Source organism: Rhamphochromis sp. 'chilingali', assembly GCF_963969265.1.
Source record: "Rhamphochromis sp. 'chilingali' genome assembly, chromosome: 2".
In the NCBI taxonomy this organism is placed as follows: Eukaryota; Metazoa; Chordata; class Actinopteri; order Cichliformes; family Cichlidae; genus Rhamphochromis; species Rhamphochromis sp. 'chilingali'.
The window spans coordinates 19,470,498-19,613,352 of NC_137930.1; the positions used below are offsets into that span (position 1 = coordinate 19,470,498).

The following is a 142,855-nucleotide window of genomic DNA, read 5'->3' on the forward strand; positions in this document are numbered from 1 at the left end:
GTGTGTGTGTGTCCCTTTACATGTGTTCATGCAGAAAATGATCTCTGCAACACCTCTAGGTGTGCAGGCGAGTTTCAAAGCTCTCTGTCAAGCAGCATGCAGGAGATTTCGAATGTTCGGATTTAATTTTGATGAAACGTTTTTTTTCCTAGAAGCATTTCTGCTAATTCAGAATTTTGATTAAAGATTAGGGAAAAATGTAACCGATATATTGTGTTTGTATCCATTGATAGTCACCAGACTTCCAATTAAGCTATAAAACCCTCCTCGGCCGTGCATTTACTTGAGGATGCAAAGAAAGTCACGTTTCACATTCAACAGCTGGCAACCATTTTTATTCAATACATATAGGAAATTGTCTTCTTTTCTTAGCATTCAAGCACAATTACTTACAGATAAGTGTCAGTAATCCAGTTAATATCTAACTAGACTAAATGGAATTACATTTGCACAATGCAGTTTCTTATTGACATGGATCACTAGAGGTGGAGGCTTGACAGCATACCCTGTTGTTTGGCTGTGTTCAGATGGATTTTAACAGTTTATAGCCAATCTACATGCCTAAAAACACCTTAAAAGCACAGTAGGTTTGAATTGCACAACTATGAAATGTACTGTAATTGATTTTTTAAATTTACAAATAATCCACAAACGATGGTTTCTGGTTCACATAGATAGACAGATAGTTCCAACATTAACATGCAGCGATGTGGCTTTTCAGTATTTGTGTTTCAGGTGTTTTTTTGAAGTACTCCTGTGTGCACAGAGCAAAAATTATCCCACTGTCATTCTGCGGAGATGAAGGGATGACAGCATTTCTGAAAGCGCTGACACCTGCTGACAGATAGATGAGACAACAAGGAAGCGCATCAATCTGAAACAAGAAATGCAGAGAAGGAAGTTCTAATCTGTGCATGTATTTCTTTTCTTTTTTCTTTATTTAGCAGGTTTCAGTTGAGCTTCTTGTTGTTGTTGTTTAGTTATCTCTGATTTGATTATATCCCCACACGCCAATACGTGCATGGGCATAAGCATTTGGACACATGCAGAGAGAGAGGGCAGCGCAGGCCCCTTTAAAGATAGAGTATGCTCAGAGGGCTAAATGTTTTTCACGACCACGTTTGAAGACGAATGATAAGACAAACAGGATACAGAGACTTGGCAATGTGCCAAAGTGAAGATTAGGACCTAATCTTCAGATGGTTGAATGTGAGAGTAGTGGGGGGAAAAAGCACATCAAAAAAATATATACTTGATTTATTCAATGTGTCTATTTTTTGGAGACAGTTTGAGGAATTCCTTTTCCTGTTTCATCAAGCCAGCGCCTCAGCGCTCCAGAAACAGGGTCTGTAAAGAAAAGGCTAAGCTTTGATCTCAAAGCTTGATCTTTTTTCAAACCAATACGATACCGAGACTTGGATCTGAGTACTTGCCGATACAGAGTACAAAAACCGATACTTCTACCACAAACACACAAGTGCATTGAATTGGAAGACAGATCTTATTTTATTCTCTGCCGATAAAAAATAAAATCTTAATAAAAATGACCACAAACAAACAAACAAACTCCTCGTCAATCCACTGCGCCGTTAAACTGAGGACTGACATCGCGCACACACTGCTTGTCTTTACCTCTTCAGAAAGTTTTAGCACCATTATCTCCCTGATGTATGGCCGGCTGGGAACTTTATATCGCGGCTCGAGTATGCTGAGAAGACGGTGCAATCCTATGTTTTCCACGACCGACAGTGGCTGTCATCCAGAGCAATAAAATGAGTCAGAGCCTCTGTTATTTTAACTGCCCGTGGATTTTTTGTTGCTTTTCCAAAGCCTGAGTTTAAGTTGGCTGTTCTGGTCCACACTGCTGACATTTTGTTTAGCCTAGCTACAGCAGCCTCCAGTTTCTCTTTTTTATCTGGAGCCGCCAGCCTCACTCGCCTAAGTCTGTGCGGTATGTCCCCCTAGTGGCCAATCTAAAAAATTACAACAGAAATGACCAGCCACCCTCTGATAAATGAAATAAGTTGGTATCGGTTCATGGTATCGGTTAACTTTTACGAGTATGAGTACACACACATTTTACAGTATCGACCCCGAAACCAGTATCGGTATCGGTGCATACGTGTCAAGTATGTAATTTATTGGTTCTGCTGTTCCTAAAAAGTACCTGTTGTTTAAAAAAAATAGCATTAGTCTATATTTATTAATACTAGTAATAGCTTATAATATATGCATAAGTAATATATATTAAAATTGAACAAAGAACATTTTTGTTTTCCTTGTTACTTTTATATTAGCTCTTCAAATCTATACTTGCAATTAGTTATATTTCCTGTTTAGCTCTAAAAAAAACAAAAAACAAGTCTATTTCACTGGATTTGAAGTTCCTGTTTGATGTTGCTTCAAACTTAAAACCTATTCTTAGTCTATATTTTAGCTCAACAGTAGAAATCAGGGATCTGTGAGTTTGAGCATGGTGCATGACAAAAGTCGATAAAGGCAAGGATCTTTATTCGTTGCACAAACACACAAATGCAATTACTGCCGCATGATGGTTACTGTCAACACGGACTTTGCACCGAGGAAGACTGAAGGGAGAGGGAGAGCATGTGCAATAAATCTAATAATAGCCAGCAGATGAGTCTATAGGAATGCATTTATCTTATATGTTTAAAATGCTACGTACTTAGTCATTTTCAAGTAAGACCTCCTTATAAATGATAAGGCCTGGATTATGAAAACTTTGGTCACTTAGTGTCAATTTAAGCGGCCAGCACATAAACAAGGGTTGGAGAACAAAACGAAAGCCAAAAAAAAGCAAAAACTACTATTTTAGTGTTTGCGTGTCCGATGAGAGTTGGAATTTTGTGCTAATTTACTGTAACATGATGTCAGAAGTACTGGAAACTGGAGGTTAGAGTTAGAAATGTATTGTTTACCTGCTCTGTCTGTGGCCTGAATTAATGGTATGAAGGGCCATCGATGGACGTTTGCAATGATTTATGATCCCATTAGTTTTGTTTTACAAAATGATCATATGTGCACAAAACAATAGGTTCAGAGTTGGCTTACCTGCATGTTAAGACAGTAATATATTTTTTCCTTGCTGCCGTAAAAGAGATCGGATGCCAAGACAATTCCAGGATGTCGGTGAGTCTCTGGTTTTCTCTCTGTTTAGATTTCTGTTTGAGAGAGAGGGAGACACATCAACAAATACTAGCACGAGAGAAGGAAACCAAGGATGGACTAGTCGCGGCTCTATGTGACTTCCAGATAATTCCTCCAAAGGTCACTCTGGTTATTTGATCAGAGCTATAAACAACTTATTTATCAGTAAAGTTGTGGCCCAGTATTAACTATGTGCATTATTTGCTAATTATGTTATCTCTTTTTTAGCACTTTATGGCTGTAGTTTGTAAAATCTTTGGGGGAAATCTTGAAGAGACATACACAAGAAGCATTTACAAAATTTAATGCTCAGAGCACAAACTCAACTGTCATTCAGCGTTTTCTGTTTAACGGATACAGATGTGCACATAGCGATAAAAAGGTCCTGAAAGCACAGTGAGCAGCAAAGAAAGCTAATGATTAACATGTATAAATAAAGGGTCACTGTACTGAAATAACACCTGTACTTACTTAAAAAAAAATAAGACAGAACCTGACTTTTTGCAGGCACATCTAGTTTCAGCCATCCACAGCGAAAAACATGAACCCTAATTTAAATGTAAAATTTGTCATAAACATAGGAAATGCACTGTAACTGACAGAAGAAAAGTCACTTTTGGCTACAGCTGTGTATTAAGAAATACAGCTCACACACTGAGTCAGTTGTGTCCTGCTGTGTAAATATGAATTCACAGTGTGTTGGCATTTTAAAAAAGTGAAATAACACACATTTTTATTAATACTGCTAATATTCCTCTAGCAGAGGAGCTTCTGTCTGTGTACAGTCTGTAGACCTTCTAACCTGCATCTATGACTTGAGGCTGAATCAGTAATGTCTTTATCAAATGATGAATTTTTACTTTATCTTAAGAAACTGTTCCTGATGCCAATTCATAGAGTTGCCCGCTGTACCATAATCATTTACTTTAACTTAGTATTTAAAAAAAAAATAAATTAAAAGCTGATAAAATGTATAACATTGCTATTCACAAGAAACTGCAGTGCACATTTTTGCCTTTTAGAGAAGAAACAAATACATATACTTTTACGTGAATATTACATATTTTGCACAGAGCTCTGTTCCTGTTAAGTAAATGCGCCTATCTATTGTTTTCATTTGTTTCATCATCTTTGAAGAAATCCCCTGTCTACGACCTTGGCGAAGAGCACAGGATAGGTGTCCCCATCAGTCATGCAACCATATGTTTGTAAGCACTGTCTGGACAACAACTCTCTAAAATAGACTTTTCCATTGAGACATTGTGTTCACTCATTTGGCCTTATTTGGCGGCTTCCACATATAGGCACGTATCAACATCCACAGATTTGTGATAGTTTTATTGCACTGCATTTAATGACATTTGTGTTTGTGTTGTTTTTGTGTTGTTCTTTATGATGTTATTAAAAAAAAACACTCATACTGTGTGTGCTTCCTGAACTAGTACCTGGCAGGCAAGCACAACTCAATAAAAATTTGTTTTTATAATAACAAACTTGCTGTTTAAGATGTGTGTGTGCGTGCGTGCGTGCGTGTGTGCGTGCGTGGGTGTGTGTGTGTGTTAGACAACCTGCCCTTCACAGAGAACATGCTAACTTTATTGCTCCTATGATTGCTATTATGTAAGCCGATGGCAGTTCAGATAAAAATCTTTTAGCTTTTAAGCTGTGAAAAAAAACAATTGGTAATAAATCATACAAAGAACATGCTGTAACACACGTTTAATTGGAAATGCAGACAGAATGTAACAATGGTTCCAGCTATTTTGGGGTTCCTCTGTATCATCTCAGCCAAATTGAGGGAAAGGTCATCTGGAGAAATTATCAGTAACTAAATGCAAAGTGATAAATTCAGAAACAAAATACAACATGTGTCAGTGAATGTCATTATTTTTAAAGGGAAACCCCCTCCAACCTTAAATCTCATTTAAAAATGTAACAGGGTATTGCATCAACCTGTTACTCCTTTGTTTGTGTTGGGTGGGGTGTTCTATAGTCCTTCAATACTTCCTACTCTGTATCCTCAAACTGCGCAGAAAAACATTGGGAAATGAGATAAACATGCATGCTATGTCCAAGGACACGATACATCCTGTGCAGTGGACGGTAAGGATCTCAAAGTTGAACGGAGGTGATGCTTGGAAAATTCCTTCGGTTCACTGGAAAAAAAAGGAAAAAATTCAAATTATAAAAGGTGTGAGGCACACATGAAGGGCCACGAGTGAATTTTTCCAAAAAATATGAGGCTCATAAAGTTACCTTTCATATATTACTTTTTTTTTTTTAATCGAAATGGTTCACTGTTAATTTTTTTGGTCAGTACATCTTGACAGGTTCTTGGATAGTAAACTCAAACTACTTGTATGCCAAGATAAATAATGTTAAAATAAACTCTGGATCATTTCACTGACAAAACCTTATTCAGAAAGTGTTGCCTTGAATATATTTTCCTTGAGAAAGTGTCACTGTGTTGGAGTTCTGCCTTAATCAGTACAGGAAGAGCAAGGCCACCAAGTTTTTCTTTCCCCCCAAGACAGACAAAAAATTGATTTCAGATGTTTTGACTGTCCTGTTTGAGATCTTTTCCCAAAGTCGGAACACAATGAGAAGTGACAGCGATGATGTGTGAAAGAGAGAAGGCGCCTTGGAATTGGAAGAATGAGCATGTTTTATTCATTGTAACTGTGCCACCAAACATACAGGCTTAATCATCCAGAGTACACGGATTGTTTTTCAAACCAATGCAATTTAGATTTTACTCTGGCCTGTTTGATGAGGCTGACTTGTAGTCATAAGAAAATTAAATAACAGCAGGGAGTTTGTGGCAATGTTGTTTCCTGTAATCGTGCCATAGCCAAGATGCATATGATATGCTTTTGGCAGGCTTACATGGCAGCAAGACCTGCAATTACGCATTTGTGATGACCAGTGTTGGTCAAGTTACTTGAAAAAAGTAATCAGTAACTAATTACTGATTACTTCCCCAAAAAAGTAATCCCGCTACTTTACTGATTACTTATTTTAAAAAGTAATTAATTACTTAGTTACTTTTTAAAAACACGATTTACAACCTGAAAAGGTGATAAAGCGATAGATCTTTCAGCCCAATTCTACTCTTTCTACATAATCCATCATAAAATATGTAATCAAATGGAAAAGTCCCTTTTTAAAACTTGTTTTATTAGTTTTAATCTTTTAACTTTATGCATCAAGCAAAAATGTAATTATATGCAACATTCTCTGACTGGAAGAAATTTGTTTAATATTTAAATCTATTTTCTGCACATTCCAGCACATAACTTTTTTGTGTGTGTGTTTACACTCACTCTTTCAAATAGATGCAAGTAAAACACAGCAGAAAATAAATAAAATCAAATACTAGCGGTTTGTAAAGACTAGCGTTACAAGTAACGCGTTACTGCCCATCTCTGGTGATGACTGGCGAAGACTCTTTCACATCTTTGTGGAAGAATTTTGGCCCATTCCTCTTTGCAGAAACATTTTAATACAGCCACGCCGGAGGGTTTCAGAGGTTGAACGGCCTGTTTAAGGTCCTGCCAAAGCATCTCAATCAGATTTAAGCCTGGACTTTGGCTAGATCACTCCAAAACCCTAACTTTTATTATTTTAGCCATTCAGAGGTGGACTTAGTGGTGTGTTTCAGATCAGTTATTTTCCACACAGATCGAGGTAGGTTTGGCTAGGCTAAAGCAATATTTTAAAAAAACAGCTACTGCCAGTGCTACTCTTCAGCCCAGCAAACGCACCTACTGTATTCATTTGTAAATCCAACGTCACTCGTTCTAAAGTTATTGAGAAGTAAAATTTGAACTTTGCAGAAACATAAGCAGTAAAAGAATGCTGTGTTAACATCTAAGCTAAAGCACAGCCTGCAATATAACAGTTGTTAGTAATAAAGTCATCAGCAACAAGAAACTCATTACCTCCCCTGACTCACCTTAACATGTAATTGTAATGACTGTATTTTCTGAGAACACGATGGATGCATCGGCATAGCACCTTGATGTTCAGCAGTTCTGTGGGTTTAAATGAACAGGTTTGGGTGCTGTGAGAACGTCAACAAATCTGAGCACACAGCTGGACCTTGAAGTGAAACAATACAAATTCTGGATCAAAGGGGGGTGGGGGTGGGGGGGGAGCCATGGCAACTATTTACTGTTGCCTACATTGTAGCTGGGTGACTTTACCAGGTTGCAGTGGTGCAGCGCGGGAAAGGAACATTTAGACAAAGATTTTTTTCACAGTCACAAAACTAACACTGTGCCTTTTTTTGGCTTTTTCATGCCAAAAGAGGCTTTCAGTCCAGCAACCCTATATGTCATGATGAGAGAACCAATCATTTTATCTTTGTTAATTTCTTGCATAAAATACTCTTGGAGTGACAACTGAGCTCAAATTGGTTAGGCTGAGCATGAGTAATTTATGTCCTTTCTTGGAAAGTCATTGCTCCCTTGCTCTCCAGCGGCACTACACCTCTGTGTATGATTAAACAGAATTATAAATGACAATTGCAGTGGGAATGAGTGGAGTCACGTGGGGATCCACAGGTAGGGTCAACAACTTTGCACATTGTCATTGTAAAATAATTAAAATAAAAAATAAAAAATCATGTTAGAGAGCCCAGAGTTCCCTCCTATGGAAAATAGTATGGTCTGTGTGCAAAAAAAAAAAAAAACTGTACAAGAGCACAATATAAATTGCAATGAACAGCTAAAATATTGTTGCACAACTCAACTAATATGAGTAAATGAAACTACTACTTACTTACATAGTTAAAGTAATGCAAAATAGACTGAGATAGCATGTTTTTGTTAAACAACACAATCAGCAGTTCGAAGGCCAACGGGGAATCCAACTGAAATCAAAGCTTAAAAAGAAATGGTCATGTTCTTTCTTTTAAACAACCAGTCATCAGACCAGAGGACCTGGGGGGCCTCAAGGGTATAAGATGACATCTGTCTATTCAAAGCCCTCAGTCATAAATCATAGCTGCTTTTTTGAGATCGTACAATATAATAAGGTGTAGTCCTACTTCTCTTAGTAAGAAGGCCTGATATAATTATCAAAACATTATCACAGAGTCTCTGATCCCCCTCACTAACGAGAGCTCTTTAGAGTTGGATATCTCTAAGATCAAAGAGCTGTGCAATGGGAGAGCTGACATCTGGTGCTGCTACCCACCCACTTTTTCAGCTGCTGGGAAAAGGGGGAAAGGTCAGGTTGAGAAGCAGGTGGGAGGAACCGCAGATATCTGGGCACCGGAGTAGAAAGAAATACAGATGTTTGAGCTCTTCTGAGCACACAGACTGTTTGTAGCTAAAGTGGCTTTTGTTCATAAGAGCATGTTAATAAAAGAACTAAAAGTCAAACACAATTGAGATTGCTTAACAACTAAATGTTACTCAAGGCCACATTTCCTGCCTTCCAGAAATCCCATTCCTATAAAACTAAATTGCCTTTGCTAATTATACTGCGCTACCATTGTGATCAGAGGCAGCACTTTATTTTGAATGAAGCAGGGTTTACATTTCAAAACAAAATATCAAGAAAACTGCATGACTACAGGCCATCACAAGCTACAGTACACCTAGTAGTGGTTCCAAGGCTGGGTAAAGGGTTGGGCTGTAAAATCTGTACCAAGTCTGAACACAGATGGATCCATCTGTTATGGCAACCCCATGGGAATTAAGGGAGAAGTTATGCATGTCAGAGGAGGTGGACGGTGTGCCTACAGAGCACTCAATTTTCACATGAACTTTTTAAAAAAATGTTAGCTTCTACAACAAAAAAAGGGGGGTCGCAATCAGTGATGGGAATAACGGCAATAACGACGGCATGTTCTACAAAAAAAATGTGCTTTGGTGGGTATCTGACGGACAAACACCAAACCAGTTCCACATCACTGAAGTGGCACCATTTTTACAAACCTATTCTGGTTCATCCGTTTCACTCAACGATCTGCTTTCTCCCTTCTCATTCTCCGTTACCGCCATGCTTTTTCGGCACTGTGCATGCGCCTTTTACCCATATTCTATCACGATATTTCATTTTCTTATCGTTGCCTAACATTGTACCGGTATTACCGTGAACGGCATGATATGGTCCTGCCCTAGTGTTGTGACTAGTTTCGTGTTGTGTGTCAGAACAATGAGGTAACTGCTGTCTCCAGGTAGAAAACATGAGTGATACACCTGCTGCTGTCAGACCTGCAGGCTGTGATGTTCTCCTTTATAGTGGACAGAAATTTTTGGAGTGGCACAAATAGTTTGTGCGGCATCTTATTGATGCAGAACAGCTGACTGTTCTGTAAATAGTTTGAAATGGTTATTTAAAAAAGGGGTAAAAGGTAAATGGCTGCAAATAACTTTGTTGTTTGCAAAGCTTGTGCATATGATTTTAAAATTGACAATTTATATTTGCATTTAAAGTTATAAAATATGATTCATTAAACATGTTTGTGGCTGTTACAGTAAAAAAATATAACTTTTTCTACTCGGATTATATGTTTTTTGTCTGATTTAAGATCAATTGTGTTAATACAGTATGTCAAAATGAAAACATAAATGTAAATTCAGACATGTGAGGTTGTGCTGAAAAGAATGATACCAAACAAGGCAAAGTAAATAGTTTTTAAAGGTGAATTATAGAGGTTTAATCAAAAGTAGTTAAAAATGGCCAATTATACCCTGGACCCCAGAGGGTTAAACATTTTTTTTTAAAGTAATACAATAGTTACTTTTCAAGTAATTAATTACTTTTAGAATCTTGTAACTCAGTTACTAACTCATTTGTTTTTTGAAGAAGTAACTAGTAACTATAATTAATTACTTTTTCAAAGTAACTTGCCCAACACTGGTCGTGATTGAAAATGTAAATGAAAGTGATATGCAATTAATTTGAATTTATAAAAATGTATTAATTTAATACGTTCATTTATTAAAATCATATATATTCATTCAAACTAGTAAAGAGATTCTCATTTCCTTTAATTGATATGTGATCTTTTTTAAACCCTTAAAAGTATAAATCTTTTTCAAAAGTTTTGAATTCCTTTCGTAAAAGTAAATAACTTCTCGCAGGGTTTTAGCTAGGAGGCTGAGCACACAATGGACAGCTTCTGTATAGCTTCATGATTAGCGAGCTATGATTGCATTAGTACCCACACGTCCAGCTGCGGCTGTTTCAGAGAGAAAGAATCTGCTTCTTGCATCAGATGATAACAGCTAATTAAATGAATGACTAACACAGAAATTTGCTTGTTTGAGTGGGAGGGATGTTTCTACATTTCTCCAGCCTCTCGCTGTATACATATAGGAAACATGCTGCTTTTTTCATACATTTCTGGGGGGTTTTTTCAACGTCTCCCAGAAGAGAAAAGTAAAGAAAGTCTCAAGCAAAAGTAATTGTTTTCACACTTCCTAAATGCCAATGTGACTAATAAACCGTTAAGTTTCTTCAAACATTGACATGTTTATGTAACTACTGTCTAATAAACTTGACATTGTCTTCCTGTTGTTGTTAAACTGTAAAGCTATATATCCTGTTATGTCTGTCAATGTTTCTATGTACAGTGGCATTTCAAAAGGGGGAGCATGCTATTACAGCTGAGGGTTCTGCTGATGCGTTTTCCTGTTATGTGTAACATGCTTGATGTTTAAACATAGCTGGTTCTAAGACTTTCATCACGTTGTAGCCTATACAATGAAAACCACAGGAGGCCAATATAAGACAATGGATATATTTCCTAATGCCTATTTATAAAATTAGGCCAACACATGAAAAGGGCTCTGGATTTGTATTCTTCAATAGGGTTCTCCTTTGAAGTTGTATGTATATTATGACTGTGTTTGCATTTGGACCTGTTTTCCAGGCATGTTATTTGCATTCTCAAAGCGCTTATTCCTGAATGACAACACACCCTGTGGATTTACAAAGTTGCAGACGAATAATGGATAATGGCAAAGGCATGTGCCTTTCAAGGCTAAGCAAAGTGTCTCAGCACAAAAGCAAGATAGTAAGACTGCAGATTTACTTCTGTGAGAGAGAAAACCAGAGCGATGGAAAGGTCTGCAAGAGTCTGTGATAATGAGTTTTCACATTAAAGACATGCAAAGAAGAAGCCACCAGTCAATGTGATCCAGACCAATTCGGTCACCTTCTTTGGTCAAAGCCCATTTAAAATGCAGTGAGGCTAAGTGGAAAATTGTTCTGTGGGCAGACAAATCAGTTTGAATTCTTTGTGGAAAGCACAGATGTTGCAATTTCCAGCATCCTCAGCAGAGAAATCCAGACATCCCTCTTCACAGCCACCTCTTCTAGCTTATTCAGGGGAACACCGAGGTGTTCACAGGCTAGCCAAAAAATATAATCTCTCCAGCTGGTCCTGGATCTACCACAAAGCCTCCTCCTGTGTGGACATGCTCAGAACACCCCACCCAGGAGGTGCCCAGAAAGCATCCTAGACAGATCCACCTCAACTTGCTCCTTTTGATATGGAGGAGCAGCAGCTGTACTCTGAGCCCTTCTCAAACACTATTGAATGGTACAAGCACTTTATTATAACAATGCATCAAGTGATAATATGAAAATAGTTCACAAGGGCAAAAGCAAATTTCAGCTTATAGATGAGCTAAATGCAACTTTATTGTTTAAACTGCCAGGCACAATTTTCAGTATAAAAAAACTATTTCTCATTTCATAATGTGGGAGATCCAGTAAAAGAACAATTGCACAGCAACAAAACTTTTAACATTTACGTTACACCATACTAAATTACACTTACTAAGATGTCTGCAACTTTAATTTCTAGTTATTACAAATTCAAGAAACTGCTTTTATGAATCAATAAACACACAATAAACACAGCCTAAAGACTTCAGCTTAACCGCCCCACCACACACAAAAAAACCTCAAGATGATTCGCCCGGAGAGAGCCTAAAAAGGCAGAATATACATTAAGACTGTAATACTGAGAAGGCTGAATGCACTTCCTAATATAACTTGATTACAGAAGCTTCCTCTGGCACAAAAAATGCATCACATATAAAGTGGTAGGTTAGATCAGTGGAAGTATTTCCATTTTCCTCAAAAGAGCAACTTCAAAGGCTTTTATTGTTATCTACATCCTCTATATGATGTATTTGAACTTCTACACTCAGGGAGGAGATTTGGTATAGTTCCATTTTCCATTTTAAAGGTCTCAGCATGTGGCCCAGGTGAAGTCATTCAGTGAAGTGGAAGCCTCCTTCCAATATCATCAGAATGGGCACAGCATCTTTTCATGGGTTTTATCATTAATAAACCAAATGTGGATGTTCTCATGAAACTGTTATTTACACTCTGATTTACAGTTGATGGAAGTTTTCAAATCTCACAGAGAAACAGAGAGATATACAGTAATCACTGTGTTTCCTCCAGTATCTCTCACCCATGGAGCAACTAAAACAAACATCTGACTTCACATCCAAAATCCATAATCCGAGATCCCCAGAGAAGAGCTGTTGCTGAGAAAAAGTCGTATTTATATGAATTAATGATAATTTTAGGGTGCTTCAACACATCTACTCTGTCCTGTACTTTAGTATATTTGGGGCTAAAGTCTACTGCATTTTTATGAGTATGAACTTGGAGCACTGTTGCAAAGCAGAGTATAACAATGCAGACCTGCATAAAAGCTAATATCTGGTGTAGTTAATGTTAAATGTGAAATGTACTCTAGTTCTCCAAATGCTGACTGGTTGGACAAAAACTTTCAAAATCACCAAGAAATGGGGAAAGAAATATGCAAGTGTGTTGAGTGTCACACCGTGAGGAAATAACTATGCTGCAAAAAGCTTTAGCAATCAGATTAATGTGTCTTAAAAAGTGTGTCTAATGCAGTGGTGCTGCTGTGGCCCACATCAGAAGCAAAAAGAAAAGCTATTGCCCCACATACTACAATTATTATGGAGTATAGGAGTATTATGACTCAGCAACAACCATGAAAATATCTGAATGCATCAGCATGTCACAGCACCAACCATATTACTGATATATAATGGGGATAGGAAGGCTCTAACCTTCCTTGCTATTAAGATCATGATGATCTAACAGGAAACAAGTATGTGTTAGTGTTAGTGTTAGTGGGTGAAATAGCATTTCACCCACTAACAAGTCACTCTATGTGACAAAACATTTTTAGGTTATTACATATTTTGGTATTTAGTATATTACACAGTTTGAAACCATGTCATATTATTTTTGGTTATTTTTGGGTCCTACAGAAACACTAGACACTAGAAACACTACTTCTTGTATCAAAGCGAATGAAGAAGAGAAGTCAAACGTCATCTATCTCTGGTAAACAGGTTAGCACAAGAGCGTTTGCAGGAGAGGCTGTACACGAGAAATACCTGAAGCATTTTAACCAATTTAATGAAAGTAACAGGGATCAAAGCAATACATGTATTGCCTGGAGGTCTGATTTTTACGACAAATACAGGCTTACAGGGTAATTACACCAATGAATTACAGATTAGGCCAAAAAAAACAACAACATATATATATATGTCTAAGCAACCATTAGATGTATCAGACTGAGAGGGTTACTGATTGACCTTAATATATGCACATGATCAAATCACAAAAACCAGGGAGTGATGAAAAATGACCACTCTTTATCAATATGTAAAGTTACAAGACAGCTCTCAGGACTACTTGACCTTACAATTCATAAGGGGCTGTATCATGTAAACAGACTGCAATAAAGAGCAGTTTGTATTTCAAAGCTGGTTTAATTCAGTATTTGGAAAACATTGTAATTGTGGGGCAGGACACAGAGATCCTATAACCTTAAAGAAGTGCTTAAAAGCCTAAAACTAATGCTTACAGAGGGAATATACTTTCACCCAATAACACAGTGTGTCATGCTTGAGAAATGTCACTGGCGCAAAGGGAATTCACATGATCTCAAAGCGGCAGCACCCACTGCCACCACTAATAGCTGTTACTAGTAAACTACATTCAGTTCTCCATTTGATCAGTCACTATAGTGAGTCCATGTCTAATTTTGCCACTCCAATAACCCCATGACAGGATTACTGCAGAGACTGGAAGTCGTTATGCGTCATGTGATAAATGCTCCTGATTTTAGCTGGATTTATTGTGCCTGTGAGATTTAGTATAAAACAAGTGAACAGCACGGAAATCCTGATGCGTTATCCTGACTTCCATTAGCAGATCACAGATTTCCTAAACCAAACTCAGCGCTCTTGGTGTCTTGCATTCCTACCGCTGCATATGAAAAGCAGAAGAAACCCAAAAAGATTTTGCACAGCATATGTTGTCTGAAAAATCAAAGTATACACAGCAGAGGATGCTTGCATTTGTGAAACTTCGATTTGACCTCACATGAAAACTGTGTTCTCAGGAGTTTCAGGGTCATCCTATAAAAAAACACCTGGCAGGTTTTTTTCACAGATAGATTTCAGCCACTGTGGGAGTGAATGAATACGCTCTCCAAAGGCCTTCTACGGCGGTGTACACATACGGTAATTGAAAAGCAGCAGAATCTGTGTAATATGCAGCAACGTATAGAAAACGCATTTCACATACTGTGATTTCTGCATCTGGGAGAGGACACACCTTCAATTTTCAAGGGATGTTAAACAGATGCCTGTTATGGATGGATATGCACGCTGGCCTGACGTTATTCAAAGGCAGAGCACCGCAGCCAGCAAAACAAATGCCCAAAGGGATAGTGACAGATGATGGACCTCAATTTATATCAGGTGAATTTGAGCTATTGCTAAAGTTGAAAGCAGTCAGACATCAATAATTCATTCCACTGCCCAGCCTCAAATGTGTTGGCAGGAAAACTGCAGTAGCAAAAAAACATCTCTAAAAAGCAAATAGACCAGCTGGTGGTTTGTGTTATTACAGCACTGTGTTTCTAATTTGTTGTTATGTACACAAACATATAGAGCACAACTACCAAGAAAAGAATAGCCGTTTCTGATAAAAGAGGCCTATGCTAGACCGTCTCTAGTAAAAGCAGAGGTATCTCAAACTGATCTCATCACTGCTGGTAAAGGAAACGGGAACATGTGATGATATGTAAAATGGGCTTTGTATACAAAAAGAAAAATCTGGGTTCATGAACACACTGGAACAAATGCTGGAACAGACTCAGATAACCATGAGATTATCATTGAGGAGCATACACCAGAGGACTGTCAGAACTCTGTGAAAGCTTTCAGGGGGAATGTGTGCCTTCTTCAGTAATCGGAATTATTGGATTAAAGTCTCACCATATGGACACAAGGCTGATAAATGGAATAACCTGAGTGTCTGAGCCAGCCTCGAGCCATTCATTGGTTTCCTTGTAATTTTTTTTCCAATATGGCATGGTGTCACTGAGTTTGCATCACTCGTCTGACTGTGAACATCCCCTTTACAGAGAATTGGATGAATGATGTGTGGCCCAAAAGACAAAAACTACTCATCCTGATTCATTGTTTCCTCATTATGCTAACTCCATAAGGTTTTTTTCATAAAATTTTAGTTTACTTTTTTTAAATAATGTATATGTATATTTATGTATATATAAATATACATTTACTGCTCAAAAAAAAAAAAGGAGGCACTTTTTAATTCGAGTGAAGCATAAGTCAGTTAAACATCAGGGATGTTGATGTAGCAGAGTGGGCTGTTAATCACTTTCAGCTGCTTCACCAAATTAGACTGAAGGAACAGTTGGAGCAGATATGGAAGGAAATTTCAATGTGATCCCAGTGGTACAAGGAGCATTAGGACCTTTAACCCCAAAACTGGAAAAGTGGTTTCAGGAAATTCAAAGCACAACATGGTAAATGGTCTGTATTTGTATAGCGCTTTAGTCCCTAAGGACCCCAAAGCGCTTTACACATCCAGTCATCCACCCATTCACACACACACATTCACACACTGTTGATGGCAAGCTACATCACCAACATCAGAGGTCTCAGTCAAGAACAGTGCAGTGCTAATAATGGCTAAGATACTGCGCAGGACCCTCAAACTCCCAGAGCTCGAGGATCATATATATGAAGCTAAATTCCATCTTATTTTTTAACAATTATATTTTTTTGTCAATTTTAGGTTATTCACTAGAATTTGGAGTCACAAATGTGTCTTTTTCTAATTTTGACGTTTCATTTGACCTTTGTCTTTTATTAGGTGTTTCTAGGAAGCACTTTGGAACACTGGCTTTGAAAAGTAACGGTTTTTTAAATGGTTTAAACCAGGAAATGTGTCTGATATCACACATATTTCCTGGTTTAAACCATTTAAAAAACATATGCAAGCATATGCATATGCAAGCTTTTATTCTTAACAACTTTTAAGAGCAACCTACTTTGCTCTGTAGGCCAGACAAGTGGAATTCCCCTTTTTGTCAGTGTAAAAAAGTTCAATTACTCATTTAATCCTTGAGATATCGTAACATAAGAAAAAGAAGTCCAAGCAAGCATTGGTTTAAAAAGTCACCTAGATAATGGAAAAAAAAAAGCTATCCATTTTAGTTTAATTTTTGCCTCAGCCTGTAGTTAGGCTGTCTTCCCACAACTGTAGTGGAAAGTAAGGCATGTTTATGGAAAGTAGTCCAGCAGCCTTTAGCTCACGGTTTAATTAAATAGAAACAAATTTCTTTGGGTTAACCACTTCCAGCTCACTGCGGAAACTACTATCTTATCTGCCCTTGAGCAAGGTGAAGGGCTTTTGACATAAAGCAGTAGCCGGAAGTGTTGCACGTGTATATGAGTGAAATGATATCCATCTGGCTCTGAGCTTTTTGAATCAGAGCACGAGAAAGTGGACGACTTATTGACTCGCCACGTTTTCTGGTGTCACAGATAGCGCTCAGATTACACATAACCACCTTCAGTCACATAGAGTGAAACCGCGTTTCAGTTTTGGAGCAGTTGCGCTAACAGTGATACGTTTAGGGTTGCTCAGCATGTGGTGGTGCGTTCACGGGGCGCACGCCCGCGCACACACCCTTGCTGGCTCGTAAACCGTATCAACCAATCGGCGCTCCCTCGTGAGGAGGGAGGGAGAGTTTTTACAGCCTGCTACAAATACTCGTGGCACGTTTTATTTTAAGGTCGCCGCTTCAGACCGACTGAGAGGAATGGGGACCTCGTGGTAGTCAATAAATAAAACTTTCACTATCACCAGCAAGTCACAAAAAACTTCCTCGCAGCTCTCTGTAATTTTGGAAAACTAAACGCTCAGCACCTTTGAGATATAGCCGTGAAGAAACTTTTCTGCAACTTTTTTCAGTAAGCCAAAGAGGGGAAAAAATTCTGTGTCTGCAGTGGGGAAACGTGGGGACATTAAAGTGTCCATCCATCCATCCATCCATTCATCCTTCAAGAGTCCCGCTCGCATCTCTCTCTTCCTGCCACTTGCCAACATGACACGGAGATCGTGTACCATTTACGTGGTTGGGATCACCTGCGCCGTCCTGCTCGCGGTTGGGATTGGCTTGTTTGCAGGGCAAGTTTTCCGCACATTAATGAACAACCGCCTGAAAAAGGTAAAGGGAAAACACACACACCGTTATATTCTTCTACCTTTTAAAGCTCACGTGCATGCATGGCTGCTTGAATGAGTGATGACGTGCATTTCCCCCCCTGTGAATGGGCTAATTGTTTACAAGGAGAGTGTTGAGAATGATGAACACTAAAATGATGCCATTGTCTGTGTGCCTGTGTGTGAGACCCTTACTCATTTGCATACCCTCCAATTCTCTTCACACTTTCCAACATGAGCTGTTTTTTCCTGTTGGTTTTATTGCATTCATTGTTTTATTGGTCATTAAAATAAAGTAATGTTTTATTTATCCACATCAGAAACCTAAGTGGATTGCGCTGAATAGAAACAAGAGTAAAATAGTTGTTCAGCGACTGTTCAAACAGACAGTGATGGGCTATGTGTCTCAGAAGGAGTGGCCGCGTGAGGTGGAGGGGGATGGGCCAAAAATGGGCTGTTATGGGTTAAGTAGCCTGTACTATGCAATCAGCACTTTCTCTTCTCTACAGTTACATAGCCTCAGTCCCAGTTCCATGAGCACACACATGACTATAAATACTTCTTCCTAGGAAATGACTGATCTAAAGAAATTCCTATTGATCTCTTATATTGTGATATGTATATCTTGTCCCAACAAGTCACTCCTCTTGTGCAAACAAGTTACTTTCTTGTCCACACAAGATAAGAAGTCAACTCAAACGTAACAACATAACTTTTCATTGACTTTAAATTAAGTGTAACAAGTTAAGATGCCGCAGCCACTCTAAACTAAAATATTAGCTGTGTAAACTCTGTTTCAACATCCCATACCAGTGCAATGGGTAAGATAGAGCAAGTTTGGATAACTTGCAATTAATATGCTAATATGGAACTGCCATGCAAAGCTAATGGACGTCATGGCGCTAATTCTTCAGAATTAGTTATGTGCTGTGGACTGGCCTACAAAGTTTTACTATCCGCCTTTGTGTGTTTGCCGAGTAAAATCAGTCCCACCTTTGGCCATCAACGACTGTTGCCAGTGATGATTAATGCCCTTAGTGGGGATATTAAAGATTAAATTAGTAATATGTGGAAAAATAATAATGAATACCTTTTGTAGTTCCCGGTATCATTTTTAGCGTTCTGTTTTTAATGTTAAATCTTCCTACTTTGTTTGTCATGGCAGTGACAAATGTGGAATTCATGGAGTTGGTTCTGATATTAGCTAATCTAACTATGCTAACTACAGTTTACGCTGGTCAAAAAAGTTAAAGGAAAATGTTTAAGTCAGAGTATAGCAATCAGTTAAGTAGCAAAGGGGGTTGTTAATCAGTTTCAGCTGCTTTGGTGTTCATGAAATTAACAACAGATGCACTAGAGGGGTAACAATGAGACAACCTCCAAAACAGGAATGGTTTCACACGTGGAGGAAACAGACATTTACCTCCTCATCTTTTCTGACAGTTTTTTCACTACTTTGGCATTTGGCTAGAGTCAGTGTCACTACTGGTAGCTTGAGGTGATATGATGACCCTACAGATGTTGCACAGCTAGTCAAACTCCTCCAGGATGGCACATCAATACGTACCATTGCCAGAAGGTTTGCTGTGTCTCCCAGCACACTCTCAAGAGCATTAGGAGTAGGAGATTCCAGGAGACAGGCTGTTACTGTAGGAGAGAGAGCTTGAATCTAGATAAGCTGGAAGGTCCTTAACCCATCAGCAGGACCAGTATCTGCTCCTTCGTGCAAGGAGGGACAGTTTCAGCACTGCCAGATTACCTACAATATGACCACCAGCAGGCCACTGGTGTGACTGTCTCTGACAAAACAATCAGCAACAGACTTTATGAAGGTGGGTCCTTTTAGTGGGTCCTGTGCTCACCACCTGGCACTGTGGTGCCTGATCATTACCAGAATTGGCAGGTCCATCACTGGTACTGTCTGATTTCCACAGTTGAGAGCAGGTTCACCTTCAGTACATGTGAGAAGGAGGAGAAGCTGCACAGAACATTCAGCATCTCTAGTTTGGTGGTGGGATAGTTATGGTCTGGGGAGACATATCCATGGGGGGAAGTGTTACATAATTAATTTACTTATTTATAGAACTTTCTATAAATGCAGTGTATGTGTTGTCAGTGCTGAGAGGACGTTTTCCACCTGTGTTTGTGGGTTCCTGTGAAGTTTAATAAACTCCTTGCTATCTAAAATATAATGGGACACTGGAGTATATTCTCGAGCATCTCACACTTCTGATAATCAGCTGTCTGCTTGACGTTTATTCAGCTGTGTAAAAAATATAACTTTGATCTCAGCCAAACCGATTTACTCAGGAACAAATAAAATACAAAAAAAAAGCCAAACAATAACATTTTTAAGTTATCTAAGTGACTTATATATGTTTAACCTGAGTAGCGAAAGACGGCGGTGGGTTTGAAAACGATTTGCACCGAGTCCGGTGTTCTCACGGGCTCTAGTGAGCCTTGCCCCCGGCTAGCTATCGAGCTAGTGGGTAACAGACGTCTCCGAAAACGTCAGAGCACTTTTGAAAATATGTGGTGTCTTGATAAACTGAGCAGATATTTGAGGCTTACACAGCTACATTCTCGCCTAAAAATATGTTAAAAGTTTATTTTGTGACCCAGAAAGAATAATAAGAGTATTATTAAAACTAACTAGCTGCCGCCATTGGCTGTATCCCAATTCAGGGTCTGCAGCCTTAAAGTACGCATTTCAAGGCCGATTACGTCACAGCAGCGCGCCGAAGGCTGTCCCAATTCAAAGGCTGCTCGAAATGCGGCCCTGAAATGCGTCCTTCATTTCCCCGAATTTTAAGGCTGTGGCAGTGTAGACTTCATGGCCCAGAATGCATAGCGCGGCGGTGGGTGTGGATAATTTTGCCGAAAAAAAACGGCGGATGAGGGGCGCCCGAAGAGTAAACTTTAAGTAAGTACTGAATATTATGTCACTTATTTATGTGCAAATGTTTAATAACGACGAACATTAAAACATTACTGTTGGCCACATGTCGGCAAAGTTATGTGACATTAGTGACGTTTGTACTAACTTGGTTTTATAGCCTTTACTTTAAAATATACACCGTTCAATAGCTGAGCTTAATCTTACAGAGAATGATCAAAGCTCATGTAGAAACAAACAAACAAATGAACAAAAGATTTTCTCCTTCATTTCTGTCAAACAAAGCTGTATGACATGTTTCCAGTTGTTAGTATCATGGTTGCTAGGCAACCTGGACAGCGCAACAGAGGCTAGACCGTCCCATTTCACAAGCCTCGCACTTCCGGCCTTAGCGGTCTTTGAGTACGCGGCCCTTGAGGATCGTTGAGGCTGCGTACTTTAAGGCTGCAGACCCTGAATTGGGATACAGCCATTGTTGGAAACTGAGCTGGGCTGCGCTATGAATTCTGGGACAGAGCTACTTCTTCTTCTTCGGGGTTTAAGGGCAGCTGGCATCCTTGTACATGCAGTGCTGCCATCTTCTGTTTCAGTCTGTTATTACACTCTTAAATCCTACTACTCATTCCTGCGTCTTTTGGGATCTTACAAAGCTTCAAACGACGCGTCGACGATTTTGACAGTCGACGTAATCATGACTAGTCGACTAATCATGGTAGCCCTAATGCTTTTTTACTGTTGCTTATGGGAAACTCATACTTAGAGCAATGTTAACATCAAAATTGTCACCCACACAGACCCCAGTCAAGTCATCCCGTTTCAAGAGTTTTGTGGGTTTAGAGGATTCTCAGATGGATTATCTTGAGAACCAAAGGTGAAAAGGTCAGAGGGACACAACTACAAATAAACACACTGTCAGGGCGTCGTGCATTCAGTGAATTTATGCTTATTCAGTGAATTTATGCTTATTCAGCTGCCAGTCATAGTTCCTAGAAAAGAAAATCAGAATTAGCAGGTCATGCTTTTAAAAATAATCTGTATTGGCCAAGAACAGTGCCATCTGTGCATCTTCAAAAGAAAGTTTGCATTCTCAACATGTAGAATAGCTACTGTTTTCACTTCCTTTAACTCTTGTTTTTTTTAGCCATTGTGTTTCGTAGTACATTGAACAAGGATCATTGATTTCTAAATGTTTTAATTAATTAAAGCTAACTGAAGCGCTTAGTCTTGCTGCATAAGCTTAAAAATGGGTCAGAAACTTATCAAATTGGACGGGTGCATTGAATGCAACAGTTTTGCGATCAATGTTTGATCCAGCATCTGCCCAACATTGAAAACATTTGTAGTAATGTTCATCATATCTTTAGTCACTGAGGTCCAGACATTTCGATGATTTCCAACATTTCAGATGGTAGAAAGTAGTGGAGCTTTCCCAAAAGGTTCACTTTTCCTTAATAATAGTGCGGACATGAAAGACCCATTGGCCCACAGTCAGTATTCTCATATGGCACACCTTCATGCTTGTTTTCATATCAAGACTTCATAACAGGTATCAGATTATTCTTCGCAGACTTTAGAGGTCGACAACCATATGCAAGACTTTCTATTGATGATGTGAAAATTTTCATTTTCTTTGACTGTTAGGCTTGGTGTGGAAACAGTATGTTTGCACTGAAGCACCGCAGCAATTTCCTAATTTTGTAAACCCGCTCAACATTTGGCAATAAAACCCTTTCTGATTCTGATTCTGAAAATGGAGAAAAAAACAAAAAGGTAATGAGCTGAAGATGAGCTTCTGCAGTTAGTATATTTTGATCACAGATGTCACAGAACTGATTAATGTCATTAAATTATTTTCACGCTTGAACAAGAAAGTTGTCAGAATTTTTAGTCGTCTGTAACAGAATAGTCTTTAGTCGCTAAATAACACAATTATGTGACATTTATATTAATCAGTAGCACGTCACTTACAGTGATAAATATACTTTTGACTCAAAGTCTGGAGCCTTAAGAAAATCTCTATGTAAGTGGATTGCACAGTAGCTCTTTCTAAAAGAGGTTTAGGTACTTTAATGCCCATTAGTAAAACTCAAGTACAGTCAGTTTCTAGTCCAGAACAAAACAAGAACATACAGGCCATTAAGTTATTGAGGTCAAGAGACAAGGTGGAGGGTTGGTGGTTACCGTTATTCTGAAGAGGGGGGTCTGGGGGTCCTACTACATGCCTTGTAGTTAGGGCTGCCACAAACGATTATTTTGATAGTCGACTAGTCACCGATTATTTTTGCGATTAGTCGACTAATCAGATCATCATCCATTGGACTTACAGCATACAGCTTATTGCACCAGCAGCATCTGCTCTTATATAACTATCATTAGCTTACAGCTTTAAGTGTTTAAGGTATGTGGTAACTAAAAATAAAGACAAGATGATAGTTTATTAAATTTTAATGGAATTTGCAGATTGTTTCAGTGAAGTTTAATAAACTCCTTGCTATCTAAAATATAAGGGGACACCGGAGTAAATTCTCGAGCATCTCACACTTCTGATAATCAGCTGTCTGCTTGACGTTTATTCAGCTGTGCAAAAACTATAACTTTAATCTCAGCCAAACCAATTTACTCAGGAATAAATAAAATACTAAAAAAAGCCAAACAATAACATTTTTAAGTTATCTAAGTGACTTATATATGTTTAACCTGAGTAGCGAAAGACGGCGGTGGGTTTGAAAACGATTTGCACCGAGTCCGGTGTTCTCACGGCGCTAGTGAGCCTTGCCCCCGGCTCGCTAACGAGCTAGTGGGGTAACAGGCGTCGGAGCGATTTTGAAAATATGTGGTGTCCTGATAAACTGAGCAGATATTTGAGGCTTACACAGCTACATTCTCGCCTGAAAATATGTTAAACGTTTATTTTGTGACCCAGAAAGAATAATAAGAGTAATATTAAAACTAACTAGCTGCTGCCATTGTTGGAAACTGAGCAGGGCTGCGCTATGAATTCTGGGACACAGCTTCTTCTTCTTCTTCGGGGTTTAACGGCAGCTGGCATCCTTGTACATGCAGTGCTGCCATCTTCTGTTTCAGTCCGTTATTACACTCTTAAATCCTACTACTCATTCCTGCGTCTTTTGTGATCTTACAAAGCTTCAAACGACGCATCGACTATTAAATCAGTCGTCGACGATTTTGATAGTCGACGTAATCGTGACTAGTCGACTAATCGTGGCAGTCCTACTTGTAGTGTGTATAGTTTAAATATTCTTGTTTTATTGTCAGAGTACAATTTGGGTTACTCCTTTACACAGTGCACAACTCTGCTTGGATCAGCTGAGTTTTGTGATTGTGCTCTATCAAGCATGTTTTCCAAACAGAGAAGTTGCAGAGTATGCTGGTTAACAAGGTACAAGGTCAACACACATAACATAATGTTGCTACTCAGATATTAATTGATACTAAAAACAATTACTGATGCACCAGTCATTTCCAGCAATATTGATGCCAACAGTGTCATCATCACCTCCTTTATCTGACACATAACTTGACAACCACACCCAGACAAGCAGGTGCACAGCCCTCGCTTTCGCTAGCAGATAAATACATGAAGAGCAGCAAAAAAAACTTGGTGAAGCATCATAAACATTAGCTATTATTTATCATTAATATAGCAGCGAGCAGAAATGATGAAAAATAAAACCACTCTATTAAACTGGGAGAGAAGTAGGCAGCAAATGTTAATGGTCCTGTCCGTATATAATATAAATAGTTATTTGTCTTAAATGTGATATCGTTGTCTTAAAGTTCCTGATTAAAGTTAAGAAAACTCTACCAGCAGCCAGATAGAAAGGGTAGAAGTCTACCTTAAAAATATTTAATCTGCAACAAAAATGTGATGCAAATTAACCAGAAGCACATGAGGTAACAGAGGTTATTCCTACAAACATTTGCACAGATCAGTATTCGTTATCAATATCAATACTAAGCTTGAGATGATAGCATTTTGACAACCCTAGTCTTTGGTTACAATCTTTAGAGTTCAGATTAGTTTCCATTTGAAAGACCCGTTTACAACAAGCTTCATCTCTCTGGTTCATGGTTTGTAGCTTCCACTTATATACCCATATTTTAGCCTGCATAAGAAAAAAAGTATTTAGTGAAGTGTGAAGTATTTTTTTTCTGTAAAGTAATGTGATATTTTTCTTGTAAACTTGTAAACTTCGCTTGGGTTGGGGTTGTGCATGACCAAACAGTTTCGTCATACCCAAGGACATTTCTCAAGAACAGGAAATCTTTATCGGGGGTATTTTTGGCAGTTTTGGAGCAGTGGCTTCTTCTTTTGGATTAGCCTTTTTGTTTATGTCTGCAATATCTGTTTGTTTGTTTGTTTGACTGTATGCTTTTCATACAAGTTTCACACAAGACAGATACAAACTTAAAGCAAGATTTATATATATATATAAAAGATGTATCGAGGTGACATAACTCAAGTGAGCTTCTTACCCTCTGGCATTACTGGACTGAAAGTGAAGTAATCTGTCTGTAAAAAGTAGTTGAAAAAATGTCTTTGTGTCTTGCATAAAGTAGATGTCCAAATCAACTATGGTTTGCTAAGATGAAATATGTGTAGAGGTTGGAGCAGTAATTTTTATAACTTATCCGGTTGTTCAGTCTGACGTCACTAGCCGTGTCTGGGCCTGAACTCCGCTGCAGGTCCATATATCAAACGATCACTGTGGCATTACTGAGAGTTGAAAAACAGTCTAAAGTCTTTCATCTTTAATAAAATGATCAGCGTTCTGCTCTACCAGGTGTAACAATTGAGTTTAACATCCAGGCATCCATGAAAACGGAATTTATGACATTTAACGGAGTTAGAAGTTAACAGGAAGTTAGCTCGCTAGCTTCTATCTAAATACAATATAGCATGTCCTGACTGCGGGGTTTTGGAAACAAATTAAAATTAATTAATCCGGTTTTGGACCGGATTGTTTATGTAAACACATGTTCATATGTAAGTGTTCAAGCTCAAAATGAAAATGTTTGCATTTTCCCAGATGAACACTCTGGAATTTACCCAGGAGTGGCTATATATGATCATTGTTGTGGCTTTAATGGTCACATTAATTCATATCAAGTCCTGTTAAAACAAGAAATGAAAGTTTTGCAAAGTACACCATGTTTCATAAAAGAATTCTTCTTCACTTGTTCAAGCAAGTAGATAGATGTTTGTTAATAAAATGGCTGGAGAAGATATCAAGTTTCATTTTTAAGTGGAAACTGGAAAGAAGAATGTATCTGTGGGAGTGACACAAGCATTTAACTCACATGGAGACATACTCAGTTATCTGCTAGTTTGGCAATATGATATATTTCAGCTGTGTCAAGTTACTGCCTTTTCCACATTGCACCAGCATGAAGGGTCTCTTCCCATGGATACCCTCCCAGCAGTAGACTCTCTATGTGTGCTAAGCCTCTTTCAGGTTGAAAGATTTATTGGGAAACTGGCTGGCAGTCTCTCAGCTCATATGTGAGTCAACCAGGGTCAGTATAAGTGACCCACTGGTGAAGTGATAATGAAAAATGACTGATTCCTGAAAGGAAATTTCACCATCATTACCATCTTCACTATAGTTTCTGACTACTGTCTCGTCTCTGGACTTTCTTTTGCTTAGTGGTTTTATTTTGAAAATGTTAACCTGCTTAATAAAGCTGGTGAAGGTGCACAACTTGCAAGTAAAATAAGCTTATTTGTATATTAACTTAGGGAAATGTTGTGGCCAACTTGTTAGTCATGCTCATGTAAACCTCGTCAACCTCTTTGCAGTGTGAGGGGAAAATCTTTCACTTAAGAATTTAAACATAAATATTTAATTCTGCACCACCACGATGCTTCCTTCCACAAGTTTTACATAAAATTTAGAGGTACGTGTTGCACGGTCATCAAAAATGTCTTCAGCTTTACTGGAATGAATTGTCGCCCTTTAAGCTTTACGCCTGTGATCACTGCTTTATTTTGAATTCTTAATTCGATATATTTAGTGTTGAGCCAAACAAAATTCTGTCCCGGATAGAAATATTTGTGAGTATAAAGCTATGTACGTGACACGTGAAACGAATGTAAACGGTGAATGTAACATTGAATTCACAGTGGGATGATGAAATTAATTAATATATACAAAAATATGATTTAAATTTAATTTATGAATATAAATTTAAAATGCATGGATGTTAGTAATTGCTGTATGTGTGATGATGTCTGTGCAATAGTGATGGGTCGGTAGCGAATGAAATGGCTGTTAGAGGCTCCTTATCACGAGCCGTTTTTTTTTTTTTGTTTTTTTGTTTTTTCTCTCACCCGCTCGCACTTTTTTCCGCTTCACTCGTGCGAGCCTTGTGCTTTACGCTGGGAAGAGGGGGGAGGGGCGGTAGTTACACTCAGTAGCACAGGAACAGAGCAGGAGCAGTGTTGCCAACTTAGCGACTTTGTCGCTATATTTAGCGAGTTTTCAGACACCTTAGCGACTTTTTTTTTAAAAAGTCGCGACTTTTTTAAAAAAAAGTCGCTAAGGTCATACTCATACTTTTTTTTAAAAAAAAGTCGCTAAAAAAAGACGTGAAAACGTGTATCGCTTTTACTCTCAACAAGCAGCGGGTGCTGTAACACAGTCAGTTCTTCTTTTACTCTTTTACTCATATGCTGTTTTGTGGATCACAAGGTTTAAAACTACTTATAAACACACACACACAAAGTAACTTCACCAGAGTGCTTATTTCGGGTCACTTTTGCCAGTCCAGGCCCGGGTAAAGGAGCAGGGTTGGAATTGTGACATTAAAAAAACAATAATTGCTAAAAGAAATTTAATTTGTAGTTCTAAATAAACTCTAAATGCATTTAGGACGTTTTTTACTCACTTTATGTCTCTTCCACGATGTTATTTCTCTCTCCAACAACATAGGTTACAATTAGATTAGCATGACCAATTATGCAAATTAGGCGATGACGTCATTTAGCGACTTCTAGCGACTTTTAGGACAACCAATAGCGATTTTCCTTACTGAGGAGTTGGCAACACTGAGCAGGAGGGAGCCAGGGATAACAACAGCACATTAGAAAGGTATAGTACTCATCCACAACTATTTTCAGTTGCGGATGATAAAGGATACAGAAAGTTTATTCATGCAAGCCTATATGACAGAGAATGTGCATGTTCTTTTTGTTTTCATATTTTAATTTATATTTAATTGTGTTGTGGTTTGCAGTGTTTTGTGTTGTTTCACTTTAAATTTGTAAAAGGAAAAAGCTGAAAATTTAAATAGTTAAAAGTTGAAATGTGAATAGTTGATTTTTGTATTATATGATTTATTTATTACATTTTATGTGGAGTGAATAAATAAAAGTATATTTACGGTGGCCCCTACAGACAAATCACGTACAAACCCTGAAGCACGTACAAACTCCAAAACACATAAAAACACGTAAAAACTCCAAAACACGTAAAAACTCAGAAGCACATAAAAACTAAAACACGTACAAAAGACAACAGAAGTGCTCCAGGATGCTAGGGCACAGTGTTGAGCGTTTGTTACCTAGTGGCTACACAAGCCAGCAAGTACCAACGACCGGATTTGGTGTGTGGTAATAACAGGTAAATGAACTTTTTTTTATTTTTATTATTTGACTATATATGAATGCTTGTGTATAAATACACAAACAATACACATATGCTTTCATGCTTTTAATTGTGTAATTTAAGTGATCTAGGTAGCTCTGTTTTGGAAGTTCAGTTCATGCTAGAAATGTGTTTTGGAGTTTGTATGTGCTTTTTGGAGTTTGTACGTGTTTTGTCTCTAGGGGCCACCGCATATATTTATATATAAACATATATAAATAAAACCACTTTCTTTTTTTACATTAGTAATTCCTTTTGTGCATAATTTTATATTATTGTTACTAATAAATTAATTAAAGCAACAAAACAACCTGAAGAGCCGGTTCAGAGCCGAAAGAGCCGGCTCTTTTTAGTGAGCCAAGCCGAAAGAGCCGGTTCTCTAAAAAGAGCTGGAAATCCCATCACTACTGTGCAAAGTTTTGCTCAGATTGGCCCACCCATTCAGAAGAAAATATATAGATATGTATACACACATATACTGAAATCATTATACTAAGATTTAAGTTGCAGGATTGTCCCAAAGTCAAACTTCCATCCTTTGGTTGTGTTTGTGCCAAACCATAATTCTTCACTTCTGCAGTTTGATTGCAAGTGGGTTTTATGGACAATAGAAAACTAAATGGACCTTGATACTGCACAGAGACCTGCCATCTTCAGAAGTTTTCTGATGACTCTGCGGTGGTTGGATGCATCAGCAGGGATGATGAGACAGAGTACCGGGCTGTGGTCGACTCCTTTGTCACGTGGTGTGAGCAGAATCATCTGCAGCTCAACGTGGCAAAGACCAAGGAACTGATCGTGGACTTCAGGAAGACCAGGAAACACTTGACCCCTGTTTCAATCCAGGGGGTCAGTGTTGACATTGTGGAGGACTATAAATACCTTGGAGTACACATTGACAATAAACTGGACTGGGCTAAAAACACCACAGCACTTTACAGGAAGGGCCAGAGTCGTCTCTATTTTTTGAGGCGACTGAGGTCCTTCAACATCTGCCAGAAAATGCTGAGGATTTTCTATGAGTCTGTTGTGGCCAGTGCGATCCTCTATGCTGTTGCATGCTGGGGGAGCAGGCTGAGGGTCGCAGATGCCAACAGACTTAATAAACTGATCCGTAAGGCCAGCAATGTTGTGGGGATGGAGCTGGACTCCCTCAAGGTGGTGTCGGAGAGGCGGATGCTGTCCAAGATAAAGACAATGTTGGATAACACCTCCCACCCACTCCATGACATGTTGGTCAGTCACAGGAGCTCGTTCAGTGAGAGACTGAGATTACCGAAAAGCACCACTGAACGACACAGGAAATCATTCCTGCCTGTGGCCATCTCCCTGTACAACGCATCCACTTAACACACTGTTTGCTGCTACAACTACACATGTTTCTTTTCCAAATATTTATTTATAAGTGACTTATGTATGTATGTATGTATATATATGTATATATTGTACTATTCTTAGTTAGCGTATTGTCTGTCTTGTCTTAATGTTGGTTTAAAATGGAGCACTGTAACAAAAAATAATTTCCCCCAGGGATCAATAAAGTATTGTGATTCTGATTCTGATATAGTCTCGATGGTTTAAATAATATCAGGGCTGGTCTACAGTTCTTTGTTTGGCTTTGTTGAATCTTTTAACCACTACTGAGGCAAACCCATTTAGAGCCTACAAAGCCTGTGCACCATGACTGGAGGACTTAATGAATACTGTGGCCTCTTGCTGTGCCCAGTGTTGTTCACATCTATGTATGTGAATGTCTGCACATCAAAGCACTAGCTTTAAGTGTATTTATGTAATCACCTGCTGCATGTGTTTTCATATGGGGAGTGGTGTAAGGAAAGCAGTGGTAGATACTGAGATAAGAGGGTTTTTTCTGTTCCTGTTTTCCATGTATTTTAAGTGCCATGCTGGGAGGTTTACCCTATTGATTGTTCAAAGCATGAAATAAGATCACAGAAAGACCACGCTCTCCCTTCCTCAATCTAAGGTGACAGCTTTATTGTCCTTGGCCACTCAGCTAAACCTTTGTCTCTGATCAAGTAGAGGGGACCGCAGAGGAAGAGGGGGGAGGAGTAAGAGGGGTGAGTATTCCCCTAAAGCATCGAGCAGTTCTGGACCTATTTCTCCAGCTATTAACTTAAGATCAATCTGACACAATTAGGCCAGAGTGAGATTTTCTCTTAATGTTCTCTTGAAAGAAATGCTAATCCTCTCAGAGCCTTCAGTTTTTTGCCTCTTTCTTTGCCAGTATCTCAAAATGTTCCTGCTACCAGCCAGAGCATCGTTGTCCGCAGGCAATGACGTTTGCTGTGAGAATGAAGCAGGATAGTTGCCTGTGTTCCACCTCCAGGGCCTCATAAGGGCTCAGTACTGAGGAATGTGGCTCAGTTCATTAAGGCTGGAGTTCTGCATAAACAGTGTGCATCCAGCTTTCTGCATCACATGATCGGTTAGCGGCTCTCCCCCAACTGCCTGTTGCCACAGGCAACCGCTAACAATTGGAGCAGTGGAAGGGCCTCCCCTCATACCATTCATGTGTGCAGTCAGTGTTCTTGTTTTTGCCGCTCAGACAGCATCTCCCCTCCACGACCCCCTACGGATGATTTGTTGTTACTATTTGTTTTTACTAGGAGCACATTGTGGAAACTTCATGTTCAAAATGTGTTGGCTGTTGCAAAAGTTTCCACTTTGTGCAGGAAATCACCTGAAAACCACATAAAAAAAATGATGTCAAACTCCATATTGAATAGAAAAATGTTTTAATGCAGTATGTAAAATGTGCAGTCAGCGTTTTTATATTAATTACTCCCAAAAGAATTGCTTTTCACAACCATATTTGTGAGTTTGAATTATATATGATGATGAGTTTTCAACTAAAAAGTGTTTCTTATGTCTCAACAGGAGATTGTGTTGGTAGAGGGCAGCCGCGTGTTTGACTCATGGAAAAAACCTCCCCCTCCTGTCTACATGCAGTTTTACTTCTTCAATATGACCAATCCAAAAGAGTTTCTTGCAGGGACAAAGCCAGAAGTTAAACAGATTGGACCCTACACGTACAGGTAAGAAGCAGGAGCAGAACTTGTCAACTTCTTGTTGACATGAATGTTAGCAAACAGATGTTTATGGTGAGTGTAAAAAAAAAAAAAGTCTTCTAAGAAATCACTGAAATCACACAATCTGGTAAATGTGCTCTGGGTAGAGACTGTAAATAAAAGATGGATGTAGCCACGGGGACATGACAAGTACCTTTTTGACTCAGGCTACGTCCACACGTACACAGGTATTTTTGAAAACGGACATTTTTCGTTAACGGAGATTTTCCGTGTTGTGGCGTTAACGTCATTTCAGATTAACGCTGACAGCACTAGTGGAAACATAATGAATATGACTGCACATTTACGCCGACATCATTCTAGTGCAAAGACAAGTGGAAGCAGACAAAAACAACAAGCACGCATGCTACAAACTTTACCCGAGTTAGACAGCTGTTAGCACGTGATTCTCCTTATGGGGACCTGATATGTTTAATATGCTGCTGAGAGTATACCCCAGAAGAAGCGTATAGTATAGCTTTTAATTTGGAAAGAGCCATTTCTCTGTAATAAACTCTCTTTTCCAAAGATGAGTGATTTCTTGATCAGATAGATTAATTTTTTTTATTACTTTGTTGTTTCAGCAACATTAAATTTAAAAACTGTACTTTTGAGTTAAAATATATATTTATAATTTTAATAAATGACAAATTAAAAAGGCGTAAACATTTTTTTTCTATATCGAAAAAATATCGAACCGTGACACCAAAGTACCTAACCTAACCGTGAATTTTGTGTATCGTTGCACCCCTAGTATTCTGTATTATTCAAAATGATTGTGTGAGTCCGTAACCTTACCATGAAAGTGTTTATAGAGGTTTGTCTTATCTGGGACTGTAAATCTTTTTGCAATTACAGCTATCGCCATCTGGAGGGCTACAGTTTGAATTCAGATTTTTAGGCACTTCTATAAAGGCTTATTTTTTCTGGCTATAAACATGGTTTATTAATGCTGTAAAATTTGGCAATTGTGATAGTATAAAACATATTAAATATATATAATACCACTACTACTGTGTTGCCATATACTGTGCATGTTGAATTTTTGCTTAGGTTTTCTAGGCTGGGCCACAGGTCATAACCCTCAGGCTGTGTCATGTGGCCTTCTGCTTTTCTGCTTCCTCTTTGCGATATATTACTTTCGTCTTGTCTTTTCCTCAGGAGGCCTTTTTAATTTTTTTGTGTGGGTTGCTAGTTTTTAATCACTAGTCATCAAAATCCTGCACTCAATTAAGCCCTAAATGATGATAACTGCTAAAGCACCGGAAACGTTGCAACAGCCAACATTGCGTATCAAGATAATCTATTCCTAGAATGTCATTTTAACAGTTTTGGGTTGGTTAATTTCAATACGATGAATGATAAAACTGTTGCTTCACAGCAAGAAGGTCCTGAGTTTGACTCCCCAAACTGTCTGGAGCCTTTCTATGTGGAGTTTGCATGTTCTCCCTGTATCTGTGTGGGTTCTCTCTGGGTCTCTCTCTCTCTCCCACTGTCTAAAGACATGCACTTAATGTACTTAGGTTAACTGGGGATTCTAAATTGCCCATAGGTGTGAATATAAGTGTTAGTCCTGCGTCGCACTGGCAACCTGTCCAGGGTGTTCCCCGCTTCTCGCCCTATGATAGCTACAATAGGCTCCAGTACCCTCCACGACCCTGATAAGTGGAAGAGAATGGATGCAGGGATGGATGAATGGTTGCAATGTTGTGCTAAAATACAAATGCAGTGCTACGTTTATGTGGTCTGCGTTTGGGGATTTTAAATGACACTCTTTTCCTGCGTTTGCACAGGGAGTACAGGTACAAGGACAACGTAAGTATGGTGGCAAATGGCAAAATGGTCTCCGCGTATAACACGAAAAGCTTTGTGTTCCTGAGGGAGAAATCTGTGGGTGATCCAGCTGAGGATAACATCACCACTGTCAACATCCCTGCCTGGGTGAGTCATGAACTGAAAAAGTAGAGGAAAGTGGAAATCCAAGTGGGTTAAAGAGGACTTTATGTTCTCTTTGTTACTGAACATTGTTTATTGTGTCCTCATTTCCATCTCATTGTCCACCTTATCCCTATTATTAGTTCAAATTTTTTTTCCTCACAACTGCTTCCGTTCCTGTCTCCAGGCTGTCATGAACAATGTGAAAGATAGTTTCTGGAAGGCCTCCATGGTTTCAATCTGGATGAACTCTCTCAAGAGTGATCTGTTCACTACACGCACTGTGGATGAACTGCTTTGGGGCTACAAAGATCCTCTGCTGGTTCGCGTTGCTGGCACCAAACCTGAGGTGGAGACGGTGTTTGGACTCATGTACAAGGCATGTAACAGCTCTTTACAAGTAATATAAAGCTATGAAAAGAAAGTTGTCAGAGCAGATCCTCCATGAAGTCTTGAAGATTTTTTGTTTCTCCAGAAATAACATTTGAAAAACACGTTTTGAATGTTTGTTTGTTTTTTTATTTAGAAAAATGGAAGCAACGACGGTGAATTTATCTACCACACTGGAGAGCAGAACTACATGGATTATGGCCGGATCGAAACATGGAAAGGCCAAAGGTAGTGCTGATACAGTCTCACGCAAACACACTCTCCCTCTCTGTCTTCATCCAGAGTGATGAAATTTTATTGGGTAACCTTTGTATTAACAAGCCTGTGAAATCCTTTTTTTTCTACTTTTTTTGGCAGTAATAGAGATACTGTCTGCCTGCCTTCATCCTGATCTTTGCCCTTAACACAGAGCACAGAGCAGGATATCCTGATGCCTTAAAAATGGCCTTTACTGAACCTTCTTATCCAGTTTTATTGTCTTAGGTCCCCTGGAGCCTCTAATTACGCTTGTGCTCCTGGGTGTTTTTTTTTTAACTGTGACTTTCAGATAAAAACACATTTGATCATCAAAACGTACCACTGCAATTTATGGTTATTAAGATGAAAACGATAAATTTGTTTTCACTGGACGGGATTATTTTGAAAATGAGATTTGTTTTCTTTTTTCTTTTCTTTTTTTCGATTTTAAATACAAGCCTGCACATTCCAAAAGCCTTTTTTGGTTGTTTTGTAGGGAGTTGACTTTCTGGAGATCTAACTATAGCAACAGCATCGTTGGATCAGATGGAAGTGCTTTCCACCCCCTGCTTGACAAGGATGAGCGCATTCACATCTTTACTCCAGACCTGTGCAGGTACGGTTCATCACCACAGTGCACTCCAGCCCTTTTGGTGGTATGCCAACCACATTTTATCCACTGTGGTGAAGTTTTGTGCACCAGTTTTTATTTTTTCTGTACTAATGTTTAGTTTAGTTTTTAGCTACTATATACATAGCAAAACCCAGACCTTTTTAAAAAAAAATTCCATTCTGTGACCATGTTTTTTTTCCTGTAAAGTTGGTCTTTTTTTATCACAAGTCTGTGGGGAAAAGCTAATTTTTGGAGAGAACCTCAAGTGGCCATTAGAGGAACTGCAGTTTTGACTTTATTTTCCTGCTCTTGGAGCTTGGCTATAGCTAAAAATTACTGTAGCTGGCAAAGGAGGGAAAGGTATGGAAGCCCGTTTCCGCCACTAAAAAAAAAAAAAAGCTAGTATCCATAACTCGAAATTTCGAGTTATTTTCTCGAAATTTCGAGTTATTATCTCGAAATTTCGAGAAAATAACTCGAAATTTCGAGTTACTTTTCTCAAAATTTCGAGTTAGCTCTGCCAATCAAAAATATACGTGAATGAGGTCGCTTTCTTGTTACCCGGAAGCATATGGCGCAGGACCGCGCACTCAAAAACGGATCCCAACAAATTAAAGTATGTTTGCTGATAGTAACACCATGTGATTCAGCTAATAACACAGGGATTTCATCATTTGTGAAGCCAGGCTGAAAACACTCAGCAATCTGTGCATTCACGACTGGATGTAATACCAGTAGCTTAGCTGTAGCATTTGTAGCTGAGGGCTTCAGCTTCCGGGTAACATGGAAATGACGTCATTCACGTAGATTACTGATTGGCAGCGCTAACTCGAAATTTCGAGTTGCTTTTCTCAAAATTTTGAGTTAATATGTCGAAATTTCGAGATAATAACTCGAAATTTCGAGAAAATAACTCGAAATTTTGAGTTATGGATCCTTTTTTTTTTTTTTTTTAGTGGCGGAAACGGGCTTCCATAGAAAGGGCATCAGCTTTGACGTTAATTTTATTAGTCATGTGGTAAAAATAAAGTGTTATTTCAATTAAAGAGTTTTTCAGTAAAACACATGTAATGTGGTTACCATGGGGACCTGTGTGCCCCTATCTGTTTACACTTGGTGTCCCATTTAGGACATTTTACATGGGGATTGCATGTTCTATTTCTGGTACATGACAAGCAGACCAGTGTGGAGGCTTTCACATCTAGTATGGAAATAATGTCCACAGCCTGTGGATCACATGGTATGTTATTTTAACATCCTGATCACTTACTAACAGCTCAGTGGGTGACCTCTCTTTGCTGTTGACTTTTCTGCTTAAAGCACGAGGACTGTTTGAAACACTTAAGTGGCATTTTCCAGAAAACACCATGAAAAGGCTTCCTTATTAGGAGAGTTTCCGTCTGGAACATCAGGGACAGGGTGAGAGAGGGAATGCAAGGACAATTGTGGAATAACAGAAAATAAGGAGAGAGAGAGAGAGAGAAAGAAAATGCTTTTGATGATTGATGGTAAGTGTTACTTTGTGCTAAGCACAGGACAAGTATTTCCTCTTGGAAGTGTTTGTGAGAAATGTTCTCAACTAATGCTTTTGGGGAAATTTATTATGGTTCCTCCAGGATTTCCAGGATGTCTTTAGAGACAGTTTGACGACTGCTGAGAATTGCAACGAGTACCAAATTTAATCCCAAACCTTGTTTGTTGCAAAACAGACGTGCTGCTTCCCTAGTCTTCATAGCAAGAGTTTGTCCTTTAGAGAGCACAAGCTGTTTCGGACGTCTTCCTCATGTTGTTGAGCGTGGAAACAATCTGGAAAGTCAGAGTGGAATGGTTGCACCTTTGACTTTGATTGGACGTGTGTCAAAAACCCCTGCACCAAATATTTACAAAGCACTTTCACCTACTTGTTCTTGGCCTGGTTGTGTCATCATGGCGTCTGTGTAACTGTGACTAAAGGGAATACGCCCCCTCCCCCCTTTATTGTACTTACTACAATCATTTGAAGTGGAAGTGCTCCATTAATACATGACGACCTTTCACACAGATCCTCAGCCCTATGTATAAGTCACTCGCTTAACATAACTTTGTGTTTAAAACGCATGTTTAGTTAAAAGAGAACACCTGGGACTGCATAGCAGCAGAATTCCCATCTGTGAGCTAAACGGGTGGTGGCCTCTCGGTCCAGAAACTGGCAGCTGAGCTACAAAGAAAAAGAATTGGTAACATGTGTCATTGTTCGAATACCAGCTTCACCATCCTTTTGCTCATCATCATTACTGACTTCATTAGAGGGTTTTATTTCATTTAAAAAATGTTGAAAAAAGAAAGTCAAAAATACACGAATATTAAATGACAGAAATAATAGACTCTCTCATATCATTTTAATTTAACCAGCCCTGTGACACTTTTTCAAAGCCTTCATTCTGTATTTAGTGGTCACTCAAACAAAATTGCATCGCAAATACATTTTGGTGAAGTTACGTACGAGCAAGAACCCTACAGAGCGCTGAGTTTAAAGACACCCTAAAAATGAAAGCAAAGAAATTATGTACAGCTTATGTACAACTATGCAGCAACTCAGAGGTTTACTTAGTAGTAGCCTGACAACATCGGGGCGTGCTCCTAATGAGATGACAGATGGTGCCCTGGGGGATGTCCTCCTAGATCTGAACCTGGGCGTCACTGACCTCCTGTGCAATCTGAGGTGCGTAGGATGGAAACATAATCTCACAGAAGTTTTCTGTGGGATTTAGATCAGGTGAGCTTGGGGTCCAGTCAGTGGTAACAAATTCTTCAACCTTCAAGACCTGCCTCCATAGTCTCTGCACATGAGATCGGACATTGTCTTTCACAAGGAAGAACCCAGGAACCACTGCACCAGAGTGGTGGCTCCAAGGATTCATCCCGACACCTAATGGCATTGCCTGGTCAGTAGATGTTTGTATGTACCTCCATGGATATGCCTCCACCTGCTGTGATCTGTGAAAAGCACAGATCTCCTGTGATAGACCTGCCAATTCTGGTATGCTATGGCAAATGCTAATCAGGCTCCACAATGCTGGGCAATGAACGCAGGGCCTACTAGAGGATTTCAGGCCCTTAGACTGCCCTCATGAAGTCTGTTTCTGATGTTTGGTCAAAGACATTCAAAATCTAGGTCATTTTGTAGCAACCCGTTCCTCTGTGCACAAAGGAGCAGATACTGGTCCTGCTGATGGGTTAAGGACCTTCTACTGCCCTGTCGAGCTCTTCTATGGTAACACTGTAATAGTTCTCATTCCTAGCAGTATAAGGCCAAGGATTTTCACTTGGCTTTTCCCAGGAAGGTCAAGGGAAAGGTCTGTACAGTATTGTTGCACGATTGGTGGGCTGCACCCTCCCAACCAGCTGGCAGACACTGTATAGAGTGCTTTGTTCTCACTAAGACTGGTTGGGATTCCCTCGACAAGACAAAGCTGCAGATATGCAGGGCAAGGATGAACTGCTCTCAGTTCTCTTGGATGTTGGGAAAAAAACCACACACACATTTAAAGATTTCACAGTGTCTTTGCTCCCAGTACTAACAGAAGGTTAACACCACAATATATTATTTGTCTTCCCTGCTCCCCTTACAAGTCTAGATTTACTGATGAAGGAGCCCCAGCAGGATTTTAGCATATTGTTGAAATCAATGTCAGTCATCTGGTTTCCTCTTTGTGTCTCTGCTGAAAGTCAGTCTGCAGTGTTTTTTTTCTTTTACTTAGTTCAAACAGTCTTTCTTAAATAACATAACAGAACATTTCTCATGATCGCATTGCTTGTTATGAAGTTCCTCACCAAAGGTACAGTCCTTAAAAATATTAGTTTGAAGTATTCAGCATTCACACTCGATCATGCTGAGAATTTCCAGCAAAGTTCCAGCAGTCATGTGTCACTATGAAATGCTGTGCTCTGAGTGAAGTTAATTGTTTTTGTGCAATGTGACTGTTCGCTTTATTCTCCAGGACCATCTACATGGAGTTTGAGAAAGACGTCGAGGTGAAAGGGATCCCAGCCTACCGCTTCACACCTCCACCCTCTGTCCTGGCCAGCAAAGAGGAGAACCCGGACAATGAGGGTTTCTGCGTCACCCCAAAGGAGTGCCTGGGAACTGGCGTCCTTAAAGTCAGCCCCTGTCGGAAAGGTAATCGACGCAGCACAGTTTCTCTCAGAAACTTTCCATGCATCGGTCATGATTCAGCACCAACATAACCCATTTTATTCTTTTCTCCAATTTCTTTAATAATGACACAAAAGCTTTGCTTAGACTCAATGTCCAATGTAGTAGCCATTAAATACTAATGGCTACTACACTGATATCAATAAAGTCCTTCTTTTGTTTGTAATGCTAATACCCCCCTAAAATACCCATGTGACACAGCTCTCCCCACACCTCAGGCGTCATCTGACATGACTGACCCAGTAGCAGAGTGGGCGGTAAGCCCTGTCACCTGATTCTGCCCTTGAATATGACCGGGCATTACCTCAGTGTTCATAGCTCAGCTGTGCCTCATCTTTCCATCCTGTAAAATCACAGTACTTGTGGTTTCAACATTTCTTTTACATATTTAAATTAAAAAATATGGAATTTTTTACATGGTCAATGCAGTTGATGGCCCGTACTGCACCTTTCTGTCACAGCATGCAGCCATTTCTAACTAGTTTCACAGAGTTATTCCAGCAAGTGAACGTCGAGCCCTGTTTTTTCTCACGTCAAGGTTTTATTGTTGTGAAGCGATACATTTGAAAAACTCCGTGCTTTGCTTCAGAATAATGTAACTGTGCCAAAGATTAAAACAGACGTCACAGATTGGCGTTCTCAAAAGGATTTTCGTTGTCCACTAAAACAAATGGAACAACTGCAGTTCACTTCAAAGGTAAAAGTATTTTTGAATGTTGTTTAGCCATAAAGAGAAATTTGATTGCGTGTTTATGGCCTGGAGTTAAAGAACAAGCGCAGTAAATAAAGGCCTCTATAAGTATACCAGTATGTGTATGTGTTAGCACGCCCGCATTGACCTTGCCAGTTGTCATGTGAACAGCCTCTCAGGTGACTGCGTGTGTCCAATGTTTTTGTCAAACGTCTGTTGCTAAACAGGAGAGCAGGAAAACTCTCACCTCTGCCCCACTTTATCAGCACCTCTAACTGCCCCCCTCCTCTCATAACTGTCTGGCTTTGTCGCTGCTGCTGCGGGGACACATGGTTTTTCCACCGTTGGACCATTTGTGTTTGCTTGGGCCACCCACCAAAAATGTATCACTTGACTTTAAGATTGCGAGTTTGACCGAGGTATTGTTGTAGGAACGTGAAGTCCTCCATTGACAATATAAGGAAGGAACTCAGAAAGACTAACAAGAAATTTTATCTGGATATCAGCTGCCGCCTTTAATTGCTCACACAACAGGGGTTATTGTCCATTTGTGATGATTTATTGTTTGTTTTTGTTTTTCTTGGACCCCAAGTAACATGTTGCGTCCCTGTCAGATCGTATCTCACCACCTTCTTCGCCTTTTGATCTGTTTTGTTATTGTTGTCATGCCTTGATTAGATCAGACTTCAAACATGAAGGAAATGGGGCATTAAAATGTTTTCTGTGCTGCCGCTTTAATGGCAACAGTTATGTCATCTTTGTGGCGCTTTGCTTAACGTGTGTAGATTCGCCATAGTCGTGTGAAAGAGGTTCGAAGGTTTTACATAGGAGACATAAAACATGATCTGAACAACAGCACGTGACTTTTCTACTCTGCTTGAGCACTCAAAGTGCTTTATACTACAAGCCTCGTATCTATATAGCATTGAGACAGTCACGCTCAATTCAGGGTTCAAAATTTTGCCCGAGGATGTCTTGGCATGCAGATGGGAGCTGCCAGGGCTCGAGCCACTAACCTTCCAAGCAGTGGACAACATGATCTAGATCCTGATCTCTCTTCTTTTGAAGAGAAGAGGCTTTCTCCTTTTCTAGATTGGGTCAGTTTAGTGTGAAATGATGGCCTTGCAGCAGAGGCGTGCGGGAGCTCGAGTCTTATTAAACATTTTTCATTTCTTCTCTCAGGTGCGCCAGTGGTTGCCTCCTTTCCTCATTTCTACCTGGCAGATAACAAATATGTGGCTGCCATTGAAGGACTGTCACCTGAAAGGACGCATCACCAAACTTTTCTAGACCTAAACCCGGTAAGTCTTCAGGCTTAGGGTCAAACATTAAGATGTACTGCTACGCCACCTAGTGGTGGAGTTCTGAAGTGTATCTATGTTTATATACATTATTTTCTGACAGACCACTGGAGTGATTGTACGCGCTCACAAAAGAGCGCAGGTGAACATCTTGATGCAGCGAATCCCTGGATTCCCGTGAGTAACACACACTTCTGTTGTTGTTTTAAACGTATGCGTGTAGGTGCTGTTTTTGATTACCAACCATATTTTTTGCTGCACTTTTAACAGGACCACTAGATCCCTGAATGAAACAGTATTTCCTGTAATGTTCCTCAATGAGGTAAGTGATATTACACATGCTGAAACACAGGAAACTCCTAGATCCTTATTATGAGGTGCAATAAAGAAATTAAACAGTATGTCAACATTTTGAAAAAGACACGTGTTACTGAGAGTTAGATGATTATGTCGGTCCAGCTTAGCTTTACTGAGCTGAGTGTGACTTGGAGCAAAGATAGAAAACAGCTGGAAACAAGCGACCTGGCTCTGAACTAATGTAACTGGCACAAGGGTGCGATGAGCAGAGAGTCCAAGTAGTAACTGTCTCCCAGCCAGGAAATAGTCCTGCCCGATAACCTCCCTAAAGACACAGCTTTGTGTTTTTTCACATGGGCCTCACAGCAAGAATGTCCTGTTTTAGAATCCACCAGCCTGCTGGGGCTCTTCTGTGTGGAGTTTGCATGTTTGCTTGCCTGCATGGGTTCCTCCCTCGGGACTCCTCCCCTCACACTGATTGAGCAGTTAGAAAAAGACAGACAGATGGGTTTTGCATTGATTAAGCACTAAACACAGTGCTTAGTAACACAATTAAGTTGTGTTTTTCTGGTGATATTACAGCAACTAGTGCAGATTTCCAGTTAAGATAAGAAGAAGCCCAGCTGATTCAAATTAGGCATTGCCAAGCAAATTTGGTGTTTTCCACTGAACATGTATCTCTCAGCTGTGTATCCAGTCTCAAAAGGATTTCTTTTCAAGAGATTTAGACAAGGCCAACATAATCAAAAGTAGATTTGGTTCCCAAAAGTCAAAGCCTGGCTAGATTTTCCCACATTTTCAGCCTTGATGCATTAGTACTGATTGGTTTCTTCATCTTCTGTATGCTCAGCTGAATTCCCCTCTTCCTCTGATGGATCTTTTACTCTCTCTCTCTCTGAATAAACAGAGCGTGGAAATTGACGATGCGTCTTCAGAGAGATTAAAGAAGCTTCTGCTGATTAGCAATTTGGTGTCCAACTTCCCTCTCGTCATTGTGGGACTGGGTGTTATTCTGCTCATGGTCTTTGTCATCCTCCTGTGCCGGGCTCGCAAACAGAAGGTATGAGACTGCTTCTTGCTGAGTCCTAACAACTTACAATTTGCCTGCTCCTAATAAGTCATAATTTTTGCACAATTCATTGAGTTGCTTAATTGCACACTAATAACACCGAGCTTGTGTTTCTCACTGTGTGTTCCTGGGAAGAATGAAGTTAAGCGCATTGTGTTTACCAAGCCTCTTTATGCTGTAAGTGTTGCTGCTTTATTTTATCTGCTTTATTTATTCATTTGTCTTACTTTGGTTATTATTTATCACCTAAGTGCCTTTTTTCATTTAATCTTTCATTGCACAGCTAGACCAGTTTCACCTGACTTAAAATAACTCTGCTAATGTACACTTAATGCATTGCATATTAATACTGCCTGTCTTTTTAATTGTTGTGAGATGGCATGATTAAGGGGAAGCAACCACTTTCCATTACAGGTATAACTTTACAAATTGTAATAAGACCTGATTAGTTTGTAATGCTGCTTTATGTCCTTAATGTCCCTCTACAGTCGTCCGCTGAAGACGACACCGCTTACTCTCCAGTTAATGATAAAGAGAAGGAGGATCCCCAGAATGGAACCTACATTGGTCTGACACCTAAGGCTAACGTGGAAGCTTGAGGATGTGCAAGGGGTCTGTCATAGAGGGCTCAGGTGAAGAGGATATGTTTTTAGTCTCAGATGTCTTGTATTATATGCTCTTAGGTTTCCTTAGAGAGCGCTAAACTCTATTCCCAGACAAACAGTGTTTAGAACACAACAGTGGCTTCTTCTAGCTGCTGCTAATTATGTAAAAATAGTTGTAAACAGTCATCCAGTAAGCAGAGATGACGAGTGTGCTCTGTGGTGGTTCTAAAACAGGGGTCCCCAATCCCAGTCCGCGAGGGCCGGTGTCCCTGCTTTTAGATGTGTCCTTGATTGATCACAGCTGATTTAAATGGATAAATTACCTTCTCAACATGTCCTGAAGTTCTCCAGAGGCCTGGTAATGAACTAATCATGTGATTCAGGTGTGTTGACCCTGGGTGAGATCTAAAACCTGCAGGGACACCGGCCCTCGTGGACTGGGATTGGGGACCCCTGTTCTAAAACAATCACACCCTTTAAATGACGGAGGATCAAAACTGCCAAAATTAAGAAGACATGGAAAAAAATGAGTAAATTAAGGTTAATGGAATTTATTACATTATTTACAATGCATTTGTAAATGATTGTGTTTGCTTTTGTATTATTTACCTTTGTACTATGGCTCCATAGTAGAGTTGTTGTGATTGACACCTCAGTCACACTCGGGCCAGAAACTGGTCAGCGACCCCCTGCCGACCTCCCATATTATTTACATTTGTCATAATTATTCTGTTTATCTACAATCAGATTTAATTTCATCTCTCTGTTGGCATTTTTGTGTTTTTTGAGTGGGTTGGGGTTACATGTAGATTTCCTGTTTTGGTCCCAACTAGCCAAACAACAAAGAACCACTCACTGCTTAAGGAATGGAGAGTGAAAGTGGACATTATATTCTGGTTGTTTTTGTTTTTTAACGAAACATTCATTGTTGCAGCCAAAGAGACTGCTTTTCCCAGACTGTCTTTATTAGACTGTTTTAAGTGTCCTTGTTGTCCGCTGAGTTACTGAGTGTCACTAGTTAGCTAACATAAGCTAATGTAAGTCTATTAGCAGCAACCAGTCCAGTAATGTCATATTCTGTACTGGCGCAATATAGCACTAAGCATGTTATAAAAACACATATTTTTTTAAATCCAGCTTCACACACAGTTTATAGAGGTTCATTTGGAAAAGCAAATATGTTTGGCACAACAGTGCATTTAAATCATAATTATGATTTTTTTTTTCTTAATTTGGCAGTCTTGGTCCTCCATACATAGTTAACTTCCTTTCATTATGGCTAAACTCATTTGTCTTGCTTTAGACTTCAGATTTTTGGAATGATTACTTGTACAAGCGCACCGAAGTCATTTGGGGAGCAATGTGATGAAATCCTTAAACTAATGATTTTTTGGGGTGTTATATTTCACTCTCAGGGGGTCTCATCTTAGAAGCTGTAAAGCAGTTATTAAAGCAGGAGAAAGCACAATATACCGGATGATAAATCAGTGTTACTATGTCTCATTTGCATTTCATGTTACAAAAAAATGTCACATAATATTTTCTGCTCATCCATGGCGCATAGAGGGATATCTAACAAAACCAGCATACCTGAGAATCTTCAGAGTATGGCATTTGTTTGTAAATACATACAGTGTAAGAAGTGACGAACTGCTTACATTCCTCTCAGCGTGTGATGGGGATGAGTATCGGACAAAACACTGTATATTTTGGAAATTTTAATTTGTAAAGTAAGACCAACCTTGCTTTATGGTTTTTTGTGTTGTTGTTTTTTAAATGTGTCATTGTAGAAATGTTTGAATTAAAGACATTTCATGTAAGAACTTTATAAATATTTATAAAGCTCTAAAGCCTTAACCACGGCAGATTTCTTTGGTTGAAACCATTGTTACGTCCCTCTGCAGCCTCGAATCTGCTCAGTGTGTTCAGCTGGTGCTAATTGGCCACACCTAATCAGGTGTGGATAAAAGCATACCTGAGGCAAGCTTCCCAGGGAGCTCACTAGTCTTTGCCTTGGTGGCACCAGCAATTTTAGCCAACCTGATAGTCCATTTTAAGATAAACCTCTTTTTACATACACTCTGGTATTCGTCTCCTTTTTTATGTTGCGGCTTTTGAGCCGGGTCGTAACACCATGATTCAGACAGTACAGAATTTATGTGTTGACAGTATTTTGCCCTGTGTAACTGTTTATGACTAAGTGATATACTTAAATGTCTTTTAGATGCTGTAGTAGTGTCTTTAAAGTTACTGGATTTCTTGTTCCTTTTAAAGATTTTTGTTGCGTGAACATAACACTGTGCCATATCAACAAATCTACTCGTGACTTTTTTTCCTTCTTCTTCTTTCAGCTACCAAAAAATAATTAAATAAATAACAAAACCTTTTGATATTTCTAATATCAAACAGTAGGGTCAAACTGCACTTTGAAAACTCTCTGCCTGACTAGCAGGTTGTTGTGCAGGGTCACAGTTTTCTCACTCGATGCTGGTGATGAAAATGTGCCGTCATAATGTGATCTGGAAAATGCTGCAGAATTCCGGCTTTTATTACTGCTCATGTAACATTTTAATTAAAGGCTTATATGCACTGTGATAATCGTAAGGACTATATCAGATATTAGTGGATTCATTTGATTTTAGTAAAGTGTTTAACACGTACACTATAATAAGGAAAAAATGATTGCATTTTAGAAACTTTGTGCACAGCGTTTTATATAAGAGTTACAAACTCACAAGGAGATGAAAGACAGGATTCATCTGAATCCCTTTGAAAAATACACAATAAACAGTATAAAAACACAGTTGTGGCTAAAGAGAATAAATTATTTTGCTGTGTCGATAAAACCAAAACACATAAAGCAATGCGTGGACTGTTCGCTGAGCTACGCAGTGCCATACTTTGATTGTAGATGTTTCCTGAAAGTATTGTTACTGCCATAAAACACATACTTGTTTTGAAAATGTTGAATGTTTTTATTCTGTATACAAAAAATAAAAAGTAGTTTCAGTACAGGTCTTGTTGACTGGTGTTTGTCTCTTTTTATTTCCTTTCTTTTTTTGTGAAGAAGTCCGATTCTGCGCCAAGCGACGGGGAGATAGTTGGCAATAAAATATTATCACAATAAGTACATCGCTGACATTCTTTGTTTAAATTACTGGATCTAGTTTTTGGCTTTTGTACAGTGAGCTGTGCCCAGATAGTGATGATATAACTCGGTCCCCAGAAAAGCCAGAAAATTGTGCTGCTTCGAATTATGTTTAATTTCACCTTTTCAAATATCAGTTAGCAGATGTTTCAGCTGGCATCCCTGAAGGTAGACATGAAACATGCAGCTTAAAGTTGCAGCTATGCTAAACATATATAGATGAGTTATTGGACTGTTATTGGACGTTTTCCACAAAGAAAAGGTTTGTTTGTTTTTTATGTAAAACCCAAATTGCAGAAAGTTGGGATGTTCTTTAAATTTGAACAAAATGAAAACTAAAAGACTTTCAGATCACATGAGCCAACATTGTATTCACATCAGAGCATAAATAAATGAGCTCGTTTCAAATTTGATGTTTCCTACAGGTCTCAAAATATTTGGGACAGCAACGTGTTCACCCTGATGTAGCATCTCCTTTCCTTTTCAAAACAGTTTGAAGCACGTCTGGGCCTCGAGGTTATGAGATTCTTGAGTTTTGTTGTTGGAATTTGGTCCCATTCTTACCCGATATAGGTTTCCAGCCACTGAAGAGTTTGTGGTCATTTTTCGTTTAATGATGTGCCAAATGTTCTCTATAGGTGAAAGATCTATACTCCAGGCAGGACAATTCAGCACCCAGGCTCTTCTCCAACTAAGCCATGCTTTTGTAATCGCTGCAGTATGTGGTTTTGCATTGTCCTGCAGAAATACACAAGGCCTTCCCTGAAATAGATGTCATCTGGAGGGGAGCACACGTCGCTCTAAAACCTTTATATACAATATTGGCTCATGTGATTTGAACGTTTTTAAAAAGGCATGTAGAGATGGTCAAGATGACTTGGGAAGAAAGATGATTTAAGTGAATTTGAATGAGGCAGGATTGTTTGTGCCATGTGGGCTGGTCTAAATTTTTCAGAAACTGTTGATCTACTGGGATTTTTCCAACACAAGTATTTTTAGGGTTTACAGAAAAAGGTCTAAAAATATCCAGTGAGCTGTAAAGGTCAGAGGAGAATGCCCAGACAGCTTTTAGGAGAAGATTATCTCTGAACCCATAACACATCAAACCTTAATGCAGATCTGCAGCAGAAGACCACACCGATGCCACCCCTTCACACAGGCTCACCAAAATTGGACAATAGAAGGTTGGAAAATGTTTGCCAGTCTCAGTTTCTGCTGAAACATTTGAATGGTGCTGTTGTAAACATCCTGACTTGTATCAGCTGGGCAGGCTGTTGGTGGTGCTGGTGTAGTGTTGCAGGGCATATCTTCTTGGTACATTTCGGCACCTCTTAATACCGATTGAGCATTGTTTAAACATGACAGGCTACCTGAGTATTGCTGCTGACCATGTCCATCCCTTCTAACAGTGTACCTATTTTATGATGGTTCCAGCAGAACAATGCATCATCTCACAAATCTCAAATGATTTCAAGCTATTTTTTTTAACATAAAGAGTTTATTGTATTCAAATGGCCTCTACAGTCTCCAGATCTCAATAAATAGAGATGCAATGCGCTAATTTCCATCATGCATGTGTAGAAAATAAATCTGCAGTGTGCCCAAAACTTGATTCCCAGGATTTAAACAGCTGTAAATGACACACTGGTTTAAAATCTGTCGAGAATTTGCCAAACGTATCTGTTCTGGTCATTCTGAGCCAGAAGGAAGATTCCTATTACAATGCAAAAAGCTAAAATAAAAATTTTTTTTAAAAAACCGATATAATTATATAACATATATTTTATAATGTTGGTACAGTATTGCACAGTAATAATCATACTTGCAAAGCAGGTCATTTCTTTATTTACATATATGGTCATGCAACACAGAGCACCTGTATAAAAAAGCCCAAAGCCAACTGTACTTCCTCAGGAGGCTGAGGTCTTTTAACATCTGCAGGAAGCTCCTGAGGATGTTTTACCAGTCGGTGGTTGCTGGAGTACTTTTCTATGCTGTGGTGTGCTGGGGGAGCAGCACAGCAAAGAAGGACTCATGCAGGCTAGAGAAACTGATCAGGAAGGCTGGCTCTGTGGTCGGCATGAAGCTGGACACTCTGGTGACAGTGGCAGAGAAAAGGACACTAAAGAAACTGCTGGACATTATGAACAATGCTGGGCATCCTCTGCACACGGCCATTAACAACCAGAAGAGTCTGTTCAGTGACAGGTTGCTTCTCCCCAAGACAAGAACTAACAGACTTAAAAACTCCTTTGTCCCACATGCCATCAAACTGTTTAACTCCTCTCTGGAGGGGAGAGGGAGGGGAGACAGGAGGACAAAGGAGGGGGGAACAACTAAGCTGTAGTGCCTCTTCACCTCACTGTACAATACCTTGTGCAATACTTTTTGTAAATAGTCAACAGTGCAATAGACCTCAATACTTGAAATGTGCAATTCACTTGTATTTTTATTTTTATTCCTATTTATTCTATTTATCCCCTTCGTATATTTTATTTATATTTGTCTCTGTATTTATATATGTGTGTGTATGTGTGTGTGTGTGTATATATATATATATATATATAATATTCTGTAACTGTAACTTCTGTCAGTGATGTGCTTTTTGGAAATCGAATTTCCCAGAGGAACCCACCCGAGGGATTAATAAAGTTCTATCTTATCTTAAAACCCCTTCATACCCCCCTCTTGATTGCAATCTATTTACCAATATAATCAAATATATTGCACATAGAAAACACACGGAAACATCTCACTTTTTGGCACAACACCGGTCATGTTCCTTTCCACAAATATTTTTCATAAAAGTAACCTACTGTTTTTGTACCGGCGGCTGTTCAATTATTATTTTGGGACAGCAGGTGGCGGTAGTGCACCACCCAGTTGGACCAGAGTCAGACGAAGAAGCAGCAGCAGCAGAAGACGAAGAAGAAGGTGTCCGTGGTGACAGCACTCAACATGGCGTTCAATTTTGGCGGTGCCACGAGCAACCCAGCAGCAAGTATGGACATTTTTAGTTAATTATGAAATACTTGTAAGAGCTGGCGATGTGTCACATATTTCGTGTCGAAGCTAAAGCTGTGTTAATGCTTGTACATGAGTAATACATAGAAATGGTCGGCTAATGGTTCACCCTCAGTTGTTACGGTGGGTTCGTCTACCGGCTAACGACAGACATCACGTGAAAACAGAGAGCGCTTTTACACTTGAGTCAGTGCAACTAATGAATTGCAGTCGGATTTGTGTTCGCGTGTTTCGGTGCTAAACTGGGCTCCAGTGAGACCTAGCTCTTGTGGCTAACTGTTTTGGATGCCCGTGTGGAAGCTAATACAAGCTTACCCAGTACTTACAGCGCTCTCTCGTTGTTTGTTTGTTTCTAAAAGGCACGTCCGGGTTTTCATTCGGTTCATTTGGAGCCAAAACTACGCCATCGACAACATTTGGCTTCGGCACCCCAGCCACCACAACCACAGCCTCATCCGGATTCGGTAGTAAGTCCAAAGCTTAGACCCAGATTCACTCCTTACGGGGTTTATCCTGTACATGGGGCATTATCATCACGTAACCGCCACCAATGTGATCAAACCCTTCTTCTCGGAGCATAACTGAGCCCACTAGGTTCCCTCAGTCTAGGGCTCAAAGCTTCTGGGTGTTTTTGTTTTGTTTTGTTAGTAAGTTTGTTTTAAATTGAGCATTTCTTCACCTCTTGATGCACTTTCAACATATCTACCAGTTGGTTTCTTGGGTTTAAATCCTTAACATGGGCAATTTGGATGACGGGGCTCAACCAACTAACTAAGCACTCACTATATGGTGCACCTCACAGATAGCTGCTAATCAGTCCTAAATAACAAACTAATTAAATACTCAAATGTCACTCATAAACCTGAACTGCTTGGATGGGTAGTATCACACAACAAGCCATATTGTTTGTCAAAAAGTGCTCTAATAGGGTGATATGGTACTATAAGGTCATTAAGATAAGATGGGGCCTGATTATTTAAGACCTTGTATGTGAGGAGCAGGATTTTGAATTCAATTCCGGATTTACCAGGAAGCCAATACAGGAGAAATCTGCTCTCTCTTTCTAGTCCCTGTCAGCACTCTTGCTGCAGCATTTTGGATTAGCTGAAGGCTTTTCAGCAAGTTTTACGGACATCCTGATAATAATGAATTGCAGTACTCCAGCCTGGAAGTAATAAATGCATGAACTAGTTTTTCAGCTTCACTCTGAGACAGGATACTTCTAAATGCTCAAAAAGGCACCAACGCTATAAACATTGTCAGGGTGTCCAGTTCGTGATGAGCTTGATAAAGACCACCACCTGAAAGGTATTGGTCGTTAAGCAAGCATTCCTGGAGCTTCCCCAAGAGGTCTGGTTATTTGGATGGTCTTTAGTCATATAGGCCTAGAGACCGGTTGGCAACCATCCAGCAACCAAATGTGCATTTTCTCACTGTTTAGCGAGTAGTTGTTGGCTGTTGTTGCTGTGAAAATGGTGTCAAAAAAAAAGAATGCAGTGCTGCATTGAAGAGCCTCCTTGTGATTGCTAGCAGATTAGTGGTTGCCTAGTTTGCATGGAAGATACACCAGCTGCTCTCCATGCACTAGTAAAACTGTGAAAAGTGTGACACAAACTGTAAACTGAGAGTGTTCACCTTCAGAGTAAAAGTTGTATGTTTTGAAATATATTGGTTGGAATACTGAAGCATAATTTGTAATTTGATGGCTACAGAACTCCGTTTCTGGTTTGTCGCACTTTTTCCAAATTTCACTACGACTCCGCAAGTAGTTGGTGTTTGCAGACAAGTCATCATCTTCCATAAGATGCAATCATAAAGGAGGCTTTTGATGCAGCATTTTCAACCGATTTCACTCAGTGACAGCCAGCTGTCTTTTGTAACCAATCGCCAACCAGGGAATGTGTTGTTTTTTTTTTTTGTTTTTTTTCCCTTGCAACCAGTGGTTGCCACTTAGTTGCCAGCTAGCCTCAAAGCCTGTGTGACTGCTGTATAACTAGGACCTTACTAGTATTCAGCACAGATAGTTGCATACAGTCCAAAACTGTCTGTACTAGGCTGTTAATGTGGTTTTCATAGCTAAAGTTGAGCATTTTATCATGGGAATGTGGGATTCACTCACATCTGGGAACTGCAATTGTGGGGACTTAAGTAAACGGTCCCTTTGTAAAAGAAAATTCCTTCAGGGGTTGCTACATAGAAGATAAAGACATTCTTCTTGTGCTTGCTGTTAACGTTTTGTTTTACTAACTAATGCAAAATAAAGCCAATAATGTATTATTTTTGTGTGCTTTGCCTCCATTAGCTCTAACAGCCCCTGGTTTTGGGGCAGCCACCACCACCACTGCTGCACCAGCCACAGGCTTTAGCTTTGGCTCCACCAACACTGGTAAGACGCTCATTGTTCAGACTTTTCTTTTAAGACACTTGAAGACTGTTTTTACAATAAATGAGCCTGTGCTAAATCTGGCATTGTGTCATTTAATTCCATGTCATTCTCTCTTTCTCGCTGCCTGCCTGCTTTGGCTGCAGGATTTGGGGGGCTGGGAGCTGGAAACACCACGGCTGGTGGGTTTAGTTTTGGGGGGTTCGGTTTAAATGCAAACCCGGCAGCAGTCAGCTTTAATGTGGGGTGCTTTGGTACAGCAACCACCACTGGCACAATTTTCAATTTTGGTAATAGCCTGGCTAGCACAGGTAGATGACCTCTGTGAATCAGTACACTCTGTCTGTAAACTTACATTTCTATCCATTGTTTGATATCTGTGTGGATCAAGGATCGTTTTCTCCTCACCTGGTGATTCATTTCATGAACACAATGCATCGCTGTGATTGCATGAAGAGATAAAATGTTGAATTTTTAGTCATTTCATTTGATTGCTGTCAAGAGTCACTACACTTTCACCTTTGTGTAGAGGTAAATCGCTATATTGTAGTGAAATTCTCATTCTCCTCTTATTAATCGTAGCAGTTGTGATTTCATTCTGTCATTCTCTCACCTGTTTTGCTTTTGGGGGGGTTTGTCACCTCATTGAGCACATTTCTTTTCTCTTCTTCTTAGGCGCATTCGGTGGCTTCGGAACAACGACGACAACTGTTGCTGCACCAGGGGCAACATTTAGCTTTGCTCCCCCCGCAACAGGTTAGTTATAGAGCTGGTTTGAACCCCCACTCTGCTTTATTACAGTTAACATTTCTGTGCAAGCCAGGAAAGGTACATGAAGATAATGCTAGGTTTTTGAAGAACATCTTGCATTTCTGGCCAAATTGCAATGCACTGGAAGAGAAAAAAATGGGCTTTAATTCATTTCACATTTATTGATATAATGCAACTAAAGACCCTACCATAATAGAGATAAAACCCCAATAATCTAAGAGCAAGCACTTGGCGACAGTGAGAAGGAAAAAAAATTAACAGCACAAAATCTCAGGCAAAAGCAGGGCCAGCCATCTGAGCCTAGGTGGTAAACATCACCTAGGCTACTTTTGTGCTTATTTTTGACTCGTGCTGTGTCGCTCTACGTAATGCTTGTTTCAGTGGATTCAAACTTCAAAGTAGGAAGTGTGTCATGAGTGGCAGTAGCTCACTGGAAAAGGATAGAAAATTTAATTCATTTACTTACACCTAAAAACGCTGCCACACTGCAGATAACAATGAAATGTTCACAATTTTATTTATTTAGATTGTTACCACAAATTTATTTGGAACTATTGTATCACTTTTAAGGCTTCCGTTGTAAAATAACAAATGCTAAAACTGCCAAAAGTCCTTTTATTTTCTGCGGTGTCTCTCCAGCAAAGCTGGAAGCATATTTCCCAAACATTGTTTTCTAAACTGGTTTTTCATGAGCACTCGTACTTCCTCAATCATACTTCCTCCCTGTGTTTGCACGTTGTTTTGTTTTAGGAAGCCTGTTTGGTAACATGCAGAACAAAGGGTTTGGATTCCCGACTGGGCTTAGCACAGGGACTGCTGCAGGAACATCGGGATTTGGAACTGGAACTGGACTAGGAGCAACTAGTCTGGGTGGCTTTGGAGGCTTTAATATCCAGCAGACTCAGCAGCAGCAAGGTAAGAACCTCAATTTCCCTGCAAATAGGGGAAAAATACAAATAAAATGGATATCTGTTGAACAGAGTTAAAGCCAACCACAGCTATTCAGACTGATATTCTGTTAGAAACAAATCTTTTACAAAGTTCAAAACTGGTGCCAATACCTTGTTGTTATAATTATGCAACTTTGGGTATCATGAAATTGGAGACATTTCACTAAATTCCACATGATTTTCTGGCATCTTTCTTTTCTAGTAAAATGTTTTTTGAATACATTTGAAGAATAAGATAAAATGAGCTGTGAAATGTTTTACCTCTGGTTCCCGTGGCCAGGAGGCTTGTTCGGTCAGCAGGCGGGTCAGAATCAGTCCACCCAGCTTTACCAGCAGGTCACCGCTCTGTCAGCTCCCACCTTGTTAGGAGATGAGCGTGACTCCATACTTGCCAAATGGAACCAGCTGCAGGCATACTGGGGCACAGGGAAGGGCTACTACAGCAACAACAACCCACCTGTGGAGTTCAATCAGGAGAACCCATTCTGCAGGTTCAAGGTAAAGACAGAAAGCTCAGCACAGTGTGTTTGGTTTGTTTTGCTTTGAATTTTACATTGTAGTCATGTGTATCTTGTGGTTCCTAGGCGGTGGGGTACAGCTGCATCCCGATGAGTAAGGATGAAGATGGTTTAGTAGTCTTGATTCTTAATAAAAAAGAAGCTGATGTGAGAGCTCAGCAGCAGCAACTGGTCGAGTCCCTCCACAAGATCCTAGGAAGCAACCAGACCCTCACTGTCAATGTAGAGGGTGTCAAAGCCCTGTCGAATGACCAGTAAGTCATAAATATGTGATTATTTTTCTTTTTTTGTTTTTGTTGTAGTAGTAGTAGATCATGTAGAAACACTCTTGTATCTCCTGTCCTTTTTAGAACAGAGGTGATCATTTATTTGGTTGAGCGCTCTCCCAACGGCACCTCCAAGCGAATCCCAGCGAGTACCCTCTTCAACTACCTGGAGCAGGCTAACATAAAGGTCCAGCTCACTCAGATTGGAGTGGTCATGTCAGTGACGCGCACAGAGCTGTCCCCAGCACAGCTCAAACAGCTGCTGCAAAATGCTCCTGCAGGTAAATGTGCTTTGGTGTGTTCTTTTCTTGTGTACAGTGGTCCCTCGTTTATCGCGGGAGTTACGTTCCAAAAATAACCTGCAATAGGTGAAATCCGTGAAGTAGCCAACTTTATTTTTCACAATTATTATAGATGTTTTAAGGCTGTAAAAAGTTTAAACCTTCGTAGAAGAATACGTCCAGTATTATAGAATGAAACCAAAGGCACCCGCGGTTGCCTTTGACGGTGCAAAACGTTTCGTCGACGTTGTTGTTTGTTGGGGAGGAAACTTACAAACATACAGCACAGCACTTCAGAGTCACACTGCTAGCAATCGAAGATTTATGTAAATATGAAAAGCTGAATGCGCTCTGTACTGTACAGGGGAGATGGCACGATATTGATTGACAATGCTCTGCAGCCAATCAGGACGCAGAATATAAAGTGCTGTTTAAAAAAAAAAAAAAAAAAAACATGCAAAATTGCACACACAAAAAATCCGCAAAACAGCGAGGCCATGAAAGGTGAAACACGTTATAGCGAGAGACCACTGTAATAGAAGAAAGTGTCATTCAAGTTGGTTGTTTTGAATAGTTGCCAATAATGTTTCTTCCTGAACAGGAGTGGATCCTATTATCTGGGAACAGGCCAAGGTGGACAACCCCGATCCAGAGAAGTGAGTTGGTTGTGTTGTTATAAGTTTTTATTATAATTAACGCAAAGTTACCCGAGTTTATAAAAAGCAAGACATCTGGCTAAATAATACAATTTTATTTAACTTAGTTGAACCAATATGGAAAATGACAGATAAACATGAATCGACTCCAAGTGTTCATCAGTCTATAACAAACAGTCTGAATTATTTATCTGTTATGATAAATAATTCAAAACCTAGTCTACTACATGACCCATAGAGGGCGCTAAAGCATAAGCATAAAGTCTGGGCTGACGATAAGATAACTGTTCTATATTGCAAACCATTGAGGGACCAGCAAACACTAATAAACAGCAAGTAAGCAAGCAACATACAAGAATAGAAATAGCACACTAGCATAAACATCCATGACCCCTTTTCACACATTTTTAATAAATTAGTTCATATTAGGAGAAATGTTTTTCTGAAAGCCTGAGTAGGAAAAGCCGAGGCACCAATTCCCCAGATTTGATCTAGTTCCGATAATAAATAGTTTCTAAAGGTTTTTTTGTGAGTTGTTACCGTTAACTACAAGTTCAACAAAAATTCAATAAAAGCTGCTGCTTCATTTTGTGTCCAGGTTGATCCCAGTGCCCATGGTAGGATTTAAGGAGCTGCTCCGCAGGCTGCAGATCCAGGAGCAGATGACTAAACAGCACCAGACCAGAGTGGATGTGAGTGTAGTAGTCACTGTTCCTGCTGTTTGTGGTTTTAATTTTCCAGATTTTTTTTCTTCTTTTTCTTAAAGGATTCAACATGGGTGCAGTGCATGTAAGCACAGGTGTTAGTAATGACATGAAGGTTCAGCTTTAATGTGATTAGAAACACCCGTGTTTACCTGCTATTTCAGGTAGAAATGTTCTGTTAACAACAAAATCAGTTTGGAAGCAAGTATATTTATATTGTAACACTTTGTTACGCTGATCCCAGCACGAGACGCACACAGTTCTCAGTTGCACTTTCAGGGGACGTTTATTTAAACACTGTCCAGATCGCTCAGTTCTGCTTTGGATCTCTCTCCTGCTCAGCCCAGCTCTGCTCCACTGTGCACTCTGTCTGCACTGCTATCCCCAGGCCCCAGCAGCTACTGCAATGGGAGAAAGTGTGATTAGTATGGTGAAAATCAGCTGTGTCGGCCAGCCTCCCTTGGCACGGTCTGCTGATCATTGCTCCACCCCTCCCTGCAGCTGAGCCACAAACCACACCCCACCACACACATATGTATATCATAGGACATTTCAAACTAAACTAGAACATGAGACCTGGTAGCTGTGTGGGTTCTCATCTGCTTTTTTCTACTTTTTAATATTGTCACTTGAGTCCAGTTCTAAGGCTGTTGGTCTTGAACTGTGTGTGTTTCAGCATAATGTTATAAATGTCAAAGTTCTCGTCACTCTGTTAAACGCTGCTTCAAAATGAGTCACAGTATCTGTTGTAGCGAGTGGACCTTTAAGTTGTATAGAGGTATTAGCCACACTGCTTTAATCAGGAAGAGGAAAGAGCAACAGAAACACCTGGATCTTTTTAACCTAAATTTCCTGGCAAAGGCGGTTAGTCAAAGTCACGGCCAAGCACAGGAGAGACGGCTACATAACTCTAAAGAAGTATTACATTTAAGCTACCTTGTGATTTACAGTCAGCTCTAATGTCTGTGCAGATTGAGCATCCTTACCAGATCAGGTTTGGCATTTTTCTCTGTTGTCCATGGCCCCTGCATTCAAATAATAAATTAATTTTGCTCCAGGTGAAACTTTTTCCAAGTCTTTTTGCATTCGGGCATGAAATTTTGGATGTGTGAAGACCTCTAATATCAAACATATGCTTGTTATCAGTTTTAAAAAAGCATAAAGTACTTGCAATCAAAGGAATTCTGGAAATGTCACAAAGGTTCATCCTCACTGTTTTCAACCATGCATGTGTGGACTTGCAGATTATCTCCAATGACATCAGTGAACTGCAAAAGAACCAAGCAACCACAGTGGCAAAGATCGCCCAGTACAAGAGGAAGTTGATGGATCTATCTCACCGAGTGCTGCAGGTTGCTGTCTCACTTTTTTTTTTTTTTTTTTAAATAAGCCATTCAGACATCCCTACATCTCTGTTAAACTTAGAGTAACTGTAGGAGCTCAAAATTCACTGTTTACATAAATAAAAATGTGTGGGAATTGAAAAGTAGAACTGTGTTTTGCATGAAATAAACTGTCATATCTGAATGACATCAGTCTAGAGCTTTCCCTTCACTACTTTATAAGTTTTCTTTTTCCCTTCCATATTTATCTCTCCTCCTTTGTTTCCCTTGGAAGGTGTTGATCAAACAGGAGATCCAGCGAAAAAGTGGCTACGCTATCCAAGTGGACGAGGAGCACCTCAGAGTGCAGCTGGATACCATTCAGTCTGAACTCAATGCCCCCACACAGTTCAAGGCAAGTGTGTTGAAACTGTGGCTGCACAGTGCTATGTTCTTTCAAACAATTAGTCGCTATGAAATATTTTTGTAATCAGGTATTCTATCAATTCTCCATTGACTAATTGAGTAATCGCATAAATACGTTTGCCTTAATGAGGAAATAGAAATTATTCAAAAAGGGGGGGGGGAGATGGGCACCATCAGCAGGGAAATAACCTGGTGCCTGTCCATGAAGAGCTCTCAAAGAATCTTAAATTGCACTCTGAAATAAACTGGAAGCCAGTGTAGCTGCATCAAGATTGGAGTCGCATGTGAAAACTTGGAGGATTTCGTCAGAAGCCTGGCAACAGCATTTTGAACAATTTGCAACCGTTCTAGGGAGGTTTTGCTAAGACGTGTGTGTGTGTGTATAGTGCATTGCTGTATTCCAATCGTGACGAAACAAAAGTATGAATAATCATTTCGAGTTTGGGACATGACACAATGGAGCTTCGTTTGTTAGCTTAGTTTCTCTTAGCTGAGTGCTACAAAGAAACAATGCGAAGACTTTTCATTGAGGATATTTTTGTAATAGTTTTTCGAGTTACTTGATGAATCATTGCAGCCCTAAAATGAATGAACAGTTCGTACAGTTCTTAGCAGCTATTAGACGTCAAACGTGTGTTTGTTTTTTACAGTATTTGTTCTGTCTTTGTCTTACAGGGTCGGTTAAATGAATTAATGTCCCAAATCCGGATGCAGAACCACTTTGGAGCTGTGAGATCAGAAGAGCGCTACAGTGTGGACGCAGACCTCCTCAGAGAAATCAGACAGGTGAGTCGGAACTTTAGCACCTCTGACCTGCAGTTGTTGTGCAGGCATTCACAACATGTGTTCAGTGATTTCTGAAAGTCGGCCCAGGACTTAAAAAACACTAAGAAGGAGAACATTAAAGTAACATTTGAGTCTTCCGATACTAAGTTGCAAAAAGCTGAAAGATTATCATGATGTTAACATCCAGTCAGGGTTCTCACCCAGCTTCCTTCACGCGGGTAATCTCTGAGGTGCTGACAGTGAACGACAGAAGTAATCACTCTTGCACAGGTGCATTTTCCTTATTGCAAATAAGTGTAACATTGTAAAAACATTAGCTTCAAGGTCGGTCTCAGAGCTTCTGTGTTGTTTACTGGTGGCTCTAATCTGAGGAAGACTGCTCTAAACTTGTGGATGAAGGCGGAGACAGCTGAATGTTTAAGTTGTCTTCTCCCGGTAACTGAAACACTGTCTCCTTTTCTCTCTCTTTCAGCACTTAAAACAACAGCAGGAAGGTTTAAGTCATTTGATCAGTGTCATCAAAGATGACTTGGAAGACATCAAACTTATAGAGCACGGGCTGAGCGACAGCGGACACATGAGAGGAGGCATCCTCAGCTGAGTCTGCCCCACCAACCCGCACATGCTCAGACACACAATCCTCCCAAAAAAATGGTGCATCAGCCATTTAATTTAGAGGTAATCTGCACTGTAGTTCCCTGATAACCCCAGTGATATCTGAACCTGTCTGCTCAGATGATCATTTTGACTAGAATGTGCCTTTAAGTCCCCACATGGACAGGTTTATCATTTGCCCCACTTTCTGTACCAGGTAAACACTGACTGGTTAATCTGTGCTTTCTCAACTGACACAGCCCTAATGGAAAAGACTCAACAAAGTCTAATAATAGCTGGGATCCCTTATGTCAAATCAGATTATAATTATAAGACTACAAATGTGACTGGCATGTAAACAAGTTGTGTATGTCACCAGTGAAGACATTGTAAATACATGTTTGTTTTTCTTTTTTATCCTCCTAGAATGTTAATAAATTTCATTTGTTGAAAAAAGCACAGTGACCTTGCATCTCTTGCACACATACTTTAAACAATGGCTAATTTCCCCAATAATCTATTCCTGTGTGGGAAAATGTATTCCTGTAAGTCCACCTATTTTGTGATCTGAGCATTTTCATTGTTTTGGTGCAAATATAGAAACACCCGACGGTCCTTCTTTAGCTCTTCAGGCCAGCCCTTTCCAACATCTCATCAAAGCAGGGCTTGAGTTGATAGGATTTATGTCTCGGATTCACATCCCGGTGGAGATGAAAGACTGATTGGCAGTTGAACTTATTAGGCAGCTTTCATGCAGATTACATCCCCTCATCTAACTTCTACTTCAGTACCTGGCAAAGAGCTAAACATCTGAATTCTCCAGACCCGGCAGCCTTTGCCTCCTTACTTTCGTCTTATTGTAAATATTTAATACCCATTATTTGTTATTATCTGTTCATCTGCCTGTAAATATTTGGGGGAAAAGTCCACATAGACTACGTTGCCAAAACTATGTGAGCTACCTACACATTACACATAACAGCCACAGGAGCTTTTTATGATATCCCATTCTAAATGGAGTTCCCCACCATTGCAGCTATGAAAACCATTCCCATTCTTCTGGGAATTCTTTTTGCAAGATTTTCACCCAGAAGAACATTTGAGGCCGGACACTGAGGGCTTGGATTGCAGTCTCCATTCTACTTTCTCCCAAAGGTGTTCAGTGGGGTTGAAGTCAAAGATCTATGTGGACAAGTCAAATTCTTTCATATCTAATTTTTTTTTTTTTTTTTTTTTTTTTTTTTTTTTGTGTGTCCTGTTTGGATCTTTAGCCATCAGAATTGTTGTCTTAAGGCCAAGAAAGATGCCAAGCGGATTTATTTTACCAAGTGGATCATCATGGCCTTGCCATATTGGTCCATTTGATTGACCTTTATTATAATTGTGAATTTATTTTATTTTCAGTTGCTACAAACGGGACAGACATGACTGGGGGATAGGACAGGGAGAAAGAATGAAAGAAAGAGAGGGAGAGAAAGAAAACCAAAGGGGAGAAGAGACGGTGAGAAGGGGGGGAAGAAAGAAAAAAAAAAAAAACACCTGGGTCACCTGTATGGAGAAAAAAAACAGAAGAGAAAGCAAACAACAAAGAGCAACATAATAAAAAAAACAGCACCATCACAATAAACTAGCTAGCAGTAGATATCAGTAGATACTAAATAATAAACGATATTGTGCAGCACGCAAGATAGACAGCGCACAATGTGCTTTGAGGCAGCAGCCAAGAAAGCTGTAGTCCGCGTCTGTGAATACCCGTGTGTACACCTGTGTGCATACCTGTGTGGATCAGCATGCTTGCATTCCAAAGGTTCCTTCATGTAATGATCTGTTAGAGGGTGTGGGGGGGCCACAGCCCCGTCCTCCAGGGCATGAAGCAGGTATGGAGGAGATCAAGACTCCAGACATCCAGAGGCCCTCAGAACACAAGAGACCAAGGAAGACCAACAGAGGGGCAGCCGCGCCACTGTCCCAGTAAGAGCTGAGGAGAGTCCCAGATGAGGGGTCACTCAGCAGCCGCGGAGCAGAAGCCAGGGGGGGTTGCAGTGACGCGCCCGTGAGCTCCGCCGGCAGCCAGCTGTGCCAGAGTGACCGAGCCCCAGGCCGAGAGGCCGGGGGCACCCCACCTCCGAAGTGGCCCGAGCGAGCCCCAGGCTCCAGGCCCCGATAAGCGGCCGCCAAGGAGTGAGCAGGTGTGTACCCGGACGCCCACCCCCAGACACAAAGAACCACCAACGCACCGATACCTGAGGGAGTCCGCCACTGGCAGGGGAAGTGGTGGTGGGTGGAGATAGGCCTCCAAACCTTGGAGGGCCTGAGATGTCCCCAGAGAGGTGGCGTCTGATACCCAACCTGACATATAGACACAGACATACAGGCACACACAGACACAAACATCCATTCCCCCCCTCATGCCCTCATATGCACTTACTCCACACTCACCCAACGTGGAGACAGACATAGAGAGGCGCTGTACACACGATCACACTCCCCAAGCGTACTCTACAAACCGGATCTAGGTACCCTTGCCCCTGGAGGGGGGAACTGCACCCAGACCCAGGTGGTGTTACCCTTTTCCCTGCGGTGGGGAGATGCAGACCGCCCCGACTCCGTAGCAGCAGGGAGGCCCCACACTCCAGACCGCAGTCGGACGGCCAACTCCTCCTAGCCCCCCCACACCAGCAGGCCGCAGAGAATTTCATATCTAATTTATCAAACCAGGCCTTTATGGACCTTATTTTGTGCACTGAAGCATAGTCATACCCAAGTCATTCCATGGCTAAGCAGCTGCGAGCTAGTCTTACACTCCAAGAAGTAGCATACAGCTTTTATACTGATGTTAATCCAAGAGGAGATTTGAAATTGTGCAGTTATTGAGTCCATAGAGTGATGGTAGCATTTACACTTGTAGCAATGAGACTGAATTCAGGTGTTTGTTTGTTTTTAAAGATTAAGAGGTGCAATTAAGCAGCTTTCATGCAGGTTACATCCCCACATCTAACTTCTACTTTAGTAACCTGGCAAAGAGCCTGCGTCTGTATGGTGTATCACAGCTATTATCACTAACAGAAACTGAGGTCAAGAAAATCATGACACAAGCTGTGAGCTGCATCTGCAGTATGCCCTCCTACATCCACTCATGCAGCTCACTATGGAACCACGAAAGACATCATACTGTATCTATTTTCCATTAACACTTTATAATACAGACTAAAGGCATAATTCCCCAATGATTAAATGGTGTTTCAGTGTATTTTATTTGAAATTGCAATTAAAATGTATTTACCTACAAATACTTAAATGTATGTACACTAGAAAAAGGGAGTAATAACTAATGTTTTTATTAGTAACAAACAATTATATTGTACAGTACATTGTGAAGTACATTTAATTATGGGGAAATTGTTTTTTTTAATCAGTTGGTAGTAAAATACATTGAAATTAAACTTAACTACAGGGGAGTCACGCCCTTATTCACCAGCTGTATTAAAAAGTGTTACCATTTTTCCCTCTCCTGTAGTCTCGAGGAACTGTGAATAAACTACGATGTGTATCTGTAACAGTATCTGCTCCAAAGATGTTAATAGTGCACTGAGTACAAATAGACAAGCCAGTATTGCACCTGTTTGATGTTTTTATTCACCAACTAAACAGGTGAACTTTCAGTTAGATAAAAACTTTAAAAATACATAGAAAGTTTTTTAAAAAGTGGTGAAAAAGATCTACGTTGCAATGGAAAAATAATCTTTTTAGTTCATGATGTAAAATACTACTAGTACCCCCAACTATTAAACTTTTCATGATTGTGCATCAAGGTAAAACGTAAACACAGCCCTTCCAGCATTTCAGCTGGTGCAGCTCCAGCTCCCGGTCCATCCTCTCAGGAATGTGCAGAGAGGTCCACCAGACGGAAAGCCTCCATGAACTCATTAATATCGATGCTTCCGTCCTTGTTAAAATCGATGCTCTGGGCCAGGTTTGCAATGACATCATCACTGATCTCTGTCTTGAGATGAGAGCTCAGGAGTTTCCAGGTTTGGCGAAATTCCTCGTAAGAGATCAAACCTTTAGGGGGATGTGGAGCGAGAGGAAAATTCACAAACCTGTGCTATATTGTGTTGGTGACCTTGGAGGTGATCTCAGAAGGTCTTTCACCCATTCACAGAAATAACAGAGCATATAAAAAAAAAACAGTCAAGCTGAGTAGTAGGACATGGGTCCAACACTGCTTATAAACACTAAAACTGAGAGTTTGGTTGTTAACTAACCTGAGTGATCTGTGTCTATGATCCGAAAGATAGTTTCCAGGTTGGAGTGGTTTTTGTACATCGTCTCCAGTAGGCTGGTATCTGATATCTGTCAGGACAAGATGCATGTTTTGTATTTTGGGGTGCCATACATTTTTCATGGTTTTACAGCTCTGAGCAGAAGGGAAGTAAGTTAAGAACAAATGAGTCACCTCTAGTTTGGGCTCAGTGATGGAGAGCTCCTTCATCCACTCCTGGTAGTCCACCATACCATTCTTGGTGCTGCTTACAAGCTGTGGGCGCAGCACTCTCCAAGGCAAACCCAGCTTCAGCACGCTCTCTGTGGCACTTGCCCAGTGACTTGGAGAGATTATCCCTACGAAAAGATGGGAAGAATGACGAGCCCTCACACTCTCATATGCTGCCGTTATGATGTGTTTTATGTTCTGAAAATTCTGAATGCTATTTAGTGTAAAGCAGTTACAGCTAACCTGTGTTGTTAGGATCAAACTCTCGGAAGGCACTGATGAGATCTGACTTGTGTACGAACAGCTGTTGCCTCAGAGCTTGTAGAGCTGATCTCTCCGTCCAGCCAACACTGCCGAAAAGCCAAGAAGGAAAAGAAAATCCTCAGGGATTTCATATTTATTAAAACAATGTGTACAGCCATCTTCAGCAAAGGTTTTCACTTGATTTTCCACTTTTCTTCCAACTCAAAAGAACTTTTTGTCAGAAAATCTCATGAAAAACTCTTTGAATTGTTAATGTTAAAATAATGCTTGACTATTTCTCTGTGCTCCTTTACCTTTGTCTCAGTGTGAGCTCTCTGCAAGTCCTGCTTGCCTGATACTGAACAAAGTGAGGGACCAGATCAGCTCCCATTCTTATATAGGCTCCTCTATTGCTGCCCACCTCGTAGTAATTTGAAGCCGAAAAAATTGTTAGTACCTGGATACAAGACAAGAGATGATGGGAAAAATAAAGGTTTCTTCTGTCACTCAGAAACCTGTGCTTTATGTGCTCACCCTGCGGTTGTGGCAGAACTCATAGCCATCCTGTTTGCATTCATGGGAGCGGATGAGGAGCTGCAGGTTGTGTCTTCCGAGAACCTCCTCCGTGACATCTGGGCCCCAGTAGCAGCCTCCCCCTCTCACTTCATTGGGAATGCAGCCATTTTGGGGCATAGGATCACTCCACAACAGGTCTACCATCTGGACAGAGGGTATCAATGAACTGTATGAGCACTCTGAAGAATTGGTCTATGTTTGACGATCCTCACTACCACTTACTTGTTCCCACTCGTGCTCGTAGGTCTCTGTTCCTTCTTCACACTCTGGGTCTGAGTCAGAGTCTGGCTTCTTCCTTTCTCCATACGACTGGTCAAACCCAGCCAACCTACGTCTTTTCTTCAGCTCGTCATCCACGGACCAGTTCATGTGCTGATGGCTGGTGTGGAGGTTATGCAGTGAACGTCGTGGGAGGCCTTGAGGTGGGGTTGAGCTGTGGTGAGTCAGAGATCGCACCCGACGTCGAAAGTCCACTGGAACGCCGGCGTCTCCGTTCCTTCTGTTCGTTGTCTGGCTGTTGCTGCCGTTCACGGCTAGCTTAGTCATCTTTGGAGGTCTGAGGGTTGACGCATACTGTGCATGTTGAAAAAACAAAACACAGATGAAGTATGCAGACATTTCTGTTTTCTTAGAACAAAATTCAAATTAAAACACAACGAACTGAAAGTGAAAGGTCGTTCTTACTTTGTGTCTGTCCACTCTGGCTATTACGTTCAGGTCTGTTGTGTCAGAGATCCCTCCATGCGCAATCAGCACCTTGTGATCAATCACAGTAGCCAGAGGTAGCCAGCTGAAGATCTTTTGGAGAAGCTTAAGGATCTTCTTGCCGTGCACCTGCAGATCAAGTCATCTTTATCATACCTTGTATATAGTCACGGTCATTATTATCATAATCCATCCTCTTCTGCAGGGCTAACACAAACATAGATATAGACAAATATTCACTCCTAAGGTAATTTTTTTCTGGCAGTAACTTTTTTTACAGATGTAAAAACAGTAAAATTCAATGCATGTTTAAAAAAATACTTGAAAATTCTTTCTTTTTAATATTGTACATTCTAATGTATTTTTATGCATTTAGGTTTTTTTTTAATATTATTTGTTTATTTGTTTACTGTTTGGGTGTCAAACTGAATGCTAATATTAAAGTAAGTTTAAGCCTTACCCTATATTTTCCCAAAACTTCTTTAGTAAAGCCATATCTGGGAAAACACACAATGAATGACAAAATTAGTAAACACATCACATGTTGGATCGATATAAAAATGATTTCTTTAAGCTAGACTATGACTGCATTCTGACTGAAGATGTAAAACAAAACAACAGAAAGAAAAAATGAGAGCGAGATTGAGAGAAGGAAGAGTTCTGAAGACTGGCTTACCTTAGGTTAACAATGTGGTCCTCATGGTTCCCTCTGTTTAAATGAACATCATTGGGGTAGACTAGCAGGAACCCAAACAGGATGAGCAGAATCTCCAAGGAGTTTTTGCCACGATCCACAAAGTCCCCATTGAACACATACGGTTTCTCAGTAGATGGCAAACCATTCTGGACAGTTTTAAGAGGAAAGTTTGATCAAATTGAACATCTAGGAGTGGCAAGCCTGTTTGAAATGTGTGGATTGTGTAGCCTAGCCTACTTTATAGAATATCAATAGCAGATCTTCTAGCTGCCCATGGAGGTCTCCTGGAAAAGAAAACAGAAAACCTGTTTATTTCATCATATGACTGCTGTGACTACAGTAGACTGAAACTGACAAAAATGATCAAATAAATCATGTGGTAATGATCATATCAACAAAAACAATACAAACTATAAATATGAGGTTTAATTATTTATAAAGCGTTACATAAATCAATATATCTGTAGGTGTTTGCCACCATAATAATTTATCCATCAAATAATTTCACAATTTGTCTTACTTTCCCATTTTATTTTATTTTGTTACACATTTTTTTATATTTCTTCCCAGGGCATATTTATTTGTTTAATTTGTTGCAGAAAGTCACGTCACATTTATTTTTTGTTTCATTGTGCAAAAAAAGACAATACCGGTAACAACAAAGCAAATAGGTAAGTAATTAATTAAATAAAAAATAAAATAACATGGAAAAATAAATGGAACTGAAAAGTAAAACCAATAATAACAAATAATACTTAGTATGTATTATTCTTGATTTTGATTTTGACGGTTTCAGTCCTCCATAGCTGGGTGCATGCTCAAATAGTAGGAAATAAAAAAGGCACAGTTTGGGGATCAAATCTAGGAAAGGCCTGTTGTGTACCACATATTGTAATCTCCTTGGTGTGACAGGAGGAAAGATGACTGATGTTTGGAAGAATTCTTAGAAGTCTCCAAGTCTCCCCAAGAATCTGCAGAACATATCGTGCATGGAGCTGCTACTGGGGGAAAGAAATCATGTATGAATAATCCGAGTGTGGAAGAATAAGGCAAAAAAAGACTATATCTGCCTCCACTGTACCTACTTGCTTGTGCTTAAAAGCCTCGACAAGCTTTGACACTCCGCAGAACGTCATGGGGAAGGTCAAGTGGGGCCCCGTGTAGCTGTCTGGTACATCTATGCTCTTGTAGCAAAAATATCTTTCCCATTCTACATCACGGCAGATTTCGTTCTCACGAAAGATGTGAGAAATTAGATTTCCTTCATTAGAGACAGAGGAGAAAAGAAACGGACGTGGATCAGTGCAGTGAGGAAAAGCTACTTTCGTGCTTCTCAGCAGGGAGCAGGCTGGGTGAGCTCGGATTAGCTCACTGCCTGTAATCTAATGAAACCTATAATACCGCGAATGAAACTGTGTGTGATAAGAGTCACTGTCTTACTTTCACTGCTGGCTGGGGTGAAGTGGTCCATCAAGAAGCCAAAAAAACTGTACAGCTGCAGGAAGTGAAAAAAGTAACCATAAAAATGACAGTTTGTGAAATCATACAACTAGTCCGGTAAAACTGTGCTTAAGCAGAGTGGACACCGGACCCCTTGTCAGTGCAGGTATCATAGTTAGCTGATACTGATGTCATGTTTTCAGATGTCTGTTATTCATATATCAAAGTATAGGACACATTAAAATTATGACCTATGGCTAAAAGAAAAGTGAAAATAAAAATAGCATGGCAGACAATTAGTGTCTGTATTAAATTCAATAGTAGAAAGCGATGTGATGACCTGTCTTATAGTTAAAGCAAATATGTCAGCTTCATAGTGATGCTATCCAAAACGGGCAATACATCCACTAGCTGTGCAGGTATTCCAGTCTCTACCAGAAAATTGCATGACCAACATTATAAAACACCGGAAGATGGCTAAAAATTACTTTCATAATGCATATATGACACCGACTTACATTAATTGCGTGAGCTCACCTTGATCTGATCTTGCTGTCCTGCATATTCAATAGACTGGAAGATGTTCCACGTGCACCTGCGTCTGATCTCCAGCCGGGCAACATACTGCCGATACCAGCGCTGAATCAACAGAGCCGCTCTGATTGCTGAAGATTTGGAGAGAAACAACAAAGCACTCATCTTCCATTACCAGTACTTTTACACTCTTAGTCAGATCCAGGTTGAAACACTTACCAGTGGCAGCTTTACCGCATGCATAAAAGTGGGGTTACATTTACAAAAGTTAAACTTACTGAGAATTTTTCCAGAGAATAGTTTGAACTATACACTATGAAAGGTACAGCTGATGAAGTAAATAAACTTACCTGGGACTGAGAGGCTCACTAAAATGGGAGAAGACACTGAGTTGTAGTTTTACAATTTCAAAAAAGCATTTCTTTAAAGAAGAAAAAAATTGGAAAGTAGCTGCACCTCTGTCACATTTCTTCTGCTGTACTTCTGATTTTCTCAGGCCACAGCCCATGACCTCTTTGCTGTTGTCACTGTCAGAAACAAAGACAAAGATACTTTCACGCAGAAGTCTGAAATTTCTGAGCTTGTGTTTTGCAACCTGGGAATAGTGCAATAATAGATCTCTAGATACAAAATAACATGCTATACTTATTTTTACAGTTTAACTGACACTTGATTTATGAAATGTTCCCAATAAATCCAAAATAGCATTCACAACACAAGTAACGTAAATGTAAATAACTTGGAAAAACAAATTATTCCTTAAAATGACTGAATTCATGATGTTAACCATTAACAGAATAAGAACCTTGGCATTTAATATTAATATAAAAATGAAGAATATACAGCAAAATCCAAACAAAAGCCCACACTGAACATTAATAACTTACCTGGCCACGTCCCCTTCCGTTCATTACCTCCTCTCTTACACCTTGTAAAAAGTAAAAGGAAAAAAGTATAGGTTATAACTTTATGACTATTTTGTTTCCCTTGTGTAGCAGCATGGGAAACCGCACGTCCTCTCTCCACAGCTACAGCACCCCAGTCATCACAACAACACACCAGCAAGTGTCTCAGACAGGCTCCTGCGATTGCTTAAACAAAACAAGATGCAAGTGGATTAGGATTAAACCTTACTACAGCTGGCATCTGCGCTGAATAAACAGATGACAGCTCTAATAAAGGGCAGCAAGTGTTTTGAAAGGAGGCTTAGCTGCAGTAAATACAGATTTATTCATGAATGAAGTTACAAGTACAGCACAGCATGTACTCTAATTTGCTCTCTTTCTGTTCCTTCAGTAAGTTTTTGCTCACACCTCAGTGTTTCCAGGCCTCTCACCCTGAAAGAAAACGTTTTTTAATTTTTAGTTTTGTAACACTATTAATGTCTCTCAGGTGCTTCATAGTATGACTGGCAGCAAGACTATTGGATTGCATAACATTGTTGCACCTTTATTAAGTGCCACCTGCAATGCACTTCACATGTTGTTGCGTTTTGATACAGTTTACTGTACTAATATTTGTCTTTATTAAAATGCTACCACTGAAGTTTCCCCGTCTTGCTGTGTTAAATGCTGCCACACCTCCCGTGCCCTGTTAAGCACCAATGAAAATTGTTCATTGAACTCAGCTTGTTTTCAGCGTCCTCAAGAAAGTCGTCTGTGATGTCTGCTTCTAAACGTTTGTCCGTGTATAAAGTCTCTGTGTGATCCCAGCCAGCAGCACCTGTTGGTGCTGTGACTTTCTACGACGAGGAAGTGGTGGGAGACGTCTGCTACTCAAGGACTCTCATTCATACATAGCTGCAAGCTGTCTAAAGCTGGAGAATCCCACAGTGACACACACACGCCCACCATCAGTGCGCTGGACTTATTACTCACACTTTGGGGAAATGGTTGACTAAATGGTTGAAGGCTAAAACAAGGGCAACTACAGAGCACACTAGTCCGCGAACACACGGAAAAATCCATTACTGAGAGATGTTACAAAGAAGAACAAAAAGGGGGTGACACACCAGGCACGAGACTGGATGCGCCGCCATGTGGCAATACACTGCGTTACAACAGCAACTGTTACAACACCCACACACAGAGCAACAAGCACACAAAAGAGAGAAAGCAAAGGGGGAGAGAGAGAAATGGCAGAGACCCACAGGAGGACTGGAGCTCCATGACTATTCACCACCCAAAAACCAAAAATGGCTATGTCCATCTTTTATATACAGTCTTCTACACCCCAAAAAACTGCGCGTGTCGTGTAAAATCACTTTTCTCTGTCTTTTGGCTTCCTTCTCATTAATTCGCCTCTTGATGTCTCAAAAGTGTCCTGTGACCATTTGATGAGTCTGATCTCCATGCCAGATACCACTGGATTAAAATCATTCAAGTAAGCTGAATGTAAAAACTAGCATACAAAAATGCTTCTCGTGTATTTTCAGTCTGAAGTTGTTCATATTACAGATTTTCTTTAAAAAAAAAAAAAAGCACTACATCAGACTTCATCTGCACAGAAAGTACTTGTTTGCACATGTTTATATTTAATTACTGGTTTGGGGTTTCCAAAGGGTTGGATGACATTAACAGATTTATATAGAATAGCATTACATAACTATGTTTTGTGTGTGTGCGTGTGTGTGTGTTTGTGTGTGTGTGTGTGTTTTTGCATGTGGTAACAATATACAAATTAAAGCATTCCAGCCCTGAGAGGCTGATTCATGGAAAATTTAAGACCTGAGGTTAAGATCTTTGCAGTGTTGTTGAGACCCATACAGCATCTTACGCAAGACTATTTTCCATATGTGAATTATGTGGGTTTAAAAGGCTATAAAATATTATTGTAATAATATGAAGCAGTTACATTCTGACAGAAGTATTTGTACTTTTACATAAGCAAAGTAGACCTACAATATGTTCATAATTAAACCTTTTCAAAAAATAAGTGTTTAAATAAATTATGTTCACAGACCTTTGGTAACATTGTGTCAATTTGCCCCAACAAATTAAAATACTATATTCTGTAAGCTTATCACATTATTTTGATCACAATATGACTTTCTATTTTGAAATTAAATTTAAGAAAAAAATAGTACAAGATACTGAAGAATAGAGAAGGGGTATCTTTCTGGTAGTACAACCCTGAGTGAATGTATAATATTTTCCAAAACTGTGAACTGAGGTAAAAACACATATTTCTTTTCCATATAATACATAGATATTTACATGCATACATACATGTAAATATATTGAACAGACAGTCATTTAACTTTGTGCAGGTCTTTATCTAAGGTGAAAGACAGACTTGTTATATCACCTCCAAAGGAAAGTATTGCAAGCAACAGCTTGCAGCATGAATTCCTTTGGCAGCGTGGAAGAATTCTTGTTTGGTATCCGCAGGCTGCAGATAAGAGAACCAATTTGGCCTCATGAGAAAGTTTGGCTGCTGCAAATTTAGTTGTTAGTTGAGGAATCTGAAGAGACGGAGGTCAGCTAAGGACGCAGAACTTGTAGCTGCCATTCCATACAAGTCTGTGGCCTCGCATGACCCACAGAACTGTGAAAGGTTTTTTTTTTTCAGATATTAACATCACCTGCAGCAATCATTGTTGCTTTGTATTACATTTCTTCCCTCAGGATCCTGTCCTTGAAAAACAGCTGCAGAGAAATAATATAGTTTTTTTGTTTATCTGGGGAGATTTCCACCTTTCATGTGATGCCCGAAAATGTGAGGTGTGATACAAACTGATAATCACCCATATGCAGAAATAAATGCTAGTTTGTTGCAGTTTGTTGAAACCAACTGTATTTTTCCCATGATTATAAACTGGGGTCTGTCAATGGGTCATCCGTTGCCGTCTTTCACTGTTCAAACCCAAATGTGTAGTGCAAAAAAACCCCCACATATATGATATAAATGGTTTATTCAAAGAGTTTTAGTCAGGTTTTGAACCTCATCACAGTACAGAAACAGTGTCAGGAAAGGTTACAAGTGATCTTATGGCCTCGGGCATTACTTATTTCTGGTACTGTCCTACTAGACTTCAGTGCAGCAGTTGATACTGATGACCAAACTATTTTATTACAGACATAAGAGCATGCCTTGGGAATTAAAGTTACTGCAGAGTAGTGGTTTGAAGCATATCTATCAAATAGACTCCCGTTTGTTTATGTAAATGAGGCATCTTCTTCACACACAAATGTTAGTTATGGAGTTCCAGATAAACACACACAACAGTTAAACTGCAGGAATGTCTTAAAGACATAAAGATTGGGATGACGTCTATTTTTAGTTTCTAAATTCAAATGAAAGGTTATTGTACCCACCCCTGAAATTCTTAGAAAAATGACATCCAACCAGAGACTTACTCTGGATGTCATTATCTTGGCCTCCAATCACACTGTGAATAATCATGGAGTAATTTTTGACCAGGATGTCGTTCAGTGAACATATTAAACAAACATGTAGGACCGCTTTCTTGCATTTGTGCAATATCTCTAAAATTGGAAACATCCTGAATGGTGCTTAAAAACGACTTCATGCATTTATTACTTTTATTATCTGCTTTTGTAATATATTATTTTCAGGCTGTCCTCAAAACTCCCCGAAAAGCCATCATTTGATCCAAAATGATGCAGTAACTGTATTATTGTACTGGAAATGGAGAGCATATTTCTCCCATATTGGCTTCTCTTCATCGGTTCCCTGTTAAATTCAGAATTCAATTTAAAATGCTTCTCCTCACATACAAGGTCTTAAATCATCAGCCCCCATCTTATCTGAATAATAATGATCATACACGTCACCCTAAAGGAGCACTTCACTCAGACTGCAGGCTTACCTGTGTTTCCTAGGATATTTAAAAGCAGAATGGGAAGCAGAGCCTTTAGCTTTCAAGCTTTGGGACTAGTTCTCAGTTTGTATTCGGAAGACAGACACCTCTACTTTTATAATTAGGCTTAAACCTTTCCTTTTTTATAAATGTAGAGCTGGAGTTGGGGTGATCCTGAATCCTCCCTGAGTGATGCTGCAATAGCCTAGCCTGCTGGGGGCTTCCCATCATGCACTGAGTGTTTCTTCTTTACTCACCCTTTTCACTAACTTGGTGCTTACGCACCATTCTGCATTTAATGAGTAGTCACTATTTATCTCTGACTCTCTTCCACATACTTTTGTCCTGTCTGTCTTCCCTCACCCCGACTGTTGCCGTTACCCCTCTATGAGTCTGGTTGTTACAGAGCTTTCTTCCTGTTAAAAGGGAGGTTTTCCTACCCACTGTTTCCAAGTGCTTGCTCAAAGAGGATCATTTGATTGTTGGGGGTTTCTCACTATTATTGTAGGTTCTTTACCTTACAATATAAAATGCCTTTTGAATGAATTGTGATAAAACATTATAGGGGTGCAGACTGGGGCCTGATTAACTATTAATTAAAATCTGACTTACAGCCATCCCGATCTTCAAGGTAAAAAATTTACTAAACCTTTATAACCTAATATATTGTGTAGAAAGTATTAAAATTTAAAAGATCATGTCACATTTTAAAAGTTATATTAATGGAATATAGAGCTATTTAAAACTGTTTTCTACTTCAGTTTGTTTGTACTGACAACATATAGGAAATGATATATGGATATTCCAAGTATGACGCCACTTTGGACCTCTGATCTCTTCTTCAAGGTCAAAAAACTTTCATAAAATTGTGCTTAAAATTCTGCTGCCTTTGTTTTTTTTTTGCAACATTCAGGATATGACATCACATTATAGTTTGCATCTAAATATCATGATGCCTGATCTCAAATTTTCCTTTTTTAATTTTACTTACTTTCTTTCAAGTTGACTGCAAAGTGCATTAAGACTTTAATGAAAGTATTGTACAGAGAAAGATAAATAACTGCCTAGTTAGTTAGAAATATAGTAGTTTTTATATAATAAGCTCAAGTTATTCTTTTCCAGTTTTTTTAAAAATCAGTGCCTATTATTCATTACCTATTGTGATATAATGTTTGTATAATCAAATGAAACATCTGTCACGCAACCCTTACAGGAGTTTCAGTGCACTACAAACTGCTTAAAGTATGTTTTAACAAACAAAGAAAACTAAGTAATTATATAAATGCAATACTGCCCTCAGAGTGAGCTGCCTTGGTGAAGGACAGTCTCAGAGTGCCTCTTGTTACATTAGGTATTTCACTGATAAGGTCATTTAGTCAGGATGTTTAATGGACTGCATTACATCGAGACGTGTTCATAATTTTCCTTCACCTATGGAAATAGCAAAAATACATAAGTAATAATAATAGAAACAACAACTTTAAATATAAATTCAAACTTTTTGTCAAAGTGTTGTGCCCAGGCAGGCATACTATAACATGAGTACATGTTTTTTACAACATATGTGTACCTCTTGTTCCTAAGTTTTTTTTTGCCTGCATTTGTGACCTCTCTTTCTCCACCCATTAATCTTCGTTCATTTATTCTTTCACACAGAACAGGGGAAAAGTCTACAGTGTTAACTATCTCAAGGCCACGTTGGGGTACAAGCAGATAAAAACCGTGGTTCCCAGACCCTGACAAACAATACCCAGCGCAGCATCCCAGTTTTGTCGCTCCTATCTCCTCCTCCGACCAGACGTTCGAAACCAACCGCAGCCTTTGTCTGCAGCCAGTCTTACGTGTTCATCCACGATGGCCTTTGCATTCATTGTCATGACAATGCTTTTGGGCTCTTCCATGATGATGGCATTTGTCTTGGATCCATCCAGGAAAGAACCTGAAGCTGCTGTCTTAGGTCACAGGTCAGTATCAATACCAAATCAGAACCTCTGCAATAACCACACCACAATTTTGCATGCCTATGTAGTTTTTGTTAGTACAGCCATCTATTTGTATGATGTTTTAATTATGTTTTGGGAATGTTTCAAGGAAATCTTTCTCTATTGTTCAGAAATCAGAGTGAGCTGTGTGCTGATGCACATGCGGTGAGGTCACATGGGTTAAATAGTAAATTCAGTGTGTGATTCAGGGTCATGTTGCCCAAATGGTTTTCAGGGAGAGCTGCACAGAGACATAACAGACTGTTCTGTTCAAGCTACAGTAATGAAATCAATCACACTTGTCTCACTTCAGCCAAACATCTGCAAACCACTAGTCCACGAGGGTATTTGAGGGTATCTAGAAACCAACTACTTTTTCTTTTAATGCTGTAAAAACAACAAAGATTACTTTCTTTTATTTTTTTCCAACACAACATTGTACGTGATGTTCAGGTGCCAAGGTGAGTCATGGCAGTCCATCAAAAAGAACCTCCTTGGGGTTCTGAACTTGCAGACTGAGCCGCAGCTACCTGCCGGTGCACTGGACAGTGTCAGAGAGCAGTGGAACCGAACCTTCAGCATCATTTCTCACACAGCCAAGCATACTGCAAGTATGTGAAATCAAAAGATACACAGAAAAATGTACCACCCTCAACCTAGCGCTTAGTGGCAGTCAACTCTAAAGTCTTACAGTGCCTCTGTATCTCCTTCCAGCCCCAGCAGTCCCAGGCTACTCTGCATCAGCTGATAATCAAAACAGAGCGAGCCTGAACTGTTGCTCCATTGCCTCAGAGATCTTTATGAAAGGTGTGTAACAATACATTGTTATTTATGTGTAACAATAATACTGGTATGCAGCATTTTTCAGTACAGTAATCAAGTGTTTAATTTCCCAGATCTGGGCTGGGACAGCTGGGTGATCCAGCCCTTGAGTCTTACCTATGTTCAATGCGCAACCTGCAACTCTGCCATGACCACTGTGCAATGCCCACCATCCCAAGTAAATATCCAGGATGCCAACACACAGTTAGTTAACAAAGACATTATTACAAGAGAATAATTCACTGATTTATATGTTTTTGACTCACATTTACATCCATAGATATTTATATGTTGTGCTTTAGTCCCCCAAAAAACAAAACCTGGCATAGGAAATTCTCAGAGGTGTGTGGGAACAGCACGATGCTTAGATTTATGATGTACTTTGTTATTTTCTACTATGCTGCCTAAGAACAGCACGTATCTTACCTTGGTGTGCTCTGGAGGCGAAACAGCTGCATGTAGATAAGCACGTGTACTTCTTCTTCCTGCCAACATAAATGAACTTGACCAAAAACAAGCCAAGGCATTCCACAAAGTTCATCGACCAGAAAAAGCGTGACAGCAGGAGAGTATTGTGGAAACAGAACAGTAAATAAAAATCAAAACTAGAAGCTGAAGTGTTTGTTATTTTGTTTAAATCATTTCTATTTAAACAAAATAAAAATGTAAATCATTTCTTGACACCTTGCTTTATTTGGTGTGGAGCAGAGCAAGTCCTGCACACTCTAAATGTTTATGGGGGGGTTTTTTTCACTGAAATATGACAACAATACAATTTTTAAAATGCTTAAGCGTCAGCTCTATAATCATGAAAATATGCACCGTGTCTGATTCCTGCTCTCTTTATCTTTTCCCAGGACCAGGTGCCATGCTGTCAGCCCATCTCCCATGAAGTGGTGCCCATTGTCTATATGGATGAATCCAGCACCATTGTCATTTCCTCCATGCAGCTGACCCGCAGCTGTGGCTGTGGGCTGGGCAACTCTGAGGATCCTGGCAAGGAGTAGGCTGTCTTGAGTGTGTGGTATGAACCGTTTGGCTTTTATACACACATAAAAAGAACAAAAAATCATATCCACAATTCTGTTCTCATACAAACGCTGCTTTTGTAGGTTGTCTTTCCCTTTTAAAATAGAAAGTGCATTCAGCACTGGCTCCAGAAACCAAAGCAAGTCTGGGCTTTCCATTAAAACAGGAGTTTTGGAAAGCTGGACAATTATTGTTCAACTGATTTAACAGTAATTACACAATCTTTATGTCTTTGTCTGTAAACGTTGAACCAAAGAAAGCTCCAGCCAACACATGTATGGTAAATCCTCACAGTCTGTCTTTAAATAAATCTCATGTGGACAGGCTACTATTAATAGCTGTTAACTATTACTGAGAAGAAATGTTCCCTGAAGAAATGTAAGACTTGAGCCAGACCCTCTCACAAGAGGATCAGGCTCTACTCTTAAAGCAGATCGTCTCTGATATGTCATCTTCACAGATTATGTTTCATGCTCACAAGATAAATTTAGCAATCTATTAATTTCTCTGGGACATGGGCATGACTTTCCATTGGTTATACTCTATATTTTCATGTTTCAACTGAGGAAAAAGAAAAACAATTTTGGCCCACAAACCCAAAAACTGCAACTTTAAAAGTTCATAATTAAACTATTTACTGGTGATATGACTGACATGCTTTAACAGAGGAGAACAAACAATCTTCTGTTCACATTTAATTTTCATTCTGATTTGTCATATGTATATAAATTCTGCCAGTTGCAACAGTTCAAAATTCAGATTCTTATTTTTGAGATTGGCTGCTTCAGTTTTATGTTTTTGTGGCGTAATTTACATTACATTATCTGACTGCTTTTATATACATTTACACGGAAGAATTCTTGTTTTTTTGTTTGTTTGTTTTCAAATGTATGCTTTTTTAATTAAGACTGGTGACAGCTCTTGGTTGTAATTTTATTTTGTTGTATACGGCTTATTTTACAAAATTACCACCATGTTTTAAGTAATGTTTCACAAGTGTAATACTGCTTACAGTGCTATACAATAAAGCAATTTAACATATTTAGATAAACCTTTTTTTTTTACTGTGCTCAAGACATTGTTTTCCCATCTTAATCACTTGTACCATTCAATAAATTCTTGCTTATTCCAATAAAAGATTATAAATGATTGAAATCAGCTAATTTTTTTAATACTTCTCAGTTGCTATTGTGTAAGTATAATTCACAAATTAAACAAAATGCTTCACAATAAAACACAAGAAATACAAGTATAACATATCACAACAATGCATTGTAACAGTCACAATTGTGTGGTGTCTCTTTAAGACCACCCAAGTTAATGTTTAGTGATGTCACAAGTATGCGCCACTGCCCCCTGTAGAGTGTGTGAGAAGCGTGCTGGCACATGAACACATGGACTCAGATGGACCTCATATCTTTACCTCCTTAACTCAAAGTAACGTTACGAGTTGTATGAACACTGCTTGCTTCATGATAAGACAGCAGCCGTTCAACAGGGCCTTGTAAGGTTAGTGAATAGTGTGTTTATTAAAGGACAAGCTCTGTGGAATTCCCAGTACCAGTGTTGTTGTGGGCTGAGTGGTCCTCTCAACCACTGAATACAACCCACGTTACAGTATTCTTTATGTTATTCTCTGAACTGACATTTTTAAATAAAACTTTCCTTATACCAGCCCCTCGTGGCTTACTGCCAGCCACAGACTTGCTGTTAATTCAAGTGGGAGGGAAAAAGTAGATGATGAGGAAAAGTTGGCACAGTACTGTATAAAACTAGGTGTTGGTGTGAGGGAGAGCAACATGTTGCGTACTTCTGAGGAGCCTCTAATGTTTTTTTAGCTGCTGTACATGTAATCCTTTCCTGGCTGCAGTGAAATCCTTACATATAGTTCTAAGTTTAAAGTCTGTGAAGTTTCAGGTCTAGCTCAACATTGGCAGCTGCCTCGGTTTTTGATTAATGCTGGACAGAATGCCAGGACATATCGGCATATGGTTGTCTTTTGGCATACTGTGGCCACTTCTGCTGGCTGTCGGCGCAATTGAATGTTCAGAAAAAGAAACACTGATCAACCCGCTTCCCAGGAGGGTGATACAACCAAGTGACTGTTTAATGGAGTGTACTGGGATGACATACATCAAAAAATTGCAGCTTCAGGACAATCATAATATTCGGCTGTCAGACTCAACTGAAGGTAAGGAGACACAACATGACACCATCAACTCTGGGTTGGAGGCGTGCGGGGTGTTTGTTGCAAAATCAAATCTCAGGCTGTGTTCTGAAAATAATTCCTGAGAGACATCATCGCTAATTAAAGGGGTTCTGCTGCATCTATCTCCACCTGACTGACCTGTTTTATATTGCGCATGTGTATAGGCCTTCACAAACTAGTTTACTTTCCTAGGAGACCTCGGGGAATACTGTTGGCCTACTGACCTCAAGTGCAACATTGGTGAGAGCTTTTTGCATGCCTACGCGGTATTGCCTGTGGATATATCTGCTGTGGGACATGAGCAACTGGAGGTCAAAGCCACTGCTCCAGCTGCCACTACACTACACGCACATAACAGCCCTACAACAATCGCAGAGAGCTGCGGCCTTCGTTACGACGTCACACAGCATTTCAGCACACAGAACGCTGGGACATCGCTCTGCATCCAGGTTTCTACCCAGGAAGATGCTCTGGGGGACACGGTTCTTAAATGTCCTCCATATCTGGTCACCTTCTGGCAAAGAAGTCCAAATCAGCGCCAACAACAAAGTGCTGGATAAAATATCAGAGGTAGAGGTATCCAGATCTTTTAAGTAAAACCACCAATTAGGATATTAAATAATATGAAAGGTCCTGCATTTTTAGACATTTTAATGGAAGTATTAGATGCAAATGTACAGAATGAATAAAAAAAAAAGAACAGTCCCTTTGTCAGAAAGGAGATGGAGCTCTCTCTATAACTTATGGTGATTTTCTTTAAAAATTGGCATCGTTTGCTTTTCATTAATTTAAAGCTGCCACATACCCACAGGGGTTAGTATAAAATTGTCACACAGCTTGTTTTTTTTATCTAGCTAATTTGATCATACCTGGAAGCTGGAAGTGTTACATTCTTATTGCTTATATAAACGCTTTAGACATTTTACTTTATTTGTTCTTTTCATACTTTGTATGTTAAAAGCTTACTTTCTAAGGTATCTAGTAAGTAAACCTTTCAGACTCATAGAATAGAATACAATGTTCACTATTTCCTTGTGAGCTATTTTGAAGCAACAAGTAACAAGTGTGTTTGGAAGTGGTTGTAATTTATACTTAAGTGGCCAACAGCAATAAGGAAAATCTATTGTGGGTCTCCAAGGTCCAATAATAAAATAGGGTATCAGAGATGCTAGTAATGGATGGTTATGCTTGGATTGTAATTCAGGGGTAAGGCTGGGGCAGAAAAGATTAATAACTGTAATTTCTCTATATTCTTAAGCAAGTTTAGATTTATTCTCTAGTGCTCTCAGTGTGCTTTTAAATCCCTTACCTGAGTGAACAGAAAATGAGAGTGAGGTCCACAAGTTCACTAAACTTGGAAAGCCATGTGAGTGATAGTAACGATATTATTTACTATTCTGACAAAATGCATTTAATGCACTTGCTATGATCAGTGAAGCTGTATACTACATTCTTTCAGAAATACGTGTTAAGATGATGATCAAGCATATGAGCATGATGACGTGGGTATTATGAACATTATATGGCACATATACTTGTATTATCCACAATAATATTCTTTTGATATATTTTTGGTTTATGTGACTTCAGTTGTAAGGGTGTTTCGTGGCACTTTGGCTAAAAGGAGCAGATGGGGAATGATTTTAGATGTGTCAAGCACTCTGAAACTTTCAGGGCAAACTTGTTGCTCTGCTGACTTACTGAAAGGCAAAAAGCTATGTAAATGTTCTCTCTAAATGAAGAATGCAATGATGTTAATGTTGTGTTATAAGGGTTGATAGTTTAATATTAAACCATTTCATTTTCCTTTCACTCTCACATCTTTATTGAGTTTAACTATTTAAGAAAGCTATGATAAGATGTGATTGTAAACATATTTTTGCTCTTTTTCCCACTTCCATTTTGTCTGTTTGTTTATTTTATTCAGTTGTTATGCATAAAATCCTCACAAACAAATATCTTATTGCATTTCATTACTACACAAGGACATAATATACTGCCACCTCCTGGGTATGGTGTAAACTAATGGAAGTACTGGAATTAAGTCCCGTTTACTGTGCATCCACTGGATGGCAGACTTCTTACAGGGTAGTACTGCACCAGAATTACAATCAGTATAAATAAATAATTTACTGCCATAAAAAAACTACAAGTAGGGTGAAACACCAGTTTCTCTGTGAAATGTTGAGCATTATTCCTGTCTTTTAACAAACACCATATTTCACATATTCCTCCAAAATGTGGACAAGAAAATCCACAAAGGTGCTTCAAGTAGGCTCCTGTTCCATTGCAGTTTTTGTGATCTGTCTCAAAATAATAATCAGTTGTTTAAAATAATTAGTGGAATTATTCCTAATGATCAAAATATATACTAAAAGATCCATTCCAACTGCATGTTTAAATGATAAGCCTAGTATAAAAGAAAATCTGTTTGAATTGACTAATCAATCACAGCGTTAGTTTGGTCATGACAAAAAGTCATCCTAAGCAAACCTTGGCAAATCTCAGTGCCAGAATACATCAGCTGATGGCTGAGCTGATACTCTTTAATACACAAAATTGGAAAATTTCATGTAGTCTGTCTACATTTACTGAACATCTGCAAGTGGTTTTGCAAACCACCCCATCCCAGCTCTCTTCTCTGCATAACATAATCAATGCCATATCTGTTGTTATTGATGTACTGTTTTGTATGGATTGAAGGGGTTTGGGTGGGCAGTGGGGGGAAACCTTTTTTCTGTTACAGTGTAGACACACTATTAAGCCTAAGCACTATTAAGGCTTAAATGAAGGAGGGTTTTTGTTGGTGTGCTCTGCTGGCAGGCGACCAGGGGCAGCATAACATAACCCTCCTATTGGGCCTCCAGACAGACCTTTCTCCGAAATGTCATGAAAGGTGTGACAAAGGTGAAGAGTGAGTCAGGACATTCTGCCTGTCTTAATCACCACCAACAAACAAATCACAAGAAAGTGTGAAAAGAAAAGAAAAAAAGGTATCTTGTGTGTTTAAAAGCCAGTCATACTTGCCTTTAAGCTGTCTGCTTTCTTACTGAGTCATTTTTTAAGTTCAATGGATACATATTGCCAAGAACAATTTATTCATGTGTCCCCTCAAATGATCTTATTTATGAATGGATATTAGTCAAATATATCAAACAGGACCACACAGGACAAAGGGGATGATTTCCCTAAATCAGATTTTTTAAATCTCTCTTTTTCCATTACATATAATCATGAGATCAAATGATTATTTGCTGTAGGGTTTTCAATACTAAAATTATGGCAAGAGCTCACTGTAAATAATAAATATTATAAAATAAAGCATTGTTTTTGTTTATGTACATTTTACATGTTTTGTTATATCATATTATAATAAAATTACTTACTTATTCTCTATCTTTTCTTGTTTTACGTAATCATTCTATTCATTCTATTCTTCAGGTACCGTCAACCAAGTTAAATCACGATGGAGCACGTAACGTAAATATAAACACAGGTGGCTGTACCATGTGTCTCAGGCAGGGGTAATTGTGAAAAGTTTGCGCAAACCCCTCTAAAGGAGAAAAAACGATTAATAATGTTGCCCCTATTGGACTCTTTCGACACATTTATTTTCGATATATACTTAGAAAAGCAAATCGACAGCTTTAGCAATCTTTTTTAACAAATTTGAGTGTATAAAACTGAGGTTGGTCCCCGGATGGCTAAGAAGAGTAGAACAATCCACTAGGCAGACAGAGTGGAAAGCCCAAACACGTAGTGGCAGCAGACAACTATTAAACAACGTCGTCCTGACAGTTTTCAAACTAACAACCCACCTTCACCGGTAAACAATGTGACCAAGTGAGAAGAAGACCTCGGCGAGGACTGTGAGAGACGCATGACAACCAACTTTGGTTGTTGTGAGACGCACCATGACATCTCAGCCGAGGTAGGCAGACACAGCCGACGCTAGCAGCTACTAGCTGAACGCTAGCTTCCCAGTCCGACCCGTCGGAGTAAGTTAATTAGTTGGATAAGGTCAGCCTGCTCGGTGGCAGCGCTCCGAAGGGTTTATCTGAGGCCAGGTTTAGCTTGAAACTTTGTTGAAATGTTAGAGTTAATTGTTATTTTGTTTACAGGTTAAACTAAAAGCCGTGCAGGGTTTTAGCTCTGTAAGCATTTCGAGGAAGAGGTGGAATCAGCTGGAAACTGCAGGGTCGTGTGAGTTTTAGCAGCTGGGTTAACGGGGCTTGTGTGTTTATAGCAGCTGTTTTGTGTTTTCAGACTGCACATTTTACGTTCATGTTTGGAGAAAACGTACCGCTTAATAACTCACGGATTATCAAACCTCAGCCGTCGTTTCTTAAAAACTTGGATTTAGTTGGAAAACAGCTGGAGTCGGAAGTATGTGGGCGTCCAAAGCTCTTAAAAAAACGCCGTGTATATATATGTGTGTGTGTGTGTGTGTGTGTGTGTGAGTGTGACTATATCTGAATATATCTGCCGCGACCAGTTGTGGGTGAGGGGAGGGAGACGAGATAAAAGACACACTATTAAGGAAGAGCTTAATAATAACTGATGATGGAGTGCAAAATGCAGTGAGAGAATGAAAAGGGGTGAGTCTAGAAGAAATGCTCAGTGAATCATGGTAAGCCCCCAGCAGCCTAGGCCTATTGCAGCAAATCTAAGGGAGGGTCCAGGGTCACCCGATTTGCTCAAACTATAAACTTTATCAAAATGTTAAGCTTTAAACCTAATCTTAAAAGTATTGAGAGACAGGGAGTCTGTCTCCCAAACTCAGAGCTGGTTCCACGGAAGAGGGTCCTGAAAGCTGAAGGATTTGCATCCCATTTTACTTTTAAATATCCTGGGAACTACAAGCAAGTAGTCTATGAAAATGTTTGCTATGCCTTCTAAGGATACTGCCCTAGTGAAGCTTTTATAATGTATGAAAGCACTGGTCCCAGCACAGAACCCTGTGGAACGCCTTTTATATGATTCATTTATATGAACAAACTGTTTGATAGATTTGCTTCGAACCACTGCAGCACAGTACCTTTAATACCTGTGTCATGTTCTTATCTGTATAGTAAAATATTGTGGTCTATGGCAGTGAATGCTGCACTGAGGTCTAGCAGGGCAATCATAGAGAGGAGTCCACTGTTGCCACAAGATGATGAAGTGTAAATCCTGACTGCAACTCTTCAAATAAACCATTCCTCTGCAGATGACCATTTAGCTGGGGTTTTTTCCCCTTTCAATAATTTCTGAAATAAGAGGAATATTGTTGAATAGTCTGTAAATTGGCTGAGACAGCTGGGTTAAGTGAGTATTCAGTATCAGGTTGATGGGTTTTGAAATATATCTGCCCTGCTTGGCAGCTCAAGTTCTCTATATGTCCCAAGTCTCTTTATAGAGGTCATTAATAATTTCAAAACGGCAAGAGAAAGTTGTTCACTAATGTCGCAAGTACTGCCTATTTTGTAGAATAATTGATTTATCTAGAAAATAAAAGCCATGGGTTCATTCTTAAAGACAAAAGTGAAAAGCTAGACTTCTGCAGTGAAGGAATCCTTTGGTTCTGCTGGGGGCACTTCTGTTGGCAACCCCCGTGCCAATAGAAGTGATGTGAATGGCTTTTAAATTCACAAATCTCAAACCACTTATAATGACTTTGACGAAGGAATGATTTTAAAATGGGGAGACCTGTCGGTGACATCTTCCAATTACTTGATTTGTCTCACCAAAATTAAAAAGTGAATATAAAATCAATCTAAGAAATATATAACCATGAGTAGTAATCCTCTTCCCACATTTTTAGACAATACAGTAAGAAATAAGTAATCATTTTTTACCCTTTATTTATTTACCCTTTTTTTTTCCAACCCCTCAGTTGTAAAAGGCTGATAAGGTATTGTTAACACACTGCTGGATGGGAGGGCAGGGACCCTAAGTTTCTAAATGCAATAGGACCATACAGGAGCTCCAAATTCATACCATAGGTCTATCTACTAAAAATCTCAGGCAAGTTTGAGTCTCGGTGATCTTGACATCTAAACTTGAGGTCAAGATGACTTTTTCTGAGAACCTTGTGAATGCTATAAATCTAGAATTAGGCAAAAGTGCTTCAAAGGCAAAGCAGTGTGGTCAGTCATGGCACTGACTGTCAGCCATTTTCAACAAAGTTTCAAGATGTAATTTTACCTCATACTATCTTTGGAAACTTGAGTATCTTTGCCATAGAGGTGGCTCTGCATTCTCTTAAATTTGAGACAGATTAGAAGTATGTGTAACATTTGACAGGATAACTTGATAAAACTGAGTCGCTTTCTAGGTTGGATTGTTGTCTTTCTATATTTATCTGATTTGAGCCCTCAGATTTTGTGACCGCTGTCTCAAATTGATTTGAATTTGTGTTACCACTGACACTGCAAGATCTTTCATCGAACTGTGTATGTGTGCGTGTGCATGCATGTGTGCGTGTGCATGCATGTGTGCACGCGCGTGTGTGTACTGTAGGTGGAATTTGCGTCCTTTTGCCGTTTCAGTATCGGTACTGCTTTCTTGTGGGTAATTATGCAAGGTTGTTATTTTGCTGTTTTGTCCTGCAGTCACCTAGTTTGTGGTATTTTGTCTTCTGTGACTGGCATTTGTATGCTAGAGCTTTCTCATTCTTCTGTCTCCCAAATTCAAAGGAGTCAGCCAGACTCATAGTTGACATGATCCCACAGAGGGTTATCTGTATTTTATTTATTTATTTATTTTCTTTGACCCCCTCCACCCCCCTTGCTGTCAGTATGCTAAGGGAAACGTCAAGTTCAGTCACTGCTAAACAGCCCTGGTCCCTCACATCTCTTATTTTCTGCCAGCTGGCTCCCTAGTTAGGTCTTTGTTGTTGTGGCCTTCGGCATCATTCAGCTGCCTGAGTGTCTACTCCCACAGTCTGACAGACTCCAAAACCCCTGTCTTGGACTGAAGACACTGGACATATAAACCTGGACACCGCAGTGTGGAGGGTGGACAGTGGTGCTGTCCTTGCTCCTGTCGCCTCATAACGAGGAGGTTTAGGGTTCAAACCTGCTTGCTGGCTGCAGTCTTTCTGTGTGGAGTCTGCATTCCCCCACCATGTTAGTTGAACTTGTGATTCTAAATCAGCTATAGGCTTGGAATATGCCAATTTATCTCTTCTGTGTTAGCACTGTGACCTGTCTCAGGTGTAACCCACCTGTCACCTTTTGACTGATGGAATATTCTAACTACATTCTCAAATCTAAGCTGGATTAGCAGAAAAGAAAGTGTATAAAAAGACAGTTAATAGAATCTTTTTAATGGTAATTTTTATTGTAGATGTGCTATCAATAAAAATTAAATTCAAGTCTGTGGAAAACAGGCTCTGTTGTCTTTGATTATTCGGTATTTAACATTTCTGTATGCCTTTTACTTTCTATAAGATACTTGGGTTGTTTCACTTGTGCATCATTGTTATCACCATATACAATCTTCAGAACAAAAGCTTTCATGACTGTTTTGAAAGACTAGCCTGTAATTTTAATATAATCAGCTGTATTGTTTACCCCTTACTGTTTCTGAGGAAGAGCCTGTTACTGGTTTGAGCTTTCAGAGGTGTTTGGCCTTATGCATTTGGCTTAGTCCCAAATTTTTGCTGCTCCACTTGTTGCCATGGAGGCATTCCACTGGGGCCGCTCTCAGCGAGGACGATAACACTGTTTTGGGAAGAAAACAGAAATTTCAAAAGGTACATTAAATGCTTAGTTTGCGTGAGTATATCCAAAGTATGTAGCATGTATTGATTTTCCTCGGAAATGCTTCCATTACACTGTTTTTCTACAGTATAATTTATTATTGTAAACAAGCTTTCTGCCAGTGACAGAATATCCAGACTATTAGTTATAATCATCTATTTTATGTCTGAAGAGCTGCATGTTATCTTTGGGGACTAGAAAGAACAGATGTGAATGTTTTTGGTGAATCCTCAGGGCACCTGTGAGTCCAATTACAAATGTCTGTTGATATGACGGATGGCACCTTCTCCCATTAGACCTTGTTGCTCTGCCTCTGGGGTAAATAAGAGTATGATATGATGCCCTAAAATTGCAGTCACTAAATTTTAGGATCTCTTAAGCCAAACCCAGTTTCAGCAATAATGTCAGAAAACAAATAAGGGCTGCATTACAGTCTTAAACCATTTAGTTAACCATGTCTCCATAGTTTGATGGTAAGCTTTCCATTTTATTGTCAATCTCTGTGTCTGGCTATTTTGTTAAGCTAGTATACTTGTAAAAGCAGTTCAGTTAACATCTGTCTTTCTTTGTAATCCTCTGCAGTGCACACGATGGAGAGAGGCACCTCCTTCGCCTCCGAGCATGGCAACAGAGGGTCCAAGAAGCCAGCCAAACCCAAGAACCTAAGCCTGAGAATGTACCCCTTTTTGGGGAGCCATACAAGGTAAAGCATGCACCTGCAAGTTTTAATTCTTGTGGTTATGTATAGCAAGGTTTTCTTTTTTTTTTTTATGTTAATGACTGCAACAGAGTGACATTGTGACAGTATGTGCAGAACAGGTTTAGGCAGTTTTTACATCGTGAATACAATATCTGGTGTATTTGATACGCATTTAAAGAGTCCTGCCAGATATTCCTTCTTTAGTCTTTGCATCCCAGTCTTTACCACTCTGTGGTCTCCTGGAAAGTGAACATTACTGATCATGCTAACTCACTATAAAGAGGATTTAAAAGAGTTTTTTCCATTGCCTTATTTTTAATTGATGGCTAATTGTAGCAACTTTTAGAAAACTATTGAATAAGAATAAAGTTTTGTTTTGTTTTTTTGGTTGTTGTTTTTTTTTTCCGAATGTGAAAAGAGAAGGACTGTATGTAGCCTGATAAAAGCCAAGGCCTTGTGGTCAGCTTTTTATTTATTTATTTTCATTCAAAATACTCCCTCTCCTGTGTGGCTGAAGACTTTTTTTTTTTTTTTGAATATCTATTTGTTAATTTCCCTTTATTGGTTTGTATGTATTTGGGTGTGAGCACCTATGCAGCTTTTCTTAGTCCATTTTAGAGGATATCATATGCCAGGACTTTGGTGCCTGAGGGGTTTTGTGTTTGCTAGAACACAAAACCCCTCACTCTTTCACACTCAGCTGTGTATGGATTATGTTTGTGAACTAGACGCAACCAGACAGACTTTGAGTTTGGGGCAGTTATGTTTGGAAAAATGCTTTATAGGCTGAATATAGGCCTTCTATTAACATGTTGATCCTTTTTGTAGACAAACAAAGGAGATGAACTTTCCAATCGAATCCAGAGGATGCTGGGCAATTATGAAGATGTGGATACTCCCTCACCACTTTCCATTGAGATGATACCCACTCCCGCTTATTCAAACCTCTCACAGTCGGATCAGGGTCAGTTAAACACAGATAAATCAACCAAACCTCCAATTCAGAACCAGGTCCTTTCCATGTCCACACAAAGCCAGAAGGAGCCTTCTAGTAACTCCTTGCACCCCATGAGAGGAGTTACTACCACTTCCCCGACTCACCATGGACATTCATCCACTTTCTCAAAGCCACCTTTAAACCACAGTCAGGGCAGTCAGCTTAACCACTCAGCACATCATCAACAACAACAAAAGAAGAACGAAGTCTTCTCAGACCTCAGGGACCGTGCCAGTCTTTACCACGAAATGTCTGATCAGTCTGACGATGTTAAGCCGCTACCCTTCCTACATTCCAGTGACCATAATCACATGGACACGGACACTAAGGACACTGTTGATGAATATCAAGGGTCCACAGACCATGCCTCTGAGTCTTCCAGCAATGTAGATGTTTCCATATTGAAAATTAAACAATCCCCTAAGGATGTATCACTGCCTGAAGCTAACAAAACTAACGCACTACCCTCCCAGACGTTTCCTCTCCTGTTGTCATCTAAGCAGCCCAGTGTGGTCATGACCCAGAAGCCAACAGCATACGTGCGGCCCATGGATGGGCAGGACCAGTTGGTCACAGAGTCACCTGAGCTAAAGCCTTCACCAGAACCATATGCACCACTGCCAGAGTTGATAGGCAAGTCTGACCTGGGTAAAACAAAGAAAGCGCCACAATTTTTGGAGGTGAGTTAATTGTCTTAGATATTACAGCTTAGCAACTGTGAAATGTGCAGGGTTTTTTTTGAGTAAAATAACAATGACAAAGTACTTTAATTTATTTGAAAAAACACAAATGGAATGCATTTATAGCACTTTATCCAATTTTGCCTCCTATACTCTTGTTACTAACTGCTAGCAGTGGGCTACCATGTTGCTAGCCCAACTGTCAAAACTTTGTTGGGGTTAAGGGTTAACAACACTCTCTCTTCCAGAACAACAATGCCTAAACAAGTTGATGATGGTGCTATGATAAATGCACTTTTCGGGATGCATTATAAATAATAAATAGGTTTGAGTGTATCGAGCCAGGAGAAGGTTAACTTGGCATAGATGCCACACAGCCAGTAAAAGTTAAGCTTTTTTTTTTTTTTGCCTTATCACTTGTACCTGTGTAAAGCAAACAAGATGAAACCTACCAGTTAGCGATAGAAAGAACAAGGTTATTTGTTTTTCACTCTCAATGCCAAGCTAAGATTTCTAGTTCATTCATTCATCATCAAGTGGTAATGTTGCCAGAAAACAAATGTCAAAGTATTAATTTAAAAGAAAAGTCAGAAATGGTAGTAAAAGATGAAAGAAAAAAAAAAGTCTTACCATTTCAAGGTTAGCTACTGCCACTTAAAGCTATTCATTCTGTCAAGCTTGTGATATTAAGCCCACAACAGTCCAGAGCTGGAGGGAATTTGGTTTTGTTAATAATGTGCATTATTACAAATACAGTTGTATTACTGGCAAATTATCTTTAATGTCTCCACAATTTGCGGTGATTCTACTTGATTGTTCACTACGTTGAAAACATCTTGTTCGTTTTTTTGTTTTTTGAGAATTTGGCAGAACTCCAGCTGAACTCTATTCATCTGTTCTCTATCACACGCACAAACATACACCCAACCCTTGCACCTGCACTGCTCCGCACCTCCCCCTTACCCTCCTGCAGCAGCAAATCTGTGTGAATAAGCTGCTGTATTTGCTGCTGGGACAAATCCAGTGCAAGATAACTTCGCAGTGACTCACTTGGATTTCTTACTAACGCCTCATCTGTATACGGCTATAGATGTCTTATGAACTGTTCTGTTGTTAGAAACACAATGTAATCACTGTTTCATTTTACAATCGGATGAGTTCTACATTATTTATCACAAGAGTATGGAAACTCCTGAAAACGATGCGTCTTGAAAGTTTACTGTGTAAATATTACATAATGTCTTTTGAGCACGTGCTCATGTCTTTCTCAGGTGGACAGTATGATGTTGCAAGCAGTCTGTGTTTTGTGACCTGTGATAAATTCACCCCTAGGCTCAGCAGAACAATAAATGAGCTTTGTCACCAACTTGCATAACTGCTCTGGGGCCCATTCAGTCTGACCTTATCTCAAACACTATCCATTCAGAAGGAAAAACTGGGAGAGACTCCTGAAAACAAACAGAAATGTACCATGTGGACTTATGTGTTTGTAGTATTTATCTAATGTAGCCTGATATAGAGTATTGACAGTTGTTGCTTATTTTAAATGTTTAATCAGAAACACACACCTCAACCTACTGTTTAGTCAAATGTCATACATACAAAATACGATTTTCCACCCTCTTATGCAGAAGTCTTTCTGTATCTAGCACAGAGATGAAATTCTTTTTTTTTCTTATTATCTTATAACAATATTAATTACTATTACTTTTGAAAACTATACAATTTTCAGTGCTGATGAGGGACAGCTATTGCATTATCGCTGTCTCTTGGCTATAAATTTTGGAGTTAATGATGTGAGATGTTGAAGACAGATTTGCTGATCTTTATTTTGTTTAAAGATCTTTGGGTACTTTCAGAAATGAATACGTTTTGTTTTTCTCCGTAGACAAAGACAGATGAAGCTCAATGTGTGGAGGACATCTTAAGGGTAAAAATACCTGCTTGCGTTCTTATTTTCAATTCAAAGGCAAAGGATGAAATTAACAAATGTGTTGGGACTCCAGTGAGAGTGTATGCAGCATGCATTACACTACAATAAATATCCCTTTGTTTTTTCTCTCTATAGGAAATGGCTCATGCTTGGCCACCTCTCCTAAAAACTATATGCACACCAAGCACAGATGAGCCCCCCAAGTCCCCTTTCCTAGCCAAGGTAAAAAAATCTGATTTTATGTTTCACGTGTCTATATAAGTGCAGGGGTCTTGGTTGCCTCATTATTTCCTTCTGTCAAACTTGAAATTATTGAGCAGAGGTCAGTCACTGTAGGAGACAGAATAAATCTTAATTCTTCTAAGGTGCTATAAAGTATTTTGTATCTTATAGTCTTCAATGAAGTCCAGATTGGCCAAGTTATTTTCTTTTAAACTATAGTCGTGCAAAAGCTCCCTCAAATTTTGACAAATTCACATCAAGTACTGTGGTGTGACTGAGTCACACGCTGGCAATAAGTCCATGCAGCTGTGCAGTGGCCTTAGACATTAGGAGATAATTTACACATCACTTTTATGCTTCCCCAAGGATGGATATTTTTGTCTTTCACTAGTGTCAGCCATAGGTCAACTTCTCAGTTACACAAGTCAAGTTAGATTACATCTGTGATTAAATTAGCTTTGCTTTTGTGTTTCTCAGAATAATCTTTTCATGACCGCTAAAATCAGCACAAGAAAGCTTTAAAAGCTGTAACATAGGTCTTGTTGCTAAAGCGTTTATCAGTTGAGCCTAAACGTGGGCATAAATGTGCAGATATAGATCAAGTACAAGTATGACCTTGATTAACACTAGCATGTTTCTTTATCTGTCTTTACAGGAAGCAAAGCATGCCTCTTCATGTCCAGGACAGAGTGAGTGAAGCGAAGAAGTATTCAGTCATAGATCAAGCAACCTTAGTATAGAATACAGCATTTCTAACTATCTTGAAAAATCGGCAGTGAATGCAAAGCAGGTGCTAGTCTGTTATGTTTGTGGTTGATGGTGGTAGCAGGCGACTCTGTCATGTGATCTATTAAACAGGCTCTGTTCTGTGGCCACAGATCTGAGAAACCACCCACAGTTTTATTTCATCTTATCTAAATGAGAGAAGTAGTGAATGGTGTTTTACTTCTTAGTTTCCACTTAGTATTGTTTTCACTATGATGCCTTTCATTTAAGCAACAGCTCTGACCTATCAAGGCATGGATGGAGGACCTGTGAGGGTCTACTATTGTGTCTGGCACTTGAACATTGGCATCAAGTCCCTTGGGGTCCGGTGGTTTGAGGTTGCTCAGTTAGAGTGGGATCTGGAGAGCTTGATGACTGCATCATTGCCTTGCACCCTTTGTAATGTTCCTAAAGCGGTTTCTGAGCTGTTTTACAGTGTAGTCTGGCATATGGTAATGCAGGAGTAGGCTCCTGCCTGGAGAGTGCCATGCGCATGTACACCCTGCTTTGGGTAGTTTGTAGATGTCAGTGTATAAATGCTTAAATGGTAGGAATCCCAGGACAACAGGGCATGATCAGTATCATTTATGTAACATTTCTGGATATCAGTGGATTTTTCCATCAACTTTTTTACATGAAATGAATTAAGTACAACTCTGGTGCTCTCTCAAAGATGGAAAAATGTTCTATAGGGAAAGTGAGTGGAGGCAGTGTATTAAGTCTTCCTTTAGCTAGACATATTGGTTAAATGTCACCAACTTTCAGGTCCTACTGGCAAAGGCGGATGTGCAGTTACTCAGTAACTCCCAGTGACTCCCAGCTGTTGAAGTACCTGCCATCAAATATGGGGGGGGGGGGGGGGGTGCCGTGTTTTACCAACACAAGTTAAAAGTACACACATCCCAACGATCCATATAGTGCATGAATTCCATGATATGAGACATAACCTTTAAAATCCAAACTCTGCCAGTAGATTTCAGTGCAAAGGCTTAAAACCACTTTAAACTTCTGTTGTTTATTTTGTTGTACTAATTCTTGTTTACTTTTTCCAGGAAACCATGACTCCTCACCTCCTGAGTCATCTCATCCCAGCCAACAGATGTCCTCATCGTAAGTGCCGTGGCAGTTAGCTGAAATGTAAATTGCCAGCCAAAGAACCATGCTAAACTCAAAAGGAAATCACTGGTTTTCTCCTATTTATTGAATTATTTTTCTAAACAGACTTCACTTGCATCACTCCATATTTAAGTAGTCCTATTTAATTTAATTATTATTATTACTATTACTACTACTACAAAGGGGAAAAAGCAGCAAACAAAAATTGTTAATTGCTGAAGTGGTTTATTATCAAAAAAGTAGCAGATTAATTTAAACAACTAATGATTTAATTCAGTCTTTGTGGCTTTAAATTTATTTTAAAACGGTGCACTTATCGAATTGTTTATCTCATCAATTATTTTTCTGGTACATATTTGCCGAATGTATTAACTAGCGAAAAACTGAATATTGATCCGGTGTTTGTGTGTTTTTGATGAAGTTCATTTGAAGGGGCACATTCCAGCGGGGTAGAGTCTATGAGCTCCAGTGAATCGGAGAGTAGCTCGGGATCAGATTCGGAGAGTGAAAACTCTACTGTGGAGCCACCTCAGCCCCCAGCTGGCACCTCAATTAAAACTGCGGTAACCGTTCACTTTTATATGTACATGTACAGAATCTTTATGTTCGTCCTTTTCTGAAATCAACTTGTGTTTGCAGGCTGACGCCCCAGCAGTGAGCCATGAGGACTGGCAGTTGGGAAACTGGATCAGGTCCAGCCAACCAAATTCTGGCAGTGAAAGTCAAAGCGCGGTACTTGTTCCTGAGAACACATCTCATAAAGAACAACAGTTCACTCAAGACTTCAAACACTCCAGCGTTCAAGTGGTTGACTCTACTGGGGAGTCTCAGCCTCAGCTTTCTTCTCACCACACAGACAGCACCGCAGTTTCTCAGCAAAGCAGTGAAAGCTCTCAGGACAACTGTTGTCTGCAAAGTCGCCAAAAATCTCTCTCTGCTAATGTGAACAGCTCAAAGAAATTCTCAAAATCGGTGAAAGGAGGTTGTCCAGACCGCACTGATGCAGCAACCCCTGTGAAATGTGAGGAAGCGGTAACAGCTCAAACAAAATACCCGTGTTTCACAGATAGACCCAAGGTAAAGACGAAAGTAGGACACTGCAAAAAAAGTAAGGAAGGCAGTAATGGTAAAAGAGACATTAAAAGGACTAAACTCAGTTCACAGCATTTTCCTAACTCCTGCCCCGCCCAAAGCCCTGTTCAGCCTGCCCCACCAGTCAGCATCAGTTGTAGCAAATCCAACACAGAGACCATCTCCCAGACGGGCACCAAGATGCCTCACAAAACGACCCACAAGCACTTAAAGAAGCCTGGGCGTATTGCCAAGGCTTCTCTGGACCTCGAGAGGACTCCCAGATCCCTAATGGTGAAGATAGAGCTAAGTCTGCTCTCAAGAGTGCCCCAGACCTCTGGCATTCACCAAGGAATTCCCAGCACTGCAAAACAATCTGCACCGGTCACAGATCCAGATAAAGTAGGCGGTGGTACTTCTGCAACACACAGCCACACTAAAAACAGCAGGAAGAGTAAACCACAAAATGTGAGAAGCACAAGGTTTGGTGCTCTTCTAGTAAACATACATGTGCACGGAAAGTTTTTATTTTATTGCCTGGTTTGTCCTCTTCTCTAGGCTGAGGTAGACAACAAAGGTCTTCCCAGGAAGAAACAGAAGCTGGAAAACAAGAACGCTTCATTGACAAAAGTTTCTGTGAAACTGAAGTAGGTCCCCTAAATTGGTCAGATCTTTATCATTTAACCATCTTACACTGTACCTTGAACCGTCCTCAATGATCTTGTCACCTGTAGGTGTTCAAGCAGTCTAGCAGAGGCCCAGCAGCGGAAGAAGGCCAAGAAAGATTGTCAGCACCCTGAACCATCTGAAGATGCTGCTAAAAAGTCAAAGCTTCACAAGAGCCAGGTGAAAACACAAGAATCGAGTAAGAAAACAGAAAAGAAAAAGGTGTCTCATAAACACAAGAAGAGCAATGGAAAATCCACAGAGCACCCAAAGTCTGAAACGGTAATTATCCTTCTTTTCCTTTAACCAGTAATTTGATTAAGTGATTTCTAATTTAATCAGAAAACTTGGCTCTTAATAAGCAGAATTCAAATTTTAACCAAGATGTGCCCTGCAATCCTAGAATAAGTCCCCAAAGGTCAGCTTTGCTGTAACATCATCATCACAGCCCCTCAGCGAAGCTGTGGCTAACAGATCCTTGCTCAAATTTGAAGAGAAGTAAGATTCATTGCTTGTAATGTCAGCTAATATCCTGCTTATGCATTTTTGGTGCTCCTCTCACACTAGTACATTATCTCACAGACAACATCCAGTGAAACATTACATAAAAGAGGCCAAAAGACTAAAGCATAAAGCAGATGCAGAGGTAGGTTTTCTTTAACTTGATTTTATAAAGTTTTATCCAGTTCAGAGTCATACAACTAACTAATGACCAATATGTACATGTTTCTCTCTCCGTAGTCGGATAAGCTCAGTAAAGCTTTCAACTACCTTGATGCTGCCATGTTCTTTGTTGAGAGTGGCATTGCCATGGAAAAAGATCCACAGACGTTGTTGTCTTCCTACACAATGTTTGCAGAGACTGTGGAACTCCTCAAGTACGAAACTGCATGTATCAGAGCTTGTTTGCACTATTATAACTTTTGTTGTTGTAATGGCAAAGCTACAGAGTGAAAGTGCTCCAGGTTTTGGATACATTTAACAGTTCTGATAAGTTTATTCTGAAATGTTAACATTTTAAATGGAGCCTGTCTGATATAGGAATTTTATCTGATATAGGGTTTGAACAAAGCTGCAACACACGGTCCTGTTGTGGGCAAACTATGTAACAATGTAACAGTGTAACTCTTTTTAAAAATTAGATTTATCCACTGTTATAATCAGCTACATAAAACATAGATAAATGACTGATATCAGCCAGTAATGTGAGATCACAAGTAAGTTGGACTCTAAATACTTTCAAAGTAAATAATTTTTAATGTGATGCAGAAGCGGTCTATCATAGTGTGATATAAAATTGTAATGTTCCAATGAGAGCCTTATAGAAAAACAAAAGCATCTTATAACGCTGTTTTAGTTAGCACAGTAAAAATTGCCTGTAATAAGCCTGACACCAGGATAGATTCATGAGTGAATTAATAGTGGAAGCAGACGCATGCCTGTAAATCATGTTGCCAAGTACAGAGCAGGGAAAATGTGCCTTTTAACTTTCAAGACACTCAAGCAAGTAATTTATATTTCTCTAGAAGAAGACAAACATTTGTCACAGTGTATCTATGGTATTTGTATTTTGGTTCTGAGTTTGATCCATGACTTGATCTGATTTTCTAATTTCACAGGTTTGTGCTGAAACTTAAAAACTCAGTGGACCTTTCTGCTCCACCCCCAGAGAAAGACTTTCTAGTTTTATGGTAAGGTTTGAATCATGATTAATGTGCTGTTTTCTCCATTTATTACAATGTCTGAGACCCTATTAACCTGTGAAGGTTTGTCTTGATGCCTCCTCATGTAACGTTAGTTCAGGAAGTTAGGCTGTATCACTGGAAACTGACTGATATGTAGCAGCATAAAGTTCTTATTAAACAATTCCTCACATGTCTAAATATGTTGTCAAAGAAAGCGTAAGCAAATAGAAATAAGAAATTAGGGGTTGTAGAATAGATGGATGATAATATTCACTATTATTCTGTTGTTTGTTTGTAGTCATGTGACCTATAAGTAACAGTCATGTGTGTCCTGTAGTTTGAAGTGCCAGTCTCTCCTGCATATGGCCATGTTTCGACACAAACACAAAGCTGCACTAAAGTATTCAAAGACCCTCACTGAACACTTCAGTGTAAGTATTTAAAGGAGATGGCTTGTAATGGCAGATTGCCTTATTACTTGTAGAAAATGGCATTGATGTATGAGCACAGGAGCTGGTCAATATTTGTTTTGCTGATTAAATTTCTCTTACAGAGCTCTGCTCAGGCAACACACAATCCTCAAACATCTAGGCAAGTCATTTTCTTTCTATATTACAGTAACAAGTACATTGCTCTCAACTGTGTAAAGACATTCTGTTTTTTTTTTTTTTAACAATTCTCCTTTAGAGTGGGAGACAACCTGTCCACCTGCCTGCCATCTCCAGCCACCACCTCAGGTCCTAGCTCTAACCACAGTGCCAGTGGGTTGGTTGTGGGCAGTACTGTGGCAGTTCCTCAAGCCATTGAACAAATGACTTTCACCTATGTCAACATCACATCATTGTTTTTGAGTGCTCATGACAACTGGGAGCAGGCAGAAGAGTTGGCACGTAAAGGCAGCGGTAAGAACAAAGGAAAAGAGACCAAAGGTTAAAGAAGGTTAAAACGACCTGGAAAGCTTAGTGAATGTTTGTAGTGTGGAGGGACTTAAAGACATTGGTTGTGCTTTTCTAACCACACAGGACACTTTAATTATTGTGCTTTAATAATGATGCAAATAGTCACTTGTCGGATGTTCATAAGCAATTAATCTGTTGATTTTATAAACTCCACTAGGTTTACAAGAAACATTTTATCAATCATAATGCGCCATCACCAAAGGCAAAGGATGCAAAGTTGGTCAGCCAGTAAAATTTAGTTGTGTGCAGCTGCAGTGAGAAGGGTTTTCCCCTCATAGCTGGCATCTGCTTGACAAGGATTTAGGACATAACAAAAAATTGTATTTTTTATTTGCAGTTTATGCATAGGAAATTGTGTGCGAAACTAAGGTAATATTGAGAGAAACTGCAAAGTAAAGATGACAAACTAAGGAAATATTGAAAGATCCAGTTGTTTTGCTTGCCCTGTTGCTTTGCTGTTCCTGTGGGCAGCCGACATTCTCAGTATGCATCACTGACTAACTTGTACCGTGCTACATCACATTTATTTTAAAAAAACAAACAAAAAAACGAATTAACAAATTAAAATTGTTTGACTGATTTGTTTTTGGCAGCACGGTGGTTAGCACTGTTGCCGCACAGCAAGAAGGTCCTGAGTTCAATTCCACCATCAGGCCGGGGTCTTTCTGTGTGGAGTTTGCATGTTCTCCCCGTGTTTGCGTGGGTTCCCTCCGGGTACTCCGGCTTCCTCCCACCGTCCAAAGACATGCAGCTTGTGGGGATAGGTTAATTGGATAATCCAAATTGCCACTAGGTGTGAATGTTGGTGCGACTGGTTGTCTGTCCCTGTGTGTTGGCCCTGCGACAGACTGGTGACCTGTCCAGGGTGTACCCCGCCTCTTGCCCTATGACAGCTGGGATAGGCTCCAGCGCCCCCCCGCGACCCTGAAAAGGATAAGCGGAAGCGAATGGATGGATGGACTTGTTTTTGTTTGTGGAGCTTTACCGTGCTTTTGTTTCCATGTGTTTCAGGTATGTTGGCAGAGCTGGACACTGTTATGGGGCCCTTAAACCTGTCTTCAGATATGACCTCCATGGTCCGCTACACAAGACAAGGTGTTTACTGGCTGAGGCTGGACAGCCAAAAGGTATGACACCGAAGGCCTGTGAACCTTCAAGCTGCCTCTCACTGCCTTAAAATCACGTTGGTATGTTTACCCTGATCACAACCTCAGCTTACCCTCAGGCTTGTGCCATTTTTGGCATGGACATTGACTAATCTCGTCAACAGTATCGATGCGGATGCATGCTCTAAAGGCTAGATTTTGGATTCCCCATCAAGAAGACGACACACACTGATGCTCTTGTTCTTCCTGTCGCCTTGTTTTCCTGACACTTTAAAAAACATGGACGTATGCTGAAAACCACACCTTCAGATGATGTCAGAAAATACTTACAAATCGGGGCTTAGTGGCATTTGAATGGAAGCACATCGGATATTTTTGAAAATGGACTTTGGTCCTACTTGGCTGATAAACACAGTTGTGGTGGAAGTACTCACAAAGGTGTTACTTTTTTATGCTGATTATGCCAACTTTTGTTATTGATGTCAGGAAACGCAGCACTTAAATGATATTTAGTCTCAACTTTTCCTGGTTGATTTTATTTCATATCTGTTTCATTCTGAAAGTTAAACTTAGGCTTTTGTATTTTGATTTTTTTTTTTTTTTCTGCTAAAGACCATGAAGTGTGTTGCAGAAGTGCCAGATGGTTACATTAAATTGGCATTTAATTTATTCATTTTAAATCCTCCATATTGGAATCTGTTTTCTGTTGTTTCAAATTGGCTTTGTCAGATTGACAACACAGTGCAGGTGCAATAAGAAGGCTAAATGATGAGCACATGCATTAATCACAATCAGATGAATGAAGGTATGTTGGGGTACAACTAACATATGAACAAAGCTGAGAGGCAGAGTTGGAAAAACCTTTATTTCAGAGGGGCTGTATCTGCACAGGCATTTTCAGAAGCCATTGTGTATCAGGTGCAAGTGTAGTCTTGTTGATTTCAAGCTATAAACATTTCATTTTGTGTCTTACCTTTCTGCTCCTGTGAGGAATGCTGTTTTTGTGTGAATGATGATTGGGAAGTACCTGACTCACTGGTGAATCGTGTTTAATGGTTTTTGGAATAATGGATAAGTTGTGGTATGGGGTGATCTGGCTGCAGGACCGTTTAATTGTAGTGCCTAATTTGTTAGACCAAAGCAGACTTCATTTTATTCCTGTCATCAAGTCAAAGAAGATTGCACTTTTGGCCTCCTCGTGGAAACTATAGCGTTCAAGTGTCAAATAAAAGCAACGCACACGTTGAGTTTCTGGTCCCTGTGATCATTCCTGCTGTCCATGCTGGCTGTGAAAAGGTACACAATTCACAGTGCTCTTCTTGTGTAACCAAATTCTTGCTTGTGACTCTACAGACGTACTGTAGTTGCACATGGTTGGCACAGACAACCAGGTATGAAAATATCTTGCAACCTGATCTCATCTCAATTTGTGCAGTTATGAGGTGCAGCTGGCCAAACATGGTACATCCTCAGGACAAAGGAAGCACAGTGCTACTGTTATACCACTGCTAATGCCTAAAGCTTTTGTTGAGCTTGCTTAAAAGAACAGGAAGGTAGAGTCAGGTGACCTGGCTGAAATCTGTCATTACAAGCCAATACGGTCAGATTCAGTGGACACGTCACTGCTTTTAACTTGTATTTTTCCTTATATGCTCTTGATGCAGATCAAATGTAAACACAGGTCACTGGATCTGCTTCCAGAGATGCAGCTGAACAGAAAAAGGGAATTTTGAATAAAAAGATCAGATTGAGTTTGGCTTGCAAAAGCATTTTTATGCAAAATGAGGACTGTGGATTTTGTCCCCTAACACTTTCATTTTTATTGCTTCATGAACAGAAAGAAACATTTCAATATCCAGTGATCATTTCCATGCATGCAAAATGTGAACCTGGCCTTTAACCAAAGGCGTGTCTTCAAGTCCTTGTGTAAACAAAAGAAAAAGGTCTTTCTTTGGCTGTGATGGTGGATGTAGTGGTTCACTTTGAGCCTGTTTGTCAGTCTGTGTTGCCTTTAAACTAGATTGTTGTAGTCATTAACAAAGGTGATGCTATTTAATGTTTCCTTCAGTTTTTGCACCAGTAAGCTTGATCTGTGTTCCCACACTTTGGTTGGCAAACTTTAACTTAATCAGTGGGAAACTATGGCTTACTAATGAGAGTTTTGAGTATTTTGTACTTAATTTCAGAGCATTATTGTGCAGAAGGGCTGTTTCCAAGACCAACGTGACTGTGTTAGTCGTTATTGTTTACTCCAAGTTTGGCTCTCAGCAATACAGTTTGGGTTGGTAACATTGGTTACACAAGTTTTATTTGGGGGGGGGGGGGGTTTCCTACACAGGGAGGGGGATACAGAAATGATCAGTGAGTAATTATTGAAGCAGAAAAAGAAACTTTGGTTTAGACTAGTGCCATATGTGCCACTGGGTTTTGGAAGTTTCACTTTTTAAATTGGTCGTTTCGGTGTAGTTACAAGATTTAAATAAGGGCTGAAAAACGATCAAAGTATTCTGAATTTTATTTTCTCATAAATAAAATTATTATTCTTTGTACGTAAGGACCACTGGTGCCATGGAATGTGGGATTACATTTTATGTACAGATCCTCAGCAGTTTCTTACCTTGGATGCCTCCATGAATGGAAACTGCAAAATTTGTCATTCAGGATTTATAAATTGTGCAACTTTATCGGTTTTCTGAATTCCTGGGTTCTTGTACTTTCTCATCTGTGGCTTTATTCTCATTATCTTTGGTTGTTGGTGCTTCATTTATGAGTTGCTCCGCAACAGATTTGTCCAAATGATTATTTACTGGAAACATGTCTAAAAGGGGTTTTTGAAGGATGTTTGTTTTTCATTTTGTAAAATATGTTTAAAAATAAAATAAAATAAAATTTTTGTGTTGCAGTGTACAGACATGAATAAACACTGGAAATAAAAACACGGTTGTTTGTTTTATTTAAAAAAAAAAAAAAAAAAAAAAAAAAAAGAGAGAATAATTTGGCACTTTGCTATAAAATCTGCAAAACAGCAACTGGCTATATATCGACATCATTACTGCTGCATGTGGAAAAATGGGGAAATGTTATCTCACTATATTTTAATGGTATTAGCGTATCACAACATGTTGACTGGCAGCACTGATGTTTCTGGGTTCAAATCCACCAGCCAACTGAGGCTTTTCTGTGTGGAGTTTGCATGTTCTGTCTTGCCCTTTGAGAGCAGGGATAGTCTGCATTGTATAAAAATAACAAACTATGTTATTGATTTGCAAAAAATATCAGTGTTAATGTGAAAAGCTCGACGATTTATGTGTCCGATTCTCCTACGAAGTTGGGGTTGGTAAAGGCAGGCTGCAACACAAGAATGACATGAGTTTTTAGCACTGACATCAATACATTTGTTTATCCAACCATGACAGGCTAATTAAAAACTTACCACATCAATTTTACTGGTGCTTTTTGCTGGCAAGCTCAAGGTGCTCAGTTTATATCCACGCACACTGAAGACGTAGAACAGTCCAACTATTATGGCGACGACCACAATGACTGCAACGACGATGCCGGCTATCAGCCCTACGTCTGAGACAAACCAGCTCAGGTGAGATATTAACCTGCTAGAATCACTCCAATGTCTTACTTTGCTTATACCTATGCGATTGTATTTCAGTGACGCTTTACACTAAACCCTATTATTAGTATTCTAACATGTTCAATACTTGTGTAATAGTTGTGTCTGGATGTTAAATTGGCAACAAAGACAACATAAGGTTAAGGCAGATGGGGAAATTTTAGAGGAAATAAAACTTTAGTCTGTGTGTGGTACTAAATAAAATAAGTGGATCAGTACACTTGTTAATGATTGTGGCAGGGGACATTATTAACGGTTGCCATGAACAATGACCAACTTAGTAACTGAAATCCACACTTAAACCTGTAAGGCTGCAACAGGTGAAAAGTTGGGGAATTTCCAAAGTAGTTTTTTTTTTTTTTTTTTTTTTTTTGTCATCTGGGGACCACAAATGTCCCCAAAGTCTCAGAAATCCAAATGGGCGATTTTGCTCTACAAGGACTAGCTGATTTAGATCTGTTATTGTTGGGGTTTTTTTTTGTTTTGTTTATTATTAAATGCATGGCTTAATTATTATTTGCTGACATGAAAACCAAGTTATATTGTAAAGCAACCATATTTGTCACTTACTGTTAGCTGGAGCTTCAGTGGGATAAATTGGATTTTTGTTCTCATCTGTTTGATAAACTGAAAGACAGATTTACAAAGAGCCTGTTATTCCGCTGCTTATCATTACCAAATTCAATAAGCGTTATTAAAGCTGCAGAAATTGCCTTACATCTGTGCTGCATTAAAATATCTAAAAAGGGAAATGGGAAAAATGCTTACACTGAGGGTGGCGGCAAGCAAAACTTTTCTTCTCCATGCAGTTGTTGTCATTCCAGCGTCCGTCTTTGTACATCTCCACACAGTTCTCGGCCATGTTCCCTGGGTGAAACGCTGAATTGGGCTCATTGGGAGCCCAGTTGAGGAAGCTTACAGAGGTCTCATCTGTCCAGGCCCAGCCAACTGCAGGTTTAAAAGAAAAGTTGATTCATTTTACTGAATTAAGCCCTGGTACAATAGCCCTGTGAAAGCAACGAGTCTCTCTCTTTTTCTTTCCATTTGTAAACTCACAGTTGTTATCCCTGGTAAGGCCAATCCAGAGGTTCATATTTTTGCTGTAGTTGAAGCTCTTGAGGAATTCTACCTCTGCTCTGCTGTGAATGGAGACCAGCTCCATCCTGCCTGCCTGGCAGTAGTGTTCAGAGTCCGGCCAAGAGAAGCCGACATCACCACTGTACACATAGTAACAGTACTTGCCATAGGGTATCGCAAAGCGCTGACACATCCCATCACCAGGGGCGGGAGTGGTTGGAGGTTTCTCTGAGACACAAGTGTTATTATTAAAGGTTATATAAATGAAAGCATATATAATTAGTCAGAAACTGACTAAAAGCAATTAAAAAGAAAGGAAAAAAAAGTTCAATTCTGATTGAGTTTGTACCTGAGGTTTTCTTGCAGATGTATGGTTTCTCTAGGTCACACTTGGTGTCATTCCAGGTCCCGTGGAACATCCTCGAAGCATGCATACTCACACAGCCCTCATCCTTAATGTTAGTGGGCTCTCCTGGTCCCCACTGAGTGAAAAAAACTGGCCAACCATCTGTCCACATGTAGGAGCCATCATCCTGCATCACAAGGCAACAACATATGATTAAATGTTTAGATTGTCATGGATCACACAGTGCCGTTAGACAAGCATCAAGGAAGTGACTCCAAGAGTGCAGAAAAAAACAAATACCAGTGAGAGAAGACAGAAGGTTTAAATCCACAACTGATTACTCAGTTGTTTTTTTTTTTAGTAGCTCTGGTAGTTTTTATATTAGAGATGTCTGCCTTTGATTCCTAGTTTAATTGAAATGCGTCTACTTTTTTAAAAGTAAATCTTCCTAGTAAAATTTTCTCAATACTTTTTATTAATGTAGGATCTTTACTTGCAATAAGGTGTTTTCACCTTCTATAATTAGTGCCTTTCCTGGAGTATTTTTCTTCTATTTGTAGCATATTTAATGCGAATTCTTCTGAATTCTACTTGGAACTAAACTTTTCTGTTTCTCTCTAAACAGCACCTTGCGCTTCAGTCCAATCCAGGCATCAGCTTTTCCCTGCAGGACCGCTCCAGCCACAAAGGCCTGGTCGTAGCTCATGTCGATGCTGGCCAGATTGCCTCCCTGATCCTTGCAGGCTGCCTGAGCTGCATCCCAGGTCGCTGGCTCCTCCATCAGTTTGTAACAGTTCAGGTACCATGAGATGTAGCCTGCTGGGCAGGGGCTCTTTGTGGGTGGAGGCGGCTGGATACTGCTTGCTAATATTTAGGGAGATTGACAAATACTTAATAAGAAGGTTTAAGCTAGCATGCATTTAAAATGTTTTTTGTAGTCTGTGAAATGCAATTGCATCTGAGCAGGAAGAATTATCTCTGGAGTGTTTACTAACATTTCTTTCTGGAGCAGACGAAGCTGTGATTGTTGTCGCAGTTGTCATCGTTCCATTTGCCAGTTAATAGGGGGCTATGAGTAATCGTCACACAGTTTTCCTGTTGAGCAAACCAAGAATAGTCAAGGCTAAATGTGTCCTTTCCCTGTTTATGAGCCCACAACTTTACAGTACTTTCCCATCTGCTTCACTCGATTAGTGATAATCTGAAGCAAAGTGTCCTCACCACTCCGTTCGCATTGTTGGGCTCTTTGTCATTCCAGTTGGTGTACAGAACTGGACTGACCCCATCACTCCAGGCGTACTGATTCTCCACCAAGAGATCTGACAGACCGATCCATGTGGGGAGCTCCAGGTCCCTCAGGTAACTAGCAACAAAGTCTGTAGGAGAGAACGGAAATGTAAAGAGCCGTCTCTGTGGAGGAAACCTCTGTTCTAATAATGTTTTGTTTAATGGTTATATGCTGAGCTTACCATTCTCATACTGGTCATCAATGACTGCCAAGTCTCCTCCTTGCTCCCTGCACCAACTTCGAGCATATGACCAGTTTCCTTTAATATCATTCTTTTTTCCTTTGAACATGAAGCACTTATTGTTGAAACGCAGCCAACCTACAGGGGAGGAGGAAAATCGTAATGAGTAATAAACAGAGAAAAAATACTCCAGCTGATGTGAAAGAACCAGCAGCATTAGTCAGCCTGTGTGATTTAACCAAATTTGTATTTAAACTGTGTATGTTACCTGCAGGACAGTTGCCCTCCCAGGGCTGTGTTGGTGGAGGCGGAGTGTGAATATCTCCGGGGAACTTCTTACATACGTAACCTGCTGAAGCCCGACCACAGTTGGCATCGTTCCATCCACCTTAGCAAGTCAGAGTATATTGCACGCATCATTATAGTTAAGTCATAAAGACACATTAGTTAAAAAATAGCGTATTTGATCTAAATTGTCAGTTGACAGAAGGTGCAGTACCTTGATGTCTGTTCATCTGCACGCACTGCTCCTCCCCGTTAGCATTGTTGGGCTCACCAGGAGCCCAGTGAGTGTATGTCATAGGGGAGTGGTCGACCCACCTGAGCACATAAAACAGAAATTTTACAGTTTTACATTAAAAGAAAAGATTTTCCTCATCTTCAAATCTGTTAAAGTATGTTGAATGTTTTTAACCAGTAGTAAATTAGTGAATTTGGTCTAAATTTACTAACCAGAGCAATGATAACAATGGTCACATATATGAACTCATAATCATCAGTGCGATATACCGACAGCAAAGCAAATTAGGTCAAACATAAGGGTACTAACAAAAATAACACAGCACAGATTGAATGCAAGTTTTTCTCTTTGTAATCAGTATGGCATTGTAGATAAGTGAGATAAAGATGAGTCAACATGTTCCGGTATGAGGGCAAACCTTTCCTTCATAATTTGATTCAAACTGTGGGATCTTTGAGGTTAGGGCAGCTGTTCTCTAAATAAATCAGGCGTTTCACGTGGTGTTCATCTAAGTTCATCTAATCAACGTCAATTGATGTTGATGAAGTTACTCCTGCTGTCCCACACGTGTAAATATGTGCATCATTCTCATTTTTTTTCTGCATACTGTGTGAGGTTGCAAATATTTATTGAAGTCAGATGATATAATCTGACTTATAGTCAGCTGTGGGAAACTTATAGTTTTTCCAATTTTATAGTACATAAAAGGAGAAAAAGTAAAATATATGAAAATCAATTTGTGAATTTGTAGGGCTCTGTGAGTGCCCAGCGCTGAATAAAGACACAAAGATGTTTTCTGTGGCAATTCTCATTGTGGGCTGATTTTTGTGTATAAATGTGACCAAAAAAACTAAAACATAGCAAACCAAAGACGGTAAAACTTTGCTATTTGTAATACAGCCCTGGCTTATGCAAATTTTGTTCTGACATTTTCTCTCCCCCTCCCCTGGACCCTCAGCATGAAGTCCTGATCTGTTACATTAAATATCAGTTTTAAGGACATGAAATATCCCTAAATATTGTGAAATGGAAACTCTGCTGATCAGAACTATGAAAAAAGAAAATGACACAAAAAAGATTTGTTTAACATTTCTTTGCTTTGGTGCAATTGCTTAGAAACATACTTACACGTATTGTCCATCTACTGTGCCAAACATCCTCATGCCAATCCAGGCTGCAGTAACCTTTCCTGTCCCCACCTGAAACAGCAGCAAGACTTATCACTCATTTTTCCACAGTAAATAATCTCTAATGAAGTTAAAGATGAAAAAGCATACCATGCTGTTAACATATGCTTGTTCTTCTCTGTTTAGGATGGACACAAGTCTGGCTTTCTCTGCATAGCACCGTGTGAAAGCTGTGTGGAAGTCCACTATGTCAGTGTCATTGTAGTAATAGCAGATGTTTTTGTTCTTCCTCCAGCCGGGGTTCGAGCCACAATCGGGAGCTGAAGTTTGAAACGTTAGGAAAAAACAAACACTCAGACATTGTGAGGGTTTGTGAGGGTCTGAATTCATATAAAAATTGCTCTATCCTTAAGGGAAGCAAATTCATGACTTGATCCCTCTGTAGAGAAACGACAGGTGCCTTAGTTACCTGGTTCAGGTGATGGGGGCCTAGGGGGAAGGATGGGATCCTTTCCTTTAGTAATCTTGCATATCCAATCCTGATGAGCGTCACAGTTGAGATCATTCCACAACGAGTAGGTGCCATTCGCGTTGCTCACCATCTCTACACAGTCCTCCCGACCCTCGTGATTGTTTGGCTCCCCGTCACCCCAGTTGGTGTGGGACAGAGGCGTGCCATCGCTCCAAGAATATCCTGCAATAAGGGAGGAGTTGTTTTTTAGGTTTATTCTTTATTTGGCTTCCATTTAACCGGGTCCAGTCTGCAATACATATATTTTGCTCACCTCCTTCTATTGGGTTGCTCCTGAGACCAATCCACTTGGTAGTGCCTTTGCTGTACAGAGCAAGAAACTCTTCTTCCTCCTGAGTGTGGATGCTGGCCAGATTACCACCTCTGGCGATACAGTCCTCAAGCGCTGCTTCCCAGCTCTTCTTCAAGGACCAGTCCACGTTGTGGAAGAGCTGCAATAAATCACCCCTGGAAAATGAATAACTGACCTTCTCTTGCAGATAATCACACTTTTAGATGTTTAACTTTGAGCTGTTATTACCTTATAACAGTGCCTGAAATGGGGTTTGGCTGTCCAGCCAGCAGCACAGCCCTGTGCAGGAGGAACAGTCGGGGCCTTGGTGGGCGGGCTGATGTCAGGTCTGTATTTTTCACATACGAAGGCATATTTGTCCAAGCACTGCTTGTCATCCCAGAAACCACCAACCTGACCCGTTGTCATAGCCACACAAGTACCACCACCGTTATCTAAAAACAGAAAGAGATTTTGGTTTCTTGTGTTTATTATTAATAATAATAACAATAAGAAAAAACTAAACTACACAATTCTGGAGAAATTGGGGTGGGATTGTTGTTACTGGCGGGCTCGTTTTGTAGTTTGCCTCTGGTGCAGCAAAAAAGTTGGAGGTAAAAGAGGTTGGCTAACAAAGCTGAAGTGAGATGGCTTATAAACCCATGGCTAGCTTTTTTAATAGGCAAACTGTACTGTACCTCAGATAGCAGCTACTCTGTACCTAATGGAATTGCTCAGTGTTTGGAAGAATTTCAGTCCTACAAGTTTGTTTGTTTGTTTTTCAAAGTGTAGTCACCTTCACCTCAGAGACATTTTATTTTTTTAAAATATTTTTTTGGCTTTATTCAGTAAAAGGACTAGATGTTACAATCCCTGACAATGCATTGCTTTTGATGGAGAAAATCTTGGGGGATGGCTGCTATGAGGAAAAGCAGCCCAGAAACTTTACCAGCGGCACATATTGTTGTGTGCCTCAAGTTTCGTTCTTTTTACCCAAGCTAATCTGCCATTTTTCCTTGGTTAGGTTTAGGGATTAGAGATCTGATCTAAATTATTAAAATTTGGGACACATCATCAGTAGTGGACCTTGGATTCATCGGGCGTTTTGGCCATTATCACTGGACACCCTCATCCAAGGAGGCCCTGCCAGGGCTGAGCAGGCCCCAGAGTGTGTCACTGGTTTATGTTAAAATTGTTATTTCGCTTCTTCTTTTACCTGTTTAGTTTTCTACAGTTTATTCTATTTCTTCAAAGGGACAGAAAAGGTGATAGAGAGGAGTAAGAGAAGTAAGTAAGATAAGATTGGAGAGAGCAGAGAGGAGGGCCGGAAGGGGGGCGCCCGATCTGGCTTCCCACACTTCCCCACCAGATTGGGCTGTACTATCTATCAGCCTAACTATCAGCCGTGCAGCATATGGTCGCCTGCTCATCCAACTGAGCTAAACCAGCCCACCTCAGCGACATTTACCTTGTTGTTGTAAAGTTGTCCCTCTGAAATAATTTTGTAAACAGGAAAATGTTTACAGTTTTCTGTCTAAGATGAGGAGAAAAAAATCTGAAATATGTGTTGATGTGTATTACACAATATATACCAAAACAAATCATCGTGAAAAATGTCCCATGCTGTTCTCAAAGCCACAACCTTCAACATACAAAGCAGAGGTGAGAGAAAGCTGGTTCTCCATTCAAAGTCAATGGGACCAAAAAAAGTGAAATATTTCAGAAATGCAGCAGCTAGCCAGCTTTATGTAGGTCAGTGTTAGGTCAGTACCTGGCTGGTTCCTGTCCCAGTGAGTAAAGCTGAGAGATGAACCATCATCCCAAATGTAGTCCACCCCTCCACCTGCCCCCCCATGAGCACGCAGGCCAATCCACCAAAAACCAGTCTTTCCTGACAGCGCCGCTGTAAAATGTGACTGCTCATAGCTGCAGGAAAACGGAACAAAGAGATGATAATGACAAACAGACAATAATGTACAAAAAAGACTACTGGAGTGCACAACCTCAGCTGGAAAAATTGCCCCTATACAAGTGGAGCAATTTAAAAAAAAATCTAAAATTTTGAAATTATTTGGATTCCGGGGGGGGGGATTATGAAATATTCTGTGAATCACAGGGGAGGAAAATTCTTCTTCATGAGTTTTTCAGAGATAAGAGTGTTGTTGAGTGACACTGGATTATAGCACCATAAGTATAGGCTAAGATTTTATGTATCATCCAGATACATAAAATCCAGAATCTGTAGTTTTGCAATAATAAGCATCCTTATATCACCCTCAGACAGACATGTGACTCACATGTCTCCAATATGCAGCAAGACGGCATCCTGCTCCTCACAGAAGGCCTTAGCATCAGACCAGCTCCTAGTCGTCTCCTCCATCCAGTAGCAGGAGTAGCGATATGCTTCCCAGCCCTGACACACACATTAAACACCTTATTACACATCTGGCATTGTCACTTCTGCAGTGTGAGGTTAAACTTGAAAAGGCAGAGAAATGTGACAAGTCGATGTTTGTCGCACCTGAGGACATCCGTACACAGTGGGCTGTACAGAAGGCAGTGGGTAATGTGCTTTGGGCATTTTGCAGATGTATGTATTGAGTTCTGTGCAGGTCACGTCGTTCCATCGGCCAGACTGAAGGAAAATTAGTATGATCAATCAATCAATCAATTAAGATTGATGTCAAAAAGACCACAACTGACTACAAAGATCACTTTATTTGCTTTCACCAGTGAGGGTTTTCAGGTTTCTCACCTGGTGCAACATCTCGACACAGTCCTCACTGAACCCATCATGGTTGTTGGGTTCCCCTGGAGCCCAGTAGGTGAATGTTGTTATGTGTTGATCAGACCATGAGAACAAGCCAGCATAAAACAGGTCATTTAGACCAATCCAGATGTCACTGGTGGCTGTGAAGGACAAATAAATATCAAGTTTAAATCAAGTGTGACTTAAGAATGTAAAAGGCTTTTCTAAACCTTTAACATCTACTTTAGTTTAAACACAGAGAAAATAAGTGTAAATCCATACCCATGTACAGGTAGCCTTCCAGCCAGCTCTGCTCTGTCATGGAGAGGATGGAGACAAGTTCAGCACCCAGAGCCCTGCAGCTGCTCTGAGCATCATGCCACGTCTTTTTGTCTCCAAAAGGTTTGTAGCAGAAGTCCCCAAACTCAAACCAGTCAGGTCCGGAGCATCTCAGCTCTGTGGGAGAGAGTGGAAAGAGAAACGGCAGAATAACAACACAGAACAGATTAACTCATAAAATCATCATTACTTCTTCAAAAAGTGGAAGCTGAAAGAAATTAAGAGGTTCTAACTGCATGTCAACTTACCTCCATCTGCAAAAAAGTAAGACACAGCATAGTTTCCATCATATCTGTTGAAAGTAAAGGCATTGAATCAGCCTCTCGGGACTGCCCCGCTACTAAAAAACAAAACAAGAACTAAGAAACTCATCTACTCACTGCCGTGAGGTAATGCCATTCCTCGTGGATCCAGGGTAGAAGTTCTGTCCGTCAGCTTTTAGCAAAGTGCAGTCTCCTCCAATCTCATTCAGCACCACTCCAGCATGGATAGCTGCTGCACAGATGTTTGAGTCCTGTTTAAGAAAGAAGAGAGAGGTAATGCATGCACAGACACAAACATTCTGGCAATGGTACGTACTGATGTGCCGGCCTGCAGGAGTCGGACTAGTTGTGCAACCTCTGTTGGGTCTAGGTATCAATGGTGATACCGACACTAATTAACAACCTCTGTTACTTAACTGACCATATCAATATCCCAGAAGTTTAAGTGACGTGATGCTATACTCTAATTAAAAAGTGTTCTTTTATTTATTTATTTTTTACGTACCCCTCGATACAATGTAGTGCCATACACTGTGTAACCAGCTTTGGCACAGTCTGCTGGACAGTGGACACTGAAAGACATGAAAATTAGTGTAGAAATGTGTGACTAATAATCCAAAGAACAATGACACAAAGAGCTACAAATTCAACTTTATTACAGTATATTTGTTAAAAAAAGATGAAAAATATATTTTTACTTACGTCATTTTATCATTAGCAAAGTTGAAGTTGGGCTTGCTGGCACATGTAACTGCATCTGTTGAACAACCGATATTTTATAATGACAAACCATATAAATTTAGATTTGTATTTAAAAAAAGGTTTAATCTGGAGTTAAGTCAGTTTCCTTACAGTCTGGCGTGCATCCTAACACCTCAAACCGAAGGCCTGCCTGACTGCTGAACTCCACTGGAAGGATGCGGATGAACTGAGCTGACACAGGCGTCCCCAGCAGCTGAGTCTCAGCAGTGTTTCTGTCTGTTGCTCCTGGTAAAATCTGGAACTGAATGAGAGAAATAGAAAATTGTTATCATGGATATTTAAACAGATAAACCTGTCCAAGAGCTCCCAAGTGTGGCTTTGAACAGTCTTGATGTCTGGCAGGTGGTAGACCACAAAGTCGCTATGCAGTTTCATGCAATTCTTACTCACATCCCCATCAGCTGGGTAGTCAGTCCAGGTCAATCCATTCATACTGTGCTGAATCTTAAATTTGGTCACCCAGTGGTCATTCTGTGGGCAACCCTGAATCACAATCCCCGTCACTTTTCTGGTCTCACCAAGGTTTACCTGAATCCAGCTTGAAGCAGCTGTAAGAGGACAGAGACAGGGTAGAAGATAGGACCTTTGTTGTGCCAAAACCCAGAACCCCAACCTCAAGTTTTAACTAACAATTCAAATATTATTACACATGTGTGATCCCTGGGTTGGTGCATACCATTTCCTGATGGCATCCAGCAGGAATTTCCATTCAGACGAGCTTTGTTTGGAGTGAAGGAGCCAATGGAGGAGGAAGCAGAGAGCATGGCATCTGAGATGTTGCCATGTTCAAGACCCAAGCCATGCAGGCACACTGAGCATTCAAAGCACAAAAGCATGAAGCCGGAATTGCACTAACTCAAGATAAATATGTAATACTACAGTAAACATTAGCACTGATTATAAAATGTTTAGAGAAACCGATGGAGAAGTTACCTTTTTGTTCACAGCTGTAGATGAGCTTAAGATATTTGGAAACAGTGGGGCAGGGGTCTGGGTCCACATTGGCATACGCAAAGCAGAACGGAAGGTTGTCACACATTTTTCTGTACTTAGGAAGGATGCCGCCTACTGTGCAGTTGCCTAGAATATAGTAATATCAATATTTACTTAATTAATTTGATTTACATTGATACATACCTGCAGATAAAGTTTTCAAAAAATCACTGAATCAAATACACATCATCAATATATGTTGTAACAAATGTGCAGCACCACTTTCTGAGCCATCGAAGTGTGGACAGATGTCGGCATTCTGTCGTCCGTAGAAAGCAGACCGGATGTTAATCACACTTTCCTGTGGACAATGAAGGACAGCAGCGGAGCCCTGGCATACCAGTGCAGTCAGAAAGCCTACAATAAAAAGTTGATGCGTTATTCCAGTGCAAAAATAATATATATTATAGATGAGGGTAGAATAATTAGCCTAAACATGAAAATTTCCCAAGTACCTTTAAACAGAGCAAGGAATTTTTAACACAGCTTTTCCAAATATTCTAGTATTAATTTGGAGACTTACAGTTTTTTTACTTTGCACATAGAAAAAAAAAATTTCACCAAAGCCAAAAAATTATTAGCCTCCCTTATGCCAATAGTCAGTTTTGCATTTTTTTTTTCATTTGATAACAGCCTGCAGTCATTTGTTGTAGTTTTCAGCAGGTCTCACACGTCTCCTGAGTGATTCCAGTCCATTCTCTCAACCTCCCGCAGATTCGATGGTCTTCTTTCATGGCTCTTCAGTTCACCCCACAAATTTCCAAGATGTTCCAAGTCAGGGCTTTGTGAAGGGCAGTCAGTAACGTCCACTTTGGTCTTCTGGAGGTTGTTCTTCACCAGGAGTGATGTACGTTTTGAGTCATTGTCAGTGTTCTTAAGGTTGTAAACCTCTCCCTTCTTTCTCTAAATACAATCAGTGTCTCTGTGGGCAAAGAGCTCTAGTTTCATGTCATCTGACCAAAGGGTATGCGTCCAGTGTGCATAACCTTTCTCCAGGTTGTCTATAGTATACTTCAGTCCAGCTTAAACTTATCTTTTCTGCAGAAGAGGAGTTTTTCTTGGTCTGTAACCTCACAGTCCCTTCCTGTGTAGAGTTCTAGTGATTGTCCTTTTCAAGATTATAATTCCTGACTTGGCTGAGTTATTCATTAGTGTCTTTGCAGTTATTCTGGGGTAGACATATTTCTCATTCTTTGAAATCTTTCACTTTCTACATCTGCCAGGTGTGGCTCTCTTTGATTTTCTTTATACTAGTTCTCACTCCAGTTCTTGAAACTTTAGAAATGCTGTGATAACTATATCCATCTCCTGCTTTGTGAGCAGTGACAATTCTTTTTCTCAAGTCTGAACTGATTTCTTTTTTTTTCCAGGTGACAACTGAGACAGCAGTTTTTTGTATTGTGTGTAAATTGGAAGATAAACCTCAGTTTTTACTTGATTTTACAAACTTTAAGCATTGAAAATTTACAGCACATCATTGCACGGCAGTGGTTTGTGCTATTAGTCAGTAAAGGGGTTAGTTTTTCACTGCGGTCATTTTTGGTTTTTCTGTAATAATTCTGTTATTATGTGCAAACTGAAATTATTTATGCTTTTTAAAGAAAACTAGTATGTTTAGATCTCAATCTCTTGCTCTGTTAACCAACTGTATCTTTTTATTGTTTCAAATTAACACTGAGGTATCACTGTTACCATCATGAGGTGGAGGTGGCTCAGGTGTTCTTCCTGGAAAAAGTAAACATCTATCAGAAATCTGAAAATTGTCAAATTCTTATTTTCCAAGCATCATCTGGAGCATCATTTCTCACCTCTCCGCTTGCAGATATATCCTCTCTTGTACTCACAGTTGTCATCATTCCAGTAGCCATTGTTTATGAGCATACTCAGACAGTCTTCGCCATAATAGTCATCTGGGTTCCCTGTGAGAAAAGACGAGCATATTTTTCACTTTAGTTTTTGTTTTTAGTCTTTAGTTTTAAGTCTGTAAGTATTTATAAAGCATCAGATTTGGCCTTTAACCTGCATTCCAGTGGATGAATCTGAACGGAGAGCCGTCTGTCCATTCCCAACCACCTTCAGTCATGGAGTCATGACCCCCCATCCACATAGAGATCCCAGTGGGACTCTGCTGGATTAAAGCTGAGAGGATATTTTAAAAAAGCAGCAAATTATAGCAGGTTGAGATTATTAATAGATCTAAAGAAATAAGAAACAGTCAAATGTGAAGATAAAGATAAAACACCAGACTAATGAGCAAAGTTCTAGGCCCTTTTCACTCCTTGGTTGCAGTTATGTGTGCATTGTTGCACCGGCCACACCCAAAAGTGGGAGTGTACCTGTATACCTAGTCAGTCTTTGAAGATGATTTACAGTATTTAGGGGAGAAAAAGTCTCCAGTGCCCACTAGTGGTAGCATTGAAAAAGACATCACTAGTTACACCGCTCCAAAATTCTACAATACATGAAAGCGACACAATCTCCAAACTGCAAAATTTTTCAAGCATAAATTTCAAGCAAATATCTGCACATATCAGCTCTGAAACACCTACAAACTGAAAAGTGAGAAGTTGACTGAGAAATTGAGAAAAGCAGTTAAAATATGTCGTCTAAAATAAAAATAAAAAAATCACATTTAGCATATTATTACACTGAAATATGATTAAAAATGTCATATTTTCATATTTAGGAGCAACAGCACGATTCAATAGAATCCTTTAGCCCTCAAGGTATCAACCTATTTTAGCAACTTATATGAAAGAATGGGATCATTCACAGCCCCTTTTTATTTCATACAGTTACAGTTCATTCAGTTTTTTATCTGTAACATGCGTTCTGTAATCTTCCTATGTAATGTATTGTAATGTATGTAATGTTTTTTAATCGTTTTAAAGCAGTTATGATATGTTAATGATGTATTATAGTATGATATGATTCTAATACCCAAATATTAATGAAGCAGGGCCTCTGTAACACTGTTTAACAACAAATGACCATCTTTTTCATCTGAACAGTGAAATAAAGATGTAAGGATCATACCCTGTATGAAGGTCTGTTCAAAGGGCTCAGTGATACTGAGTAGATCTCCTCCCTGATTGACGCAGTCAGCTCGAGCCTCTGCCCATGTCCTCATCGACAGGTAGTTAAACAGGTAGCAGTAGTCATTGAAAGGATCAGCGGTCCAAGAACCGCATTTATCGTTCCAGCCTGTAACAAACACAGCTGCTCACACATTTGCATATTGAGATAAATGTATTTAATCATCATTTGTCAGTGTAGCTTAAAGCCTGACCTGGTCCAGATGTTGGAGGCTGGGGAGGAGGCCCTTGTCCCTTGGCTACAGAAATACGAAACAAGGAATAACTCTAAATATAAACTCAGTATATAAAATTAATTCAGGAAGAGGCAAAAATGAATGCATTTATCACACCTTTTTTGCAGATATAATCCCTTGTGGCTGTGCAGAAGTCATCATTGAGTTTTCCAGGATCATTGTGAGTCGTTCCTGTGATGTGCATACAGTCTTCATTATTCTCCCAGTTGTCAGGCTGGTGTGCCGCCCATGGGAGAAAATCCTGAGATCAGAAGAAACCGTGAGTATTTTCATGTGTAATATTTTGACACCGTAAAATATTATGAAGGATAGAGGATAGTCTCAAGTTTTTTAGGTTTGTGATGAATGTTTTCACACTTTTACACAGTATAAGAAAATAGGTTAGAAATACAAGTTTTGGTGCCATATAGGTTGCTCTGGCTTTGCCACTTACTGCAGGTGTTCCATCGGTGTATACGAACTGGTTTTCAACATTAATGTCATTCAAACCCACCCAGGCTGCCCCTGGCATGTGAGCTATCAAAATGTCAAGACAAAAGCACATCAGCATTGATAGAGTGTGTTAATGAAATACTTCACTTTAGTCATAGTTTGATTTGTACTCTTAGTAACTCACCAATCAGGAAACTCAGCTCTTCCTCTGTGTGGAAGCTGGCCAAGTGACCCTGCTCTCTGGTACAGTGTGCTTCAGCATCTTGCCAGTTTTTCACCATCTTGGTCTCAAAGTAATAGCAGAAGTCCCCATACAACAAGTATCCAGTGTCACAGTGGGAATCTAAAGCAAATCAACAGTTATCAGTAAAGGTGTGGTCTGACCGCAAGGAAAGAGAGAATGTGAAGTTTGACTGACCAGGAGCTGAAGTTGGTTTCGGGTTCTGTCCCCCGGTCATCTCACAGATGTATCCCAGGCTCTTAAAGCAGTTGGTTGTTTCCCATTTGCCGTCATAATTTCCTGGATAAGAATGTTGAGAACGTTAATCGGTCTTGTAATAGCAGCCTCAATCTAATGACACGCGAAACGATTAGCTTAGGAACAGAGCAACAGAGCACCGATCCTTACCCGTAAAGATCTGTCCACAGTCCCAGAAGTTCTCAGTGTTTCTGGGCCAACCGGCACCATAGTTTGAGAAGGTTATTTCGGTTTTATCCACCCATTTGAAGTGGCCATCCTGGTCCTTATCTGGTAATGTTACATACATAAATAACTTTAGATTTTAGACAGCTTTCTCATTAATCGTGTATAAAATGGCAATGTCTTTTTCACATTTTCACGAGCACGAAATCATAGAGGACCTGATAAACCAATCCACATGTCAGGTATGTCCACTTGATGAAAGTCTGGGAGCTTCCCATTAATGAAATACTGTTCCTCTTGACTACACATGAAGAATGGAACAAACATGGCAAATGAGAATCACTGTGTGTAATCAAATACCTGAACTCACGAAGGCTAAATTCTTAACACAAGACTATGCACCTTATTATTATTTAGGAAGTTGGTAACACTATCATTGGTCAGAATAGTCTCACTTTGATTGGGAAATTTTCTTTTTCTTTACCTGTTTATAATCAGGAGGTGAGCCCCTATATCAGAACACTTTGTAAAAGCCTCGTGCCAGGTGGTCAAGAGATTGATATTACTGACCATCCAGTAACAACTGCCACCAAAGCTCTGCCAGCCAGCAGGGCAGACGGCTGCAGGTGAGAAGGGAAAACAAGAGTCGGAAATAGTGAGAGAAAAAAACAGAAACCAAATAAAATGCTTTCACAATGGTAAACCTTGTGTTTCCAAAACAATCAGTCTTACTATTCAGTGGACGTTTGCACATGTAAGGACGCTCGTGTCTGCAGACGTGGGACCTCCAGTCTCCAAATGAACTGGTTTCATCCTTGATCATTGCAATACAGCTGCCAACCTGAGTGTCACTGTTGGAAAATGCAAGATTTAGTCAATTAATATTGACTTTGAGAGTCTGTTTCAACAGTATGAAACCTTACATTGTGGGTTGACCTTCAGCCCAATTTGTGTAGCCCACTTGTGTAGCATCAGACCAGGCAAGCTGACTGTTCCCCACTTCCACTTGACATGAAATCTTGTTGCATTTCTGGAGAAAAAAAGGTCAAATTATCCATTTAGAAAGAAGTAAGTCTGTTTACTAATCCTACACTATGCCTCTCTTACCAGTGTAGAAAGCCCAATCCAGAGGTCAAGATGTGTTTCACCCATGTTTGACGTGACAAACTGGTTTTCTCCTGCTGAAGTAATGGACACCAGGTCTGCTCCATCTGCCACGCAGTCATGCCTAGCTGATGTCCAGCTCTTTCTTGTGTCTGATTTAAACTTGTAGCAGTTGGAGCCGTACGTCATCCACCCGTTAGCTAAGTCACACTGTGGGCTAGGATTTGCTGAGGAGGAAGGAAGAAAATATGTTTAAGCTGCTATAGCGAAGAATGGTTTACGACGTGTCCTTAGGCACAGACCAAGCTCTGGCCACATCACACAGCCAGTGGTATGACATGTTTGGGGTGTTGCGCTCATACTCATAGAATCAGGGTTACATTTAGTAACTACTGTTTTTTCAAGCCAATGGATGTTCAACACTCAGATTTTATTATGGTTACAACATACATGGTGACTAGGGAGATGTGAAGCAATTTTTTATATTGTATCGTTGGCCTGGTGTATAAACAACAATGTTAATACATCACGTAAATTTTGCACCACAATCCATTATATCAAATGATCACTGCATGCGATGTGTATGGAACGCCAGGACTGCCATAATGAATTAATTAAATACACCATTAAATAATTAATTAAATGTGGCAATAATTAATTAAAATTGGAATTAATTAATTAAATAAATAGTTATGACACATGTAATTAATTAATTATTGACACATTTAATTAATTATTTATGTATTTCACATTTTAATTAATTATTGACACATGTAATTAATTAATTATTGACACATTTAATTAATTATTTATGTATTTCACATTTTAATTAATTATTGACACATTTAATTAATTATTGACACATTTAATTAATTATTTAATGATATATTTATTTATTTCATTTTGGCAGTCCTGACGCCTGGCTCTCGTCATGAAATAATTTTATCTGTCAGCCTCACCCATCAAACTCAGGGGGCGGGGTTAACGCTGCCCATGCAGCTTCTCTAACATTTGATTGGTTGCCGTGCAAAGTAAGTCAAAACAGGTCGATCCTAGAAAATCGATTGCTTGTGTAGACTTGGGGCAGCCAGTTATCCCAGAATGCAGATCAAATCACAAGCAGCAATGGTGGTGGTGTAGTTTTAAAATACCCCGTTTTTCTGTCACCAGCTACACTTTTAACAGTGTTTTAGCCGCGAATGTCGCGACGTATGTCTGGTCAGGTTGTCAACATAGAACATGTTTGCAAAAGTGCTCAGATGTTTTCAGAGATTTCACTAGCTCTGCTAACAGTTAGCATGCAGAGTGCACCGAGGGGGTTACGTTAACCGGTTTGTTTACATATTCCACTCTCCGTGTTCCACATGTTGCATTCGCAGATTCTCATTTTCACCGAACGATCGTCTCTTTCCGCCTGGTCTTGTGTCTCTGTGCTTCTGTAACATAAAGAACGAGCTGACATTTTTCTCACGAAACCAGCGATCAGCTCAGCAGACCCTCAGTTTACCTGCATGCATCCTCCTCCTCATCTGTCAGCTGTTTAACACCTGCTGCTAATTCAAGAAACACGCCTAGTTACCTGGTGATAGTCACAGTTTAACTGGGCAGCCGGTGCTCGATATAACGCAATGTCAGCGCATTTTTCTGCACAAGATAAGTAAATATAGTGTTTTCCCCGAGTGCAGAGCTGCTGGAGCTCGTTTCCTTACAGAGCACTTTATAGGCGAACAGCTTTATCAGCGGCTGATGTCCAATCACCGGCACACAGCTTTCAAACCTCAGCTGAGTTTTAGCTCTCAGTGGTTAAACGCTGGACTTCATTCACTCAGGTTCTGTCTGTCGGGTCACGTTTACTTCGCTGTTTTATTTACAACTGAGCAAATCGGTTTGGCTGAGGTTAAAGTTACGTTTCATAACTGCATAGTTTCACAGACGTTTAATGGTTCACTGGCACATGTGTTAGACTGAACTATCGTCTAAATATCATCTGTTTTTTAATAGTTATTCAACTGTATTCTAAGCACCAGCTGTCTGTTAGAATGTGATTTTTTCTCTCTCTCTGTTGGCAGAGGTATAAAAATGCGCAGGAAAATTGACATGCATGGCGAACTTCACCGACGATATTTAGGGAGGAATAAACACACATCAAACATAAATGAACCATTTGTCTGTCTCCATAATTGAGAGAATTTTCTCTTCTTATGTCAACACTCTCTCTCTTTTTTTTTTCTTTTTTTTTTTGCTTTTTCGGTCATGTTATGTTTACCTGTCAAAGGCTTGTTACAAACTATGAAACACATTGTGCAGACTTCTGGATGTTAGAAGAAAACTAATACTGCTCATGAATGAGACTAAAGGCAGGAAGGTGTCCTTTAAAACTAAACATGTTAATAGGACCTCCCTGTTTATATCATAGTTTATGATATAGCACGTGTATTTCAGTAATAGCCTGCTGAGGCCACTATACGTGCTGGCCTCATATCAAATGTGAAGGCAGACTGAGTCTATGTTTGACGTTTTTTATATCTAATCTTCCTTTTCAAACATTTAAACAGCAGCGAGTCTGCAGCTGAGGGAATACAAACTCAAATTGTCGGAACAGGTTTGCTCGTTTCTTGGATTCATTTGGTGATTTATTAAATGTATAACTGTTATTCTAATCTGCTGCTGAGTCTCTTACACTTTTCTTTATGCTGTATATTTTCACGTCTCTGGAATAGTTGGCAGTTAGATAGTCAGCTGGGAAACTTTGTGTTAACTCATGGAGCTGAGGATATCGTGGATATGCTGACCTCGCTGCGTGGTGTACAGAGCGAGGTCAGCATGATTAATATTCACAATAAAAATATTAGCCGAACATCATGAAGTCTGTATGTGTTTCATAGTGTCGAACAACCTTTGTACAGTTAAAGCCAGCAGTTACTACATGACGGAAACACCAACGTTATCTCTTTTATGTGTTTATACACAGGTCACGCTGATTACTGAACAAAAACCCAAAGATCAGATGTTAAACAGATTTTTTTGCTCTCTCTCCTCCTTAAACATGTTTTTAATGTTAGTTATAATTCAGAATTGGCGACTGAAACACGTAGGACACATAAGAAAATCAGGAAATAAAACATCGATAAATATAACCTCAGTAAAAGAAGTCAGCGGGGGTTACTACAGCTGTGTACCGGGGCCTGCGCTTTGTCGGTGGGATTGCTTGCGAGGCGAGCGGGTCTATCCCACGCTTTGCCGTGAGACTGGGCAGACATCTCCGAAATCATCGAAACACTTTTGCAAAGAGGCTGTATATTGACAAACCGACCAGACACATGAAGATTAAACCACTACATTCTCGGCTAAAAAAAATATTAAAACGGTATTTGGTAACACACAAACAGGGTTTTTCAAAGCTCAGTTCTGTTAGCTTCCACATGCCGGTTGTTGTGTGCTAGAAACAATGGCCACCAGGCCAAAGCAATGGTTTTGACTCGATCAGCGTTAACCCCGCCCCCTGAGTTTGATGGGTGAGGCTGACAGATAAAATTATTTCATGATGAGAGCCAGGCGTCAGGACTGCCAAAATGAAATAAATAAATATATCATTAAATAATTAATTAAATGTGTCAATAATTAATGAAATGTGTCAATAATTAATTAAAATGTGAAATACATAAATAATTAATTAAATGTGTCAATAATTAATTAATTAAATGTGTCAATAATTAATTAAAATGTGAAATACATAAATAATTAATTAAATGTGTCAATAATTAATTAATTACATGTGTCATAACTATTTATTTAATTAATTAATTCCAATTTTAATTAATTATTGCCACATTTAATTAATTATTTAATGGTGTATTTAATTAATTCATTATGGCAGTCCTGGCGTTCCATAGATGTGTGCAAACCTTGTATAAATAAAACTGGATTGAACTGCGTGGCTAAAGAGGTGATCAAACCAATTCCCCCACTGTACTCTTTTCACTTACAGTTGATGTGTTTGCAGATGTATTTCCTCTTGTTATCGCAGTTTTCATCATTCCACTCTCCAAAGTTATAGCCTACCACCTGACCACAATCCTCATTATCATTCCAGTCATCAGGCTGGCCTGACATCCAGTGTCTGAAATAGGAGCGTAATGGATAATTATTATGGATAAAATTAAGAAAGATACCTTACATATCTTTCATTTATTTCTTAATGATCAGGTATTATGCTAATGACTTTCACGGCTTTCTGATATGCCCAACCATGGCGTTGACCCTCAAGTCCGATAAGGAAAAGCTCACCCACAAAGATGAGCACACGTGCAATGGAAGTTGTGTGAAAAAGAACCATGGTTACTAAATAAAATGAATAAGTTGGGCTTCACTAGAGTAGTAAACGCATTACATACGACAGATATTGTATAAAAGGACTCCCATCACTCCACTCCCAGACACCTTCCACGGTGCGGTCATTCAGGCCGAACCAGTAGATCTCTGAGCTGATTTGTGTCCTCACCCATAACTAGAAACAGGACATGAAAATATAAAACCAGAGAGTGAGAAATGATACAACATTATTTATGTAATCTCTGTAATGTCCCCCGTTTTTTGTTTCTCACCCGCTCATGAATGTCCTGAATGCTCATCAGGTTGCTGTTATGCTCCAGACAAAATTCATTTGCCTCCAACCATGACTTTGTATCAGTTGAAAAGAAGTAACATTTGTTCTCATACTCCCTCCAGCCTGACTGGCACTGGCTATGAGCTGAAAATATTGAAAGTTAGCATGTGAGGCAGCACATTTCCAGCCACATAGATATAATATGCTCCTTTTCGGTTTTGATGTAATACTACTTATGGGAGAAAATGATCTCTTCACTATGATCTCTCTCTGCATAGTCTGATGTTTAGATATTTACATTACTTCTCCACTTCAGGTGAATTTCTATAACGGCTTTTATTATAGAGACTGTGACTACTTTGCTGGGTTGATAAGTACACAACTTCCCCAGCTGATGAGCTGAACGCTGAATGCTCATCAATCATAAAAGTCGCATGACAGAGCTACAGTCTAGCCATGTCAGTCAGTTTGCACAAATCTTTGGGTAAATGTTTCACTTTAACAACTTTGCGCGTGATTTCCACGAATCCTTAATTAGTCAAGCAATCATAAAAAAGCACCGAATTCTAACCTAAACCTAACCATCAATTAATAAAGACTAAAAATTAAAAAAATAAATCAAGCTTCTGTGATATCTGCAGTTAAATATACTGCGCTAATGGAAGTAATTATTACATTTAGATTCGTAAGTGTCTTCCTGAGACTTCGGGTCACATGATCTTCTGCGCATCATGTTCTTCCAAAAGCTTTTTTTTAAACCAATGTTGCAAAACGTAATTATTATTCCTGCAGCCAGGTTACATCAGAAAACAGCAGTCCATATTTCTGATGTTTTGCTTTTTAAGATTATTTAAAAAAATCTCTGTTTTTCAAAATAAAAAACTGAATCATTACTTTCTGTGATTGGCTCATTTTTGGGGGTGAAAAGAGGAAAAATAAAAATAAGATTGTCAAACATACAATTTAAAAATGTAATTATAAGAGCCTGACTTACCTCCAGTAAGAACAGCAGCAAAGCTCAACAGCTTCAGAAGCATTCTTTGTCTGTTTGCTTTTTTAATTAATATTTTTGGTGTCTTAAGGAGTGCTTATGCACATCCTACTATTGCAAAGTCGTTTCTCTAACGTCCCCTGAGCCTGGCAGTGTATGTGTGAGTGAGTGATGTGAGTGATGTGCTCTAGCTCCAAGTATTGGCCCCTCTGAGAAGCTTTTCGTTGGTTTTCCTCTTTTCAGCAGTCTTCCAGGGTCCAAAGACTGAAAGTAGTAAAACAGATGTGACGGTCATTTAAAAACTGCAGCAGTCTGCTACTGTGTGTCAATAAAACCCAAGCCAATAAAAATGAATAAAAAATAAAGATGGGATTGATTTCACCATGTGGTATTAACCCCAACAACAACTATCAGTAATAAACAATGTTTTTCAATTGAAAAACGAGATTTTTTTTCATTATTTTTCATTTCAGACTGTTGTTAACTAAACTTTTTTTCTTGAATATTTTTAAAACATAAAACCCTGATTGCTCTTGTATGAGTAAAATGTCCTTGCTACTCAAATATCAAAAGTTTATCAGCAATTAATTTGATGTAACGGATTTGTGACATTGTCACAAAATAATTGGTCCAAACAGCATGTCAGGTAGGTTTCTCATAGTATATAAAAATGCAAACACATCAGTTTTGAGGTGTTTTTTTGTTTTGTTTTTTTACACAGAAAATCCAAAGTTTAGTGTGTAACCAGTACATTTGGGGAAAGAGTGCATGCTCACATTCCTCTCCAGAATACACAGGTTATAAACAACCACATGTCGACTGTCAATAAACGTATATGTACTGCCAAACCTCTGCCTTGAACTGTTACTTTTTAACATGGTTTATAAGGATGTTACAAAACAATAAACTCAAATTTGCAGTTAAATTCTCATTTATTCTTTCATTGCTACAATTATGTATCATATTTTTAAAAAGTGTTATGAAATGCTAAAAAATAAAAAAGCTGTAACAAAATTTTCTAAGAAGCTGAATTTCCACACTAAACACAATAAATAGAAATGCAATCAGGAATAAAATGGAAACAACATTTGATTTAAAAAAGAAAAAAAGGACACATGTATTTAAAACAAATTCCACAATTATGAAAAAAATAAGTCACACAAAAGTGGGTGAAAATGTCAGGCCACTAAATTAAGAATATTCATTAGTGATCTGCTAGAGAATCTCAAGCAGTGGTGAGGTTCACATAAAGTTAGGGGACCGCAGATACTAGAACTAGACCTTTTATTTAATGAAAGAAAAGGAGTAAATCTTAAAATCAGTTTAGCACAATTTAACAGGTAGCCCGTGAATCTGAACAATTCTGTTGTCCCTAGCCTGCAGCAGCATTACTCATCTGCAGTCTCTAGATGTTTCACATGCTAGAAACTAGAGGGGACATAGATCATAGGAAACAGATTTCTTTTTACATTTTAAATTTTAAATGACCTTTTAAGGAAAAATACAGGGTCATTTTGAGTCTGTAAATATCTGGCAACTGAGGACACCAGTTACTCTGACAGGATTATACATAGTAATTAAAGGAGACCCAAGATAGATCCTTGGGCAATACCACAGATTAAAGAGAGGACACACCAGGTATCAAGCTATATAGCATCACTTCTTCTTGCTACTTGCTGCTAAATATCAACAAGCAAGGCCCATAAACAGCTTCTCCATTTTACCAAAGTCACTGTGTCAGGACTTCTGATAGTGGTGCTCATAAAATGAATGAGTAAAGAGAACAGAACAACCTCATAGGAGGATAGTGGCTGACAGCGGGGGTAAAACAGACAGCTGGTTAACTCAAGTTAACATATCATTAAAATGAATAATAATGATGAACAACACAGTGAATACATTCCAGTTTTTTTATTATTTTTGCTTCTTCAGAAAACCAGATATTGCATCTATTAGAGTGTATCTTGCAGAAGTCTTGTACTGTCTATGAGGTAAATGTACCAACTTTGTAATAGCCACTGTTGTTTCCATGATTGTTGTTTTTGTTTTAACATTTTAAGCCAGAAGACAAACATCAGATTATCCAGAAATAAAGAGGAATCTCACCAAGTAACATTTACATATATCTTTATTGTGCCAACTGATACCATGTAAATAAACCACCAAATGGAAGCAGTCAAAAGGAGGAAGAACACCAAGCTTAAACAGCAAAGTTTACAAAAGACTCATTTACTAATAAAGTTGGCTTTAATTTTAGTGTAAAAATGATATCAATAATACCAGAGAGAAATCTGCAATAATATGTATTTTACTCATACAAACATTATCAGAAATAATATTTTCTTTCTTCATATGGCAGAAATAAGCATGTATTGATGAACAACTTGAAACTTTAAATTCTCCATTTCTGACAAAAATATACTCAAGACTTCACATCTAGTCTAGGAAAATAGTGCACAGCAATGGATTAGTCAGTAAAGAATAATGCCAAAGAGACGGCTATATTGGTATACAAAAGTGTTCATATATTAAAATATAACAGAACAACCATCCACAGACACAATCTTTTAAAAATCTGAAAGCACTGACAGTGTTTTCAAAGTCAGCTTCTGTCAGTTCTGACCAGATCTCGATGCAATAATGGAAAAGAACCAAAGAGGTGCACCATATTGCTTTAATGATTTAGTGATGACTATAACAGAGATGAGCAGTGACCTCATCTCTCAGTTATAGTCATCACACTTTTCTCAGCTCTAAAGTCGACGTAAATGAGTCGACTTTCAGCAGATTGTTACACCGGACTGGCATTTACAGTTTTTGTGTGTTTGGCACTTGCAGCAGCGTAATTCACCAGTCAGTCGCTAATCAACGATTTAGATCAGTGAGCTCTAAATGATTATCAAAACACAATAATGGAGAAAAAAATACCTATAAATATTCAAGTAAGCTCTGCCTTACTTCAGCTGTTCTAAACCTTTAAACGTTTGTTTTCACTAATCTGGAAATGCGAGGGCAACAGTCTTGGACATTTCGTGGCGTTTTCACATCACATTTCAGATTCATGGGAATAATTTAAATGAACTGGTGCACAGGCAAGTGTTGAAGCCAGTATGAATACCTTCAAACTACTAATGTGTCACATCTCTCTGAAAGATTACGATGGAGGACAGAGAGACCGATTAGGACTGATGGTTAGAATGCTTTCATACTGGCCAACTAAAACATTCTTGTTCACGATATGAATCAAAGCACCCCTCTCATTCTCATGTGGTCTGTATATGTACATGGCTCAGCTACTATTTTCCCTTAAACAGTCAAAACTCAGTCAAAGCAGGGAAACAAGGAAAAGTACAGTACAAAATACAACATCAATGATTGTACAGAACACCTGCAGGAGTCACAAATGTCTTCAAAGTGTCTTTTTGTCACAGAAGACTTCAGATTTGTCAAATGTGCACTTCAAGTCATTAAAATCTCACTGAAAAAACTGAACATCGGGTGAAATTTCTCCGATTTTGTGCAGTTATCGGATGTGACGGTGGCCTGGCAGTCAGTCGCCTGATAGTGCGTGGAGTGGAGCTCACATGCAGTTGACCACGTTGCTGGAGCCTTGTCCGACGTCTCTGATCTGGCTGACGTGAGACGAACAGACAGCGACTCCAGCTCCAGCACGGCAGTGAGACACTGAGCCCACCAGCTCCCACCTGAACAGCAAAGATACACAAATCAATAGACAATTAACAACAAGAACACTTTGGACTTTTAGAGGTCATTTTAAAATTCCATTATTTAGAAAACTACTCAAGTCCTTCAAATGTTTTAGGCTAAATATATGGTACATATATAATGTACAAATAATCTATAATTATGGACTTATGAGTGTCTAATGAGTGTAGCTCAAAAAAACCAATCAAATTACAATGATAGATGGTTCAAGTCCCTATATTTTAATATTAATTTTAATTTTCAAGTCAAGTGAATGGTTTATCGGTATCCAAGCTAGGAATGATACCAGGAGCCAAATCAGCAGTTGACATAATGTATTCTTGTAAAAAGATGATTAATGATGTTGGATCAATTTGCCCACTGCCAGTAACCCTACTTTCATCAGACTCTTATTAAGAATCATCTAATAAATACCTAATTTTTGCTTTTTTATGTATATACATATTCTTGAAGAATAATAGTGGGGAAAAACATTTGAAACAGGAATGCATCCAGAACATTTGCTGCTCAGTTTTACGCCTACTGAAAAAAGTTATTCTCTCACACCTCTGTACATGTAGAAACACAACCCTCATGCTTCTCCTACTGACCTGTTCATTCGTGGCTCAAAAGCCTCCACTGTGTTCAGGTAAATGTTCCCATTGTGTCCCCCGACTGCAAACACTCTTCCCATTACAGTGGCGACCCCGACCCCTCCACGTGGGGTGGTGAGCTCTGACACGTACTCCCAGCGGTGCATTCGTGGGTCAAAGCGCTCTACGGAGCTCAGTGGCGAGTTGTCATCAAAACCACCTTTGGAAAATTATAAGATAAGACAGTCATAAAAATTTTATTTTGGGGGGATTTTTAGGATGTTGTTATAAATGTGAAACTCCCATGCGAAATAAAAAAATGCGTGAAATGCTGAGAATATTAGTAAAACCTCACACTCAGGTTTAACACCTGTTTTTAACACTGTCTCCCATAAAGACGGCATTTAACGACCTCCCCTGTACACTTCATGATGAGGTTTGACACCTCAGTATAGATATCAACACTAGGACGACTATTCGAATACTTTCTTTGGGGATTTCAAGGGTAGCTGCAAATCCTCACTAATTACTCAAACAAATGTAGTTATTTTGTTCTATAAGCAGCTCTACAAGTAGCTATACAACAGCATTACATGTTTTTACCTGAAGCTGGTGAACCTCAAACAACTCTTTAAATTGAGGTGATGCAATAAAATCCTCTTTCTGTGAATCAGTTACCAAATAGCTTTACAAACAATGAACTTTCAGCTTTCTGGATTGAGCATTTGTTTGGTTCACCAAAGAAGCACGCATGAAAGAGGAAGCAAACATTGACAAACTGCATCATATAAATTCCGTGCAGTAAATTCCAACATTATTGGACTATCCAACGAATCAGCCTGTAGAGAAGAATATGACAAGTGTTCTCCTACAATTCCTCTTACCCACTACATAGAGGCAGCCATTGAGTTTGCTGACTCCATTTCCAGCCCGACGCTGTCCCATCTCGCAGACCTCTGTCCACTTGTTGAGATGAGGATTAAACCGTTCCACACTGGACAGTGACGCCACGCCGTCGTTGCCTCCCACAGCATACACAAAATTCTGAAAATGGGAGAGCATAAAGTAGTTAAGTGCTGAGTACATATCGCAGATCAGATAGATGTTTTTGACCTTTCTCTTCAATTTTACCCCCAGTGCCACGGATCCAACTCCTCCCCTGGGGGTGTTCATCGGCGCCACGGCACTCCAGCAGTCACTTTCAATGTCATAACGCTCCACGTCGTTGAAACAGGAGTTGTCGTCCAGACCTCCAATAGCATATATAGGACCACCAAGGGCTGCCAGGGCTATCCCCCTCCTGAAATACATATGTTCATGAAACTAGCCATACAGTTAATGCTTCACAGAAAGAAACGTACATTCCTTACTATGGAACAGGATCAAAACTTGTAATTTTTTTCTTTCTGTGTGATCATTAAATATTTTTAAATCACTCCAACTTTTCTTCAGGAGTTGCACTGGAGCAAATTTTCGATTGATACCTTTTGGTATTCATCGACGCTTTCATCATCCACTTGTTAGTGAAGGGGTCAAACATCTCCATGTTTCCCAAGTGTTCATTACCATCATGGCCCCCAACAGCATAAACTTTGCCTGAAGAAAACAAATTGTAATTCCCTGTTTGTTTACCATCACATGACCAGAATATGAACTGATACCATTAATATTGACATACTGCACACTAATCAGAAAATCACTGATTGGCCACAATCCTATTAGTATCAAGCATTAGCAGCAGATCCTTAATGTCCAGTTAATTGGAAGGTGCAGCTCTCCTGGATCAGACTCATCTGTTCATTTCTTTCATGGTTATGCTTTCTTTCTCCTCAAGAACACTTGCACCAGTGAACAGCAGCATCCGACTGAGAACCATATTGGTATGAGACAATTTAACTGTGTGATCAGGAGGATCTGGCTCATCTGTGCCCACTTTTGACTTTACTGAGTATGTTGTACTCTACTCCCTCAGCTTCCATAGCTCAACATTTCATCGTTCAGGTGAAAATGTTCTTGTTTACATTCTGTAACGCAATCATACGACATCTTTCTTACCTCCTACAGATATTACGCCCACGTGACGCCGTCTGCTGTTCATTTCAGGGCCAAAAAACCAGCTGTTCTTAGTGATGGAGTAACACTCAATGCTGCGAAACGGGTCACCAGAACCGCCCCGGCCACCCACGCAGAACAAAACTCCTGAAGAAACAATTGGACAGAACAAATGCCTGGCACTCTGAGGTCTTCAGAAAGAAGATGAAAAACACTTTAGCCAACATGGAAAAGTTAATATAAATTACAAGTTATTAAAAGTTTTGAAAGATCTATTTGAGCATGAGATTCAGGGCCCTTATTTTTCATGGCATGGCAGCAACTTTTAAACTCAGTGCAGTGTTTTTGTTACAATCCCAGAGAACAATCCACAGGTGGACAGAGCAACCCACACATATTAAAATTACTCGCCAGAAGCAGGAGAAAGCTATTTGTTAGCATCCGAGTGAAAATTAGGTCTTGAATTTCTTTATTAAGAGAAGTCTGGAAAAATCAAGCAGAGCATTGCTTTCATTTATACACTGTCCTACATTTCTTTTAATAAAAACCAATGCAGTGTGACATCAGTGCATCTTCTAGAAGCAAAATATAAAGTCTTTCACTCCATTCATTGTATCTGACATGACACAAACTTGTAGCAAAATACTTGGAACCCCTGAGACACCCCCGCCTTTTCCCCTGTCATGGTGTGACAGTGTAGGTTTTTTGTCACTTTTGCAAAATAACTGCAGAAAGGCATAACTGATCAGTGGTCTTTGATCAGTGGTCATGAGTATTTGCATAATTATGATTAAGGAACTGACCTCCCAGCCCATTGTTCCTTCACTGGGCTGGTTTCAGTCATTATGCAAATGTACTGTTTATAAGATTTGGGGAAACCTGCAGTCAGCTGAGACTGAAGAAGTCACTTGGATGAGTGACAAAACGTTTCTCCCACAAAACGCTACGTCCAGATGAACAGAATCAACTTTTGGAGAAAGGCATAATATGTTTACCATTTTCCCAAAGCCTTTGTCCATTAAACACTGTGTTACTCACAGTGTTTAATGGACACTCAGCTTTGGCCAAATGGAATAGGACTGCAATTGTGATTTTAGTGTATTTTGGTGAGCTGACACACTCTACAGGCTCACTTTATGGACATTTGAGATTAGCAAACATTGCACTGTTTCTCTTGACCTTCGTGCATGAATTACATTTTAGGTTGAGGTGTTTTCAGGTGGCTGAAGTATAGCCCATTAAATGTCCAGTACCTTCTGTTGTAGCAGATGTCATCTGATTTTTGTTGTACATCTTCCTTTTAACATTAATCCAGGAAACCTCAAGCTGCATGGTACAAGGAACAGCTGTGATTGGCTCATGTAGTCAGGCACTGATTCAAATCTTTCCCTCCTAAACGCCTACTAGGGGTAACCCGAGTTTCTCTTTTCTGAACAGAGTATTTTCTGTCCTATTTCAGGCCTGCTTCAAAAGTTATTGGTGATGGTTTCTGTCTATATAGCTTACTATGGCTACCCTCAGAACAACCTGGAACCTATTCTAAATTGTCATCAAACCTCGTCTTTGTTGATATTTACTGAGGAGTAAAACCTGGTCATTAAGGGTACAGGAGAGGTCATTAAATGTCCTTTTTATATGGGAAGGATTCAAGGAGCCCTTGAGTTCAATTAACAGAGCACGCATTTTCGATATTGCTCAATCATGTGTACATTTAATGAATTCAATTAATTGCGCAACCATACTTTAGACTGCTATAATATGCCTCTGCAGCTCAGCAACGATGTCTCACTGCCACCTTTTCAATTTTATTATGTTTAATTCTTAAAATGCAAGCACAGTTACACGTTACAGTGACTATTTGAAGTGAGGAGCATTAGGAATGAAGAGATAGTTTGGGTTGTTTCAGTGATATTCATCAGCACTGTGCTACTTATCTCTAGCTTGACTATAATTAAAACCCCCAAACCATCTGCCTATAACAGCAGATTTAAGGTACTAATGTAATGTGATGTAAATAGGTCCGTAACTGCACATGAACTTGCAAAAAGCCACTTGGTTTTATGTCTGCAAGTGTGCTTTTATAAAGATAAGAAAATGTGCTGTAATGACTTTCTAAATGCCATAAAACAAAAGACTTGTTACATGCTCACAGCAGAGCACCACCATATAAAGGTACCTGCAGTGTGCTTCCTGGGTATGGTACGGACTGAATACTCAAAGTCTGGAACCACCTTGTTGTTGAGGTGCAGGTGGTAGTTTCTGGCTTCATCCATCAAGTCACGACAGCTCAGGTTACCTTTGATCATCTCATCTTTTGCCACGGTTCCAGTCAGAAACTCTACTGGTAGTAGGGGCAGGCGCACCTAGAGGAGAGACAAACATACATGCGGGTGTCATGCGGATGCTAAAGTGATTATATAACACTCCTTTTACTCACAGTTATTCCCCTAAACATTCAGGTAATCAGTAAACCAGGTGATAAACTCTGACTTCTGACACACATTCAAGAATACAACACTAATATAAAAAAGAAAAGAAAAAAAAACCTTTCCAGGCCATTCTCAAACCTGAGACATGATCTGGTCCAGCCAGGCCTCGTGATGCTGTGGGTTTGCGTTTAGCCATTTCACTGCTGCATTGTACACCTGTGTCTCCGAGTGAATATTGAGGTCGCTGGAGGACAGTAATGTACGCAAGTGCTGGGGAGACACACATGTGAAGTCCTCACACTCCACTACCTCTGTGAAGTGCTCGCAGGCGTAGCGGTCAGCCATGTCCATCAGGTCCACCCGATTGTGGCTCTCGGCAAAGGTTCGAACTGCCAGGCAGTTGGTGGGGTGAAAGTGTGCCTTCATGTATTCACAGCAGGCTCTCGCCACCAACTCAACCTATTTGAAAGAGGCAATAAATCAACTTCAAAAATTATGAGTTGGATTATATAGTTCAGTGTTTTTCTAGATTAAAACTGTCATTATGCATTAATGTGGTAAATCAAAACTATACTTGAAACGCAGGACACCTCTGTTCATGTTATAATCAGATGCTAGTGCTTGTTGTGCTTGTCTACCTGAAGGATGCAGGCAGCATAAAGCAGTGGCTGGACATTATCCACAGTTAAGGTGAGCTTGGAGGAATAAGCAAAATGCACCAGGTCCTGAATGGCATCACCATCAAAGTCTTTAATTTCTATCAGTTCCTGCTTGGCTTCAGACATCTCTGACAGGAACATGGCCCTGAGGAAATGAAAAAGTCACTTGAACACAAAGATTCAAAACAAGGCACCAACTAATGTTTAAAAATGCAACCATGGTTCACATTACAAGTTGCCAAAAATCGATACTTTGACAGCAGTAACCTTTTAGTCTATGAAAACTGATTTTAGCTGAAAATAAACTTTAAACACTAATAAGAGTTTGGATTTTTAAATAAATTATTGTAATGTAAATATTAAAAATTTTTCAAATACTGTTCATCTGCAGTACAGTGGTCCCTCATTTATTGCGGGTGTTACGTTCCAAAAATAATCCGCAATAGGTGAAATCCGCGAAGTTTATTTCTTACAATTATTATAGATGTTTTAAGGCTGTAAAACCCTTCACTACACACTTTATACATTTTTCTCAGACGGGCATGAACATTTTGACACGTTTCTCTCTTGTTTAAACTCTCTCAAAGTTCAAACCTTCGTAGAAAAACAAGTCCAGTATTATAGAATGAAACCAAAGTCAAACCATGTTTTCAGGTCCAGAACATGGGAATAGAGCAGATGTGAGAGAATTCAACATTAATGAATTAATGGTACGGAAGTGGAGGAAGCAAGAAGAATGAGTTGAGTAAAGTTTGATTGGTTTCACTTAATGCGCCTTATAATCCTTTGACGTCGACACTGTTGTGTTTGTTGTCTTCTGCTAGTGATGATTAATGTAAATTTGACAAGCTGAACGCATTCTGTACTGTACAGGAGACACGGCACGAGATTTATTGAAAATTGTCTACAGCCGATCAGGATGCAGAACACAATGCGCTGTAAAAAAACAAAAAGCCAAACATGCAAAATTGCACACAAAAAAATCCGCGAAACAGCGAGGCCACGAAAAGTGAACCGCGATATAACGAGGGACCACTGTATGTTTTTTGTTTTTGGGCTTGCCGCTTCTTTTGTCTTTTTTTTGTGAAAACACACTGCACACCATGCTGTTGCAGGTTTTGAGCTGATAGATCTTCGGGAATCATCTTGTTGTTGCAAAAATACCAATTTATGCATTTCTCTGAAAACTGTCAGCTACAAGGACTGAAAATGATTGAAAAAGCAGCCAACATCGTAAATAAAAACTAAAGAAAAAGTAAAACTTAACAAATAAAAGGTGGAAAAGTCACTGGTTTGCCACTTTTGACCATTGTTATCTTATTTATTTGCAAACTGGATATGATGAGGGAGTTGTGGACCGTTCTTAGAACACAATATACAAAATCAAACCATACTGTGTTAGATAAGGCTTAAAACTAACAACTGAGACAATAAACCCGTTAGTAAAACTTTGTGTCCTTAGGTCGTACATTTTTCTGTACATACAGATATCTTTTTTTTTTTTAATCCAAGAAGTCTCCCCCCTATGGCTGTTAGAAAAAAACCCAGGGTTAAGACACCGATACAGGCAAAACATACCTGAAGTAAGGGATAACACAGGCCAGCACCAACTTGTGACAGTGTATCAACCTGCTGCCAACCTAGAAAAAGAAAAACAGAAAATACATGATACAAGCACACTTTGACATCATTAAATTAGAGCTACACGATTAATCAAATTTTAATCTCAATCAAAACTAGTTTCCTTCAGTGATACTGAAAAATTCATGGAGCTTACAAACACTGACTGAAATCACAGACACAACTGTATTCTTTTTGGCTAAAGTGCGTCCACTAAACATGATGAGTAAATGGATGTTTCAGGAAAATAATCAACTTTACTACAAAACATATTTTATCCCCTCATAGTTATGTGTGGCGATAGCTGCACTATATACAAAATGAGGGACCTCACTGCTGTCAAATGCTTTGCTACAAGTTTTATTCACATCATGAAAATCCAATAAATAGAGTGAAACGTTAGCTCCTAGGGGATGCACTTGAGCCAGGTGAATAAACATCTTTCACAATGTAAAAGAGAAAGCAGTGCCTTGTGGATTTATCTTTGTCTTTTCTTTGCATTACAGTTTTCCTGTAAGGGCTGCACCCAAATCAGGTGGATAAGGGGGACCAATTTTATTTCGATACACAGATTTGTGTATTATTAAGAATGTAATATGGATTATATATTATAGTATTATACTTCCATGAAAGAGCAATAAAAATGTCTATTGCCATGGAAATCAATAAATTATCCTGACAAATAATCACGATCTCAATATTGATCAAAAATAACTGTATAGCCCTAATGTACAGGGTGGGCCATTTATATGGATACACCGTAATAACATGGGAATGGTTGGTGATATTAAAGTCCTGTTTGTGGCATATTAGTATATGTGAGGGGGCAAACTCCTCAAGATGGGTGGTAACCATGGTGGCCATTTAGAAGTCGGCCATCTTGGATACAACTTTTGTTTTTTCAATAGGAAGAGGGCCATGTGACACATCAAACTTATTGGTAATGTCACAAGAAAAACAATGGTGTGCTTGGTTTCAGCGTAACTTTATTCTTTCATGAGTTATTTACAAGTTTCTCTTTGTTCACAGCCATTGACATGTCGAAGAGGTAAACACGTGAAGAGCGGATTGAAATTGTGTTGATATCTGGTGAACGCAGTAACCGGGTCATTGCAGCAGATTTCAATGCACGACACCCTACAAGACCACCCATCTCCCATGCTACAGTTAGCAAACTGCTTGGTAAGTTTCGTGAAACTGGTTCAGTGTTGGATTTGCCAAAATGTGGACGCAAGAACACTGTCACTAATGAAGAAACATCAGTGGCTGTCCTAGCTTCATTCAGCCAGAGCCCACAGTGTAGCACTCGCCACATATCACTGGAGAGTGGCATTAGTTAGTGGCATTATTATCCCCTTCGGCGGATATTAGCTACTCACAAACGGCACCCTTACAAACTCCAGCGACTGCAGCATCTCAATGAGGATGACCCATATCGGCGCACAGAATTTGCAGAATGGGCAAAACAAAAATTGGAACAGGACCCTCAGTTCACACAGAAGATTTTGTTCAGTGATGAGGCAAACTTTTATGTGAATGGTGACGTTAAACAAAACCACCGCTATTGGTCTGACACTAACCCACATTGGATGGATCCCTCCAAGACTCTTGGCACAACAAAAGTGATGGTTTGGTGTGGTATATGGGGTACAACGATAGTGGGTCCATTCTTCATCAATGGAAACCTCAAGGCCACTGGATATTTAAAATTGCTACATGATGATGTGTTTCCCTCTTTATGCACTGAAGCTGGCACGTTCCCTGAGTTTTTCCAGCAAGATGGTGCACCACCACATTATGGGTGCCCGGTCCGAGCATTTCTAGATGAACAGTTTCCTGGAAAGTGGATTGGTCGTCGTGGGCCAGTTGAATCGCCCCCAAGGTCTCCCGATTTGACCCCCTTAGACTTTTATCTTTGGGGTCATCTGAAGGCAATTGTCTATGGTGTGAAGATATGAGATGTGCAGCACCTGAAACTACGGATACTGGATGCCTGTGCTGGCATTTCTCCTGCGGTGTTGCTATCAGTGTGTGAAGAGTGGGAGAAGAGGGTTGCATTGACAATCCAACACAATGGGCAGCACATTGAATACATTTTATAAGTGGTCAGAAACTTATAAATAACTCATGAAAGAATAAAGTTACGTTGAAACCAAGCACACCATTGTTTTTCTTGTGACATTACCAATAAGTTTGATGTGTCACATGGCCCTCTTCCTATTGAAAAAACAAAAGTTGTATCCAAGATGGCCGACTTCTAAATGGCCACCATGGTTACCACCCATCTTGAGGAGTTTGCCCTCTCACATATACTAATGCGCCACAAACAGGACTTTAATATCACCAACCATTCCCATGTTATTACGGTGTATCCATATAAATGGCCCACCCTGTATATAAGTTACTCCTTAATGTTCACCATGTGATGTGATTTTGGCATTAGTTTTGAAATTGTGAATAGGCCAATCTAAAAACCAAAAATCAAAAAGTAAAAAGGAACAAATTTTTCTCGAGTCCAGGTGCATAGGCCCACCTTCAGCGTGACGTCACAGAGTTCACCCACTTCATAGAAATGCCGGAGGGAGTTATGGAAGTCCTTCCAGGCTTCATGAGCCTCAAAGACAAAGGACCCGTCAGGTTCACATTCTGATTTCAATGCCCTGCTTGCAGGTCGCTTCTCCTTGGACTTCAGCTGTTTGGCATGGTCTGGCACCACATCCCCCGGTGCCATAGTGGGCTACAGGAAACAACACCTAGATGGTAAAAATAGAAGCCAGTAAATACATAAAATCATATTCTTTCCACTTAGGTATTTTTTGTTTTGCAGTGTTTTAACAATACAGATGCTTTAATTCTATTTAAATCAGGTTATTTTATGTTAAAATAACTGCAAATGTTCACACATAAGTGTCTGCTACAAGGAAAGCAGTGGAATAGCGAATCTCTTCTCCCGTCTCTATATTCATGGCTCATTCATAAGGCTCTATCGCTGTTCATCTTTTCTCAGTTTTATTGGATTGTAGTGTAAGACTGTAAAACAACAAAAAACCCAACCCAACAATACTAACAGTCTAATCACAGCCTGTAATCAATAATAAGTGCAATTTTTAAATTCCACTGAATTCAACTGCATCCAACAACTGCAACCGCACAAATAACAGCAACCTTCAAGAGAGGCAACGAAGAGGAAGTGAGGGGTGGGGGACACGACCTGTCAGCTGAGCAAGTTAAGTCAGTATTCCTCCCCCGTTTTAGTGTCACTTCTTCACTACTTTAGCAAAACACAGGAAAAGCAGTTCCCTCAAACACACAAATCACACTTTAAAAATGAAAAAACTCAACAATCTAATCCATTAAAAAAACCTACCGATCGATGAATCTGATGAACAATTTCCAAAATTGATACGTCTTTATTTAAGAACAGAAAGTGAGAGTAACAGCTGAAGCTTTAAGCTCCACCTATGCTTTACAGATGATGTACTGTCTCGCTTTTTTTAAGCTATGCCCCTGATACTGAATAGCCTCAGTGTATCGCCCCCTCATCACTAGTCCTCTCAGCTAAAAGAGCAGAAAACATCAAGTCCCATCATATGCACTTATGATCAAAGCCAATCGCCACTTCTCTTCTACTTTGTAGGCTTGTGGATAGGCTTCAACATATGTAGGGATGCAGCAATATCCATTTTATTTAAAAGGCAAAAGCTGGGTTGGCCTAAGCAACCGTTGGAGCTGGTTTTAAGATGCTAAGATGATCAGACTGTGTTATTTTATTTATAAAGAGGAAGTGGAGTGAGAGAGAGTCAATAATTTAACGACAGATGCAGTGCACAACTACTGCTCAAAGTGCACACAGAAGGATGATAACAATCACATTTTCTCATGTGACACAAAAATCAAGACTCCCACTGATGAACTAACGGGATCAATGTGAGGCACTTTAGCATACAAAGAGAGTCACGCTCTTCCAAAGACCTACAATTGTCATGTCAAATTACTTCACCTACTTCCAAGGGAGCACTGCAAGTGCCCTTAATGAGGTCAAATGTTGTTCTTTGTCATTAACTGACTAATAAAACTGACAAGTGAATGCACACTGAGTTAAGGGTCAGGCAGCTCTTGAAAGTGTCTGATAAATGTCAAAGGGCCAATCTGCAATACAGTTATCTGCACAGAGTTTGCATTTACATCATCTTCTCTGCCATGGATAGCATTTAGCACACTTCATCTACACCTATAGATTATTGTCGCATTTATCAGATATTATATCTTGTACAGGTCTCATGCTTTAAGTAGCCCTCAGTGCACTAAATAATCTGCACCAACTTAAATATTGCATCTGGCTGTTCTGCGTAAAGAACATTAAGGACAGGTTTCATCCAAGATTGTTTTACTGCATGTAAGTAGGTTGTTAAACTCGGTCAAAACGGTCAACAAAACAACTGAACTAAAATCTCTGTCGACATACATTCATCCAAAGGTCAACAATTTGTGAATCGAGACGCAATTATGGTTTAGTCTCCACAGTATAGCACCACTAGTTAGTTACACATAGTATGCTCGTTTGTGTCTTAAAAACCAGGGAAATGAAATTACTGCTCTGCATTATAAATCTAGACAGCCATGCTAGCAGCAGATTATTGGCTAGCTTGTTTGCTAAAAGCAGCTACTAGGCAGATTAGCATTCGCATGACAGCTAACGTTGTCTGACAGGAAACGGACAAGATGAGGACACAAATTTAGCCCCCCAAAAAGTTACAGCAGAACTGCGATAAATAAAAAAGTTAATTTTCATAAGCGTTCAAATGAATTATAAAGAAATACCTCATGTCGCAGCGAGAATTAAGATGCCGGCTTCATTGAGGGGAATGCTTTGCTGCTTGGCAGTGGCACGTTTGTTGTGATTCCAGGTGCTTCACGGGTAATGTAGTTTCAAAGAAGTACAGAAAAAGAAGCCGAAGTAACAAAATGTAAGCTAAATAAAGCGGTCTCTGTGACACCCTGAAATATCCCCCACACACCTGCCTCTCGGTTCTGAGATACTGACACTTTAACGTTGATGTCTGACATCTAAGACATTAAATTTGATACCGATAAAAATACCAATATCAAATCTGTTACAGTGTAATGGTGCCAGCTTAAAAGTTAAAGCATCTAAAAAGCAGTACAACAGTACTATGGTGTGTGTGTGTGTGTGTATAAATAAAACATAAGAAGCTAAAGAAGTGGGTACAGTAGATAACACTTGGGACAAATAAAGCCCTAAAGTGGGGAGAAATGTGCAAAGTAAGGACATTTAAGATTGTAATTACAATTACACAACTCTATTCTCCAATAAAATCTTACATAAGATCGCACATTAACACCTTTGTACCCTGAGGAGTTCTCTTTACTGAACAGTAGTGTATGGCTGGCATTTCTATAGCACCCTGCAAACAACACTGAAAACAAGTCGTGGAAGTTCATACACAAGCAAACATGGAGAGGCATGGCTTAAAAATATGCAACAGTGTTCCAGCAGATAGTATCAAAACTAAGAGCGCTGTGTTTAATGTAGTTAAATAGAACAGTACAAAAACAGAGAACACTCAGTCAGCGCTTGTATTCTGACATACCAGATATTTACATTTAACTTAATATTAAAAGTATATAGTGAATAAAAATGACAACCAACTCAAGTAAAACACATCACACAATTATCAAAGATCATTTATTTCGGAAAATGAGTAAATTATGCTGTTTATCCACAGAAAAAAAATACATGTTAAAGTGTGTTTTACAGTCCAATTAAAGGATCTACGTTTTTTATTTAGATTTTTTTTAAACACAAAGTTTAGCAAGCAACTACAACACAATGTCCTTTTCTGCTACTTGTACTGCTTCTTCTTCTTCAGGAGAGCCTCTCGTAAAGCAATCTAGATTAAAAGACACATAAAAAACATTTCCAGGTGAAATGCCAAAGTAGTTTCTTGTTTATATACACATTTGTAAAAAGGCATGTGTGACTTACCTGTTTCTCTCTGAAGGAGCGTTTGCCTTTAGTCCTGACGTTCTGACTGTGCCTCATCATCATGAAGTTCTTATTTCTCCTCTTCTCCTTGTTGCTGCTGCTAGCGTGTGGGTTTAGCTTGGTCCGCTTCTTGACAAACTCCTTCCTGTCCGTCCGTCCCGCCTAGAAAATCAAACACATCATTAGGCCAGAATGCTAACAATAAATCAGGCTTACACTTCTGAAATGCACTGAGAGTTTCTTAAACTCCCCAGAGTCAGTGTTTCATATGCATGAACTGATTTTTCATTTAAACAAATGTGCACATTTCCATCACAATTTATTCACCATTGCTGTTGCCAGTCGTGTTTCCTTGTCCGCTTTTGGTTTCTTGTGCAGTCTCTCAATATCTCTCAACGTCAGCAGCTCTCCTCTGGGAAAAAAAATAAATAAGATGACCGTCATTCTCAACAAGCTAATCAGCACAAAGGCCCACATGCTAAATTCAAGAGACCGTGAACCTGAGAGTAAAACTGTTTTGCACAAACTATTAAGATTTCAATAAAATACATTTCATTTTATGAATGTTTAAGGTTCATTTCATGCCCTTACTTGTCTCGCTCGTCATCACTGTCCACATTTTTCCTCTTCTTGCCTGGTGCAGCATTGACCTCTTTGGCCATCTGGACCAGACTGATCTTCTTGAAGTCATCTTGGGTGAGGAGCCTGCTGGCGCTGACCGCCGCTGCCTTGGCTTTTCTTTCCTCAGCTGTCATGCTTTGAAGCTTCTCTGCCTGATTAACAACAAAAAACAAACATGAAAAACCAGAACAGTTTTATAAATATATACCTTTTTTTCCTACCATGAAATAGTATGAATAATGAGGTTTTAGCAATCTGTCAAGCTATGTTTGTTCATTTTTTTAAACTCACCACTTCTCCTGTATCTTCATCAGATGAGTGGTGAACGTCCACCCACTCCCCATCTTCATCATCATCACTAATACTGGCACTCTCCCAGCCGTCTGTTATATAAAACAATACAAATATATTATTCACACATTCTGTACGTACGCAGAGAGCGCGCAGGCGGATGTTACAACAGTGGCCGACCTTCATCGTCCTCTCCCTCTTTGTTCTCCTCCTCCACCTCCAGGACCTCGGCTCCGGGGATATAGTCTTTAGCCTCCAGCTGTCCGTAGTCTTTGATCTTGGCCTCTGCCGATGCCTCAGTGGGTCTCCCCTGAATGACGAGTAGGGTTTATACTTACAGACGTGTAGCTTCAACTATTCTAGGAACTGGAAAACATTTATATTGACCCAGGTAACAAGAATGGGCTGATCTCCATCTTTTATCTCCTTTGTACTTCTTGAACGTTCAGAACAATTTTATGGTTTATTAACATTCATTTTACATTAGATTTTCAAATGTGCTGCCACTACTTGACTACTTAAGAAAACATAGCACCCCACAATTCACTCAAATGTTCATAAAATAGATTTTTTTCCTCATTTTACTGCAAATCGGAAGGCAAATCATCATTTTTGAAAATGTTTTGAAGTTCATATAGAGTTCTATGAAGCTCACCCTATCCTTTCTGTGCAGCATCTGTGGATTAAGACTCCTGAACAACTGGATAAGTCCTCTGGCAGACATCATTACATCTGAAAATGAAGGCAGTGTACATCATGTGAACATGAATACAGACTTCAACACAATCACAAAAACCTGAAATAGACCAATTACTTACTCTTGTCTTTGTGGGTCTTGTATTGGGACAGGTCCTGCAGAAGGTCCTCGTTGATGGCGAGCGGACAGCGTGCTGCCACCTCCCTGATGGCATTGAGACTGAAACATAAACGAAAAAGTCAGTTTTATTATAAAAGTATAGAGTAAAACTAAAGAGGTAGCTACAAAGACCCTGTATGAACACTTGCTGGGCACCTAACAGACTTCTCATTGATGAAAATATCTAATCAACCGATCACATGTCTGCAACTCAACTCATTTAAGCACATCGTCATGACAATGAGTTCACTGTATTGAAATGGCACCAGATCTCATTCCAACAGAGCACCTTTTGAGTGTGGCGGAACAGGAGATTTGCTTAACTGATGTGCAGCTGATAAATCTGCAGCAACCATTTGACGCTGTCGTGTCAGGTAGGAAAATCTAGAGCTCCTTCCTGAATCTGTGCCACGATTACACAGAGGTGTACCTAATAAAATGGCTGGTCGGTGTATGTTATAGGTTTAGCTTGACTCATTTTTCAATTCACCACATCTTTTGAGTATCGTATAAAGACCTACTTACCCCACAGTCATGACCTCTCCAGAGTTTCTCTCTGTCACAAAGTTGTTGGCGATTGTCATGATCACAGGTTCAATGATCTGCAGCAGAACAGTGTTAAACAGGAAGAGCAGTGTGAAACTACTGTGTTAAACCAGCTTAAAACGACTGAGTAAATAGGAGTAAATGTACCTCAGGGGGAACGAGCTGGTGGGAGGCCTGAGCAGCACAGAGAAGAATCTTTGTCACATCTGCAAAGATGCTGGTTAGAAAAGTCTCATGGACAAATGATTTCTCATGAAAATTCTAATTTAAATGTAAATAATAATAATAGCTTAGTTAGTACTGCTATGTATCAATTTAGATTGTTTTGAGGTGGGTTGCTGAGTTTTGGAGATATCAGGAATGTTTTTTTTAAAACTAAACTACACCACCACACCAGAAGGACCCAGTTAAGAAAGTTCCACTAAGAAAGGACACTGATGTTTATATCCCATCTAGCTGGTGGACACTGGGAGATGAACTTTTTGCTCTCAGGTAACACAGTACAAAGAGACACTGCTGATGAGGTATCACTCACTAAAACAAGAGCCAA

General features: G+C 39.6%; 8 protein-coding genes and 1 long non-coding RNA gene across 13 annotated transcripts in view; 5 read left to right on the top strand and 4 right to left on the bottom strand.

The window, feature by feature from the left end:
* Positions 1–17,255: 17,255 nt before the first annotated feature.
* Positions 17,256–43,148, top strand: LOC308392192 (lysosome membrane protein 2-like). 2 transcript variants are annotated; one of them, XM_080875115.1, is made up of 13 exons: positions 17,259–17,740; positions 31,198–31,355; positions 33,182–33,329; positions 33,511–33,702; positions 33,850–33,941; positions 34,447–34,566; positions 38,544–38,722; positions 40,632–40,750; positions 40,854–40,927; positions 41,021–41,072; positions 41,955–42,107; positions 42,252–42,293; positions 42,605–43,147. In XM_080875115.1, the coding sequence occupies exons 1-13, from the start codon at positions 17,618–17,620 to the stop codon at positions 42,713–42,715; spliced, it is 1,563 nt and encodes a 520-aa protein (XP_080731241.1). In that variant the 5' UTR covers positions 17,259–17,617; the 3' UTR covers positions 42,716–43,147. The 2 variants fall into 2 exon arrangements, with proteins under 2 accessions (XP_080731242.1, XP_080731241.1); XM_080875116.1 differs by lacking the exon at positions 42,252–42,293 and having other exon boundaries at positions 17,256–17,740; positions 42,605–43,148.
* Positions 43,149–48,764: 5,616 nt separating this feature from the next.
* nup54 (nucleoporin 54) lies at positions 48,765–58,993 on the top strand. Of its 3 annotated transcripts, XM_080876692.1 has the most exons (14): positions 48,771–48,870; positions 49,253–49,360; positions 51,196–51,279; positions 51,952–52,032; positions 52,798–52,962; positions 53,278–53,495; positions 53,582–53,769; positions 53,866–54,062; positions 54,664–54,718; positions 55,317–55,410; positions 56,667–56,774; positions 57,040–57,159; positions 57,846–57,956; positions 58,429–58,993. In XM_080876692.1, the coding sequence occupies exons 1-14, from the start codon at positions 48,828–48,830 to the stop codon at positions 58,555–58,557; spliced, it is 1,701 nt and encodes a 566-aa protein (XP_080732818.1). In that variant the 5' UTR covers positions 48,771–48,827; the 3' UTR covers positions 58,558–58,993. The 3 variants fall into 3 exon arrangements, with proteins under 3 accessions (XP_080732819.1, XP_080732818.1, XP_080732820.1); XM_080876693.1 differs by lacking the exon at positions 49,253–49,360 and having other exon boundaries at positions 48,765–48,870; XM_080876694.1 differs by lacking the exons at positions 48,771–48,870; positions 49,253–49,360; positions 51,196–51,279 and adding an exon at positions 51,365–51,458.
* Positions 58,994–62,427: 3,434 nt separating this feature from the next.
* Positions 62,428–72,082, bottom strand: ppef2b (protein phosphatase with EF-hand domain 2b; the record flags this gene model as incomplete). The annotated part of the gene is made up of 19 exons (XM_080874902.1): positions 72,069–72,082; positions 68,125–68,165; positions 67,694–67,764; positions 67,588–67,605; positions 67,241–67,368; positions 66,704–66,758; positions 66,349–66,524; positions 66,147–66,261; positions 65,501–65,547; positions 65,243–65,409; positions 65,027–65,063; positions 64,546–64,695; positions 64,084–64,434; positions 63,820–64,005; positions 63,600–63,742; positions 63,286–63,392; positions 63,007–63,170; positions 62,816–62,903; positions 62,428–62,612 (listed from the first exon to the last, which is right to left on the bottom strand). The coding sequence occupies exons 3-19, from the start codon at positions 67,743–67,745 to the stop codon at positions 62,428–62,430; spliced, it is 2,169 nt and encodes a 722-aa protein (XP_080731028.1). The 5' UTR covers positions 67,746–67,764; positions 68,125–68,165; positions 72,069–72,082.
* A 1,831-nt stretch (positions 72,083–73,913) lies between these two features.
* gsdf (gonadal somatic cell derived factor) lies at positions 73,914–75,870 on the top strand (the record flags this gene model as incomplete). The annotated part of the gene is made up of 5 exons (XM_080871844.1): positions 73,914–74,023; positions 74,495–74,652; positions 74,756–74,848; positions 74,938–75,068; positions 75,721–75,870. The coding sequence occupies 5 exons, from the start codon at positions 73,914–73,916 to the stop codon at positions 75,868–75,870; spliced, it is 642 nt and encodes a 213-aa protein (XP_080727970.1).
* A 1,379-nt stretch (positions 75,871–77,249) lies between these two features.
* Positions 77,250–81,497, top strand: LOC308385719. Its single transcript, XR_013969613.1, has 2 exons — positions 77,250–78,083; positions 78,294–81,497. It is a non-coding gene; the product is annotated as an uncharacterized lncRNA (long non-coding RNA).
* A 349-nt stretch (positions 81,498–81,846) lies between these two features.
* On the top strand, positions 81,847–100,669 carry aff1 (AF4/FMR2 family, member 1). Of its 2 annotated transcripts, none has more exons than XM_080874427.1 (19): positions 81,847–82,032; positions 86,429–86,549; positions 87,375–88,223; positions 90,112–90,153; positions 90,292–90,378; positions 91,034–91,067; positions 92,196–92,253; positions 92,681–92,822; positions 92,899–93,798; positions 93,889–93,977; positions 94,065–94,278; positions 94,400–94,494; positions 94,579–94,642; positions 94,738–94,874; positions 95,616–95,687; positions 96,019–96,112; positions 96,235–96,272; positions 96,369–96,583; positions 97,652–100,669. In XM_080874427.1, exons 1-19 carry the CDS (start codon positions 82,016–82,018, stop codon positions 97,771–97,773), a joined length of 3,390 nt encoding a protein of 1,129 aa, XP_080730553.1. In that variant the 5' UTR covers positions 81,847–82,015; the 3' UTR covers positions 97,774–100,669. The 2 variants fall into 2 exon arrangements, with proteins under 2 accessions (XP_080730553.1, XP_080730554.1); XM_080874428.1 differs by lacking the exon at positions 81,847–82,032 and adding an exon at positions 82,077–82,304.
* An 86-nt stretch (positions 100,670–100,755) lies between these two features.
* Positions 100,756–114,108, bottom strand: LOC308392331 (macrophage mannose receptor 1). The gene is made up of 34 exons (XM_080875308.1): positions 113,839–114,108; positions 113,628–113,738; positions 113,512–113,544; positions 112,039–112,176; positions 111,760–111,906; positions 111,503–111,637; positions 111,217–111,374; positions 110,917–111,067; positions 110,767–110,821; positions 110,570–110,636; positions 110,182–110,315; positions 110,050–110,093; positions 109,745–109,918; positions 109,469–109,623; positions 109,235–109,348; positions 109,011–109,126; positions 108,485–108,639; positions 106,963–107,168; positions 106,696–106,873; positions 106,380–106,604; positions 106,061–106,230; positions 105,912–105,982; positions 104,763–104,863; positions 104,532–104,651; positions 104,264–104,401; positions 104,016–104,170; positions 103,790–103,889; positions 103,423–103,658; positions 102,798–102,981; positions 102,428–102,676; positions 102,140–102,319; positions 101,942–101,998; positions 101,180–101,322; positions 100,756–101,094 (listed from the first exon to the last, which is right to left on the bottom strand). The coding sequence occupies exons 1-34, from the start codon at positions 113,924–113,926 to the stop codon at positions 101,050–101,052; spliced, it is 4,533 nt and encodes a 1,510-aa protein (XP_080731434.1). The 5' UTR covers positions 113,927–114,108; the 3' UTR covers positions 100,756–101,049.
* A 10,732-nt stretch (positions 114,109–124,840) lies between these two features.
* On the bottom strand, positions 124,841–138,902 carry klhl8 (kelch-like family member 8). The gene is made up of 12 exons (XM_080874618.1): positions 138,806–138,902; positions 136,518–136,737; positions 133,943–134,004; positions 132,344–132,509; positions 131,844–132,164; positions 131,453–131,639; positions 129,280–129,423; positions 128,709–128,820; positions 128,356–128,524; positions 128,109–128,268; positions 127,243–127,444; positions 124,841–126,630 (listed from the first exon to the last, which is right to left on the bottom strand). The coding sequence occupies exons 2-12, from the start codon at positions 136,713–136,715 to the stop codon at positions 126,507–126,509; spliced, it is 1,845 nt and encodes a 614-aa protein (XP_080730744.1). The 5' UTR covers positions 136,716–136,737; positions 138,806–138,902; the 3' UTR covers positions 124,841–126,506.
* A 775-nt stretch (positions 138,903–139,677) lies between these two features.
* Positions 139,678–142,855, bottom strand: part of sdad1 (SDA1 domain containing 1) — a 6,866-nt gene continuing 3,688 nt past the window's right edge. Inside the window, exons 13-22 of the mRNA XM_080874908.1 lie at positions 142,453–142,511; positions 142,285–142,361; positions 141,722–141,819; positions 141,559–141,635; positions 141,084–141,213; positions 140,904–140,995; positions 140,583–140,764; positions 140,319–140,403; positions 139,992–140,153; positions 139,678–139,896 (exon numbers count right to left, since the gene is read on the bottom strand). Of these exons, the coding sequence (XP_080731034.1) occupies positions 139,849–139,896; positions 139,992–140,153; positions 140,319–140,403; positions 140,583–140,764; positions 140,904–140,995; positions 141,084–141,213; positions 141,559–141,635; positions 141,722–141,819; positions 142,285–142,361; positions 142,453–142,511 (1,010 nt within the window). The 3' untranslated portion in view covers positions 139,678–139,848. The remainder of the gene's footprint in view (positions 139,897–139,991; positions 140,154–140,318; positions 140,404–140,582; positions 140,765–140,903; positions 140,996–141,083; positions 141,214–141,558; positions 141,636–141,721; positions 141,820–142,284; positions 142,362–142,452; positions 142,512–142,855) is intronic.

Excerpts from the sequence above, each read along its gene's own strand:
- LOC308392192 (XM_080875115.1), top strand. The coding sequence starts at position 17,618 with ATGACACGGAGATCGTGTACCATTTACGTGGTTGGGATCACCTGCGCC. Across the intron at positions 38,723-40,631 it reads AGTCAGCCCCTGTCGGAAAG|GTGCGCCAGTGGTTGCCTCC; the intron begins GTAATCGACGCA and ends TTCTTCTCTCAG. Across the intron at positions 42,294-42,604 it reads TTACCAAGCCTCTTTATGCT|TCGTCCGCTGAAGACGACAC; the intron begins GTAAGTGTTGCT and ends GTCCCTCTACAG.
- nup54 (XM_080876692.1), top strand. The coding sequence starts at position 48,828 with ATGGCGTTCAATTTTGGCGGTGCCACGAGCAACCCAGCAGCAA. Across the intron at positions 54,719-55,316 it reads GACAACCCCGATCCAGAGAA|GTTGATCCCAGTGCCCATGG; the intron begins GTGAGTTGGTTG and ends TTTTGTGTCCAG. Across the intron at positions 56,775-57,039 it reads TATCTCACCGAGTGCTGCAG|GTGTTGATCAAACAGGAGAT; the intron begins GTTGCTGTCTCA and ends TTCCCTTGGAAG.
- aff1 (XM_080874427.1), top strand. Across the intron at positions 93,799-93,888 it reads GGAAGAGTAAACCACAAAAT|GCTGAGGTAGACAACAAAGG; the intron begins GTGAGAAGCACA and ends CCTCTTCTCTAG. Across the intron at positions 94,643-94,737 it reads AGCATAAAGCAGATGCAGAG|TCGGATAAGCTCAGTAAAGC; the intron begins GTAGGTTTTCTT and ends CTCTCTCCGTAG.
- LOC308392331 (XM_080875308.1), bottom strand. The coding sequence starts at position 113,926 with ATGTGGATGGGGGGTCATGACTCCATGACTGAAGGTGGTTGGGAATGG. Across the intron at positions 104,652-104,762 it reads GCAGATGAACAGACATCAAG|GTGGATGGAACGATGCCAAC; the intron begins GTACTGCACCTT and ends TGACTTGCTAAG. Across the intron at positions 102,320-102,427 it reads CCTTACCAGGGATAACAACT|TTGGCTGGGCCTGGACAGAT; the intron begins GTGAGTTTACAA and ends TTAAACCTGCAG.
- klhl8 (XM_080874618.1), bottom strand. The coding sequence starts at position 136,715 with ATGGCACCGGGGGATGTGGTGCCAGACCATGCCAAACAGCTGAAGTCC. Across the intron at positions 131,640-131,843 it reads TGGACCAGATCATGTCTCAG|GTGCGCCTGCCCCTACTACC; the intron begins GTTTGAGAATGG and ends TCTCTCCTCTAG. Across the intron at positions 127,445-128,108 it reads TGGCTGCCTCTATGTAGTGG|GTGGTTTTGATGACAACTCG; the intron begins GTAAGAGGAATT and ends AATTTTCCAAAG.